Below are 107,431 nucleotides of genomic sequence, written 5' to 3'. Positions count from 1 at the left end.
ATTAATGAGCTTTTAATTGGCTGTGACGTTTTTTCTCCAGTTGTAAACGGTGGGTATTTATTTACTAGGGTTTCTTGTCAAAGGGTTCGAAGCCAGCGGACGGCTATTGTTTTGGCTCAGGTGTATTTCTGTTTGTTTTGCATTGAAAATTTCGAAGTAAAAATAGTATCGACTACTATCGACGTCAAAACATAAATAGCTCAGCGCTGAAATCGTATTTTCTATACTTTACTTTTATTTGGATATTGGGATTCTTTTCTGTTTCTCTAAAATTCCATTTAGGAGTATATCCTGGATAAGTAATGTTCATCTAATATAAGATACCGATCCATAAATAATGTTCCGTTTATAGGATTTTTTTTAATTATTTAGATTAGTATCTAGTATTGGTTAATTTATTTTTATGAAATTCAATTTATTTTGTTACTCTTTTCTATGAAGCCTTAACTATCATATAGCTTACTTGACAAAAAACTGTGGATGGCTATAGAGTGAGCACCAGTTTTTCCTGTAAATTCTTACTGGTAGCTCCCCGATAGCAAGTAAAACGTGAATGAGTTAAACATGGTTGTTTGGTGCTAGCAAGCGAGCAGGTGCGGCGCCAGCGAACAAATAGACTAACGATCACTATTTTATTCTCGTCCATTAGTAGGGGACACGTGTTTGCTGCACTGAATGAATTACTTACTGTTAACGTTAGCCTTATTTTACTCAACGACAGTTTACTCACGGCGCGGGGTAATTCACGGGCGCGGCTCGTCACATTAACACAACTCACCGCTCAAAGATAAATGATAAACGCGGTTTTAGTTTTTCGGATAGCATTTATGGGCCACAAGCACTTACTTTAATGGTTAGGGGAAAACGATGAGACAACAGAAAGACGGTCCGTGCGGAACCTAGCGAACTTAAGATAATGTGCTGAGTAGAACTACGCGTCAGTTTCGAGAAAGCTTTTTACGATTTCCTGGCGGAAACGTGAAAATTTTTATAGGTAACTTACTATGAGTAGTTGTAACGTATACCGTATATAAAATTACAGTGAACCCTCCTCGTATCTTTATTTTAAAGAAAATATTTATTACAAATGTGAGTGTTTTTAATAGGCATCTATATCTAATTTTTATTTAAAGATACTTGAACTCAAAGTTAGAATTGCGTCAAATAAGTAAAAAAGCCTGTGTCGGCAAGTACTTAGATGATTTATGGTCTTAAGGCTCTTTCAATTTAGCCGTATCGTGTCGGACCGCAGCAGTGCCGAAACGGTGCGTTTGTCGTACGGTGCACGGACGGTCATTTGTTTTCATACAAATCGCACGGTGCGGCAACAGTGCGGTGTCGGTACCGAGAACGCACGACGACAGGACGGCAACGTCGCAAGCTCCACGTGTTCATTTCGCTGTTGAATAGTGCGGTGACTAAACGTGACAGCTAATTTCATTGAATTTTCATGTTTATTATTTGCTTAAAATGGATGATATAGGCGCTTAACACACTGTCCCGCACCACGCAGCGTAGCGCGTGAATGTGTGTTCGAACGTTGCTTGTAAGTATCTCCGTTTGTATGGAAAACACGCACAGTCTAACACACAGAAAATGCATCCACGCGCGTTCATGCGGATCACGCGCATACACGCGGAGAAACATGCATCCCCGCGCGTAGGTGCGAGGCGAGACGCAAGGTATGGCACACCGAATCCCGCAGTGCCGCGCGTGATTTTTATCAAGACTATCGTGATGCTCAGTACTGCACGACCACCACAGAGAACGGCGAATAAATGAGAGCCGCCGTGCGTGAATCTACAAAACACACCTACGCGCGTGAGTGCGCAAAAAACCCGCACGATGATGCAGATCTGCACTCCCGCAGGAACGCGCGTAGGTGCGTCGACACGCAATATGCAGCATGATGCGGGGCACTGTGTTAATCGCCATAGACGTGGAAGAATTTATAAATGAAATTGAATATAACATAACACAACACTAACATACAAACGCACGGCAGTCAGATACGCTTTCAATTTAGGCGTTTGGTGTCGGACGGCTAACGTACCGCAGCGGTACGGCAGCGGGCTATAACCAGCGGCACGGTTAACGTGCGGCAGCCGTACGACACGAAACGTCTAAATTGAAAGAGCCCTTACTCATACGGTTACAGGTGTAGGGATTTGATGAGAATTATTTAATGTCACACACATGGAGCAGCGAATAAACAAAACAAAATCCGGTAAAATGTGATGGAAGCATGAAGAGGTAGGTTTTAAAATAACATAAAAATGCTCGGGAACACACGTGTATGTTTGATGATGAAGCTCACCCTCATCATAACAATGACAAACAATCAACGCGAACTGGTAAATTAAATGTGTAAAAACAAATGAGCAGTGGATCTGTTAGAAAATCTAATATAATAATTCGTTGGAGATCAAGGGGAGGTAATAAACATGGTTGATTGTGGTGTAGCAGTTATAAATGGCACCCATTTATTGTCTTCGCGGTTTCCTTTGGCACTAATGAGGCTGAGAATCACGTTTCCAGCCGAATCGCACAAATTTCGATTAATGTACACAAATGTGCGCCTGTTTAAATATCTGTCGGCGTAATTTGTCACGATAAAACGTTGTACCCTCACTAATTTATACACGCTACTAAACCACTGCTATCTCGGTCTAGACAAATCTATTATAGATAAAGTCCGCTTTAAAGTATGTCTGAGTAAAATTACCTGAAAAGTCGCCAATATTTTGCAAAATTACCGTCCCATTAAAACAGTTCCGTACTGTATTTTCCTCTTACAAATCATATTGAATGGGGCAATTACAACAAATTGGCGCATTCAATACAAAATACAGTTTCGTACGATTTATAACGAAGTGAGAATTGAATAGTAGGCGAGAGACAAAGGAAACCGCGGGTCGATACCAATTTAGCAGCTGCACTTGTAACTAACAGATAAAAATTGAACGCGACACGAAACAGGCATTCGGTGCTTTAATATAAAATACTCTACTTTTGTATGCTGCTAAATGATTTATTATTTACTCGGAGACGGGAGTGACGTTGTTTATATTTAAACGGAATGAAATTGAACGAGTTCCTTTCTTTGTTAACTTTGGACGAAAATATTTCAAGTATTTTCTTAAAGGATTTTTCCGGCAATTGTGGAAAATTAAATTAGAGATCAAAAAGATCTCTTGTTATTTTTTAAACGTTTCGAAAAAGTATTTTTTGTAAAAGTTTCACCTTTATATTCTTAAAATAGGTTCGAGTGTTACACCTACACACGTCAGGAATATATTTCAGTTTATTTATAAATATCAACTAATCTCATTTAAGCATAATGTTATGATTTACGGTAGAATTTTGTAAAAGCGAGCACGTGAGAGGTTTCACCCCGGTGCAGCGGTGTACTGATATTACAAAATATAAAATATTGAGTCAGTTGTGAAGCAGCCCGGAAACACAGAGTTGTGACAAAACTTTTAAGAACGCAATTAAAAATAAACGCTCGGCAGAGTTCGAGCGCATTCGTGACGCCGTTACTGCCCAACTTGTTTAATGTATAAATTTGAAACGATGACACTTTTAATTAATAATATATTTTCCAATTTTCCCGACGACTGGCCCTCAGTGCGTGGACGCGTCACGTTTTTAACTTCACCATGCTTCATTTTCCATCACAAGAGCTCCTCGCGAGTGAAAATATGATACACGAAATAAATAATTATGATCCATATAGGCTTCAGTATTTCCGATAAGTTTTAATTATTATTATCAATTAAAATTCCGAATATTATATGAAAAGCATATGTAAACAATGAACAGCGACAAAGTTGATAAAATAATAATTACGTAACAAAATATCCGAATAAAAAGGAAGAGGGTTTATTTATGACTATATAAGTAATCGCGCGTGGATAATTTATGGAGGAGTCACAGGCCTAACGATATAATTTAGAGCGACCTCCGTGACGGTTGATAAATGAAACTACAGCGAGAAATTTCGCTTTTCGACACATTTATTTTGTTAGAAACGACTCGCCCACCGATGTGGCTTCAGTGACGCAGTTTTTATAATGAAACTAGGCCAACAATGGAGCTTCAGGAAATTCATTCTATACAATTTATTTCTCAAAAACAACAGGTGCACTTACGTTAAAAAAGTAATTGGTTCCTTTTTTAATTTCGTTTGACGTCGATACATGATATTGCCAAAAAATATTGCAGAAAACAAAGCTTTGTATAAATCCTTATAGTGAATTGGCATCTGCACTCGTTACCTCTCTTCGTATTACGGATGAATAAAGAGTTCCTAAGAACTGATATAACTGAACTTTACCGCTTTTCCATTTGTTCAGGTGAGTTCTCATTTTTCCGTCTTCACTTTTTCCAGACGATTGAATAATTGCTAATTCTACTTTTTCATAAAGTGTGCATTTCCAAGATTTTTCAGCTACCGATGTTTTCAAAGGAAACTGTGTTTCTAGGAAAATGAAACTAATTAACTTCCAGCTCTATTAAATTACTTAGTTTCATTAATACTCGGATTTTAAAGTTTTAGTTGAATACAGATGGTGGTAGTCTTATTTCATCAGCTTTGATTAAATGTAAACTGATGAAATAATTTTAAGAGGTAATACGATAGTACTGGTTGTTTTGCTGACTAACTCAGAGGCGTAATCGACTATATATTGGAAGATACAAAAAACACTGTTTGTGTTCTCTGGCCCGCTTTAAATAATGATTACACGTGTTTACGAGATAAATAAGTAGTAATGTGTTGAGCGAGTGCTAGTGCGAGTGATAACGGGGTGGCGTGCGGCGGCGCTGGGATGTTTGCTGGTCCCGTACAGTCCGGCAATTTGATATGAAGCCGGTCCATTAGCCGCGAGCCGGTAAGCTGGCGGCTGACCGCGATGTAAATGTTGTCGATTTGTTCGCCACCCGGCCACCCGGCCGCCCGGCCACCCGGCCGCCCGGCCACCGGTCCGCTACCCACTAAGCTAATGAGCCCTTACAGAGGTACCTCGATCATTTCTCTCGTTTGATACCAAACTTTTTGTCATCATTTGCAAGATCAAATTACGATCATTATTCGAGTTTAACGCGCTCGAACCTCTCCTCTATATAATAGGTCCACAACAAACACATAATTTCGTAGTTGGAAGGATACAGATAAGGAATGTAATACCTTCATAAATTCACGAGGGCTTAAGATAGTGTAGAAATGTCCAAGCGAAAATGAGATAAAACCTCGTGTGGTTTTAAAATCTCTAGCGGTGTTATCGTATGAGCATCTGCGGGATAAGGGGTGATAATAAAATGGATAGTGAAGTAATAAAGCTACCTTTATCATCGGAGTGTGGTTAATAGTACGTGGACGCTATCAAAATTGCAATAAACTTGTGTACGCAGTTTGGCAACGTGATATACGACTAAACGTTTACAGCCACTTGCAATGTGTATTAATCAAAGTGTTTCGTAATCACGTTATAATTATAAGAGTAAAACTAAAGTAATCAGTGGTAGGTGTGCCGTTGTGCGAAACGCTTGTACATATTTTATGATACAGGTCACGCAAGGTAGTGGTTAGTAACAAGTTACACTTAATTATATCATCCTCCCCGACGGCTTTTTTCCTCTATTTTCCCTAGTTGGGACACACAAGACATGAAAAAAGGAGCAACTTTTTGAGTGTACAACATGAAGGGAGCAAGGGTACATGACGCGAATACGATGAGGCATCCAGATTTTGTGTTTGTTCAGATTTTTGTGCTTAAGTTTTTGGAAATAGCACTTTTCCAAGGACGAATGTTTTGATCAGACTATACAGTAGAAATGTACAAAGTGCAAATGAGAAATCGCAAGCTAGACAATGCTTTATTTTGGTTGGTTATTAAACAGATCAGTATTTTCAAGCAAATTGTAACAGCATAAAAACCTTTCCTAAAACATTAACCATATGATCACAAAACAAAATCCCTGTTCAAGTAGATTTAGGTAGAATTTACCTGCATATAATTCTACACGGCACCCTCGAATAGGTTTTAAAAAAGATATATTTTATCGTAAAAATATGCAAGGATTTGAAAAGGGTCGGTGGCCGTATATTACATTAACTCAGTACGGGTCATTCATAACAATTATGGAGGTGATTTTTTTTCAGAATACGTTGTAAACAATGATCATAAATATATCTACGTGCGGAAGGAGATACCGGTAATGCGATTATCGAGGGTGAATTCATTTCGGTACGTTGGTTTTTGACTTTCATGTCGGTATGAGCGATGAATTCGAGGTGTTGTGGAATGCGACTAAACTCGTACGATGAAAGAAGATATAAATAATATATAGTTGTTAATTAGGCTCATTTTAAGAACTAAATCGGCAATTTTAAATTCCTAATAGTCAAATTAACCTGATAGGGATTACAATTCGATACGCCGATTGAAGAACGTTTTTTACGACAGGTACCTCACATTTTATTATACATAGGTAGCGATACTTCCATAAGCCATAGTCACTAATGTACATCTACACTGTACATACAGTGAACAAAAAATAAATAACAGAAATAATAGACACGACTACAACCAGTCACAGTAATTTGAAGACCTTTGTGCAAATAAATACATGCATCGAGAATTCTAGAGTATTATAGGTGGTAGGCGAGACAGTATGAGCGTGATTTTCTGGCACGCTTCACCGCTCAAAAAGTAACTTCGTCAGTTGCATTTTCTTATGCAAATTGTTTTGCATATTTTTTACACAAACGTGATAAAGTCCCGGCCTCCTTGCCAAATCTGGTCAGAAAGATACACTGAATGCACCTACATAATGTCTCTGTACTAATACGAAATTATGAATGCTTTTTATGGGTTTTTTGACGCATTCTGTATGCTCGGTATACTTACATATTGTAGACAAAACAATTGTTTGTCCATGTACCTAGTTACGTCATTGATATACTTTTTAATTCAATAGGTTTGTACCATACAGTTGCAACTAATGTGATCTAAAATTATTAACTCTTTAGGTTTAATTTTAATGTTTCCACGCGTATAAGTTTTTATAATGCATGTACCATTGTACCCATGTACTTATGTAACAGCTTGAAATAAAAATCACTGCACGATTTACGGACGGTTGTTACAGCATCGAATTGGACGTCAGTAAATTTCAACACAAAATGTTGCTGAAAATAAACATTGTTTTGTATTTTTACTTTGCGCGTCAAAGTTCTGACCTTTACGTAAAATCTCAGTGTCTTGTGCAAGTTATATAAAACGGTGACTATTTCGAGACCGACTCGAGGCCTAGTGTGTACTAAATATACCGACACCCTCGTAGTGACGTCACTGAACCACCCCGCGCCCCGCACTCCCCGCCGATGCAACATATTTCACTGTATACTCGAAATACGTGTTTTATAACAAAAGCTGTACACAAAGGATTTTGTGGTCAAAATCAATGGCGTTCCGTACATAAAACATTTGTAACAAATAACACAATAATTAAAGCTCGGAGCGACACGTGTACTGAGTACCTTTGTATCGCATGAAGGGTTGAAAAATGGGCTTTTGATTTAGGACGGACTGTTCTCGGAACAATTTGAGTTACCACACTCTCACATTTGACCATAGGAAGTCATAAATAACTCTGAGGCTGATTATGTAAACCGATAAGTAAATTCGTTTACGATTATGGATGTTTTTTTTTAAACGAATAAAATAAATTTAAGCTATTAATGTCCCACTGCTGGGCAAGGGTCTCCGCCCGTAATGAAGGAGGAGTTAGGCCTTGATTATTTTTATATATTCAATAAAAATTATCCGTCACTCATGATATATTTTTTTATTTTATTATGTCACTTGCAAAGTGCTCTCAAACATGAATAAATTTAGTTTTATTCAGAAAATTCAAAGGCCTAATAAAATTGCGTTTGCGACAGCTCTATACAGTAAAACATGATTAATACTAACTCTTGCTCCATAAAACCATTAAATGAAAACACGTCGTGCTCGACTCAATTACGCTTCTGTCGAGCGCCATTGAAAACCGATCGATTTACGTTAATGGTGAAGGCTTACTCCATCTACAACGAAAACAATGCCACCCTTACATTCAATAAGCCAATCATAAAATAATGAGTATTTAACACCAACGAACAACGCGCTACATACGCTTTGAATATCGCAAGTAATGATTATTTCCATCAGCACCATAACGAACACATCACTAATGGAACATAAAGCTTGCGCGTCGCCTCCCCTACTACTACTCGCTCTAAGTTATGGGAGTAACATCCGAAAAACTGTTTAGTTCGCAACATACATGGTACGTATAATTCAGAGAGCAAACAATCAATATTTACAGAAGCATTAGTTCTAGCCGAGCCGAGTGTAGCTTTAAGTAATTTTGTTTGAGCAAAGACTTTTTACTGCTTTATTACGACGTTTTCGCTCTTTCTCCCTACCGCTGGGAGAATTAAAATTTTAATGGATTTTCAATGGCGGCAAGTGAAATAAAACCACCAGCACGGTGATTACACAGCTTCCGCTAGGAAAACAGTAGGTACGTACTTGTACCTACTCGTGCTACTCGTGCCCGTTGAACACTGCCAATTTAATTGCGGTATTAAGTAAATTAATTCAAAACAAATGCAAATTGTTTTGGTGAAACAACCGCTTCTTTAACACAAATCAAATTTATTCAGGCTCAGTTACGGCGGCCACACTTATGATTTCATTTCAGAGCGATTGATCTCGCGAAACGTTGGAATCATTGAAATGAAACCTGGATAAAATTCCATCGAAACCGAGCTCAATAACGTAGCAATTTTATGCTTATTTGTGTGAGCCTATATGCGATATGATATTGTACACATTTACATATAACATGCAAAACCGGAGTTCACGAGAATACCTTCCATCACAATGTTCATTATAAAGGGATTAGGTACTTTTAAAATATGTATGAGATTTAATTGTTATTCATTGATATCCGATGAATTGATTTCTCACGAATGCCATCAAAATATTGTACAAAATGCAAAAAAAACTGGATGTAGCTAGGTGTATCATTAATTGTACATAGATAATTCTAAACAGACTGTGAGGCAACTCATGATACTGTGGTGGAATATTTTCAGCGCCGTAACCGCACAGTCAATACAGAAAGTTTTCCGCGATACATGTGGGTAGACCGGATGTGTTCACAAGGTGTTAAAGAAAGAAACAAGATTGTGACGTAATCAAGTTCAATAGGTGAGTAATTGGATCATGTGAAGTTGCGGCTGGCTCTCCTCGGAGGCGCGACCCACGTCGCTGGCGAGCATCGCACCCACTTTTTATTGTCCATCGCATAATATTGATGGATTTGGAAACGAGTTTTGAATTAGATTTAGTTCCTACAAATTCCAGGAAACTATTATGCCCCAACAAAAGGGAAGTAAAACAACTGAAACAAGTTTTTTTCCGAGAATATTTTTTCCGTGACTCCGTGTCTGAGTTGCGCATTTCCCTAAAGCAATTTGATTCTTTTGTTATAAATAAAGTAGCTCGGAGGCCGTGATTTAATTTAAAAATTAACGCGTTGAAACGTGAGCCGATAGCGCACTGAGGTTTCGGTGTGATAAATAGATTTAAGGTTACCTTATACATTATATTGTACGCTACAGTACTGTGTGATCCCGAAGTGATGTTATTGTATCAGCGAAACCAGCGTTCACTGGATATCCTTGTTTAATATTTAGTTAACAGTATGGCTCGGTGTTCAGAGAAACTAAATATTGAAGGATATCGTATAACGATGTGATGACAGATCGACTATTACCGAGAGATCTCCATTGAGTCTAACCAAGGAGTTAAGGGTAGTTAGAGAATAATATAACAGTTTATATTCCCTTATAGTTATAGCAATAGCAATACAGAATTCTTACCTGTTTTTAATGGTTTTTGTTTTTTTTAATATTTATTGTTACTGATCTGCTCTCTAAATTTAACATGGTCTAAAAACTTTTTAATCAACAATAATAAAATTGTCATTATTTTGCAGGCACCATTTGTTTCAACTATACCTCTGACAATATCGCTTTAAAATCCATATTATACTTACACTCCAGTCCACAGCATACAAGCAGCAGAAGTATACAGAGAGCTTTAGAATGAACCAATGCATCGACGGGACAATATTGACCGTGGTTGCAAGTTGACGATCGCGGTAAGATGTTGGCTAGCAAACACAGGGCCGCCTCCGGGCCGCCTCGGGTCCATCGTCCACCTGATATATAATCCCGCAGTTGCCTTTCTCAACACGCCTCCCCAATGATGGAGTACTCCTTATTTCAACGAACTTGCATTATATGTGTACATATTCTGTCTTATGAAAAAGGTTTTACTTGTTTATGATAAGTTATTTGGTTTCTACAATAAACATTTTAAAAAGTGCACTACCGGGTGAAATATTCTGCTGGAATAAAAGAGGTGCTAGACTTAGAGGCCAACGTGCTGACTCAGTGCAAGTTTAGTATTTTTAAGTCCTTCAAAAACTGTTAAGAATATTATATCTTTGGATAAGAACGTATGGATAGAATAATTACATGAAAGTTCAAATTCCAAGAATATTAAGGCAACGTCCAAAACTGAATACATAAGATGTATTAAACACACATTGTCTACGGCTCTACGAAACTTTAGAGCGTCGTAGAGCCTAAGGCGTAGGTTGTTTCTGTGCGATTGTCACGAAGATGTCCGTCATATGGAGAGCGGTAGCGGCGCACTGACGAGTCAACAATGTTCCCCGTGACAACGGCTCTATCACAATACTCAGGCTTTTAGCATTGTCCATGTTAGGTAGGAACAGATTACGCGTCATACATTATTGTACTAATACTTGTTTCCTTCATTGAAAGATAGCATACATGTATAAATCACGCCCTTTTCTCATAAGAGTATTTTTTAGAGACCAATCTGGTGCGTTATCTGCAAACTTATTTTGCTTCATTCTCATCCATACAATATAGTAAAGTCCATAGTAAAATCCAAGTAAATAGTAAAATCCATACAATATAGTAAAAATAAAGTAGCCGTGCAGAAGAGTAGCTTCTTATTAAGATAGATATTTGGAGTCTGTATTGTACTACTTTTAAATTCCTTCCGCGGTAATTACATAAAGAGCGTTGGTGTGAATATCCCAAAATATATGGAGTTGTGTGTCAGCACAGTGCAGGCTCCGTGGTTCAGATTTAAATGCAACCAAGCAGAAGGAATGCAGACGTACGATATTCCTTACCAGCCGTGAGGCGGGGATTAAGAAAGCTTTAAGTGACATATATTCGTGCACGAGCCGCGGAATTACCTATTAAATTTAAGACGCCAGGAATTTAGCAATTAATACCGCTGCAATGCTTTCGACACTGCGAGGCTGTGCGCTCTACTTGCGCGATACAACGCCACCCAAGCTATATTGCCATCTACTCGCGCTTCAACATCTCAATTGTTTAATTGCGAAATTAATTAGTGCTACGTTTATACAAGTTCTACTTTGTGTGAATTCGAAACAGGAGACTCGCCTCATTATTATTTGTGTGTTCTACAAGATAATTGATGAGGTATTGTGGCCGACTGTAATATTTGATATTACAGGAATTTTGGCCCTTGAATCTTCATGAATCTTGTACTGTAGCGTATATAAAACATTAAGTAACTAATTTATGTAAAAAGGTACTTGTAATACCTCAAAACTATACAGGTCTATTGTTTTGACAATGTGATGATTCATCTTAAAGTATATTTTCCTCGTGTATGAAATATAAGTCGGCGGTTGATACGGGTATGAAGCAATGTCTTAATCCTGTTGATCTCGTTTACGCACTGTCCTTTGTTTACCGTGACGCTTCAAGAATATTGGATCTCGTCGAAATTCGATCATCGTCAAATATTGGCGCAGTTATAATATTGATGCAGTCATATCCTTTGAAATAATCTTCAACACTGCCGGCTCAACTTCGAGACAGTTTCATGCTAAACTACCTGTAAATATTGACACTTGTTTTTGTAATAAAGTGGACTATTATGTCTCTTTGTCTGAAAAATATTACCTAACATGAGCTTTGAAAAAGAAAACTGCTCTCAAAAGCAGTGTTGAAGCGGAAAACCTTTTACTTCCTAACTAAAAATATTACAACGTTAAAAATGTTGACAGCTAATAAAACAACAACACGGAACTTTGTACGTTCATAACAAAAAAGTTGCTCGCCCTTGTCTTAAATACAGGTAAAACAAATAAAAATTCAAGAAGTGCGCCCGACAACGCAACCTAGCAGATTGCGCGTTAGAGAGAAATAAAATATTAAATGCGAGTGGGAATCCCGGTAACCTCACAAAGTAGGCAGCCTCTCAAGAGTGTTTGTTTCTATTGAATAGCTTTCTAACTATACGTATGTGTGTATTCATATTTACTCGCAGATCTTTCATCTACAGAGGGAATGCTCGCGAAAGCTGTATCAATATTTAATTTTGATGAAACAATAACTCGCGCGTTGTCTTTACGTTGATGGCGAAAACTTCATTATGTAGGAACAGACTAAATATAGAATTTGATATCTCTGGGGATCGGAAACAATTAATTATTAAACTAAATTATATTGTAAGAACTTCTGGCGGAATCGGTGAAAAGGCTTTAGTTCCGCGTATCGAAGGCACCGGATTAAGAAAGTCAGTTCTGTATTGAACTGAAGTCGCCAGAAATGATTTATAGTAATAATTTATTGTCTTAAAAGTACAAATATTTTTCTTATTTAATAACTTGCCTGAAAATTTGGCTATTGTACTAAGATTTTTTTTTACGGGAGTCGGAATACTCCAATTCAAGAAACGTGTCCCAGATCTTATTATAGGTAGTTGTATAAACTGCAACTAGGCAATCGAGGTAGGTAGTTACATTTATTTAGACTTGTATTGTTGGATCGCTTGACAATTCGGTTGCACAGACATAGATAAATCAATCTGGGGGCACGGAAGTGCCCCCGCAAGTCGAGCAAAAAAAAAGCGGCACGGCCGTAACATCCTTTTCTCGAAGCAATTCGGGCTATTTTTGACACCCCTATAACTTCGTTGTGGATAAAACAAGAAGCCTGGATTTTCAGCAACTAATTAGTCATTGTATAAACACGGTATATTTAAAATTTCAGTCAATTTGAACCAGTAGTTTAAGAATGACAACTTGTTAAAATTTTGAATTTTGTCACTCACTGATTCACTGACTCACTGACTCACCGATCATCAAAAGTCTAAGGTACTTCTAGCAGACTTAGAAGCTTAAAATTTAGAATACATATAGGGTTTAGTGTTTTAATCATGGGAAAAATTTAATATTTTCTAATTTCGGTCCAGTTTTCTAAATACACTAACTGCAACAATAACTTTGTAATCCCATATAAATGTATAAGATTACAAGGTTACATTTGCAGTTAATGAATTATTATTACTGTAGAAAATAAAATAAATAGGTGTAAACAGGTACCTACTATATGAGGCATAACGGGAGGGGGTATAGGGTGGGTAAGGGTGTTTAGCCCATGAAACTGAACAACATTCCCATAGGAATATATGTTGAATTATGAAAAAAAAACGTCTTTCCATACAAATTGGACTTATGTTTGCTCTACAAAAAGAAGTGAGATCCCATCAAAAACATTCTGTAAAAACCTCAAGTCTCGCCGTAAAAAGTTGTGAGATCAATATAATACCAAGTCGATTAATCTATTTAGTCTCTACTTAAAGGACCTTCTGTCTTAAGTTATTACGTATGGTATTATCATGCCAATTTAAAAAAAAATACCTTTAAAACAAATAGATCGACTTGGTCATCGCAAGAAAACACAAATTCGCCATTAACATTTCAGGAGCATTAACTAATCAAATCATGCGATGGCCAGGTCGGTCTATTTGTTTTAGAGGTATTTTTTTTTAAATTGGCATGATAATACCATACGTAATAACTTAAGACAGAAGGTCCTTTAAGTAGAGACTAAATAGATTAATCGACTTGGTATTATATTGATCTCACAACTTTTTACGGCGAGACTTGAGGTTTTTACAGAATGTTTTTGATGGGATAAATTATATCTGCTTACCGGACGTCTATCGTACATAATTAGATATTTTGATAGTTATTTTTAAGTGATCTGGGTATAAATTCTCTTCCGCCCCCCTCCATAGTTTCTGAGTATCGCACATTTAGGCGTATGTGCTGTGTATGTGTAAGGGTATGTTTGTTAATCTTTTCCCCTCGAGCTCTACATTCGACGTATCGCATTACGTCTCGCATGTTTCGTAATTCTTTCCTCCAGCATTATGCCGATACGTTCCGACATTCGGAGCATGCGCTTTCTCATTTAATTTAATACAAATCTATATAATAGAGTCGTATGAATGCGCGCCGTAGACACCGGCGGCGCGGCGTGCCTCGCTCTGCCTCGCTCCCGCCGACGATATCCTTATCCACGCCTATGATTTTGGATGGTGGGAAATAAAAAACACAAATCGTATTATCATAATCTTTTTATTAACAATAAAATGAATCATGTGCGATACATAATTGAATTTCCAATTTAAGATGCACAAGCCTAGTTACTGCAAAACTACTGAACCGCGTTCCGACTTCCATTCAAATAATACGGTGCCCGCATTTGAACATGTCTGCTTCGTGTGAAGGTAAAGAATTAGCACTTATAATAATGATTACAAAAGGAATTACAATTGGTTCGAGATAGCGAGCGAGCGGTGCCGCCCGCCGCGCGGTTTAGCGTCAGGACACTCATAAACCTACTAGTATTATGATAAAAAGCACTTGCGTTTTTCGTTAAATATAAGTATTCAATTGCATAATGCATCTCTCTTACCATTTTATAATCGAGAAATATGTAAGAAGAAAAATTTATGGAATATAATAACAATAAATAAATATTTTATTTACAGTTAAAAATTTTATCGCCTATCTATTTATCTTGGGGCGTTTAGGAAATGAAGAGTACGATTGTTCTAACTAATAAGTGTAGGACGCGTGAACTGAGCTAGACGAGCGGCAGTTCACTCCTCCGTAGCGCGGCCGAGGCGGCTCGCCGGCGCGCCACGGCGCACACGCGCGCTTTGTATACTGTTTACTGTGAAAACAAACGATAAGCCCTTACAACAACGTCACGCTCCTAACCTTCGAACAATACGCATCAGGTAACTTTGGCTTCCAAAACAAATTGTTATCAATGAAAACAGCTTATAAACACGTATCATAGATATTAGAATAAGTATTTACAATTTACTTAGGGCTGAGTTAAATTTTAGTTTGTGTTCACGTTTTGGTACTGTTTCATCTCGTGTACTGAACTATCACTAACTCAAAGGAATCACACAAATAATGTAAAGCTCCAACAATAAAATTCACTTATGTAGACACATCGATGGTACATAACGACGCCATAACCCAATCAGATCATTAAATAGAAAGAATACTAGTACAAAACATCGTTTAGTCGATTGTCAATATTTTTACATTAAAACTTTGTATCTACTTAAATCTTATTTGGCAGTAGTGATCTTATATTACCAAAAAACTGATTTAGTCATCAGTTTCATACTACTTCCCTTAATACATAGGTAATAAAACCATTTTATATAACAAATTACAACATACTATGGTCGTTTTATGTTCTTAAAACTGACAAAACTGCATCAGAATTGTAATAATATTATTCTGCGAATATACATAGATTACCAAATTTAGTTGTCGAACTATTCTCTAGACTGGTACATACAACGAACTTCAGCTCGACGGAAACAAAACTATTAAAATGGGTCTCTTCAATGGTTCTTAAGTCTTCCTGGATTTTTTATAATAATTAAAGCTCAAATTTAATGGATAAGAAAATATCCATTACATTTTCTATTTATGAGTTAACGCAAAAACCTTATCCTTAGCACATTCATTTGGCCACCATTTGGCACACAGTATCAGTTATTTATTATACGATACACGATAACTTTGTACACAAACTTCCAAATTCTAGAGTGAAAATATTTCGCCATTAGAAGATAGCATCTGCAGAACAGATAAACGACACCGTTGAATATCAATCAATAGAGAAACTCAGTGGGCCCCGCGCCGCAGCGCCGGAGCGCCGCACGTCGCCGCGTGCTCGACGGACGCGACGCGACGCGACGCAGAGCCGTGAAACAGTCGCTACACAACATAGAACATAGAACATGTGCGGGCCGCGCGCCGCGCACCAACATAACGTAACGGGTACAAACGGCGCAGGCGCACACGACGCGCCTCGCCACACGCACTCCACGCACTCTAAACACCTCGATGTACCTAAACGATATTTAAGATAATATTGTCTCGGCAAAATCTCACTCCACGACACTCGTCAAATATTAGCGAGTCGTATATACTACGTATATATAAATTTGATAAAGTTAATTCGTATTTAAATATTCCATAATAATATTTACTCATAAAAACACTAAGTGGTACGTTCGAAGTTCACAGAGATCACAAGAGTACGAGGTGGGGTAGTGGTAGACGGGAGGTTCGCGGCAGCACCAGCGTCAGTAGACCGCGGAGAGGCGCAGCGCGGCCAGCGGCGCCAGCCGCGCGCGCTCGTCCGTGGCGCGCCGTTAAATGATGCTCTCGCGGTTGCGCTCGTTCTCCTCCTGCGAGCTCAGCGAACTCCCGCCGCAAATCTGCATCTCTATTTCTTGCAGTCTGGACAGAAAACGACATAACTTGCATCACAAACATTAAAGCTTTATAGCTTTCCTCTTTTAGCCCCTCATTTTGTTACTCTCATAGTGCTTGTTCACGTTGGAACTCGCGGGCGCGGTGGCGGTCGCGAGCGCGGGGACGTGGCGATTTGTGTTCACGTTGGCCGCCAGGCGGGCGTTTGGCTCAAACTGGCTCAAACTGGTTGATCTTACTTGACATCGCGAGTGGATCGCGCCCGCCACCGCTAGTTCGACGTGAACACACACGAACATCTTCACTTGTTTGATATTGGCGCGAGCGCGCCACGCGGGCCGCGCGCGGCGCCGCTAGCTCGCCCGCGACTTAGACCGCGCGAACGGTTTGTACGTGAACACTTCGGTACATCGCCATATGTTTGATATTTCGCGACCGCGCCCGCCACCGCGCCCGCGAGTCAACGTGAATGAGCACTTAGTCTATTCAACCCGATTGTGTTTTTTTTGGTGGCGCAAATAACGGTGAATGTCTTAAAGTTTTGTCATTAACAGAATATTTCTGCGACGTGTCAATCAACGAAACGAACCTCTGATCGACCTCCCATTGTTGTTGGCTGAGCTTGGCAGACATGGCGGCGTTCTCTGTCTCGACGGTGTAGAGACGCTCTCGTAGGCGCTTGATCTCGCACTCGAGCGCGTCGTGCGATTCGAGGCTGCGCGGCCCCGGTATCGCCACAGCGTTGTTGCCGCCCGCCGCGCTGCTCCGTGCGCTCGACGCGCACGATGCCACGGGGGATGCTACACGAAGGGGGCTTACTGACGAACTGTGGAACCACAATTTACACTTTACCTATAAATTGACTACATACGGTCATATTAATGAGGTTCACTACAATAAACAACACAAAAATATGCATGTTTGCGTAGCGTGTGTCACGGTGGCAAAACCTAACCTGACTAGTTAATTAAATACCTGTTTATTTTATGCTGGACCGAACGGTGAGTGTTCAGAATACAGTATAAATTCCAACAATGGAAGATAATTAAATTATTACAGCGTTAGGTGTTTGGCCTTTGAAGTTTGAACAATCATGCAACACAAGAGGACAATTCATGTAAACACTTCTACGCGTTCCCGCTGGGCTCTCAAAAGGTCACCCAACCCTTTGAGCCTCGGACAAAAAACCGCCAACAACGGACGTGAAACAGCGGGGCCAAAAGTTTGTTTACATATACGTAATGTCCCCTGTTTGGATTACCACAAAAATGTAACAGAATATAAGGCAGGTCAACTTATATATTAAGGCCTAAGGAAACAGAACATAATTGAGCTTCGTGGATCAATATTGTAGAAGTTGGGTAATATTTGAAAGGGATAAAGGGGTAATATTTTATAATGAATGTTGAGTATTTGAGCACCTATAAAGCTGGTCCCGGTAGGAAGGCGGGTGTGAGGATTGCACCGGCGGCGGCACCGCGGCGGGTGGCAGCTGCATCTCCTCTATGGGCACGCGCCCGCTCGTCTCCACGAGGCCGGGCGTCGACTGGCAACGACCCATGGCCACTACAACACACCCTACATTATAACGCGCCGCCATAAGATGAACGCCATCATAAATATAAACATCTAAAGTAGTCTCAAACGCGCGTAATATCACTTAAGTATTCTAGGGCAATCTCAGGCACCATACGTTCGCTGTCAATAACAGCCATAATAATGTATTATATCAGAGAATGATTCAATCATCCGAAAAACGGTTGTGCTTGATCAGACATGCACATTTGTTATCGTGAATAATGTTGTTGGTTAACGGTACAGTACCTTTCTCGAGCGGCGCTTTCTTATACTTCTCGAGTCTCTTGACGGCGATAGCTTCGAGGCGCACTCTGGCGGCGGGGTACTCCTTCAGCACGTCCCACATGTCCTTCTTGCTGAGCACGAACAGGTCCGAGTACCCGACGGATCGAACCGATGCTGTCCGGCGGTTGCCTGTCGACGTGTCATCCACACACTCCGTGCCAACCGGTGCCCGGTCACCCTTATGAGCTGTTCTGACCCTCATTCCGGACATTACACCACACACAAACAGAACAGGTCATAAGAAATACTAGACCAGGATCACTCACACCGGAGGCAGGGAAAAACATGACAGAATTTGAATCCAATCACAGTTCAAGAGCTAAAAAGTATGTAAGCTGGTTTAGAAAAAGATAAAAGCTACCTTGAAAGTTAGACAACACGCAGGGTGGGAAATGTATCCGGAGCCACATCGCGTTCAAAATTTGAAAAAAATAACTGACCGTAAAACAATGATAAGAAGCCATATCTATAGGTCCTCGTTGTGCTCCAATACCAAGACAAAGCGTTAAGGTACAAAAATCGTACACTATTAATAAAATCAGTAAGTATATGAAATCCGTAAAAGAACTAAGCAGTTCTACTAGTTTAGAATCGCATAAGGATATCGAAGTTATACAAATAAAAATAATCTTCAGAACCCATAGTATGATTTAAGATCTTAGGTACGCAGGTGACACTTAATAATAAGGGGATCATGCACCAAGAGGTCACGCCAAATATGAGGTAATCAGGGAGGATGCAAAGCGATCGGGGACACTGCCTTCAATACAACCAAAGGAGATATAACTAAAGATGCAAAATAACAACATGGCACAAGACGCTACGAATCCTTGAGGAGGATCTAAGATGAAGCCACTGAAGTCCGATTCGAAACAAATAAAAGTAGTTAAGCTTACCACACAATAATATCTCTTCTTTTGAAGTATCAATATGAAAAGGAAATTTCTTTGAAAGAATACAAAATAAATTAAATCATAATCTAAGATGCGTAATTATAAATTAATTAATTTGAATTTGAAAGCATTCCCTAATATAAGTGGCACAGGCTGGTTAGCGCTAGTCGGTTGCGACGCAAGGCGACGCGAGGCGACGCGACGATAGCGACGAGCGAGTGTCGTGAATAGTCGTGATGCGACAAAGCGTCGCGGCGTCGTGCACTCGTGCAAGCGACAGCGGTAACAGTCGTGTCGGAGTGATGTCCCAAAACCTGTTGGTAGCTTCGCGGCCGCTCCCTCGGCCTGATTGCAGCGTCTCCTCGAAACGTTTGCTTTTCAAAACTTTTCGAGATGTAACAAATAGAGTAATAATGGCGTGGCGTCTCGGGCCGTGGCGATATTTACCAAGTTGTTTACCTGCCGTGCCCATGTTCAGAATGGAAATTTCGCCAAAATAAGAACCCGCCTTGAGTGTAGCTAGCACTGTCTTCCCGTTGTCGCCTACCACCTGCAGCTTGCCTCGGTTCACTATGTACATTTCCTTCCCGACTTCGCCTAAACAAAATATGCATCTTTAAGATACCTTTACATTATCGCGTTATTTTACTACAGCGTAATTTTATTTATTTGTAATAAATTCGACTAAAACAGTAAAATAGATTATACAATAGATAATAAATAATATAGAACTGGGAAAGAAATATAACGATACCTTTCCTGCAAATATAGTCGCCAGGCGAGAACAGTACTGGTCGAAGTCGTAGAACCAATTCACACAAAAAGCCCGCCTCCGTGTTCTGGAAGATCTCCACCCTGGGAACATTGAATTGTTTTAAATTCAAATCTAGAATGTTGAGATCAAAGATTTATAGAAATGTACATGTTATGCACTATTCTATCAGTAAGCTTGAAATGATAATGGAATATACCGAGAATCAACACATCAGCAAACGTTGTTTTATCGTAAAATGCATCGAGAAAATCCGTGCAAAGTCTTCACAACCTTCCGTATATGTTATACTTATGAGAAATAGTGTCACTATCCTACGACTGGAGTTAAAATTAAATACCAGTCTCTGAAATAAATATAACCAAATGATGTGCATGACACATTTTATAAATAAAGTGTGCAAGTACTCTAAACCGAACGTAAACAGAATTCAGCTGAAAAACAGAAAAGCTCAGAAGAGCCATTTGGCGACAAAAATTTACGGATCGTATAAACGAACACTTATGCATAATTCATGGACGTAAAAAGCGAATGTTTCTCTTTTTAATTATACAACACGGGATATTAAGCTTGAACTGCCACGCTGCATTAATGTAGGTGAGTACGTACGTACTATCAACAGTATCTTTGCATTCAGTATTCATACAAATATACTTTCAAATGAACCTTAAACAAATCCAACGAAGCCTCTAATCGAATGAAGAAATGACAAGGGTACGGAAAACGTAGTAAATAAAATTTGATCGCCCTAACCCAAAAGCCAAACTAAACGCAAATTAAATTAAAGGCTAAGACATTTGGGCGCCTTAACTAATTTGCTCGATCTAGTGACAACTTCATTATCCTCGGAGCTGAGTTCCGACAGACCTTTGTCGCTGTCAGTCGCAAAATCAACTGAACTATTTGTAATACCTAAGGCTTCTGGAATAGTTTTAATAAGATTTATTATCTCTGTTAAACCGTCATCAGATCACACAGGCTGCTCCCTTTTTGCGTCAATATTAAGCTCATGATTTTGTAAACACCTGAGCCCGCGTCGGGTCCAGGGTGCCTCAACATTTATGTGTTTCTATTTATGAAAACATTCGTGCGTCGAACACGACGGGAGAATACTAATCGCCTTCTTTTCTGCTGATGACGTTGTATCTAACGGTTCGTTGCTGAATGCCAACGTTAACAATTTTAAGCTGTGTGTAATAAAAATTGGCAACCTTTCCCTGATTTTACTAAATATGCTAATGTAAAAATATGTATACGTGGGGATAAACATGATCATATATTCATATACGCACGTATTATAACGAAAATTCTATTCTGTATGGTATCGCTTCATATTGTAACGAATCACGAGAGAAAAAGCGGGAATATGAAGTTATCTTTATTGTTACGCTCGTACATGTATGGTGCAAATTCAGTTACCACCCGCGGGTGTCGTAATAGACAACCAAGGGATTGAATCAAGAGAATAGACAATGACAGCCGCGTATGTATTACGAGAATAATAACATATGGTTTCCATCACCTGTCTGCAATATTGTATGAGTTTTTATTATGCTTCACTTCTTCTCCGTTTTGGTAGAGGCCAGTATTACGTATGTATTGTTTAATATGTATGTAATATTGTATATGGTACCGTTTCAAGGTGTCAAGATGAACGTTGATGGCGATCTCAGCCTTGAGTTTGTCGGGGAGGCAGGAGACGGCCTTCTCCTCGTCGGAGCACTTCTGCGTGAGCCACAGGTAGTCAAACCACTTGATCACCTTCACCTGCAGGTGCGTTGGCACGCGGCGCATACGCATGTATGTCTTCACACCGTCCAGTTTTGCTGCAACAAAACACAATTTGTAAAACAAGAAGTAAATTAATACGTAATTAAACTTTTGAACTAAGTACCCAGTTATATAGAGGATGAAAAATTTCTAATTGTCCGTTGCTTCTCAAAAGATCGTTTTAATCGATAAAAAATTGAATTGCAATTGACAACAGTTGGCAAAGAGAAAAATCTATGTAAACAGCGTTGAAGAGTAATAAAATAAACATGGTTTAAAAATTAAACATACTATCGCTAACACAATCACTACAACCGCTTTAAATGAGACTGTTCATAAAAACAAACAATCGAAACTTGTTCGATAGAGTATGATACCAAAACACTCGTAATTGGCGACCAGGGAATAAACAATTCACAAACTTCACAACCTCATACAAATTTCAATCTCAAAAAGATAATATTGTTCAGCAAGTCGTCGCGACACTTTCCTAACGATCAAATCAGTTTATAGCATTTTGTATGGCAGTTAATCTCACCTGTCGCCCGGTAGAGCTAGGGTTAGTTAAGCTAAGTGGGGCGCCTAGTGTGTCAAGTGCTAACTTAATGCCAGCAAGAAATAATTGCAATCTCAAGTTTACCGAAACCGTTTAACTCGACTTCCATGTCGGCTCGAAGATAACAGGCTTAAAGCGAAACACTCAGCCACACATACACACACACTACCCTTACAACACACATTACTACATCATTAGCTGTACTACTAAGTGCGACATATTATGATAGTTTACTCAAGCAGGTACACGAGATTACTATTATAATACGCACGGATCTATCACGTCACGATATAAACCGATATATATTTCATTGTATGCTGTACACATACTCGCACAGTCCCTAAGGAATATGTAATATACAGGTCTATGTAAAAAGGGGCTTGTCGTCCCTGACGTAAGTTTCCGCTATGTAAAGTTGTTCCGACAGTCTTTGTTGTGTTAAGACATGATTTAGCACAAAGAAACGCCTACAGGATTGTAACATCTACATATTTGGTAAATACGAACAATCGTGCATTCGAAATATTAGGATATTCAGTCAGTTAGCTTCCACAAATTAAATCACACACGCCACGCTGAATACAAACGAAAACTAATTTACACTGATACAGAGCGTGCGGTTTTATGTTCCGCTTGCGAATGTAAAATATAATTGTTCACAAAGCGACGCGCTGCGCACTCGATACATACTACAGACAAAGGTTTGCAGATACACGAAACCTGCAATACGAGGTGAAGGATCCTGACACTTCAACTAATGCAACTGAATTTATACAGCCGAGAACTCATTACAAAGAACTAAATCCCAGCATAAAGGTGTGCGAGAACAAAGAGCTGCACCTAATCACTCGGCTTCACTAACTAGTGCTTTAAGTGTTCGGAATAAGTTTGCACTAATCGCCACTTATTGGAAAACCGAACGCTTCAACTATTACAATATTAAATTTTCGCATTCGCCGTGTTCCTAACAAAGTTTCTAATAGGTTTATATACGCAAGTTTGATACGGGTTTTGTTCCGTAAGCAAAACGTATCGCGGTGAAGTGTGAAGCGCGCAACTTCATCGAGTGACAAAAGCACGCCGGACAACGGACGATAAAGTGCAGCGAGCGCTGCAGGTCGCCAGTTACACATAAAAGCGGTACTCAAACTTTCATACACGCTCTTTCATCTCGGGATTATTTTATCGCCAGTTTCGTTGGCGAAAATAAACAAAGAACATCTTATAAGTTTTGGCATGACTCTCATATCCTAATTTATTGCGAGTCATTCCACAAAGATTGCAGCGGTCGGTTTTCCTTTTGTGTAACGGATATTATGTCGATTTCAATGCCTGTATTATATTACAGGATATTGGTGATTAAAGCTGGGCATGTGGAAGTTATTGTGTATACAGACGAGATAAAAACTATTACAGATATTTATGGATCGTTGTGAAATTTTCTTTAAAAGTTCCTATATGAAACGAAAAATTTAAAATTTTCGGATTTCAAAACGTGTGTCAAATTATGAATTCTGTTAAAAAAAAAAACAGTCTATTACTTGGTGTCAGAAATAATAAACTATTAACCTGTATCATAACTACACCGGCTCTCAGCAAAACACAATCACTGTAATATTTAAAAGCAAACGAATGTGTTCCGCTCGGAGCTCACATAATATATGCGCCAGACACAACGTTCTGCGGCCGTATTATAGGCGCCTTAGTGCAGATTTTAATTTCGAAAACATTAATCCCGGATGCACACAACGCATGAACACTGTATTCTTTTTGTTTCAATGTATTGAAGTATAATACGAATGTAAGCCGTTGTGTACGAGGGAAAATTCTTAAACAAAATCGCCCACATATTTCTAGAAAATTGTACGGTATCCGAGACCATTTTATATCTGTCAGTATCTGGAAATGTAACCGGTGCACGCTTCCGACGGATTTGAGAAAGATCAATTCAACATTACCAGGTTATCTATGTAAGAAGGAATTTTGTACAAATCTTTGAAAGTTAACTTAATCTTTTTGAATACATGGTTTATCATAATATATGCACAAAAAAGTCTTGTATATATGTTAAGTTCATGTCGTTATGCCCAATAAATACTCTACTGTTTAATTGGAACACATCTCGCTGTCAACAGAAAATAAATAAGATAAACTCAAATGTTCCGCGAAATTAAATAAAACCGAATTCAACGACAGAAATGGGACTGTTACACATTTTTCACAGAGAACACACGCGACCGTGTTGAACTCAGATATAAAGGGATGATTGTTTACTAAGTAGCGTCAACAGTAAACAATGGACGACAAAAACAAGTGAGCAGCGCTCGGCGGAGTGCGCGACCCGCACGGCGGGCACACGACGGGCACACGGCGGGTACACGGCGAGCGCACGAGCTCGGTGTACAACCCTTTGCTGTGCAGTATAACGGTGTACGCGGTGTTATTAGTGTGCCGACATTTGGAGTAATTTAATCTTCCTCAAACACGGTCCGGAGAGGAGGCGAAGTGCGGTCGGCGGTAACGGCCGGCCGCCGCCCGCCGCCCTGCCGCGTCGCCGCGTCCTACGGAAATAAGCCACGTGCGCCACCCGACGCCACGACACGCTACATTAGTTACGTTAGAACACACTTTTTGGGAAACGAGGGAAATAAGCCTTGTTTATTTAGTAAAGCATTATTATTTTATTGTCGAGGTTTCCGTGTTTATGCCGAGTAAAATACGTCAGCTGGAAAGAGAAATGTCCCAGAGGCTCTGTATAAATTAGCGAAAAATCTGCCTCAATCGAAATGAGAAAATTATGGATTGCCTTCTTATTACTTTGTTTATAAATAAATAAGAGTAGTTCCTGCCTGACATGTCAATTTGTTAAAGGGCACGGAGAGCGATATATTTTCATTATTACGGCACATCAACCGAATTCTCTTTCCGTAAATTGTCAGAAGGAAGAAATATGGGAACTCGAAAGGCCGAAGTAAGTTATGAAGGAACAATGTCGAATAGTGGCAACAGGCTGAATTGGATTGGAAATTGACTAATCTTGTATGCGCAAGCCCTACTAGAAGTTGGGCAACATTGCAACAGGGAACAACAATACAAGGTCTGGAAGTCAAACGAATAGCTAGTCAGCGCTGACTGCGTACACAATTTGACGACAGGCCGCGTCCAACAATTTGAATATAAACTAGATACTTAGTGTAGGAGCGACTGCACTCGATTGTTTACATTGCGCCCGCCTCTCTCCACAATCCGAACTCCCTATTGAACTCGGAGAATACTCAGTAGAATACCCCGTCGCACTCATTAACCGTTTGACGTATATGAGGACATGCTAATCTCTTCTACATACATAAACGTTGAAACGCAACTTGGTCATGAACTAGCTGGCAATAAGTTTATTGAGAACATTATGTAACTGTCGGTTACATTTAACCCTCCTAAGAAATAAATAAAACACCAAAGGGGATAATAAACTAAATATATGTACTTATATATTATTTACATAACATTAATATTTTGAGGAATATTTCTTTAAACATTTCATCTTTTTCGTTTCCTAACAAGATCTGTTTGAACTTTTAACAACCGCACGTTGGAAATGGGAACTCGCAAACAGACGTTAGCCGGGTCCGGTCCTTCCTCACTAAGTTATTTCGTACTAGCTGACCCGCGCAACTTCGCTTCCGTCACATAAGAGAGAATGGGTCAGAATTTTCCATGTTTTTGTAACTTTTTACTGTTACCTACTTACTCTGCTCCTATTGGTCGTAACGTGATGCTAAAACATAAAATATGCTTTTTTTCACGAAAAATATTCTCAAAATTATTTATTTCTCTTAGTATAACGAAGTCGCGCTAAGGCATATCCGCCATTAAAACAGTTGCCATGGCAACGGAATTTTGTTAATTCAATGTCATTATAATATTGATTTTGCGCGACTTCGTTGAATTTTCTAATTTTCCCGGGAAATGCGTCAGTTTCCCGGGGTAAAAAGTAGCCTATGTCCTTTCTCGGGTATCAAAATATCTCCATACCAAATTTCATGCAAATTGGTTCAGTAGTTTAGACGTGATTGAGTAGCAGACAGACAGACAGACAGACAGACAGACAGACAGAGTTACTTTCGCATTTATAATATTAGTATGGATGTGAAGATAGAGCACAGTTTATACGGGACGTGCTCGCGAACCGCATGAACAACCTAGCGTTTGATTGGATGCGTGAGCAACTAGCGCGAACCGTAAGCCGTAACTAGTGAACACTGGCTACCGTGACGGCTATTAAAATAGGCTAAAAGTATAAAAAATCACAGTATTTTTTGTTCACTAACCCCCAGTTTCTGTGCACATTTAGCGGTAGTTTATCTACTCAATAGCGTTTTTTTACATGAGTTTATACGCTATTGAATAGATAAACTACCGCTAAATGTACCTCAGAAACTGGGGGTAAGAGCAGTAGTTTTAATGCAATTATTAAATTTAATTAATATCTTTTCAATTTTAAACAAAGCTCAAATGCGGTTGCTATACGCGTTCGAGAATATTTCAATGGACGACATCGGCGATAAATTTTATGCCAAAACGCGCTGCGCCTTTCGCGAACGGCAGTTTTATTGCCGCTTTTTCCTTGAATAGATTCATTTAAAAAATCTCAAATAAAATTTAATATATTAATACTGTTGTAAATCTTTTACGAACCATCTGACTGGCGATAAGTGGGGGATACTGTCTTATTGAACGCATTGTTATTTAAAAGCGATACAAAATCTACATATCTTTATACTTGTTATTTTTCACTAAAAAAAAATTATAAGACTTCTAAAGTTAGCAAGTTTAGCTTATGTGTACGAGTATGTAAAGTTGAATAACGACAATTGTTTTCACATATTTGCTGTAACTTGATCTACCTGAAAACTCACAGACTATGTTTAACGCATCACAAGTTATTATTAGTCAATCAACCGCTCGTATAATATAAGTGAATTCTTTATATTTAAGTTAATAAGTACTTCCTTAAAGAAGAGTGGAAAGTATCAATTAAATATTTAATTGTTAGTTGTATGTTGTAACAAATATGGAAAGTCAATACGCCAGTTGCTATTCCAAATAAAAGAAAAACACACCTGTTTTTTTATTAATTACCTCTATTAATAGTACCCGACACCTTTGTGTCAAGGACAATATGCAAGGACAAATGTATTTTTTTAAAGGTTCAGTATTCTCACATGATAAGACATTGTTGAGTTTACTGTTATTTTAGTAGAAATTTTAAAAATATCTGTTAAGTTCATGATTGTGGTGTCCTTTGTTGCGGAGCACGCGGAGGTCAGAAGCGTGGAGGCTGGTCGTGCAAATGCGTGGTGCGGTGAGCGTTGGCTGCGGGAGCGGTGTGACCGGTGACTAGCAGTCGTCGAGTAGATCAATTATTGTCGAATTGTTAGGCTCGGGCGCTCGGCGGCGCGTGGGGCGGCCGGGCGCATGGGGCGCGCGGTGGAGCGCCGGATCGATGTCGGGCGGCCGCGCGCGCGACGCGCACTCCCGCCGGGATGGGGCGCGGCGCCCGACTTTCGCCGAGCTATTTATAGCATTCAAGCCGCTGACCTATTTCGCTGCAGCGCCGCCGAGGAAGGTCACGGATTCAGCCTGCTCTCTGCCGTCGCGGCGCCATTGTCTTTTCAACCGAGCTGCAGCGCTAATTAAAGTTGTTGACACTTTGCCGCTTCTCTCTGTTTAAAATGCTAGACCAGTATCGCTGAATTGATAACCTCACACGCAGTCCTAGTAATAATGTAGTGTGAGAGGAAACAGTAAGCGCTATAAAAAATGCTAAATCAAATTGAGGAGAGAAGCTGCAATGTTATTTTGCTACGTCACTGTGTTTACGAATCATGAATGCTGTGGTCCGTTCAAAATGAGTTGAGAGTAAGGTCGAGAAGTGAGCGAGTGTCGGGAGAGCGGAGCACGTAGCGGCGGCACGGCGGCACGGCGGCGGTGGCGGCGCGGGCGGCGCGTGCCGGCACGTCTACCTGCTTAGTACGCTAATGTGACAGCGGCCGCGTCTCACCGCGTCGCACCGCGTCGCGCCGCACCGAGTCGCGTCGCGCACCCCTTGCCGACTTACTCGTCCGAGCTCTTTGAACCTTCACACGTGCGCATGATATATCGTGTTAACCATCTAATGCATCACTGAAAATGAGAACTCCGCAAAGCTTGTCTACAACACACATTATATACGGGAACGTTTTATTTTTGCATAATCCTTCTTATATGGTAATCCGCTTACCTCAAACGTTTTTCATATTACATCTAAATTGTATGTGTCTAGCTCACGTTGTGTGAGTTTTAAAACTAGATAAACGTGAGCGTGGAGAGACGTACAAGTATAAATGGTTGCTATTTTAAAAGAACCTTGACCTGCACCGACCTATGACAAACGCTACCCTGTAGATCCGTATATAAAGTATCACGTGATATAGCTGGGGATCATCATATTTTCCAATCATTTTAATAAAGCAAAATCAAATTATATTGAATTAGGCAATCATATAAATTGATTGAGGTATTTTATTGAGGATAATTACATTTAAGTACTTCGTATCATATTGTAAGAGATTCTGGTAGGGATGGTTACCTTGGCTTTGGCTGAATCGTATCATTGACATTCAGAATGTTTGTGTAGGGAGGTAGGTTTATCTGGAGCAGCACACACATACACACACACTTGAACATATATATACATATGTACATAGACAGATGTGTAGAGAGCGGGTACGGTTACAATCTCTACAGAGTTCTTTCGTTTTCTTCAATTTCATTGTTCTCTTGATAAAGGCACGTGGGGCTTAGACACCGCTTTTCGAGTGAGGACGGTGTTGATTTATACCTAACTGTATATCTAAGTAAAAAATATCAAGAACTTTTACATTTACATATAACTACATATTGTTTATTTTTGCCGAGTTTTATCCCGATTTATTGATATCGTAAATAGTATAAATTAAGTCACAACAATTTAAATTTTCGATATACATCACCTGCTGTACCAATGCCAAAAGTATTATTATCAAGTGAAAAAGGCAATGTAAATTATCCAGCGAGATTTAACCGAAGCATTTAAATATGTGTGTGTTATAATAACAGCTGTGCGTGACCTCGGCTAAGAATAGAGCGCCCCTCGGTACCGTGGGAGCCGAGTGCCGACTACTGCCGACTCAGGGACTATTTATGTCAGGTGGATGGGCAGAACACCCACCTGTTTATTGATATCTCACAGCGACACCTCGCCGCCTACAAGGTGACAGTAAAAGAACAATCAGGACACTCAAATGATCACGTTATCTTATGCCGCTTTTGTACAAAATATTTAGGGATCATTTTGGTCTACTGTGATTTATTTCATTAAACGACTGTTTTCTTTTCTTAGGCATTTGTACCGTTTGATCTTTTGTAAAAAGTGTGTAAAATATGTCCACATGGAATCCAAATAATTGATTCTTAGTGTGGTGTTCCTTTAGTATGCGAGTAAATATACTTTAATGTCTTTCGCAAAATCAATTAATCTAGGTAGGTATAACTCGACCATAGAGTTACGAGTGATCATTTGCAAGCGGCTCCTTTGAATAAGAAAACTGCAACAAAATTAGCTTAAATTATAAGAAGTCTAAATACTCACCTTGGAACTCTTTCCTGGCGGTGCTGACTGAGGTGACGATGTTGGCGACGTGGCCGAGCACCGTGGCGAACAACAGGAGGCCGAACAACAGCTGCGCGATCACGAACACGTACTCGCCCTTACTCCGCGGTCGGGGCAAGTCACCTGCACAGTCACATAACATTAGTACATGAAATTTTATATGAAACTAGCGAACCCGACAGACGTTGTCCTGTCTACACGTTACTAATAAATTAAAAAAAACAGCGGGCAAAATTGTCCACTGGCCATTTGCCATTGACCATTCTCAGATCCCCTTGAACACACACAAAAAATTTCATCGAAATCGGTCCAGTCGTTTAAGAGAAGTTCAGTGACATACACACTTACAGAAGAATTATATATATGTATAAAGATAAACATGTTTAACATTCGGTATTCGACTTTGACACATATTTTCGATAAATAATAATCTGCCATGAGTTTTTCTACAAAGAACTTCCTATGGTAGGTAGTACATTGTATATTTGATATTTACGAGATGTCACATCGAGATGGCAAGTTTAAGTGATTGATGGTACAGTAACTTCAAAATGCATTAAAAAATAACGCTTCCAACGCGACGATACTTATTGAAATGCTTAGTATAAACGGTGTTGTTAGCCATCGCAATGATTTTACAAACAGTTCGCAAACGTCGAATACGACATAATGATTCCATAATGACAGAATTATTCACAAGGATGCTTCAAACTCATAAATAATTCAAGTTAAAGAAACGAACGATGACGGCGTGTTTGGAACAGAGCACGTTAACACAGAGTGAACGAATGAAATTAAAAGTATGAACGTGGCTTGTAATTCACAGCTAGAATGTCAAAGTGTATAACGATGTGTTTATTGTGGGGTCAGAGCACCTCGCCCGGCGCGCCGACACCAATCCCACCACGCCCTTGTAATTGACACGCCAGATTTAAAAAAAAACTCAAACTAATAAACAAACACGTTTGACAACAGCAATGAAGCAGTGTGAATACTGCCATCTGTTTCGTTCGCCGCAAAAAATATCCCCTCGACTTTATCCGTGCGTCTCGTTCGAGTCAATGTCAGATTAAGCCCCGTGAGTAAGTACTTTATCCTACCACCTGTGACAGAAGTGGAAATGGCGAATTTTATTTTAAATTTGACATTCACTTTCTTTTACAGCTTAATTTTTTTTTTCGTTGTATTGTTGAAGAGATTTGTTTTATATTTTAAATTTAATAACGTTAGCACCTAACCCCTACTTTGTTTGGGAGGAGACCCTTGCCCAGCCAGTGGGACAGCCACGGGGTAAAAAACACGTAAATATCTCGAGCTAAACAACTCATGTAATGAGTAAAAGTTAGAATCAAATTAATAAACCGTTTACTAGGAGTTTATTATTTTAGTTTTGAAAGCTACGACGTCACTACAAAATGCAGAAATATTTTTAATGTTGCTTATAGGGAATGCAATCCCGATTCGAGATCGTCAACTCGAGATCCCTCGCGATCAGAAATATCAATCCCGCGGGATCCCGAGATTTTCGGGATCCCGTCTAGTTAGTAAAAATAAGGCTTGTTTAATGTAATATGTGTGTGATAGTGTGGTGAATGCAATAAATTATTATTTGAAAGAAAATAAAAGCCTTTATTTTTGAATATTACTAACAACGTAACATAATTAACAGGTGTAATAACATGAACATAATCAAAAAAGTAGGTGTAGCTCCAGGAGATCAAAATAAAAAGTAATTACATGACATTTTGAAAGTAGCCTCTTAAAATACAAAGTGTATCAATAGTACGAGCTTCTAATCGGCATCTTAAGTCTATTGCAATGTAGCCAGCTGCTGAAAATGCCCTCTCCGACAATCCCGAACGGGATCTCGTCATATTATGCTTCGGGATTGATCCCGAAAAAATACACGGGATCTCGCGAGATCGGGATCCCGCGAGATCGGGATTGCATTCACTAGTTGCTTATGAAATGGTCTCCAACAGCAACAGTTGCCATCATAAACACACGCAGAGATAGAATCGTTGAATATTTATCGTTATAAATTACGTAACGAGTGATTCGAGCACCCTCAAGTGAACGATGAGATAATATAAGCAGGTACAAGGGCCTCCGAAGACGGATGGGCCCTCAAACATGACAGTTACAAGCGACGGGCCCGGCCCTCTTTTTACAGATAACGTTATTAAACTAAATTGTACAACCGCCGAGACCACGTAAACTGTAGCTGTTATTGTTTACAAGCCGCAAAAAGTTTCGTAGCACGTTCGTAGGCTATGCTACGGCGATCTACGAAGACGTAGCTGAGTTGTGAAACTAGTGCTAACTTCGTAGCCGAGTTTATATAAAGTCAGAAGTCGTTTGCGTGTATTGTTTTGAATATTAGACAAGTATATATACATAATATTTTACTCTTGGCTTTGTTGATCCACAAATTTTACTACTATAAACGTTTGTAATGTATTTCGAACGTTTTATATTCATATTATTATCCATAAGGAAGTTTTATAAGCGTTGAAACATTGTACATTTTACTTGGAACACACTAACGAGTAGATAGCCAAGACACGAGCACTCGATATCGTGAGTGCTCTCATAATGACGTCGAGACACTCGCGGGTAATTACATAAGGGCGGAGATAAGCTGTGTTGCCGTACTGTCGCTATTAATATTATACATACATACATACAAACATGTTAGGTTTTGATGCTATTTAAAAATGTATCTGCCAATTACTTACTTTTACTATTAGTGATATACACATAATATTACGCCTGTTATACCCGAAGGTGTAGGCAGAGTTGTGTGAAATACGCCCACGTTTCGCCATTAACAATGTTAGTACCGTTAATATTTAGGGGTGCGATACCAAATTTCGGACTACTTTTTAGAAATAGTGTAATACAAAACAGAAAAGACCAATAGCAATTTTCTCGACCCTGGAATTGAACTCGAGATCTCATGTTCAGCAGTCGGATACACTACCGAACGCACCACAAAGGCAGTTTTTGGTGATAAAGTGCACAAATATTGTCTTGTTATTTTATTTTAAAATTTTATTTTTAAAACGTAATATTATTAGTAGAGACATCGCAGTAAAACTTAATAATCCCCATCCGTCGGAGTACTTACGTTACAATTTTTAATACATTTAGCCGAGGTGTGCGAGAATTTTATACTGTAAAGGATTTTAATACGTGGCTATGAATACACGCCATTAGAGGTTATTGCGGGCGTTACACTTGGCAAGCTTGCAAAACGATCGCCAATAAACCGAGCGGTCTCAGACACTGTAACACCTTTTTATTGTGCTCATAAAAATGCATTATCCGCCGTTAGCGTTACGTGTGACCTCACTGACACTAAATAATTACTCATTTTTATTATCTACACGTTTACATCAAACAAAAACATGTTGTTTTACGATAGATAATAATTTCAACGTTACACAGATAATACCTTTATTGAAATACCTGACTTCTATTGAATAAAGTACAGCAGAATTAAAAATATTTTTGGATATTGCTACATCGTAATTGGCTCACAGTCAATGACAAGTATCAATGATATGAAATCCCAATTCAATGTATTTCCATTTACAATCTATGCAATATAGAGTTTCAGGTATGTACCTATTATTATTAATTTGCGGTGTGATCATTAATTTCATGGCGTATTGTTAAAGTAACTAAATATCCCTATCCACGGCAATAACGTTGAAACTCATATCAACATTCAATTTACGAGTATATCGCTTAAATCAAAATGGTTTAAAATTTAGAAGTAGGTATTTTGATTTTATGATTGTAATTACCGACGCTCCACGTACAGATACGCACACGATACCAATTTTATGACGCACACGAAGTAACTTATTTATTTGGTATGCGGGATTTGCTGATTTAAAACTTTTCCCATTATTCTGAGGGGCATTGTATGGCTCTGTATAATAATTATTACGATGGTCTTTATTTATGGCTTTCAAGCCACAGTAATGAATATGCATGCGGCTTATTCGGAAGGTAAAACTTGCCGCACACTTGACCAGTGATGGAAACCGTATCATAAATTACTATGTATACATTCATGGCGGCACAACCCGGGAAATATCCAATTTATACGTCACATTTTTCGTTTATGTACATAATTTGGTGCCATTTTTCTCGGATCATTGACTGCCGTATCCCAAAAAGTAGCCTCAGGCAAGGGTTGTCCCTATTCCACGACAAAGGCACGCGCATTCGCCCATGTATAGAAATTGATATAGCCTCGAAACCTCAAACAAAAAAGGTTCAACATAATATGATATCCATTGTTTTCGTTTCAAACATGTCATTGTGAAAAAGTTTAATAAAATTAGGAACAATGAACAACAATACCGTACCGAAATCATTAAAATGTTCGTGTATTGTAATATAGCCGCCTCGAGGAAGCGAGCAGGTGCATAAAAATGACTCGCTTAAAATGGGACCAGGAATTTTTCATAACATTCAATATGGAACTCTATTTGGCGATTCTGTCTTCTTATTACTTTACATATTGCGACGACTTAATGACTGTCGTTCTGCATTTTGTGAAGTCATTCCTTCCAATATTAGTAGGCATCGTTTTAAATTATACTTTTAAATGATATCAACGGTTACATTTAAGCGTGTGGTACTGCGATCGATTTGTTAGAACATCAATTTGATTTAATATCAGAAATTGATGATGTCTAACGCAAGAGTCGTTTCGAGATCTGAGTCATAAATGTATGGTGCTTGCCCTTAATGTTTTAAGTGTTCGTGAGCGCGGAACTCAAAATGGTGGTCATTAAATGAAATGGTCCTCTACATTGAAACACCTCTTGCTCCAACCTTGTTGTTAATACTCGCTAAGCTGACGTTAAATTATTATATTTTCGGATAAACTGTTGAGCTATGTGCTAGCCGTTATTTTAATGTTATTAAAACTTAAGTTTGTTTCAAAAGAATGTTTTTAATGCCTCACTTTTAGATTTCTTACTTAAGAATTTAATTTTCTTTGTTTAAAAGTTAAATTCGAGGCTCACCAAAATGTTTACTTATGTTAAAAGGCGGGTAACTTGGCTTTAGTACTATAGCTTTTTTTAGACACAGTTTGTCTTTGCTCCATCATAAAATACTTTTAGTTTGGAGGCTATATAAGAGGGTAAGGCTATATAAAGATACGGATAGTATTGTAAGTGAAAAGTGAAAGTTATAACCTAAAAATCATATAAAAATAATAAAATAAATTGCAATAACTAAAACGAAAAGTTGCCACAATATTAAAAGCAAGCATTGCACTAGGCTAGACATTTTTTCCCTGTACAGTTCCGGGAGAAGTGAAACTAGTTCAAGTTATAAACTTCAATAAAGTTTGTTATTCTGTTATGCGCTTGTTGAGGGGTACACCAAGATGTCACTAGTTTATACTATACTATTGCAATGTTTTTGATTTCATAAATGTTTAAATACATTAATTAAAATTGAAATATATGTTTGTTTGTGTTCATTCAACGTCGAAACGACAGAACGGATTTCGATAACATTTGACAAGTTGAAAAATTATATCTGGGAAAGGACTCAGATTACTTTCGTCAAAAATACAGGTGGTAGAAGCCGTCTGTATGAGCAAATAATTAGAAATATTAACTTAAAATAAGTACTGTTTTTTAGGGTATTCTTACTCGTGGAAAATCTCTTTCTACGCGGTCAAAGTCGCGGTTAAAGGCTAGTGATATAATATAGAGCATATCTTCAAACAGCCAACAGGTTGGTGTGTGAAATCGCGTCAATTTTCAACTGAACGAGTCCGCTCATGACGCGGTTGGAAGCGTAATCACAAAAATGATATCTACTATACAAATTTAATGCAGTATTGCAGTATTGCACAAAGTGGGAACTATATTTAATTGTCACCGAACTAACTCTACTAAAGTATTACTCCATATTTAATTTCGAATTACCTGACATTTAATATTAACTTGAGAACATTGTGAAATACTTAGTATCGTAATACATTTAAAAAATCCACATTATTTCTACAAAAAAAACATACATAAATGGTTTAAAAAGTCTTTCTTCCTCCTTATGTTATTTCTATCAAAGAATACTTTTAGTATTATGTGTTTTATTTGAAAAATGTGTAATGTTAACGTATTGTATTTATATACAAGATTGTGTTGCTGATTATTGTTTTCGAAGTCAGATATCGTTGTTATGAAAACAACAGTACCATATATCTCAGATATTTAGATTAACTAAGTTTAATAACAATATATTTAGCTAAGCTCTTCCTCGATAATCCCGCTTTTAAATCACTTTAATATTAATAGCCGCGTTGACTCCTAATCCTAGCTATCAACTATGTAGTTAATAACATACAACATATCTATTGTTTACTCCGACTATCTTTAATTATTCGGCTTGAGCCGATTGTTACGTCAGTGAATAATCTATACTAATATTAAAGCTGAAGAGTTTGTTTGTTTGAACTCGCTAATCTCAGGAACTACGGGTTCGATTTTAAAAATTATGTCAGTGTTAGATAGCCCATTAATCGAGGAAGGCTATGTATTATCACACTACGACCAACAGAAGCAGAGTGCCAGTAAAAAATATTAAAAAACGGGAAAAATTTGACCCATTCTCTATCATGTGACGCAAGCGAAATTGCGCGAGTCAGCTAGTATTATATACTAACGGCCTGGCCCGACTTCGCCCGGGTATAGTACAATTTTATCCCATCGATCCCATGTAAACCTTGCCCCGACAAAACATACTTAAAGAAACAATTTTCCAATTTAGTTTTGTTGTTTAAAATATGTGTGCGTACATACATTTCGGTGAATCATTTTTGTTTATATACATTAGTGGATTTTTTTCATTTTTGCAGAATGTACAGAGAATATGTCAAAAAATTCCAACTTATTCGCCAAAAAGTTTCAAAAAATTTCTGGAAAAGTTACTCACAATTAGTAAAATCAATTCAGAGTCTTATTCTTTAAAGACTCTCTTCCGAAAACGCTTTATCAATTATTGTTTTCGTAATTGTCATTTGTTTCATCACCGCACATTTTCTATGAGCTAGCATTTTTTGTGTCAATACCCGATGAAATAGTAAAACCATAGGACTGTTTTCGCACTGATAGCGTTTTTTCTTTTTTTGAACGGATCCCTAAAAGGCTGCGTTGATTTTTCCGAAGCCTGAAAACTTGTGATAACTGGATTAAGTACCTATTACCGGTCCGGTTACTGGCAGACCCACTGCGGAACGCGAAGGGCAAACTGCAGGCGTTCCGTGTAAATATAATTATCAGAATTGTTATGTTACAATCTGAGTACGAAATACAACTTTTGCACGTTATTTTGCCTGCATTTTCTTGTATATGAGGTAGTCTATTATTTTAACTGTTATAAGAGTTATATCTTGCTTGAAAGTTTTGCGTTAATCGGTTCAGTAATTTTGGAGAGTACTTACATCTTACGACTTAACAAAGTTTATATGTTCCGGTAAGTTAGCAAAATTATTGTTTTGTTTATCTAAGAAAATACTAAACAAAATACAACCAAAAATAACACATCGTTAAAAGAACACCAAAACATAACTGAAAACATAAGTTATTTATTATAACTAGTGAAGAAATACAATGTTTACTAAGAAAACTTGTCTTCAAGGAACTAGTAACAAGTTAACTAAGTTGGCAAGTTGGCGTATGAACGACCACCCAATAACGCTAAGTTATTTTACTTGCTTACGTTTTGTTTGCTAGGTAACAACTTATTAATGTCTCCTTGGCTAAATTTGTGTTATTAATGTAGCCGTTGCCGTGAACTTTAACCGTTGTTCGTACGTTTATTAATTGCTTTACTCGTAACCTCTATGAACACGTTATGCGTTACCAGTTTTCCGTTTACCGTTTCCTTGTGTGTCTGTAGCACACAATGGTGTGTAGCAATTTGTAACATTTGAATGAATATGCGCGAAAATAACTTTAACATTTTCAGTTCGGGTTTATTTTTATAACAATCTTAAAATTTAAAAGTAAAAGAAAATGAATTGTGATACAGGAATAATGTATTGATTAAAATACATTATAATATATCCATTTAATGTAGTAGTATCCCAGCAGATCTTCATAAACCAACATGTAATAACATTCAAAATTAAAATTAGCAAAAAAATGCAACACTAACGGTAAGTCAATTAACTCATCAAGATACTGCCTCAGTGATGTAAAAGGTCAGTGACTTAAAATCTTATCAACCCACACGAATTACTTAACTTTATTCAGATGAAAGGAAAGTGTAAAAGTGCAATCGTCAGGGTTGTCACGTCGAGGGCCCTCCTTCATCATCGTTGATAGATTTCCCTCAAGTAACGCTTAATTTAATTAATTAATGGAACATGACACGGCTAATCTTGCGTTTAGTAGCGCCCACTGGTTTAGATTAGATTTCATTGCTTCAACTGAAAATCTGTAGTCGTTTATTAGATAACATCGGAGAAGGTCGCCCACTTACAATCTTTACTAACGCTTCGGTTGTCGCAGGAACTCTACTTCAACCACGAGTATATTGAACTCTAGGTCGCCGCTCCGCTTAACAGCGCACCCCGCAAAATAATTCACTAGAGAATAGTTTACAAATATAACGCGGTAACGAATTTGCCATTTAAAGCACATTAACATTTACATAATATAATGGAATCTAATTTAAAACACCTATTCGGTGAGCCACAATTTATAGTGTATAAACAGTATAAATAAGCGCTATCTTTCCTGCAATTATCTCCCTATTTATGGGCGGAAAGTGTCAACCCCCGGGAAAGTTGCGCGCCTCCTATTGCCGGCGCGGGGCGAAGCGGAGTGCTCACTATGTTATTAAATCCGCTAATCATTATGAGTCGGTAACGCGATATACCGGGACGGTTAATTGGATCTGTCTTCGGTAAACACGCTTCATTAATAATGTGTTTTATGAGGCGTTTTGCTATCTTTCTGTAACGCCACAGAACGATGTGTAATTAGCTAATTCCATGTTAGCTAGATCCCTAAAAACCAAAAAGCTGGCCTAAACCTTATTATAAAATCAAAACTAAGATAACCATATCACCAAAACATCTAGGATATTTTTAATGTGCTAAACATAAAGTATTTACAATACCTACAAAAGCAAGCTAACGCGAGCGCACTGTGTCGTTTCCTCTTCAATAACAAGCGAGTTGTATAAACATTAATATAAGTCCGAGAGTAATAAGAGAATGGCGATATGTTTATAAAAGCAACATGCATCTGATATTGTAGCAATATTCGTATATGCGTCGCCGACGTCACACCGTAACACCATAACGGCATTACAGCGTTACTAAGCCGATGGGTAACGAGCACGTTTTTCGTTTATAGATGCTTTGTGTGTGAAAATATAGCGTTAATATTGTGAGCGTGGGCTCGTGGAAATTGGTCAGCGGGGTGTTGGAGCGGGGGCGCCACCCCCACCGACTACTACGTACACACTTCAAGTCGATAGTGCTCGACTCGAGGGAACTTCTCAAGCACAATATTTTTATCTCTTCGCTTTTTATCGATTTCATTTTAAAAGATTTGTTTTTGAATTGACAACTTTGTGCGGGTCAGCAAGCTGCGATCGGTTTATTGAAAAGAAATGGCGGTCGTTTAATAAACTTTCTTGCAGAGTTGTACGGTTTATCGAGGAATTGAAAACGGTCTAATTAAACGTCGGGTTCCACGGTCTAGCTTTACATAATGTTTACTAAAGCCGCTTACATAATAAATACACTTTATCTAGGAATTTATTTCAATTTGATCCGCTACTAATTACGTCAGCGAAACGAAACAAATTCCAGAAGCTATTTGATTGAATCGCGGAATATCATTTGTTGATACAACGCGTACGGCTTCCATTTCGCAATGCGCGCAATTTATGAGGGATTTTGATGAATATAAATTATGCCATTATAATAAAATGGTATCACGTAATCTGTGCACCCATCTAGTTTAACGGCGCATTTCAGCCCGTGGTTATGAACGCTCTTAGGGTGAAATGATCGTATTGTTTGTTTTCAATACTGTTTTTTAAAGCAAGTAGAGCTCATTTGTTTTACGAGCCAAGGATTCGGCTTCTAGTAAATTGCAACGAATTTATTTAAGTGCCAACAGACATTTCAGTTCAACATCTGTCCTTTTTTTTTAAACTGTTCAACTTAAATTTATGATCATAGAGACTTTGAATACTTATAAATATCAAATAATAATTTGTAAAACGTTAGAGTTAGCCGTTATGAAAGCTTTCAAAACATAAATGCAAATTAAAACGATTAATGAAACAATTTGCATACTTGAGTTGCAATTTAAATTTACCAGGTATCGAATACTACCCAGCTAATTTTATTGCAGCTTAAATATGGTTGAAAATTGAAAACTCAATCAATTTACTAGATGAGCGAAATATTACAACTACCGCGAATTTTTCATTGTGTAAAACTGACGATCAGGTGAAATTGCAAATTATTAAACATATTGCATGAAAATGAGTACCCAAACAATTATAACAAAAGCGAACGAGCCTATTTATAGAACGTTTAGTCATGTTAAAGCCTTTAGCCTACTCATCTGAAAAAAGGTTTACTTCGAATAAAAATATAAAATTAAAAATTGTAACATAAAGAAGCTCATTAATCAAAGTTTTTCTCAATACTGTGGCGGGCGTTCCATAAACACATTTCTCATAAGATATTTATTACGAAGTTATTCACAAAATATTGGAAGGCGCGCGGCGCGTCGGACAGGTCGTCAGTCACCGCGTCGGTCGGCGTCGGGTCGGAGCGACCGAACTAATTCGTTGCTGCTTTAATTCCGTGTGCCAATGAAATTTAATTAACTGCTCACTGAACAATGAACATTCTTATCATGCAAGTGATCATTTTACATTATTATTCCTGGCACTTTCATTGTAATATTTGCAAATAAGAATTCATTTTGTGCAGTATCCTTTTGGAATTCACAATGTAATATTTCATTCTGTTCTTTGACGTAATATTCGCAATTATCGTGGCTCTTCAAGTAATTATACATTTGAACGTGGAGTTGTGATGGATGAATGATGAATTCAGTAGATTACTGAATCGTACACGTAACAGTTACTAAAACATATGATAATGATGTATTTACTTGTATTAGCCTAACATACGTCGCTGTCATGTTGTACTGCGAGTATTAATCACTCTAACATCACGTTTATTTGAACACAAAATGTATCAGCTATCGCTATATTTAGGCGATATATTGTTGACGATGTTAGTATTTGTGATTCAATCACGTAAACAAACCTATTTGGGAATCGATCTTGTTGACACGTATTAAATAAATGTTTAGGACATATCACGACGTTTAGGAATTACGAAGAATCTATACAACTGATTTATGATTACAGACTGAAAATATGTTTTTTTTTCCTACATTTAAATATCACTCTCACAGTAAACAGGTTTGCAAAAGTTTCTTGGAGCTTTGTGTTTGCAATATTTGATCAATAAAGAAAGTTATTTTAATCCGACAACACCGTAGCAAAAGTTAAGTGAGAAATGATGTTCAAAGCAGCCAATTTGCGTGACTATTCATGTATGTTCCAACATTGCAGCCAAATCACTGGACCGATTATATTAAACGAGCTGTCGATCGATTTATTTAATAACAAGCCGTATCAGAGAATTATGTGTATTATCCGATACGAGATCGAGTTCAACAAACTATACATCCTTCGTGGAAATTGTGAAAACAACATAGAGAGTAAAAAGAATTTCAAAGCTATTCACAAGTACAATAGTCACAAGCAATGTACACGTGTAAGTCGTGGAACTTATGAATTTATAATGCACATCTCTTTAGCGACTTTACCATCTTCGTATGCAATTTACTAGACGTGAGAGCATACACTTAAATACAGTTAGCGATGCTCGCGCCTTCGACGAAACTAAAATTAGATGGGCACGTCATCATTTTACACTTACGAGCAAGATTATTACCCACCGAATATTCACATAAAAAGTTATGTCAAAAAATACCATAACGCGAGAAAATCATACAGTATAACGTGGTTAACAACACAAACAACACGAATAGAACAAGTAAAGTAATATGAGACTCACCTATCGTCGTGAGCGCCAACGTGCACCAGTAATAACTTTGTAAATACTGCTTCACCACATCTGCCGTTTCAGTGTCATGATACACCCAATTTTTACTACCGAACCCATTGTTTTTATATATTATATGGTACAAGCACCCGTTCCAATGGAATATCACTAATAAATAATGAATTAAACTGGTCGATCTAAACAAGTTCGGATAGTTGGTATGTCGCTCGGTGCGGTCCATGAACGCCCAGAAGCGGTATATCTTGACGAGGCGGAACGAGCGCAGTATGGAGTTGAAGCCGATGGACAGGTACAGGAAGTCCAGCGGCAGCAGACAGAGGCAGTCGATGTAGAACGTGGTGGAGTTCATGTAGTGTGCGCGGAGCTTTGCCGCGTCTGTCTGCAGCACGCCGTCTTCCAGGTACCCCGTCCGGAAGTGAAACAATATATCCGCCAGGTAAAGAAAATCCGAAAAGTAGTCTAAGCAGAACCATACTATTAGTGTCTCGCCTGAAACAAAATTACACTTGTTAGAAGGGTATACTCTACTTAACACACATATTGAATAATTTATAGGTTTAATGTTTGTAACAATCAAGAAAAGTAATCTAAAACAATAGCAGCCAGTTATTATCAATGTTCTTTTCTCACGAGCCTGTGCGGTAGCATCATAAATTGCTGACCCTTTACCAATTAGCCCTTATACAGGAGCCGCGATGAACCAAGAAACTTGGCAGCTTGTTTAATTTGGATATCCATTTACTAAATTTGATTTTGTATCCACGCCCATAAATGGATTAATCCACTTTGATCCAAACTTTTGCTTTTAACTGAAGACAAAAAGATCAATAAGCACAAAGCGGGAACTTGAGAAGGGATTCTCAAATTTTATGTGGTGTTGAAACTCAACGTAGCTGCGAAGTGGTAATGAAACAATTGGAAACTTTGGCGGCGAAACATCGAAACGTTACCTTTGGAAATATTACATTGTCTCCGGTGCGAGACATTTAACTCAGAAAAGCTATTTAGGTAAGTAATTTAATTCTGCGCGGGGCAAGTTGGCGGAAACTATGCGCGGAGTGCGCTAAGTCGCTGCAGCCCCAGATCGTCACCGCTAATCTTGGTCGCTATCTAAATGGAGACGTCTTTTGCATAAGCTCTACAGTCAAAATTGGATTTTTATCCACTTAAGCGCCCTCATTCAAGTTCATCCGACAATGAAAATGAGCAGGAGCAAAACAGATCAATTGAACGCCGAGTAGTGAAGGAAATGGACTTACCGTTAATCTCCTGGAAAGCGAACCTGTAGACGATAACCCAGAGATTGTATAGGAAGGCGAGGGAGACGACCATGGACCAGTAGTAGCACAGGCGGCCGGCGGGGTCGAACACGAACGACCAGTGCGGCCCCGAGCGTAGCCGCCCGCTCGCGTACGTTGACCGGCGGCGGAGACCTCCTCTGCTACCACTGTGCATAACAACACACATTGTCAAATATTTGAAATATGTCACGCTACAAGGTTCGATACAATAATCATCATAAATGAAATCGCCCAACGATATTTTGTTATATTGCTCAGTGTTTTCACAACATGTACATTTCAGCGCATGTTTAAGTTAATGCAAGTCAGCTTGGCTTGACAACGTACACATTATTAAATCCTTTCGTCTGTGATGTAATCTTCGTACTACATATTATGTATGTGCTCCCTCACAATCTAATAAAAGTTGCACTCAGCTTTAACCCTTGCGTTGGCAGCTTATGGCGGCTATATTTTCAACACAATATTTGATATTATAATGTTTTTCATCACATACACTACTTTACCGATATTGTTATAAGAAATAATGCAGCGATGTTTTTGTGGACTCGTGCTTGGCAGAAATGATTTTCGTGTCATAACAAATATGCGAGATATAAAAAAGTTAATAAGAATGTTAGAATGAATGGTAAGAAAAGAAATCATATTAAGTTTGTCGATTAGATTGATTCTTTACAGTCCATGGACCAAAGACTCTGCCTTTGTACCGACAGTGGTAAAATTAAAATAATTATAAACATAACCCATCATAAACATGACATTATATTACTGTTAATTTACAATTTAATCTTGAAATTTTCATTCGACATGTGTATAACTAAGTGCAAGAGTGTGATTGATCGTCAAATGCACGATTTGATGTAACTACCGAGCATCGAAGTAGACGGCAAATACTTGATGAACTATTACGAGCATTATTAATCAATATTAGGGACGTTGCCGCCAGAACTTCACGTGTTCGATACACCATGTATGAAACACTTTGTAACTTACAAACAATTCCAATTACTTATGTACATTATATCTTGTTTGATAGTATCTTTTGCACTGTCATAAGTCTATGAAGAACTAAGCGTAAATAATATGATTTGTGGATGTTATTTTTGGAACCTATTTTTACACGAACATAAATAAAATGTTTTGCTTAAACATTTAAACATATTTAACATACAAATAAAACAAAAAAAGATCATTATTTTTAATGTTGTTAATAATAAAATATTACACATAATATTACTATCGATATAATATAGAATAACTGTTAAGGCAGCAAAGAAAATATAACGGACAAGAAATGTGTAGAGCAAAAAACTGATTCTTGTTTTCTTGCTTACTACCTCTAGATTAAGGTGAGCCTAAAGTGGAAGTATTCTATCTTTATTCCATAGTAATCATATTATAAATACACGTGGCTGTTTAGGTAAACGTTCATTGAATTACGTCTCAGACACGACGACATGGCTACACTCGCCACCTACAAACGTATGCTACACATTACGGATTCAATACGCAAGCTATCAACATGTGAGTCGTTTACACAAGACAACCCACTTCCCTATGCTAGGCAGCCGGCTTACAACCGTACACACAAATACACATGTACATATATATCACGGACTGTATATTCTGTATAAGACAAATGTAAGCTTCCCTGTTTACATTACCTGATTGTTTGGACTTAACACCGATTGACTGACTTACACATACATATGTAATTTGACATAGGAATAATTGAATATTGCGACTCCCACCTGAGGGCTCCAGTATATCCAATTAACCCTCAGGTTATTGACGGAGTGAAGGCCCCCAGCCACAGGATTGCGGGCCAAGTAATACCAGTTTCATTATCTAGAGCTCAGATTGAGCGCTGAGAGCAATTCACTTGGTGTCCGGATATCTTGACGGAACCACTCATACTATTATGTGTGGTCAGCTCTCATATAACACACGTAGATTAAACTCTACATACCTTTATATATCAGATAAAATTACGTATGTACGACGTACGTATCTCTTTACCTTGTCTTGTATGTTTTCAAGCTTTAGCTAATTTGGTAAATTCAACATATCCATTCAATATACCAAAAAAAGGAAGAACGAAATTGCCGTTACCTACATTTAACCCAACCAATATTGTAAGGAAAAGTTGTAATTGTTTGTATGTTTAAGGATTCGTATAAACCCTTCCCTGTTTGATTTAATACCTTTTATCTGGAAATCGAATGACTTTTTATGTCCAGATTGACATAGGATTTATAAAAGCCATGCGGATGAAGTCACAGCGGGAGACTGAAGCCCTTTGCGCCAATAAATAAATGTTCTCATAATATTATTTTACATTACTGACACACCTTATTTTAAATACAAACTTTCTTATCTTACACCGCTGAGGTTTTATCAAAGGCATGCATATTTTATGTTAGTATCCCATTTATAAAGGTCGTTTTTAAACAGAAAATTTTAAACCAACAAAATATACAACTGATATCAGCTGCACGCTTAAAATCATATTATGTGACTATTGGACCGGAACTCTTTTTCTTTTCTAACAAGTCACGTTTGCATTTGAATTTTTGCTAGTTTCTTAGTTTCGTACTATTACTATCTTATACCGCTGAGGTTTTATCAAAAGCATGCATATTTTATGTTATACCATTTATAAAGGTCGTTTTTTAACAGATAACAAAAACAAAATGTCTACTTTAACATTTTAAAATCTCTTGAAACCCCTCGGCGTGAGATTGATTTCTTAATAAAAGCTAATAAAAAGCTATTAACGGATATTAGCGTCTGACAAATCCAATTAATTAGGCCCTCGTTAAGAGAATGGAGTATTAATTCTTCCGTCTAAACGTAATTAAAATTAATACGAACAAATATTAGGTGTATTTGAAATAATCAGTTGATAATTTGGGACGGTCTGCGACCCTGGGCCAGGCTTCCAGTTGATGTCAATCTTACGATCCTACTAATATTATAATGCGCAAGTTTGTGAGTATGTATGGATGTTTGTTACTCTTTCACGCAAATACTACTGAACCGATTAAAATGAAATTTGATATATAAGTAGCTGAAGAGCCAGAACAATACATAGGCTTTTTATCCCGGAGTTCCCCAGGCATCGGGATTTACATGAAGGGTTTCCATGCGGACGAAGTCGCGGGCGGCCTCTAGTGCACAAATAAATTGGGTATCGTCGGGTGTCGAAAGTTGCGAATAACGTTTATCAGTGGTGAGTTGTTAGAGAAGTTAGTCAGTTGTCGTGTGGGTCGTGCGCCTCATGTGACGTGGTGTGCAGCGCCCGCCGTGTCGTGCGAGCCTCACCGCCACAGCTTATTAACTAGTTGTATACTTGTTTATTTGCTTTTTAATTGACATGCGTGTTGTTCTAGGCACCGTTTGTTTACCAGATTCATTAACTTGCTATTGTTACCATGAATGATACTGTTTAATTTAAGAAAGGAATTCAAGCTTGAATCATTTCTTTAAGAGCTTATATTTTTGTTTTACGACCACTACATAAATGTCTAATCGTAAATAAAATGCGTCAGAATAGGTTATAGCCGCGTATAAATTCTAATAAAAAATAAACACAATGCAGTGTTTTAAATTGAATCGTGTATTTATAACAATTTAAACAGCTTTCATATCCAAAATAATAGACAAAGGAGCTTTACTGCAAAGTGTAATTTATTTTCTTTGTAAACCTTAGAGAAATATTATCCTGTCTGTGGCCAGACGTCTTCATTATATTGAAACTGAATATGACTACGAGTCAGTAGAATAAAAAGTACTAAAATTCACTACACAATATAGCCTTGTTCACGAAACAATGTAAGTGCATTCACACAATACGGTAGAATAACTTTGTACTGAATAAATTGCTGTAAACTTTGAATTTACGTTTATGGCGTGCATTTCGCACAAGTGGCTACTAAAAAATCACTTTATTGTGACCGGTTATAAATAGAGAAATAATTTTGTGTCTCGAGTAACTTTAAAACAGAAATGTGGAATCACGACTTTGCTCGACACAAACAGAAAAGAGTACACAAAATATTTTTCGTCGGCAACCACTGTTCTATATGTGTCGTCGTTTGTTTTATCTACAAACATACTTTATTAGTCATCTAAAGGTGGAATACATTTGTCCGTTCTGCGAACATGTGCATTTTAAACATAACCCCGGTCACTCATATTTGTACAAACATTCGTACATAGTTCGAGGGTACATCCGAATTTCAAATTTCGTTCTAAAAAACTTCGCATAATTTGCAAATGTCGTGCTACACTTTTGAGTTCACGTAGAATTTGGATGGGCGTGTACATAGCGTGATACATTCAGAGCTTTGAAACATTATATGTTTGTAAAATAGTGTATTTTTTCAGCAATTTCGTGTAACATGCGCCACAAATACTAGGCAATTAAGGGGTGACTTGCAGCTTCGTTTACGCTATGTTGCCGACAAACGAATTACCAGGTTTTGGGGCTATAACGTTACAAAGAACGCTCCTTCATTTGTTACTGCTGTCAGTCGGTTCACGGTAGACAAAGAAATGTATTTTGTTCAAGGCTTGTTCACTAGCTTCGAGGATAAAATACTCGTTATACTTTTTGTATCGTTTAGTTAGTTGTCCTTTCCTCTGTTATTCTTATTCGTAAGTGTTAATTGTGTAAAGGCTGTTGACTTAATAAGATCAATGTAATGTTCTAGCAGATTGCGATTATTTGATCAAACTGTTATCTTGTATTTCATTAAAGTCAAATCGTAAAACATTTAATTGCCACAATTTCACCGACTCACCTTCATTAAAATCTTGTAAACTTACTTTTAAACTCTTGTAAAAAAATACCTTATCCGTATAGTAAATACACATCTCTAATATTGAAATACGACACTTCAATAAAATCGATTATTAGAACCTGAAGTACAATAACGTAAGTGTGACAAAACACTCAAGTTCCGTAGTGGTGCCCACCAATTATCATAGATAAACCATAAACCGATGATTAATAGAGTTTCCGCCGAGCGTTGCGGTCGTGTCCTTCAAGAAGTTAGCCAGTAACCAGCGGGTAACGATGGGGCGAGTAATGCTATTTTCCAGGGACATTACACAACTTGAGACTGCTACTGAGTACTATCACAGCTCGATAACACTTTGCTCGTCTTCAGAATCAAGCTTAGCACATCGTGACAGGTCATCTTGTACATTTTTTTTTAATTGGTCATAATATCATTGATTAGTTATGTCGAGGAGACTACTTTCACATGAAGAATAGAATTTGACTTCTGAGTCTTTTACAGAAATTCCAGTAACATAATTAAACATTTAATAAATTAAACTATTAATTTTCTTGTTAATCCGGTATTTATTAATTGTATTAGTGAGACGTACGACACGTGGTAGTAATATTAGCTATCTTTTCAAAAGTTAAGTAAGACTTCGCTTTTTTTATCAAATGTACTCAATTTTATTGTCTAAAGAACAGCGAGAACCACAACAGAATCTGATCCAGTAGTTTAATACTGTAGTTCGACATACCAAATAGCAGTAAGCCTATATTGTCGTGAACAAGGTGTCAAAGCATGTCAGCTGTCAGCCAGTAGTCTACTTTGTTTCCAACGCTTTGTTTGTCGTAATATTGGAGACAAGAGGGAAACAATAACGGACCTATTTACACGACACGATATCGACACGACATTGACGTTATCGTGAACTCACACGTCAATATTGACGCTGTATTAAAATAGTGCGGGTCTGATAGTGACAACTATTATTTTATTTGACGTACAACTAGTCAGCCTCAGGGATGTCAAAAAATAAACTTTATGTTCGATGATTGTTTGCTAAAATTGTAATCAAACTATGTACTAATTAATTGGTAAGTTTAATATAACGGAGCAATGGTTTATCTATTTACTTAGAACATTATTTAACTTTGAACCTTCCTCATATACTAGTGGACTGGGCACGTGAAACGGTACCTACGTTGCTAATTTGTCCTAAAATGAGAAACTTGAGAAAATTTAAAACCAACAAGATATGCAACTAATATCAACTGCACGTTTAAAATCATATAATGACACTGTTGGACCGCTACTCTTTTTGGTTTCTAACATTTCACCTTTGCATTTGAATTTTTGCGAATTTCTTAGTTTCGTGCATTTTGTAGAGGCAAAGTGACGTAGAGCAGCTTAAACAATAGGTATCAATGTCACAGTGTAGAGTGTGATCTAGTTATCATGGTCCAAGTGGGCTCCAATCAAAGCGAGTCACGCGACGATGCAAACGGAACACCAACGAAGTTACCTATGCCTTCACTCACTCTCTAATACTGCCTTTTCGAAACTAACATTTTGAAGTGTTGAAAGAAGAGGAATATTCGCTTTTACGGAAAGTGTCAGGAAAAATTGATAGTAGGTAAAAGTCTGTGAAGCTGTTTCACTTGTGCATAAGTGACAGAAAATTTGAGCAAATTTCTTCTAAAATTGCCTTTGCTAAGTTAACTGATTCTTATCAAGATGCAGTAAACGGGATGTAAATGTAAAAAAAATAATTTATACTAAGCACACCTTAATAAATGAATAATAAAGTTTTAAAAAAATACCTTCTCCAAGTTAAAGGTGGATCTGTAGTTCCTGTGATTAACGCATATTACTACAACTACCTACATGTACAACTTTATAATGTTGGTTTAAATGATGGTGGGTCATATTACCTGTCAGTGCCATTGCAGTGCGGCGGCGCGAGGTGATTGTGTGAGTGATGCGGCGCGGGCGTGGCCGGCGCGTGCGGCGTGTGCGGCGTGCTGCGCCACCCGCCCAGCAGCGGCGCCTCCCCGCTAGCACCCAGCAGTTTTAATCTGCAATACATCACAACTATTAAGATAAAGACACCGTCGACTACGTAACGTACGTACGAAAGACTACGTCGGTACCTACTTTAGTCCGACAACTTAGTCGCGCCTTGCCGTGTACGATTTATCTAGATTATAATTAATAATGTGTATTTCCGATAAAAAGGAGCTGCAGGTATCAGACAGACAACTTTCAAGTGCATATGTAGACCTGCGGGTTATTCATTTTTTAGTTCTGACGTTTGTATAAACTCTCTATGTTTTAAGACTATGTACTAGGCACGTTTTGAGAGGCATCTCTTGAATTAAGAACTAGGCTTGCATTACGGGGTCTTCTAGCAATATATATCTAATCAAAGTTCTTTGAGAGTGATCAAAGTACTGTAATAGTATAGAAACCTACCCTCATGGGATAAAGACGTAATTTAACTATGCATAGTCGACATGAACACAAAATACAAATAGAGCCCCAAACAAGTGTATAAGTATTCGAACGTAAGCCTAGCCAATTTTCCATTGCCTTTTTGTAATGCCACCTCCTGAATCTCCCAAAAGAATAAACGGAGATGTACACTGACATTTCCAAATGTATATTTTCTGTCTTATGTTAGGAGCGTATTACCATTTACCGGGCACATTGCCAGGCTACACTGCTACTGAGAATCTCCTATCAGACAACCTCTTTTACACTTTGTTCAACCGCTTGCATCGAAGTACCCAACTATGTCGGACCTTAGTTGATGATATTAGGCTTTTTCGCAGAAAAGACTATCAAGTATCAAATCACTTTAATTAACTTTCAAATTTTCAGATCACTTCATAAAGTTAATTAGTAGAAAAAGACTTGCTTTGTACTGTTTAGCTAAATTATTATATTGTCAATGCAAGCATACATTCGTAGCTTATAAGCCACTCAAGCATCAAACATACACGAGAAAGCAGAGTAAAATTCAGAGGATGAAGAAATTACAAAAGCAAATGTAATATTTAAAGTACAAATTGTGAAGCTTCTTCATTTTACATGTATAACAAGAAACCCCCAGCTAAAATATGCATAAACAATGTACACGTTCCGTAAAACATTGTCCTACATGTCACACGAACCACAAAAACGAAATAAGCCAAAGTGTGTCGTATCTACTAATCTACAAAGTTATGTAGATATGAGAGGTTTTTCAGAAAACGAAGGAATCGTTTGAAGTCCAATCGACTTAGTGGCACACGAGCGGCTACCGGTAGAAATTGGTTTTCCCAATGCGACCTCTGTGGAGGCAGAACCGCTAGAACTGTCGTACCGTAAAATGAGATATAAACCGCTCAAAAATGAGATCGGTCGTATTGCCGCGATGCCGCGCCGACAGACGCTCGCTCATATTACAGGTGCTATAGGGCTGCTGCTGCTGCGTTCTATTTCATTTTTGTTTGTGCGTTTATAGAATCGATATATAAAAAGATACCATTTAAATTATGGCATTTAAGGAAATCAGACAATGCTGTGAAAGTAATAAAATTTTTCAAGTACGTAGTTATTTTTTCATGTAATGCAATTTACAGCGCAACTGAAAGCTCGAGTTACCTAGAATTACTTAAGGACAGCGACAGGGAAAAATAAGGAGTTGACAACATAAGGCGATTACTTCAAGTCTTTCCTCAAGCTGGCGTACAACAAGACTAAACTCACTTAGAAAATACGCCCTTTTCAAAAACCTTTGCATATAATGTAGCTAATTACCTGTTTTCGTATTTTTTGAACATAATAACCACCTAGTATGAATACCACGAAATCTTTTATTTAATTCCAACATAAAAGACGCGAAATTTTTGCTTTTTTGAAAGCGCTCAAGTTCCTTTCATTCGTAAAGTAAAATAAATAAAGCTTTAAATATTGCCAACCTTGTTCAGTGAAAGGTAATACAAGCTACATAATTTGTGGTGGTTAAGGTACATTTAACTCTGGGTTCTAGAGCCTGAACAAACAGTGCTATATCGGAAATGATTTCAACAAGTTATTTGAACATAAATGGGAGTGTTGGTCTTTAAATAAAACTGGTTTATTTTTAAAAGTGTACGTGAGTCTTTTCACACATGACGACGGAGGCTCATCGAGTCAACACTTGTGATTAAAGCGACACTCAAGAAAAGGGCCCTCGCGCTCCTGGGCAAACAAGAGTGAGGCCCTCGAACCTCTTCACTGACGCCTTAATGGAGGCGACGCCGCACGTTTAACCACCTCATATAAAGAAAATTTATACACGTCAAAAAATATTAAACTAGACTTCAACTAGACTTAACTAATCGTTGGAGCACATGAGATACTAATCGAAACCAATTCGAACTCTCACTCAGTGTTCACTACTTCTCCAGCCCTGCACAAAGCCTTGTCATTTATAAATTAAGTTATTGGCAGCTATAAAACGTACGAGTAGACGTCATGGATATAATCCCCGATATCATTGAGACGTTTAAAAAATGGGTCCATAATACATAGAGGCTGAAAGTGTTATGATCGCGATGGATCTCTTTTATCGCTTGTGGCGGTTTGACAGATCCACTTTAGGGGGGATATCAAGTAATATCGCGTCTCCGATGTGTAAAATGCTGAACACAAAAAGTGTGACGCGTCGACAGTTTAGTCGAACAATATTACTTTGGATACATCTGCCTCTATCAACGATGGAAAAAGACAGATAGTGTCAATAAATAGTCATAGGTTGACATTATTCAGACGGCAATGGAGTACATTGCCGACCTATTATAAATTATTTTAAGCATTTAACAGCTAAATGAATACTAAATTAAATAAATCTTTGTATTTAATAACGGTTGAAATGAAATTCAAAACAATTCGTTTAAATACCCAGAAGACGTACTTTAAACGATTTATGTCATCGTAAGTTTCCGACGCACGGTTATTTAATGTTATTGGAATTCGCAAACTACTTAAGTATACCTACTTTATTAAAAAGTAGATTGCCCAATTTAGTTTTAAAACTCTGATCGAAGTCCAGTTTATGTAGTGGAAAATTCGTCTATCCAATTAACTTGAAAATCGATAACTTGTAAAATAATCACTGCTTGAAAGATTTCTTTCGTAGGGCTCGGTTGTCGATCTCAAAGGTTAGTCAATCAGATGAATTGATGCACAACAGGGGAGCTTGTTAATTCCGATGTCGTAACGGACTTGTCAGAATACGTCGTTGTTCGGGAAAATCATTTGGAATTTTCCGAGCTAAAGTACGGATTCGTTAAAATGTATGATCACTGTTTAAACACTAAAAAAGCTACCATCAATAGAAATAATGTTAAAGTCAAATAAAACTACGAATGACTATAGTAGCTCGGTTTGGAAATAGTTATTAAAGAGACAATTTACCCGTTATCCGATTACCTATTTTTTTCTAGGAATGATATTGACGAATTTTGTTATGGAAAATCTTTCAAAACGTCACATCTTAAATGAATTTTACGTCGAAATCTTTCTACAAAGAAATTCATAAAACGTAATACTCAAAGAGCCTCTCCATATTTCATTATTTGTTCTCGGTTCAATAAAAAACTTATTAAATCTGTGTGAAAATGTAACAGAATAAAGTCTCTTTGGAAGTAGCATAATAACGGCTGAACGTTAACATTGTGAGCGTCACTGGCAATGAGGAATTGAAAAAGTTACCTGACTGCGATAGCTAATAATAAAAGTTGGTCGAATAACTCTCTAGTTGGGCAACTACAATAAATAAAATTAGGATGGGGATAAAGACCTTGGTATATCTAAAACAATGCCTTGTTAACTAGCTTTTAAAGCTTTGAAAAAAAAAATATGATTCTTAGTCACTATGCAATAAATACATAAGTACATAGTTACAAAATATAAAAATCGGTGTTAATTCGAGATTATTTCTCAAATATTTTTAATACTTTAGTATAAATTGAGCTTCCACGATATACTCAATAGGTTCTTAACGGCTTAAAAAAGTACTTGATAAATTGTATTGTATTCACTAACTGAGTTTTTCAGACACGAGTACCCAATATATTATGTAAAATAATTTTGACTACATTTAACTCAAAATTTAAATTATTAAAATCAAAAATTCTAACGTTAAAACCGAGACTTAAAATTGAAATATTCAACTGAAAAAATACATTTTTGTTAATCCCTTTGGGAATGCTTTCAGCGCGTAACACTGTGGTTAGAGGCATTCGTTCGCTAAAATACATATTCAAATAATATATACAAGTAAATTATTTGGGCACAATTATAGACCTTAATTACATTATGTGTAGGTGTCATAATATAGTTTGCATCTCTGTAATAAATTAATTCATAGGTCATTTAACTAATACGTTTTATCTCCTCGACGCATATTAAATCCCGGTTTTCGTGTGAAGAAAGAAAACGTAAAGCCGAGAACGGTATGGAAAAAAATATACTCCATTAAGCCGCGACATTAACGGCTTAATGGGCTATATGTTTTTTGGTCGTATTGGAAAATATTTCAGCGCTCGATGTCAGGAATAAAGGCCTATTCAGGCATAAACGATATTGGCTTCTGCTGTAGGTAGCGTAAACCAAGTGGATATGTGGTGTTCTTGCTGTACAAACAAACGTAAATGTATGCTGATACAGGTTTACGATTATATGTTTGGTGACGATTAACTTAATGTTTAATATAAGGAACTAGATTAAAATGAATTGTCAATTTTCAAAGTATATAGTTAAATATGTAGGGCTTCAATAGATGAGACAACCAAAGGATCGTTTCAAGTAGCATACTGATGGTGAGGTCTATACTCAACAGAGGCTGGAAACGGGCTGATTAGATAGATAGAAAGTCTATAGTGACATGATTCATCTTTAGCCAGCCAATAGCAGCCGAGTACCTTATACAAAGCCGGCGAGGTATTACGTGCTGTACAAATATACAAACAACGAACAAAAGATGAAACTAAAATATAGCTTTTTGTGAATCATACAAATGGTAACCCTGCATACAGTTGTAGCAGAGTGAACAGCTTTAGTACCGCGTCATTGCTGACGTCACACTAGTAACTAGTACATAGGTCAGTACAGTTTGACATTTAAAGTATCTAGAAATTTGTTTCTGTACTCGTTTGGGACACTGATTTTGTTTTACGGTACTATCGAATATAAAGAGTTAGATATTTTTAAACTTCTCAAAAATTTGTTCCTACGCCACTTGGAAGAGGTGCTGATCAAGTTTTTATACAACATTCATCGTAACTAGGTGGGTGTCGATAGTAGAAAAGTGCGTCGAGAGGTCGTGAGTTCAATTTCTACGCGACACAAGAGCATCTTAGTGCGAGAGTTGTCTCTCAAAAGAAAACAAGTAGAAAATCATTTCAGTCATTAGTTTTAGTGTATGAAGTGCTCACCTTGCTTTGTGTGCGCGTCTGGAGCGCGAGGAGAGGTCCAGCTCGCTGGCGGCGGAGCACGCGGTACCAGCCTGCAGCGAGCCGCGGGAGCCGCCCAGCCGTCGCGAGCCCAGCCGGCACGTCATCATTTCTGCACAACAATACATACACATTAGAATATTAAAACTATTTTCTTCATATGCAACTGCAACATGATTACCTACACCCGATTTCAGTGATCAGTTTTCCATAGGTATAAAGTTTTATAACAACTATCACATTACTCTATAATCGACAGTGGTAGATAAAGGCCTTTCTGGATTAAAACATTATGTAATATAAACTTCTAGCTGCATCTTCAAGTAAGTTGAACTAAGTATAAAATAAATAAGGACGTTCAATTCGAATATGAAAGTTTCAATTAGCCCGGACACAAAAAGTTGGTAAACTGTGAGCCATGTCTTGAAAACAATTCGAATAACTCATCCGTTGAAGAATTAACTGAATGCTTGAGTACCATTGTCTGTAGCCAATTAAGAAGATAACATTCAAGTTTATTACAAAGTTCATTTCGCTCGCGGTCCAAAGGGCCAGTCTCTAAACAATGAAGAAACAATAACGATAATAAAACGGAACCATCTTGCGATACGAATAAAATAAATAAAGAGTAAATCGAATGAAGCTATTGTTGCGTCCGTATTCTTTTTATAAACTGGCCGCCACGATTTTGTTCATTGAGGCGCCCACTTGCTGAAAGTTCCGGTCCAAATTACGACGTTCGAAAAGAAACTCCTTCGTACTCGGTTCAGAAGTTACCTAACGAACTAAAAATAAAATGAAAACTCGATGCAATCGGGCAGCTGGCTCAACTATAGCATACATAATGGGTACAGAAATAGGCCCGTCCCATCGGAGGCTGCGAAGGTATAACAAGTTAATAGGTGCTATTTATGTGGGCCGCTTATAGCATGACGTCATAGCACAAAGCTGTATCGCACATGCATAAACAGTACGTAAATACGAATGTACGTGGATTGTTTCGTTCCGGCAGGCGGAGGTTTTGCTAAATTTTAATGGTATGTTGCGTCGCAGTGCGGAAACCTGCGACTTGTTGGCGTGCTTATCATTTTAACGTACTGAAAGCTTGTTTCACTCACACAGCTTATTTATGGGATTTATATTAAGTGTATTTTGGTACAAGTACATAATCGTAAATGTTAACAAAGTTGAATTATATTCGAATTTAACAAAAGTGCAAAATGACACCACGCATTCCTAAGACATACCGAGACTAAGTTATTTCTTGCGCAACTGCATGATCTTTTAATGCTAACATAAGAAACCGCTTGTAACAAAATAGTTTCTTTACACATAATCAAATTGTTTCAGTTTATCAAAATAAGTACAATTAGTACCCAATAAAATAGTACATTTTAGACCCTAGGCTTCATACACAACAACTTTGTTGAACATAAAATGGCAACACAAAATCAAATTATTAGTAAACAAACTGGCCGCATTGGAAAATACGTGCCATTTTCAAAATATTCTGTCGTGTACAGGCACCGCGCGGCCGTGCCAGAGTGCCCGAGTGCCAACGGTCTCGATGCGATGCCACTAAACGCCAATAAATAATAAGCTTGCCAGTTAGCCACGTCATCGCATCCATGTCGATTAAACGCTCTGTAATTATAGATTCCTGCATAACTCCCCAGCCCTTTATACATTTTATGCTAATTGAACAGAAAACCTAAAATTGTTTTATTATTATTAAGGTGAAACAAGTATATATATGGAAGAAACGAAATAAGATATAGACAAAACAATTTTAATATAAGTATCGATAAACACAAATAGGATAAGTTCAAAAAACTTCTTAATTAGGGGAGACAATCTCGGTTCACTTTTGATCAAGGATAATCCTGGGATAAGCCCGGTTCAAGCGAGATGTCAGAAATGCACAAAACAAGTTTGAATAATAGAATAATAAGTCACTTAGTACATGAATAAACAAAGTACATTGTCTAAAAGAACTGTTAAGTAATTCAGACTTCAGCTTCAGTTAACCAGGTTGCTACAACGTGCATTGGAAACATTTTTCAGTCAACTCGTGACGGGGTATTTTAATCAGTCAGGCTGAATTTCATTTTTTCATTGAAAAAAGTATAAGTCTGGCACTAACGAAGGGGTTTCGACATAACATTTTATTTTCGGTCGTTGCACTCATTTTTTGGCTGCAGCAATAGTTACGTACTCATAATACATTTCGTCGTACATTTTATCGTCAACGTTATCCAGCTTCTCGTGGTAAACTATTTTATCCGTCAATCGTGTGCCAACTCAATAAAGTAACTTTGTTTATAAACGAACTCAATAGATTTACACAATACGCGTACATCAAACACATTCTTGTCTAAATCTAACCAAAACAAGGCACAAAGAAGGCGAGCCTTGAATCGAGCGCGACTGGGAACACAAACGCCTCTCAAACGATTTCAGTTCGGAAGCGCACTTCCCCGCGACCAAATAATTTTCTATTTCCGCAACCGAACGAAAAAATAGAGAATATTTTGTTGGATCACACTCCTGGTTCAACGTTGAACGCTGGAAATACACTTTTAGGTTTCTGCATCGTTAAACGTGTGTGATGAACAAAGTTTAGGACGGGTGCATTTAAAGCTTTACGTGAAAAAGTTAGAAAATCTATGTCGTCGATAGTTAACTCACATTTGACCACTCGTATCTTGAAAGACAGCACAGTATCAAGAAACTGCACGTGCTGAATAATGTTTGACACCTGGCAGGATTTAATAACGATGAATACGTTAGGTATATAATATTTATAAGTAAGCCCTTCATTATATGAATAGGAATTCGGCGTCAGAGCGTTGTAAAGTGGCGTCAACCGGTTGTGATAGTCGCACACATAAGTCGAGGCCGGAGGCGCGCCGCACTGCGACGCAACACATCATTAAAATTTAGTAGAATCTGTTACGTGCGAGAATCCCCGATCCAAGTAAACAGATACACACACCAATTAGAAGGACGAACAAACGATTTAATGGTGTTTAACGACGACATACTCCTGCCTACGTGCAAATAAAGTAACGGCTTTTGTTAGCACATGGTAGCACATCTCTACCGCATATGCCGTGTAACTAAATGCTGTCGAATTCTAACAATTTGAACGACATAAGTATAAAATAAACATATCAGTGATAAGTATTTGGATACAATTGATACTACAATAGCATTTTATAGAAAGAGTGTGCTATACACTAGATAGATAGTCTCTAGTTTTCCGACTCGGCCGCCAAGTTTTAACTGTTATAGCTATAAATGTGGATTTGGTTTTACTTTATCTCAGTATACCGCAGATTATGGCAAGCCTGCAAATTTAGATCAATAACACACGTTCATGAAAGGCATTACCGCCTTATAACTTGACTACACGCTAATGACTGTTATCACCAAACTATTCGTGCTCGAGTCCACATAACTTCTGAACGGCTTACTTAACTGAACTTAATTTTCTTGTGTTTCGTTTGAAGTTTAATGTAAATTCGGTGCAAAGTACCCGCACTGTTCCCGCGCAGTTCCCGCAGAGTTGGTTAGATGAGAGCATATTATATCTGGTGCTAAGACATGATTTATGTTCGCGGTCTCGCCTCTTTTTGCTAATTACTTAGACGTGCCGCAGTCTCGTTAAGATTTGTGTTGCTTCCAGCTAATTATTTTTTTATTCTAGACCCGGTTTTAATGATAAACGCATAAATAATTGTGTTAAAATACGATTATGTTGTGTTTTAAACATTTAGGAACACTTTAAGTGGAATATAAACTGATTCTACTTACACAAGTTGGTACTCTAAAATAAGGAATAATATTTAAATTTTGCGAAATATCCTTTAAATTAAAGACTGAGTAAAAAGCTATGTCAAAAGTGTGTATAAAACTTTACTCAATATTTCAATCAGTAGTGAAAGGTACCTGCAAGTAGGTACTTCCAACTCTACGAGCTATAAACTTTACCCTTTTAATACACCCTGACTCGTAAACGACTCACATTACCATAATAATGTGATATAAATATGAATCTAGCATTTTATATTACCTCAAGAACGGAACACAATTGGTTATTATGCGAAGAAGAATCTAATATTATGATATAAACTGTATAAACCATGATATGACAAAGACAAAGATTGCTTATTGAAAATAGTTGCCCGCCTTCTTATTGAAGTTTAACCACAACTTGTAATGATAGTTGGTAAAACATGCAATATAAAGTTCCCATGAAATTTCAGTAGAACAAATTATTTTCGTTATAGTTTGGCTTTACGTAGACTACGTTAGACTAACTGTAATTATGCTTCTCGCATCTGCCCCCATCATAAGAACAGATACTTGAAGTAGAGCGGTTTGCTAAGAAATGTCATAGTCATAAACAATTAGAGGCTGTTTTAAGTTATTTAGAAAGTGTAAGTGCCTACACCCACTCCGACATTTATATCTGAAATGTTTACGGAGAGAATAATAAACCACTTCAGTTAAATGGGATTGTGTGTTTGCAGTAAGTAATTAAATCGTAAAGTTAAGGGGGAGCCACAGATGGGCGAGCAGCGCCAGCAGGCGCCACAATTTATCCAAATTCTCTTCAAATACCTAACACAAACAACAAATAGTGACAGGAGGCTCAGTCTCGCCGCCATTCAACGGAAAGTGCCGAGGCGCTATGATTGGTCCCCTCGCTAAATCTTAATACTGAATACGATCCCAGCACATTAAACCTCATGTGAAGGAAATATTTAATCGCATCAGCTTTAGAACCTTACACATCAAAGTGACGCTCAGGATCGGAGAAACTTTCCTCCTTCGCCTTTTCTATCGTGCTCCGTCGACTTTAAGAGATAAAACTTTTTTTCGCCTACAAAAGAGTTATACGCTTTATTTCACAGACAAAATAAAATGTCCGTGAAAAATCATGAAACTAGAGGAGTAAGACGAGGACCCAGAAAATCCAGTACTATGAATATCAAAACTCGATTATGTTCTCGAAAGTAAATTAATTTGAAAACCTCTTTCTTTGGGTGCCGAATCATTTATCAAAGAACAAAGTGAATTATGGTACAATGGTAATCGAATTTCAGCTGAGTCCAACCAAGTGTGAACCAACGGTGTCCTTGTTGCTGTGGCAGTGTGCCACTGTCACTTTATCGCTTCATTTTGTTTAAACAATAATAACAATGACAAGAGGTGCCGAAAATTTTAAAATATTTTACTCAATTTTCATTTGCCATTCCTAAATAGAACGAAAGCAATCAAAAGCAAAAGTCATAAATATTGAAAAGCTTTCATGTTATAAAAGCTGTAACCAAATATTTGACAAACGAGTGCAATTTTCGATGTCGTGGTTGTACTAACAACTTGTTGCAACGTAGACGCGGCCAGGGCCGACCAAGTTTACATAGATAGAACTTTTCGGTCTAGTCCATTGCACTTACTGCACTCCACTTTAGAACAAACGCAGACGTCGACGGCTTCGCTCTACAAAAAGTCTCTCAATCGAGCGAGAACTTAGTGAAGTAATCAATATCTTTTGTCGTGAGCTCGCTACGTCGATATCAGAATTCAAACTGAGCATGACGGTATCACGTGAGCCAGGATAAATCCGTGCCTTGTGTAGGTTTGCACCATAAAATCAACTTACAGTTTGCGTGTCAATGCACCGATGTAAGCCAATTTACAGCGTCGACCACAGAATATTGGCCCGAGCGAAGGAGCCCAGACTCTCGCAGGAAAATCAAGATTTGCTCGGATCCCACAAGAAATTTAATACGGAGGAAAATACGGGTTGCATAAAATTCTACGAGAAAAGAAAACAAAGACTCTGTAAAACTTAGTGAACATATAAGTATGAAGCGGAGAAAAGCGATTATTTACACAGCGTGAAGATTTTTGTGTAATGTATATCATTATCGTAAAAAAGTTTTGCTGCCAGTTACCAGCTAACACTTAAAATGAAATATTTTACAAGGTAAACACCGCTAGACGTCAAACAAAGCCGAGAGATTGTCTTCTTAACTATAAAAATATGGGGTGGTTAAGTACAAAAGTCTCGAATTGATTGTTGTTCTGGTACAGTTTTTATGCGATTACTCACGTCGAAACTTTCGTTTCACCCACATTTCCCAGTCCGCAAGTCTATTTGAATAAAGTATGAGCGGCGAACGACGAACTTTGTTAAGAAGCTATACTGAAAAAATGCATTTTTTGCTCGCTTTGAAATGGAGGAAGTATCCGCAAGTAACTTAGATCAAAGTCTTTATTGACTCTTTAGTTTTTATTAAATATCTGGCGTTGAAGAGAATCGACATTACCGCATGTATAGACAGAGTGTGAGAATAGAAACGACTTATAAATCATATCAGGATGCTAGGTTATACAATGCACAAGAAAATACAAAAACGTAATTATATGCATATCACTACTTCGTTTTCGTTGAAATAACACGTAATTCGACAGCATGAAAACAGTTCTGTATTAGCGCTTCAATTAACCAATCAGTTAATTAAATTAATTAGCTTCGAAGCAATTTAACGTGGAAGCCCCGAATTAAATGCCTATTCTATTGTTATCTTTTCCGCAAAAGGTTTTCTGTAGTAAAATTTAAGAGCTTTCAATGCGATAGCTTTAAATGAGTTTTATGAGAGTTTTATTTAGTATAAACACTTTTATATACGTTAACTACGAATACTAAAGTCTAGTGCTAATGAAATATTTGAATTTCTGTCTTAAATATTTCATTCAGTTATTCTATCAAAAGTGGATCCTGAAATTTATGTTATTGTACTATTCTGATGAAATACCGTCGGTTAATTCAAATATTTCATATCAAGTACCAGGTATATTATATCAATTTAACTTATTAAACAAAGTATATTTAAGCCAGACCACAGAACTGCATTATTTCCATTAATGCGTAATCATAATAAAGCATGCTTACTTCTAATAAATTGTTTCCCATAAAATTACTAATCCGTCGAAAAATATACGTCCGTATTTTATGTTTAATTAAAAACAAATTTCTGAACAAACGACAAGTACATTTTAATTCCAGTTTATTAAACTTATTAATACTTTCTCCGAGGGAGATAAAGATGAGGAGTGCACGAGCAGAGCCCGACGCAATTAATTAGCAGGGATCATCTAAACGTCCTCCCGGGATCAACCTGATAAATTAACCTATTTCATTTAAGATACTGTCTATAATAATGTTTTATAACTCTTAAATGGGCTTTTGATAACGTCTTTTAATTTTAAAAGTAATTTAAGGCGGGCGGCGACTTGGCCCTCGTCCCAATGCTCGTAAAAGTGTAAAACAAGTATGTGTGTGCACCGGCGAGCATTAACATGAACTTATTTTCTCTCGCGCAGCTCTGCATTTCAATGCGAAGAGTGTGAAACTATAAATAAAGCAAGTGGGAGCGCATCCGCCTGCGCGCTAAAACGTAAATGTTACATTGTATTGTTGCTACGCCGACGCTATTACAACGAAAAATAATGAATAGGTCGCGCCATTCGAAGCGCTCAACTGAACAACGCCAATAAATAACAATCTTTTAGGCACAGCCGAGTGTTACCCTACAAGTAATTAGATAAATGTACCAAACAAGTCGTAACAAATGGCTCAGCGGAGATGGTGAAATATTCCGTGATTGATCGCCGAATAACGACCATGGGCTTCAAAATTCCTTTCACACGACGTTAATGTTTTCTGTTCAAAAGTCAAGAGGGAAACACATTTTGCTGCGGCTCATTTGTTTGCGCATTCGTTAACATCACTCTCGCATACAACTTTGTTACCTCTTATTTATACTGAGACGATATCGAATATTTACCCATAAGAATATCTCAATTTCCGATAAATATCAGCAAAACGTATTTGTGTATTATTTAATAAGATTTTCAAAAAATCTCCGAAGCATTAAATTGGTTCTGCCTTAACACCCTTTCGTGTGATTATACGCAATTCTGACGGCGTCACGATTAATCTCACGACAGGTAGGTAATCCTGAGTTAAAAAAAATTAAAACTCGACGCTCAAAGAAAGATGACGAGCTAATCAAATTTCGCGCAAGTTCGGAAAGTTCTCAGCAAGTTCTCAGATTCAATTAGTAGATACTGGGGCGGCAGGCGGCTGTCGCCGGCCCGCGGGCCGCCTGTGCCGCGCCGCCGCCCGCCCCGACACACTAGCGCGCGATTTTCATTATCACTCCTGTAATAACCGTTCACTCTCTTACTTTCATGATAGCTCGCTCTTTTCACGTTAACTTCATCCGTCTATGGAGTTATCAACAATGTTTAGATTAAACCTCTAATCAGATTTGAAAAAGAGTGGGCGCCGCTTAGCTTTCTGTGGTTTCACTTCCATAGTCTGGAGAGTACTTTGATAAAATGAATATGATTACGGTAGGTGTTTCTTAATAACGATTGTTTGTCTCAACTCTACCGGGTGTTCTATTGTGCCAAACTTACGTAGACATGTAACACACTACAAAAGACTTTCAACGCTAACGTTTTAAAACTCAGCTTCATAACAAAAAGTGCGGCAAACGTCAAGCACAAAGCCGACTGATAGATTACCTCAACGAAACTTACTAATGTACAGTGACGCTGCAAGGTAAGTCGCGGACTTCGTCAAGTTTTGCTTTTAGCAAAATTTTACGCCTCGTTTAAGTCTTCTAGCCAAACAAGCTAGTCCAGCTTGTGTGTCGAATAACTTATAAACACAACTCATTTTTATATTTTCATGCTTTGATTTATTATCATGGATAAAATGTAGACGCAACTTTAATTCTATATCTTCTTATTACTACATTTTTGGTAACAGATTTATATGCTAATGCAGCAAACTAATACTTTAATAGAGCTAAAGATGAAGGTTTTAGTAGCTTACAATGGTGAAAAACTTAAGTGGTATATAAATTTCGTATTATTTTAAAGGAGCACAAAATCATATATTGCTTTAATAAATCAAACAAGCTTATTACTTTTCCAATAGAGGTTTCCATCGGAAAAGTAAGAGGTTTGTTTGAAGAACCAAAGCGTGTCACAAAAGAAACTTAATTTCCTTCCACAAATTAATACAGGAGCGGCTGCGAGCAGATCTCTTGTCAGCAGCAAATACCTCTGACAGTACAATAAGAACATAATAGTCATAAGTGAATAAGAGCTCTTCACGCACACATGTTCGTATAATGTAATTTGGTAACATTCCACAAACGACAGCAATCATCTTAAGCGTGGGGTCAAGCAGTGTCGCAGCGGCGGAGCTCCGCGCCGAGCCCGACGCTCGAGCGCTCGGCGGAAATGTGCGTCGTGTGCCACATTACCGCGCACGCACGTAATCGCACCAAGTGCGGATTCAATTGTGCACAATGTTATTGTGCTCGAGAGACCGGCTTTTTACACAGCCAATCACTTTACAACTTTAACTTATATGTGGCTAAACGAGATTTAAAGCGCGCCAGGGATTTTGGAGGCTCGATCACTTCTTCCCTCGAGTTCTAAACGAAAGTAATCATTGGATATGTGAGCCACAATTACTTCACCACATCAATTCCTTTTATCTGTACATCGGACAGTTAGAATGAATATTCCTAAAGGAGATGTTAGACTTTTCATGGATCTCTTATTTTTCTTGGTTAGTTACAGTTAACCCATTCTGTAACAAGATTTACACCTCTGTAAAGTTTTTACGTGCACTAGGTAAAGTATTTTACAGAACAGCGAGTGCAGATTATCTTTTACGCTGCAGCGCTTTACCGCTGGCTAGCTCATAACAACGATACTTGAGATACGTATTGTATGCAGCTCCAGGTACAATTAACTATTTTATTACTACGTAGCTCTTTGTTCTCGGGAGATGCGATAAATCTTCGCGGAACACAGACTTTCAAGTATCGTCTAGCATCTTTCTACATTATTGTTGTAAGCTCTTTAACGATGGTGAAAGAGTCTTAATGCCAAAATGCTGTAACAATGGCTTCACCCTTTAGGTATAAAGTCCTTTGTGGCAACTTCTGCCTTGTCCGAGGCATATTCTCGCCTTAATAAAAGTTTATGGGCGTCGCTACATCAAAATATTCTTTGAGCATTTAAGGAAACTCTACGAAATGATTGTCTCATTTCACAATGACTTCTAATAAATATTAACGATCGAACATTCAGATATAAAACAAACGAGTTTGCTTGCTGAATGAAACTTTATAGACTAGTCGATAGAAGATTGCTTCGGTGGGTATAAAAATATTGTACGTCTTATATATCTTATACGTTATACCCATCTATACAAGTGGCCGTTTGCACAAATGCTAGAAACAATTTTCTTACTTATGTTTGATTTGCACGCGGCGTGAAAATGTTAATTTTGCGAGTCCACAGCGGGATAAAGAGCATTTTTGTGTTCATAAGAAACCTGCCAACATATCAAGTATATGTTTTCGTTACTATAAGCCGTAGTCCATAAAAAATAATGTAATAATACCTACAAGAAACGTTGAATTATTTAAATCTGTTATAAGTGTACAATCGAATAAAATAAATACTTAAACCCTGGTCTAACACTCACCAAATTTTTTCCCCGAATTATTGAAAATCTATCAATCACAGACTGTAGACTTTGAATCCTTTGCGAGTAATTTGACCATTTTTAGAACGATGATAATATATGCTTGTCATTTTGAGAATTTTGAGAGGCTAGCAAACACTGAACGCAGACACATATGCACATATCAAACCTAATTGTTCACTCAATACCTATTAAAAGCGAATCAGCTTAATTAGAGGCTGCAGTGGTCGAACAAAGGCGAGATACGTAATGATTAACCAGCGCGCTTAGCAGGCATTTAGCATGTTCCACCTGTTCACTGGCACGGAGAGGTCCCGCAGTCTCCCGAAGCAATCACACCTTACGGCACCCGCGGGACAAACTAGGGTGACATACTCTTAGCCGAGACCACAATATATACATATTCATACGTCTTTCTTTATCTTAGAGCCTTTGTGTAACGAATTTTGTGCTGGTTTTGTTTAGCACTTTCCTTGAAAAAACAACTTTGCATCCACGTTCATGAATGTATCGATTAATACAAGTAATACTGAGAATGATTACACTGAAATGTCATTTATACTAAGATATGATAAGTGACGGTTTAACGGGTAACTTGGTTTAGCAAAATTATGAATCCTTGCGTACAAGTTTGTACATTCTTTGCAAAAAGGAAATTAAAAGCAAAGCCGGGAATTTTACACTTGGACCTTAAAATCCAAAACTACTTCACTTCAAATTGCTTCATAATAAGCAAACAACGTACGAACACCAATGAATTGTTGTAGTCAATCAATCCACAATATCGACTCGCAACCTTTGTAGATGCATCAACATACAGAACAGAATCGTTCGCGCTTAAAGTGGCAACTGGCGCGAGGTGTCCACAATTGGCGTTCACAAATTACGCACACCGCCGGCTACTGTGACTGTCGGTATAGAATAATTAGCTCGTCCACATTACCTAATAGCTAGCAACTCTATTAAGTGCATGCCCGTTAACGTGGAACAAATGCACCTATTAATATCATATCGGTTGCAAACCTCTGATTCAATAGCGGAGTGCGCTAATTGTTCCCTGTACTCTGCTCTGTTTACAATGGTAATGATCAATAGAAGTTTAATTGAGTGCTATCCGACCTAACTTTCGTGCTAATTGTTTCGTGCCAGTTCAAAATAAGTTCAAACATACATATATGTCTATCGTTCTTTGTAGTGATGTGTAGACAAAACGTCGATACGAGCCTCTGGTCTAACACAGCTTCTTGCCTCGACATGCTAGATTCGATGAATGAATACAAGATAGGATAGTTTTAGTATCTACTATCTTAATATATTTTATAGACCTATTTTGGTACTAAAAGTTTTGTTTCTTTCACATACATAATAATATCTATGTTTGGAAACATACCTATTCTCGTAGGATCTCAATTCTTCAATGAACTAAAACTGGAATAAAAGCAGTCTTCATAAGTAGCTTTTCCTCAGATAATAACCCTAGAAAGCTTTACAAATCACAACAATAGGCAGGTGATCTTTCAATGAAATTGATATTAAAAAGGACGGTAAAAATATCGTTTGCATGTTAAGGTTTCAAAGGCGGGCATGATAGAGTCTCAATTAATTGTGTTGTAAGAAACTGCGATGGCCGTCCGTCTCGCGCCATTCGTTTTTTTTCCAATATTGCCTTGAATTCTTCTATCGTCACAATGAAGCTATTGTTCATAGAACTTATATTTTAAAACATTTTCTCATGACTTTTATTTCTGAAGACTTGTATTGAATAGCTTTTAAAACTCTTGAACACTGATACATAGTATTAAAAAATAGTAACACAATAGTAAATTGTAACATTTTTATAGAGAAATAAATAAATTTATTCTTGAATTAATAGGCAACACATATCGACAAATCTGCGTCTAATTTTAGAAGAGCATATAAGTTACTAAACGTAAAAATAAACTTAACGGTAATTTAATATTTAGACAGCGGTTTATTCAACTCTTTACTAAACTCATCTAAGTAACACCATCCCACAAAAAACATGTTCACTATAAAACTCCTCGCACAGTCAAAAAGTAAACAGACCTCACGTAAAGGCAGTTTTAACCCTACATATCCAACCCTAAATCTTTAAGCCCCTAAATAAGTCGCGGCAAAATACTACAGGTTCAAAATCATATCAACGAATCTTTCTAAAGCCATTGATCATTCTATCTAATCGTCTATCATCCATACATCACATCCATTCATATGATATTCATACGTAGATATCGCGATACATACATATCGTCCATTTTTCTGCATCAGTAGCGGCCCCTGACCGTGTCGTGCTAAATGAAGCCTACGTAACAGACACCTTGCACCATTTACCTCTGTATTTATACGAGTTGTGTACCCTTCTACCTAACTTAAATATAAATAAATATAAATATTTTTGGGACAATTCACACACGGTCATTTGATTCCAAACTAAGCAGAGCTTGTACTATGGTAACCAAATAACTGATAAACATACTTATATACTTCTAAATACATACTTAAATACCTAGATACATTAACATCCAGGCTCAGAACAAATATTCGTGCTCATCACACAAAGATTTGTTCCGGGTGGGATTCGAACCCACCACAAATAGCTACATATACGAGTATATTTGCGCTTTCGATATTTTATCTCATCTTTTTCAAGCTCTTTTATTTGTTGTTAATATGGTCGTGATTGCCACTCCCACGTAGACTTCTTGAGCAACAAATAGAATCTAACCTTAATGTTAATCATCAATTAATGAATACTGATCAAAGATGTGAGTTTCTTGCTAGCTCTTCTCATAAAGCTCTACCGCCTTTCCGAGCTAGTGGTAGATTCAGTAATTGTATCTAAATATATCTTGACTATCATAAATGTCAATATTTGACCTAAATGAATAAATGATTTGAATTTGATAATGATGATTCTTATTTATTTTTTTGATTTCTATATATGTCTTTCCACACGTTTTTTAATGCCGATAGCATGTTTTGATACGCACGTCTACGCTATTAGCATGTATCATGGGCCTGCGTTTGTTAGGTAGCAAAGTGACTTTCAATTTAATGTGTAATTTAATTTTAACGTGAAATAGTTACATTAATATATCCTTATCCACGCGATAGATATTAGTATCCTCTGAATCAGAATGATTTAACACAATATTATTCCAATGGATTCTCACAATGCTACTACAATGCAATTATACGATCATTGCATTATGCGTCATAGCAACCAATGGGCAATCGAACTAAATCTCCGAAACTGCGGTCTAGAACATAATAGTAGTATTATACGACTAAAGTGTATCGTATTATGTGATAGACTAACGACTATTAACTTAGAAACACGGTTATAAGAACATAGTTAAGTTAGTCAAAGGAGAAGCTCGTGGCTTAGTTACTGACAGCCGCGCGGATCGATCTCTGAGGTTAAGCCACGCTTGCCGAGGTTGTTCTGTGGATGGGTGACCATCTTACACATATCGAGTTCCTCCGAGTTTCGGAAGGCACGATAAATTGTGAGTCCCCGCTGTCATTTTCCAAGATCTTTGACAGTCGTTAACAGTAGTCAGAAGCTTGAAAGTCTGACAACCAATCTTACCAAAGGGTATCGCGTTATATCCCAGGTAACTGGTTTCTGGAGGTCAAATCGGCAGTCGCTCCATGTAAAACACTGGTATTCAACTGCATCCAGTGAAACTGGAAGCCGACTCCAACATAGTTTGGAAAAAAAGTTAAGCTGATATACATAGTTTAGTTAGTCAAAGCGGTTCTTAGATCCGTTCTACCAAGTTTATACAAGTCTATTAATACGTACATAGGTGTTGACTGGTACAGGGTGTAGAGATACATGTGTCAACTGGCATGCGTCGCATCCTACAGCGTGTTCCAGTGGCATGAGTTGAGTGACAGGCTTAGTTCCAATCACGTGACCTGACTTATAGTCGTTCCCAGCCAAACGGACCGATTCGCTGCCAATTTTACCTCGTAATTCACACGTATATCGATATTTGTAATTGTACATAATCCAGAATTTGTAGTGGAATTAAGTTCACAATTTATTCATTTGTCGACATATAGGTAACTGTAATTTTAAACATGTGGCTTGTACAAACTATCAAATTAAAAATAACTTGTGTGCAATATACGACTAGGTTCATTTAAATAATGATTTTGCCCGTTTCGTGAAACAAACCATGCGTAGTTACAGGAATGGACTGAAACGTCCCATATTTTATAAGTGCTCAAGCGTACTGTGACGAAGGTGAAGGTACAAAAAGTACCGCCCTCAGTCCGCGGCAGTTACACCTGTTACCTGAAGATATATATCAAGGGAGAACCGACGCGAATGTGTCATGCCAATGTCCCATAAAAAGTATTACACTTTGCACATTTATATAATAAGTTTGGCAACACTTTTATATTTTTCAATTTGGAAATTGCAAATCCTAAATTACGAACCAGATTATGCCTCACCATGTTCAAATCATCATCATATCATCATATCGTATGGTTAGTGGTAAACCTAGTGTCAAAGTTGTTCAAGCCGCCTAAAGGCTTAACGACTGTTATCTTAATTGACAACAACCGGGACCGACTCTTTATGTGCCCTGCGAAGTACGGAGACGCCCAGCTCAAATACCACTATGCGGTCACCCATCTATGGAATGACCGCGCCAAGGTTTGCTTAACCCACATATCGTTTACCGACCGGTAAGCGCAACTGGCTATGGGCGCCTAATGTAATGATTCTAAATGTAAGCATAGATTAAATAACATTAGAGACGATAAGGAAAGCCTTACATAACACATTTGTGGAAACTTTGCTCAAACGTAACATGAACATCAACTATTGTGGCAGGTAACATGTTGTTATAATGGTACTTTACACCCAACACAACATGTTCTAAAGACGATCATGTATGCAAATACTCAGCTGTGTTCTGTATTATATTCCGTTGTAGGGAAGACACATTTAATCGAGTGTCAACTGTCGGCGTGAATGGTTGACATTGGATGTATATTCATACCGGGCCTGACAGTTGACGGCTATCGCTATTCTCAGAGTATTATTACACGTGTAACGGTGTTTCGTATCGGTTTACCGATGATAGTTTGTGTGTAACACAACGTTACTTACTTAGCTTGTATACTGATGTTACTTTACTATGCTTTGAGTTTTTAAGATTCAAATAATAACATACAATTATCGGACTATTGTTTCGATATATACATGGCAATTATAAATCTAAAGATTTAATAATATTATAACCAATTAGATATGAACTTTAAAGAAGTTTAAGATCGACTTGCTTCGTTTCGATATTTTTCTAAGTGCAACTCAGATACAGAAAATAAAAACAAACGTGACTATACTGCATGAATTTTCTAACTATATTTTCAACAACGAAGTGCTTAACTTAGCTGCTGCAATATTAGTTAAAAGTTCATAAAACAATTTACAAGAACAAATTGCAGGGAATACTTGAAGTTTGTGAACAGTGCAGAAGCTCAAAGATTAAATAACACCTATGTAACATAAAATTCAGTTAATCGTGTGCGAGTCCGGGCAAATGGTCTCGCTTGGCGTGGCACATCCCATCCGGATATTGAGGGAGCGCGGGCGTCATGAAACTTTTACGTCCCTTATCCGTACACCTATTATACCGACGTCATATTTCATCGAACACCGCCGGCTAGACAGCACGAAAGCGGTTTTTATTAAAATCGTAGCGGACGTTTCCGTCACCTCGTAAACCACACGTGGCTGGAGGTCTGCGATACAAGGGGAAATATTAAGATACTCCGTATTATGTTCCGAGCGGACTGCCTCCTATACGTGATGGCATAAAACTCCTAGTTTTACGACGAGCGCCGAACATCCCAAAGAGAATTTAAATAACTAATTTTCTTGGACCACTTAATATAGGTTTGCACGTTTGTGTGCTTATACCATTTAGTCACGTAGACAGTATGAATGGAACGAATTTACTAAAGAAACTTGCAGCTAAAGACAGAGAAAGCTTTCTAACAGGATATTCATGTAAAAGTGGTTAATTTGAAGTAAGATCAAAAATACGCCAAATGACTTCTACTACTTGGCTATTAAACAAGCCAAAACGTAAAGTGTTGGTCTGTCTTACAATCAATTATTGTACTCTGGCATTCAACAAAGGTGGCAATAATCGTACGAGCGCAGCAACGTGCTCATAATATATATTAGTGTAACTTCCCAAAATTGGATTGTTCGGTTTAATTAGCGTGAGTTGATTATTCATATTACAGCCAAAATTAAACGCAAACTAGAGCACTCACAGTTTGCGAGACGACATCCACATAATTGTTATTAAATAGAATTTTAGCATCATACAGTAATAAGGCAGTCAAATTAAATACGTAAAATCATGTCTGATAACGAAAAATAAGCCAAAAATTAGGTACAAGTATTTTCAATCCCTTTTCAACCGATAACATTGAAAATTTCGTTCAAAGAGTAACCGACGCGACGGTTCCGAACAGCGCAGCGAAGCGTTTGATTCTTATCGAAAAGAAATCGAATAATACTCGGAAGTCCCTCGTCTTGCGACCGTATTGTGAATTCTCAAACTGTAATAGATATTTGCACACAGATGCAAGACAAGCATAGTTCCACTGTTACAGGTAGGGGATGGTGAATTGATTCGTCGCATTACAACAGTATTGTAGTTGGTAGTGGGTGTTGTAGGCGGTCAGGCGCGGAACAGCCGCGTGACAGGGGCCGACACCGAGTGACAGTCGTGTTCCACCCGCACGCACATGTCCTCGCGTGATCAATCACTGATGATCGACGACACATTGGGGAACAATTTATCGCTGTATAGTTCAAATATCCTAACATTTAAATGCCTAATTGAACATTGTCATATTTCTACCGTTGCACTGCATCTTTTTTATTAAAGAAAAAAAATCGCGGGTAATTTGCGTAATCGCAAACATACCTTAGGGGAACCGTTGGGAAATCTTCTTTAGAATACCATCTACATAATACATACCACATTCAACCTCGTCGGACTTATCGTTTCTAATCTGAAAGGCTGAAATGCCTTCTTACAATTTATTTTTCCTTGCAAATTGAAGAGTACTTCTAATAATCGTGGTCTTGGCTTTAATTTATTCTTATCAGGGACAGAAATCGCAGGGCGTGCCAGTCGTATGTTAGACTTAGATGGGACGTAAGGTGCGCTCACGAGGTATGGTTTACGTGATAGTTTATGTTCACGTTTGCGACAAGGAGTGACACATAACGAGCGCATATTGAGACATTGAACGTTTTGTCACGTAGCTCCTCGTCGGCTATCCGTGGCAGTATTATGCTGATTCTGTGCAATACGTAACACGTATGTCTTCAACGTGCCGTCGACACAACCTGCTGCCGACGAGTACCGAGGACAGCCGACTAGTGCCGAGCGTGTCAACATAATACTTCTTTTCTATAAGATTTAGTTCGTGTCTCAACGAGCCGAATACATTTTTAAAGAGGCATTGAGATCCTTTGACAGATATCCTTTCTCATAAAATCAGTGGAGTATGACTCTATATACTTGTGATCGAAAATATATTCTGAGACTTTGACGGTGTACACATAAGCTACTACACGGCCAGCTTTTTCGATCTAAATGATTGGCTTTACCATTTTATGGAGAGAGTACAAAGATTTTCGTCAATATTGGGAAACTCACCCAACATGACCATGAGAAACTTGTAGAAATAGGACTTTCCACAGGATATACTAAACCATAGCTATATGCTCACTGTTATTAATACATTCATAGATATCTTAATTACTATTATAAAAAGATAATTTTGCATGTTGTAGTGATTCATTTCTGAAAAAAAAGGTCGCCCTGGATCGTATAACAAAAGCAGGAAACAAGTAAGTGCTCAAAACCTATAACCTCAAATAGATATACCTATCTATTTTAAAATAATAAGAAACTAGCGAAAAATTATTAAAGCATACTCTCAAAAACATTAGTGATATTGTTTAGAGAATTCCTTTCTTCATCAAAGCGATGCACTGACGCTTGACTCCCGACTGATATTAAATTCTGGAGGTAATATTCATAAACGAGTGGCCGAAGCACAGCACTCTACTGCTCACGATATTATAGGGGCACCTTGTAACAGAACAAATCTTAATATTTAACAAATTGCAAGTTGTTTTAGAGCCTAATTATTGCTCTTATACTGATTTAACGCTGCTTCCAACTAATCGTCAACTAATCGATATAAACGGCCACAAATAATAAGTGAGGTGATGTACAATTCTAAAATTTAATCGCTATATCGGTTCCCCATACATGCAGGTGGAGAAGAAAAAACCTACATGAGTACATGCCTACTAACGTTGTTTGTGTAATCAGTAAAATATCTCGCAATAAATATTCATCAAGCACTTTCGACAGCTTAAATCCAAATATTCCCCAGTAAAATATCTACTCTACAAATGTGTACAATCAACAGAACACGTTGCTTTGCAAATATTTATACAAGGCGGGTGTTAGCTGTAGTTGCAACTTTCAGTACTACCTTTTAACACATATCCTTGCAGCCGGAGGCAAATCTTTACAAAAAGCGAAAATATCTTCGAACTGAAGGAGACTAATAAATGGATGGCATTTTCCTCCAGTCTCCGGGGGCTAGTGCTGAATAAAATAAAGCTAAAAGACAACTCATCACCGCGTCACAATAATTTCATAAAGGTGCCGCGCGGGAACTATAAATTCAGCCGGATTTACAGCGTTTTATATTGTTTGCCGATTGACGTCATACACGAATGCACGCAATAATTGCCGGTGAATTCGCAGAACTATCAGCGGTAATGATAAGTTTTAACTTGTCATTATCGGGCGAGCCCGGCTGATGCCACGCGAAATAACATTTAATGTCTACCGTAACCGCATTTCTGGAAACTTGTCATGCTCCACTGATGTCGGAAAATGACTGTTGTAATCGTGTTTTGGGAACCTGGGGCCGAGATGGCTTCGGGGCACATCGTATATTTTTATTAATGAAATAATGTCGACGAAGAAAATGTCGCAAAATGAAGGCAACCTTTTTACAGGGTTAAATAAAAATGTGAGCAAGATAAAATCTCTACATTTTATGTTTACTTAGTTATCAGAAACGCTGGAAAATGGCCGATAAAAATACGAACGTATTATGCATGATGACATACCATGCATGTTTATGTTTTAGATACATGCTCAGATTAAATAACATAGCATAGTCAATTAGCCACAGAAAAACAAAAGGAAAAATAATATCAAAATGGCCGCTAAAAGAAATTGTTACAAAGCGTGTTACTGAAAGCATTTGTACGCTGAGGTTTTATTAATTAATTTGTTAAGGAAAAATATTTGTACGCACGAAATAAAATTTGTTTTTTGAAATAGAAAGTTATTGTGGATTGTAAGTCGAGTATATTTATGGAACAATACGGCTCGTTTTGAAATTGCGAAATTTTATTACCACACCGCAATTATAATATACCTACTTATATGAAAAAGACTGGAAGCCTCTATGGTCAGACCGACACCAATAGTATATGCGACTTCTGATCACAAGGTCTTAGGTTTTATACCCCGGTTGAGCAGAGAGTTATTAGGGCTACCAATATCCGTTGGACTATTTCTCAATAACAGTTGACAGTTTGGTATCGCGCCCAGTACCTACATGGTAATTAATGCATTGACTCCCTATTCAATTGGACCAACATTATTAAAGTGAAATGTGGGTGTATTTATAAAATGCCTCTGCTAACACCCCAGAATTATAACAGACAGTGATATTCCGAAAAGTTGTACTTTTCGTCTGAAACACAGGTTATCCTAGTTCAGGCACATAAATATCTGTAATTACTTAGTTTTTTTTTCTTTTTATGTTCATTAACATTTGTTTTGAATAAATAAATAATTGTTTTTAAGCAAATTATGTAAAAAGTACTTTTAATTTCTATAACTTCAACGAAAACAAGCTTTCTTTAATGTACTATGTAAAAACTATGAGAGTCCTTGTATTTGAGGCACATGTGTACGCAGTATGTTTGCATTCATCGCACAGTTACACACCTATCATTGGTTTTGTTTGCTCAAACGATTCACACAAACACGCCTGACCAGACTCGATATTCAATCGCAAACAGAACACTGCAAAGAATTGCGTTACACACTCCCTTTATTTGCTATGATTTCATTATTATTTCTGTATAAGCTTGATACGATTTGAGTAACTACGATAAATGTCTCTACTGTACTTTTGAACGTTAGCGGCGACTATAGCTCAAGGATGAATTTTATAACAGAAAGGAAATATTAAGTTCTAGAACAATTTCAATTTTGCAGTGCCTTGTAGTTCCAATATTTCATAGTTACAAAACCACTTATTAGTGTAGGTGTATATGATACGTATAAGCCAATTCTAAAGTCAATCGATTCAATTTTAAACAGCCCTGTTTGTTTGACTGTAGCAAAAGTTGCAAACTAATAGCCGAAAAAAAACCGCACATGCATTTTGTAAAGTCTGGAAAACCATTAATATGTAACTACGGTTAAAAGAAGTACCGACACACAAACAATTTGACCCACGAGAGAACCATATCTTCCATCTCATATTTTCTTGAGATGGAAGATATGGTTCTCTCTCATTTGCGATGTAATTTAAAAGAAACGATAGCTTAATATTGATTGAAAATGAAAGGTAGGGAAACCTTATGTTTACCCGACGTTTCAATCAATCGAATCGCATCACAGAGTACAGATACTGGTATCCTAACCTTTAAGGTTCAGTCGCGTTTAAGACCCGTTGCATTATAATATTACTAGAGGCCGCCTATGACCTCGTCCGCGTGGAAACCCTTCCCGTGTAAATTGCGATCCCTCGAGAACTCTGGGATAAAAAGTAGCCTATGGGTTATTCTAGGTCTTCAGCTACTTATATACCAAATTTCGTAACAAACATCCATACATACATTCTCATAAACTTTCGCATTTATAATATTAGTAGGATGTGCACAAGTCGCGAGTTTAAAATCGTTATAACATAGCTTATTTCAAAAGGTAAACGTACGCTATAAATAGTCTCGGTATAATCCGTTAATCATTAGACGGTACTTACTTTACACCAGTATATGAATATCTACGTGCTTAATTACTTAATCTTTTATGCGATGTGTGTGAGCCGTTTCCGAGTTCTCATTGGAGGGTAATGTGGCACATGAATAATTTCAGGTTATCTGTTATAATGGAGCTTAGGAGTGCTCGCCTTCACCGATAATGTATTTAGAATAATTTACAATGAGGAAATGGATCTAGGTAGCCTGCTGTATAATTGTGCTGCGAAGAATGTACTGCAAGCAGAAACAGACTAGGACCATGTGATGTCTTGGCATAGTTACTATCTAAACGTTACTTATATCTTTAGCTGTTAATCTCTCCTCATGAGGCGAGATGTGATCAAACGCTAACACTTATCAACTCTCATAAAAACAAGGGTAAGTTCTAATCATAATAGTTGAAAATAATATAAGAATTTAAATTAAATATAGCGTTTCCTTCGCTCTCTAGGTATACCAGCTTTGATTCAATGTTTTTTCATTTCATTTGAATGGTAAACTATTCGTACTGATGAAAGGGCGGAGGAAAGCGTTGAGATTAATATCAGATATCAGCGCGTAATCTGTGAGTCAAATCTGTCAAGAGAGCGACGAGAAATGTTGGAGCCGTTGTTAGCCGTGAAGAGCACACAACGGATGTCCCCCACAGAGCGGTTACCGTTCATTTGTAGTCGTTTATTTAGATTAGCGAATGTGATCCAACATATCTAGGAGCCTGGCTACAAATGTAAATATTCAGAGAACCGACACAAGAAATTAGGGTGTTGAGGCGGAGTAACGGAATCCTGCCTAAATCACGCTTTTCAGATGAGTAAATGGAAATAAATTAATCAAGCGGTAGGGCAACCCACGTAGCGTAGATTTACGAGTAACCTCCAACTCCGGCTGGGTCCTACCCCGCCCCCCTCCGCACCTGCCTCGCCCCCCACCCCCCCGCGTCGGTCGTCGCGCCCGCGCCGCCTTGCTCCTGTCTCGCACTACCCAACTCATCAATTTCCTCAGGACATACGACTTAGAATCCTGTTAATTAAACTATGCCGCCAAATTAACGCGGCCACATCGACTCACACCGATCCACAACTTTTAACTTAAAGTATGAACATTAATATTAAGCCAGTATTACCTTAGTACTATCCTAATATACCCTACATAATTTAGATATTAAAAACCCAAGAAAAAAAACGACAATCTCAAAATCAAAGTAGTGAAAGTTACGTAAACAAAATCATTCAGCTGTTTGTTAAAAAAACTATTCATAACGTCTCCGTATAACCTTAGTAAGTAGGATTAAGAAAAACCGTTACCGAAAAAGGAAATGTTAAATGTTTTAACATAGTCATTTTATAGTAGTATTATACTGACCTATGAGGCTGTGCCGGCTGGCGCCGAGGCTGGGCGCGGGCGGCGAGCCGGCCGCTCGCAGCGCGCCGAGCGCGCCGCCGCCGCCGCCGCCGCCCAGCGCGCCGCCCTCCAGCGCGCCTGAAACATCACCACACTTAACATACACCTGTCAATAACACAAACACATACTCTTAAAAATAATGCAAATTACTACATAGTGCGACTTATTATGTAGAATAATAATTATTTGACTAGAACATTCAGCAGTAAAAAGTCCTCTATCAACATAGAATATAGCAACTTCACGAAGAGGCTAGCTAGAGCAGATAAATAAAACTTTCGATTTCACCGAAGTTGAACCAAGCGAGCTACAATCAATATTCAGCAGAAACAAATTAAAAGGCTTTAAAGGCATTTTGAGCAGCTTTGAAACTTTTTCTATTAGCCTAGTTAACGTTTTTCTTGAAATTCGAACTACAAACAAATCTATAAAGTATTTCGCGCAGACGTCCTGTCCCGATGGAGCCATAAAATTAATATTGCGTTACAATCTTGACGTATTTCATTTAAGCCTTGTATTCTCGGTGTACCTACTGGAAAATTTAATTTGTTTGGAATATCTTTGTATCAAATGCGTGATAAATAAAATCTTCGGCTGAAAACTGGGAAATATATTCATGAATGTAAAGTATAACTTCTTATTTCCCATGGAAGTAGGCAACAATATCACAACGGTCTCTACAGAGTTGTTTTACTTCCTCCACACACTCACATTTCATCACAGGGATGCAAGTAAAATGATACGTTCGTGGAAATACAAACATGAACAAAAATAGCGGCGTATCGGTAGGTATTCGGTACAGAGCTGTGTTGATAAGAGGCAGGATATGTGGCTCGCCGACGAGACGCAGGGGAGTCGTCCACGACGTTTTGCTTTATGCGTGCTAATATCGTGACTCATCGCTCTCTGTCTGTTCTCGTATTAACTAACATGTTCGTGTTCAGTTTATATTCGCTGAAAAATATTGGGCACAATGCATGCTCTTTTTTAACAAATACTGATTTAATGTTTAGAAATATATTTTAAGATACATAACATAAATAGAAAACCTAATTTCGAATCGTATGATACAGCTCAGGAAAGATAAATATTATTAATACATGTTGTATATAGAAGAACATAATAAGCGGGGAGCACGGAACCACGTTTTATGCACTGAAGATAAAAGTAAGGAATGTGCCAGTAACATGTATAGCAGAATGGGCAATAACGCGGTTTCGGCCGATGTCTTTTATGCTTTCTTTATTTACTCCAAAACAGATAGGTACTAAAATTTAATGTTGTATATTATGATGATCTTATTTTTTACACACGATAACATTTCCCTGTTGTGTACCCCAGTAAATATTCTAAATACGGCGGTAAGGAAAAAGGGAATATTTGCTTGTATTATTGGCGGGCTTCGTAAAGTCCAGCTCCCTTTATGTATTATGGAGCATGTTGAGTGAATTTATCGTCGTAATTTCTCCACATTCCTATACGTATTGTTTCAGCTGTGCTTGAGAATATTTTTATGAACATTGTTATAACACCACGTTGGTAACACATGTTCCGAATCATTTCGGTTTTATGAATTCCCGTGATTATGGGGCCATTGTAATGTAATATAACTTCGAAATACGACGTGCTTAATATCTTTTATTAATTATAAGGATCACGCGAACCGTTTTCTAACTTTAATTAATTTGCAAATAAATCCTCTCTTTGTACAATATTGTATCATTTGAAAACCACATATTATAAGCAACAAAACTTCGAATGTCTGCTTTTTAACAAAAAAATGATTCTAATAACCTAAGTACATGTCAAAAAAAAACAGATAATTTTGCAATGAGGGAACCAACCAAGGTACTTATTGTTATTTTCAAAGCGGTTTATTTAATACCAAGTAAACATTAAAAACTGTGGTAACACGGATCGAAAGACGTTTAAAAGAATAACTTAAGCATCATAATCGTGAAATAATCCGTAAAAATGTTTTTATTCCAGCGAGCAAAATCCTTGTGAATGTCAGGATGGATAAAAATAAGCTTTTTGAAAGTGAAAAACCCCATCAACGGCAGTTCAGTGGACCATTATATTAGCCCTCGCCGACAAACGCAGAAGGCCACTCGCCACTTTGTTCTAAGCTATGTGCCGCAAAAAAAAACAATATGATTCTCTTTTATTTTAAACGGAGAAATCTGAGGTTAAAGTACCGAATCCACTGCGTGTTAATAATTTTTATTTGACTTGAACTAGAAAGTCTAACTTGAAAGTTATGATGAGTATTTGTTGTCTTGATTCTTGTATTGGTATTTTGGTCGTTTGGCTCCTAACCTAAAAAACAAGTCTCGTTTATTTCTATAGTGAAATTCTAAAGATATGAACCAATTTCAAATATGATATGCTTTTTTAAAATACCCAGCAATTCGTTCCAAAGTTATTGACAAAGTGGTCAGCGACACGCAAACGTTAGTTTACGACCTATAAAGAGTTTTATCGAATGAGTTTTTATTTGCATAGATATTCTTACAACACTTTAGCTCGGTGACATTTGAGCATCGCGACTTTTAATGAAAAGCTCAATGAAAATGCAAAGGGAATGTAGTTGAAACATTTACTCATATTTACATATTCAACGTTCGTTTCTCACTGTATAATGTACTGAGCATTTGGTGTAGGTTATGTTAAGATATAGTGTGTGTTTGTGTTACAAGAAGAGTGGGATTTAGGTAAATGATTGACTTATCTTAAGTATCAGGCAATGTAACGCTGTAATAGGTGCTTTAATACAAACTGCGACTGAACGTTTTCCAGAAGTACCTACTTAATGGCAGAGACTCATATCTTTAGAAATTAGTCTTTGAACAACAAGTTGTGGTTTAAAAAGCGTGAACTACTTTTACCCCTAAAAATCTTTGAAATCACATATAAACTATAACTTAATTTCAGTCTTAACTTTAATTTCTTGATTTTAGGCAGATACTTTATCAAGTTATCTTACCACGTTAAAAATTGAGACATGTTTATGTATTCTATTCTAACATACTCGTACCATAACTCACAAACTAACGACATAAACACAGAACAATTTATTCCACATTTCAGAAAGATTTGAATAGCAAAACAGAGCAGCAGGCGCGGATAGCGACCACTTCATATTATATTCACAACAGTCTCAAAACCTCAATCTTTGCAAACATTCAGAGGCACTTTAAACTACATCAGATATTCTAGCACTAAGACCCCGTGATATCTTGAAACGTGAACAAATAAATTTAGATGAAATACGCATTTATTACTGTTATTTATTTAAATACTAAGTTCGGCCTGTGATTTTGTCAGCGTTAAATGATTTCCTGGCGTAAAAAGTATCATAAATGTTAATACAGGTCATAAACTTAACGTGTACACATCAAAATCCGTTTAGATTTTTGACGGCTTGAAGAACAAACATCGATAAAAATATCCGAACATACAAACTTCGGATTTATTTGAAAATACCGCTAGCGGAAATAATTTCTTAAAAACATAATGCTTATTCTTTGAGTAATCCGAATTATTATATCATGTTATTAGACCCAAAAATAGCACAAAATACGTAAAATAGTAGCTTAATCTATTATTGTATTAAAACATGATCTTTCCATTAACTAATGAGCTATAAGTACAACTGAAGTAAAAGGAGAATACGTTAGTGCATTGAATTGCAAAACTTCAATACAATTCCTATCATTATTAATCACTAGAGCAATAATAAAAATAGACTCTTCTCGGGAATGAGAAATGGATATTATTTTTCAAACAGATCCTATTAGCTACATTACGAGAAAACAGAAACTTCATTTAATTAGTTTTTTTTACATCCACTGCTGTATTAAAACAGTCAGCCGTCTATATAAAAACGTAAGAAGTAGTTTATCCAACACATTTGGTGCTGTAATAATATGACTTTAGAGATATGTATGACCCGATCTACTTCAAATTCAAAATATTATCGTTTATTCGGTAAACTTCATACAAACTATTTGAAATAGTCATGTATAATATTTTTTTTACCGTTTCGTAAAAGCTGTTTGCTCGTGAGAAGATACGGCAAGAAACTAACTGCTTGCCCTTTCAAATGTCAATGTAAGTTTTCAAAATTTTATTGGGGCCCGACTAGGGATGAAAATGGCGAAAGATACTCATTTGTTTTTTTCGCAACTTTGAAACTTTCCAGTAAAATACATGTAACTTTGGAATAATACAAATATAGGGCTGTTTGAAAAATACAAGTTTACATGTATAATACGTGTATTAATCAATGTATTTTTCATAAATTACAACGAAAGAAAAAGAAAACAAACAATGATAATGACACTGTTTATTACAATTACTTACGTTATTTATTATTAGAAAAGAAAACTATCCGGAATCAATAAATTAATGCTTGATAACAAGTAACAATATCAGAGTGCATCAGTTGGTAGGTACTAGTCAGTGAATGAATCAGACTCAATAGCTAACTAACTACTGCAACATAACATAGATTACACGAATCCAGAAGAAAATAAATTACTACTACCCACTTAGTATAGAATAATTAGTAAAGTTGGTTATTCATTGTCGTTATAATATCAGTCAGTGCCACATTTTGTCGTGCTCGTTAAAATAATAAAAATAATGTATTATCGTGCAAGTAGTATTTGTTGGGGTTTATTTGTGAACAAGACAACAACCAATTGAATGATTTTTAATTATATGTAAAAGAGGATGCTGATTAATGCTGATTTAACCATAAAGTTATTTTATCATTATAAGTCCTAAAATACAGTAAAATATATGTAAAATACATGTAAAAAACGGAAAGTTTCGAAAGATACATCGTAAGACCTCTTTGAAAGTTTCTGTTTTTTATTGAAAAATACAAAGCCCGATTGAAAAATACATGTATTTTACTTGTGATTTTCAACCCTAGGCCCGACTGTCAAAGTCACGTGTTTTTACTGGTTTTTTTATTGAAAGGTAATTTTTTTTTTTTTTCTCTGTATATCTGAGGTTGTTTGTTGCTAAGAGAGTCTATTTGGTAGCAAACCCGCAGAAATGTGGGAGCAAATATCCTAGAGATATTTTTAAATGTTATGCATTACATAAAGCGACCCTACCGTTAGATCTAGATACGGATTCCAGTGCGTCCAGTAATGGAGTTGTACAATTTATGAGTTAATAGTGGAGGTTGGACGTGGGTCGCAGAATGGCCCACTTCGGCCTCGCCGCCAATATACAACAGATATCTTACAGTCCACACCACTCAAGCGGTTACATCACATATACTAAACCTCTTTAAGGCACGTTACATTTAAATGATTGCAGAAATTAATTCATTTAAATTCAACAGAAAAAAAATGTGTGAACAGAAGTATTATTATATTAATAAATAGACACAAGTTAATAGAATCTCTGAAAGCATGGTCTCTGTAGTATTTTTCTACTTTCTAGCGTAAGACTCTCACTTGGTGGAAGCAACACCAACCGTTTTCTTCTTCCGCTCTATCAACTGTTTTCAAAGAAATCATCTGTCGTTTTTTTATTTTCTCTACTCTTATTCGTTTTACTAGGCCCGATACCTCATAAAAAAATTTCTTCAAAACACTAACTCGTTATATCAGCCCACACTTCAATTAACTGTGGAATGCTTTAGTAAAACCACGAACCAATCCATTGGCTATAGACGTCGCCAAACAACTTGAACATAATTTGCTGTATTAGAAAGTAAACAGAATGTAGACCCAGTGCAGAGGAGACTTGGTTGGCTGTTATACCAGTCGGGTGGTCGAACCTGAAACGCTCTCGCCTTTGCGCAAAACTATTATACCTAAACTGACCTAAAAATCGTTCACTAAGATGTAGCGAAATTGTTCAAGTTGTTTGGCGGCACCTATATCTATAAGTATGACACACGGTCCCACTCAAATCATGAACACCTATATTCATGGAACGAGAAAATCCACAATGAACATAAAAATAAGTAGGAAGTAGCTGATTAGTGACCACAAAGTTTTGTCCCCAAGACCGTGCGCTGGAACCGCGCCAAGCGTTGTTAAAACAACTTAACGATATATGAACATGTGAACTGCAGAAAAAATACACTACACATAACTTTATGAAAAATAACTAGAGTTGGTTATCAAATAAGTTGAACTTCTCATCATTACCAACGAAAAAATCATTACAAACGCTCATAATAACTTATATATTCGCTTAGCCTTTGTTCCAAACTATGTTGGAGTCGGCTTCCAGTCTCACCGGATGCAGCTAGATACCAGTGTTTTACATGGATCGACTGCCTATCTGACCTCCACAACCCAGTTACTTGGGTATTAACACGATACCCTTCGGTAAGACTGGTAGTCAGACTTTCAAGCTTCTGACTACTGTTAACGACTGTCAAAGATCTTCGAAAATGACAGCCGGGACCCACAATTTAACGTGCCTTCCGAAACACGGAGGAACTCGATATGTATAAGATGGTCACCCATCCACGGAACAACCTCGGCAAGCGTAGCTTGACCTCAGAGATCGATCCGTGCGGCTGTTGTAAACTAAGCCACGAGCCTCATACTAACTTGTCATCGAGTAAAGGTAGGTAGTACTGCCAATTAAAAAGAACTTACATAAGAATATAAATTTAATAAACTGGATCTCCATTCAGAAGTAAGATGACGAGTTTTATAGATAAAGGCCAAGAACTCGACACCCCAACAAGTAATTATATTTTTATACCATTGATATTTCGATAGCAACAAACTGTAGATGTGTAAAGAATTCCTCATGTCGGAGTATCACGGGAAGTATTTTCTTAGAAGCCACGCAGTTTTTAACAGTCGTCTCGAGGTTCATTTCACAGAGTCATTACTTAGTCACAGGCTCTTCTTGTTCAACAATGGGATGAGTGATGGGCTTTTAGCAGAGACTTTCAGCAACACTACCAAGAATACCTTTCGTTCCTACCTATTAAATTATTACTAGTTTTGTAAATGCCCGAAAGCAATAACACAGAATCTTTTAATGGTAGTTTAGGTTCCGACGTGCTTCCTTAGTCACGTACAGGTTCTAGGTCTAAATAGTTGGTCTACCACAGCGATACGTGTTGTAGCTCGATTCTCTACCACTATCAACTATCGGCAACCGGCTAGCTATCGAGAAATTTTGTATGAAAATCTAATCAGCGCCTCTAACGGGCGTCATAGGAACTATTTTGGAAGTACATTTTAAATACATAATAATATGTCGATACTGCAAGTACCGACTGTAGAGAATCGCAGTAATGGACTATCGACCGGTTAGCTATCGCGGCGATATCCCTATCATAATTGACTATTGCCAAACTTGCTAGTTGTCGACAAATTTTATATGGACATCTGATCAGCGCCTCTATCGGGCGCCTTAGGAACTACTTTTATGTTAAATGTCAAATTCGCGATACTCGATACTATCGACTATAGAGAATCGCGTTGCTGCTAGCTTCTATCTCAAACAGAGTGGTCAAAGCTAATATTGAAGAATAGAATAAAAAATATAGTAGAGTAAATTATACATGAGTGCACAGTGGTGGATTCAAAACGGATGTCAGTCATATCCGGACTGAGCGGCGACCGTTGATTAAAGTATAAATTACGGATCGTACTAGCGGTAACTTACATATAGGGCTGCCACTCGCACACTTTTTATGAAGTTTTTAATATTGCTCTTTTCAAAGAGGACTTGATTAAAAATATCTGACACTAAGCATGTTCTCAAATAAATCTACGGAGTCGCTTATATTGGAAATTTTATATGTTAGTGCAAGTAGTAATACATTTCCTTTAAATATTATGCCCATACCAATAAATTAATTTTATTACCGATAGCAAATAAAATTTTACTTGTTTTAAATAGAATTTTAAAAGAAATTCCTTTCTAGAAATTTAATTACATATATAATTAACAAATTTTAAATGTGTTTCTTTTAAAATTATGTTTATTCATTTTAGCTACTATTGATTGTGCGGTATCGCTTAACGGTACTTCTATACATATACCAACATAGGTACATCATTATGATGAGTACAAGCGCACGTGTAGCCCACTCGTTCGTTAGTAACCGCTCGACACTGCTGTAATGAAAACGGTAGATGAAAAACAATATAGAATAGCATTTCTGTTAGCCGAATTGCATGCTATTAGTAGAGATCGGGCGTAAGCCTCCGACCGAAATGGCACACGGCGTTTAATTCAAAGCCACCAATGCTGATTTATATTCGATCTGATTATACGGATTTCCCTTTTTCAATTTGAATTTCTTTACTCGCCTAATGGCAAATTAAGCGAGATGTTGATACCTTATCTGCTATTCCATGAAATATATTTATTTGTTGAAGTTTTGCGAAAATAAATTCCTTTGAGATCTAATACTTTAGAAGTAACAAATTATAATGTTATGTAAAAGAAAAGTAAAACTTTTTTTTCATGTGAAATATAAATGAACTTGCTAATAATGTTAAATTTAATCCGAACTGTAAATCGAGGACTGGGAAATTGATTAGCTATCCATGATACACATTCATAATTAAGTAAAAAGCCGTCACGTGTAAAATTTGAAATACATTTAGCCAGAACTCATGCCGTTGATTTCACTGACCTCTTTAATCAGATTACCTCGCTAGCATTTAATTAAGCGGATATGAGTTTCCAGATAGATCACGAATATCGACTTAAACTTACAGGTACATGTCCCTACGTTAATAGTGTTCACGGAGTTGTGTTAAACATTACAAATACATAAACAGAATATGGTTTGAAAATGTTTATAGGAAATAAACACATTCATATTTGTGCTCGTGCTAAATTATCTGGGGGCACGGAAGTGCCCCCGCAAGTCGAGCAAAAAAAAAGCGGCACGGCCGTAACATCCTTTTCTCGAAGCAATTCGGGCTATTTTTGACACCCCTATAATTTCGTTGTGGATAAAACAAGAAGCCTGGATTTTCAGCAACTAATCAGTCATTGTATAAATACGGTATGTTTAAAATTTCAGTCAATTTGAACCAGTAGTTTAAGAATGACAACTTGTTAAAATTTTGAATTTTGTCACTCACTGATTCACTGATTCACTGACTCACTGACTCACCGATCATCAAAAGTCTAAGGTACTTCTAGCAGACTTAGAAGCTTAAAATTTAGAATACAAATAGGGTTTAGTGTCTTAATCATGGGAAAAATCCAATATTTTCTAATTTCGGTCCAGTTTTCTAAATACACGAACTGCAACAATAACTTTGTAATCCCATATAAATGTATAAGATTACAAGGTTACATTTGCAGTTAAAGAATTATTATTACTGTAGAAAATAAAATAAATAGGTGTAAATGGGTACATACTATATGAGGCATAACGGGAGGGGGTATAGGGTGGGTAAGGGTGTTTAGCCCATGAAACTGAACAACATTCCCATAGGAAAATATGTTGAATTATGAAAAAATATAACGTCTTTCCATACAAATTGGACTTATGTTCGCTCTACAAAAAGAAGTGAGATGCCATCAAAAACATTCTGTAAAAACCTCAAGTCTCGCCGTAAAAAGTTGTGAGATCTGTATAATACCAAGTCGATTAATCTATTTAGTCTCTACTTATAGGACCTTCTGTCTTAAGTTATTACGTATGTTGTTATCATGCCAATTTAAAAAAAATACCTTTAAAACAAATAGATCGACTTGGTCATCGCAAGAAAACACAAATTCGCCATTAACATTTCAGGAGCATTAACTTCTCGTCGTGCTGTCTAGTGTGATACATAGTACATACTAATAATCAAATCATGCGATGGCCAGGTCGGTCTATTTGTTTTAGAGGTATTTTTTTTTAAATTGGCATGATAATAACATACGTAATAACTTAAGACAGAAGGTCCTATAAGTAGAGACTAAATAGATTAATCGACTTGGTATTATACAGATCTCACAACTTTTTACGGCGAGACTTGAGGTTTTTACAGAATGTTTTTGATGGCATAAATAAATTGTTTGATTCAATAATGATATTTGAATTACCAAACTACTGGTTGATGGTCGCAATTTTATCGTCTTTCACATGACAAAATAAGGAGTTATTGACACTTTCAATTTCAAAGAAACAGTCATCTAGTATACACTAGTCATAAGCTATCAAATAATTCAGCACTAGGCCCATATAAACTTGGAATAAATAAATCTATTTTTATTTTATGGGCTGTAGTCCGGCTTCACAGTTCACCCACAGCCCACAGGTAACATACATAAACGAAACAGATAAACTGAGTCTCCATCGAGAAGCGAAAAAGTTTTGTTTGCTTCGAGTTGATCCTGTTTTTCTTTATGTAAGATCAAGGTGTTCGACGACTGTATCGGAAATTAGTTTCGCAATAACAATGCTAAAATATGAGGGCCGAAATATAAACCGGTTAATGCGGTCATGGCCCCAGTGAGGACTATAAAAGGCATGACGTAAAAGTGACGTCGACGTGACGCAGGCACGAGCCGGCTATGACGTGGATAACTAATCGAAACGAGTACGCGGCCTGCTCGTATCTCGTGATAGTATGCGCACAAATGTGCTCCTCTGTCAACACTAAAGTACGCCAAGTTACTGCACCCTTCCGCCTTCTGCCTAGCGTTAGTATTCTTTACGCCGGTCCTCTTTACAAGATTGCGTCACAGGCAAAACGTTACATCACCATTGTCGACACAAATTTGTCGGAATCCTCGTAATATAAAGTAATAGCCTAATCTCACACTTATCTATTCTTAGCATTTTCGCTTCCTCAATTCTTTTTGGACGTTTTAAGGCGGAATTCTCTGTCTTATCATGGAAAAATGCAACAAATTACTGAAACATGAGGTTTGTCGTCTTTGATGGGCAGTAAAAAAACGGAACTCTGAAAAATGTTCAGTTGAATTCGATTAGATTGTAGAAAGGGCCCTGCGGTATGTTGCTGGCATAATGAAGCTGGGTGTTTCCATTTTACGAGTGGAATGTACTGTAGAACGGCATCGGTCGTAAACATAGGTAGTTTACGAGGGCCGGTCCGTGTATGCTGTACGACGGGAGCGGTGCCACCATTCCCTGTCACCATCAAAACTCTTATACGTCTCCTCTTCACAGTAAGAGGACGCTTCACTAGCACTGACAAACGTCAACATGTAATATAAAATCTTGTTTAAAACATACTTAATGTTTGTTACTGAATTATTATTGCTCACAAATGCAAGTAGTAGTAGCAATTTAAAACTTTCTATCCCTGACACTTTTTACTATTTGAATATCAGGATTAACAGAGACACGATGTTGATCATTTCACACTAACACATACTTTGCACAGATTACAAAGCCGCGTTCTTCGTTTGCATGTAAATGCAGATATATGTTTATATCTGGTTAGAGTTAACGTGTTTGCGTTCGGTTGCAGCACATAGAGCTCGGGAAACAAATCTTATATTCCGTCCGCACTCCAAGTATAAAATAATAAACTACTATATACTGCGGATAGCATGTATTTTTCCATTTCCGCGGTCGCAGTATTGAAACTCTGTTTATTTATTTTACGATGCAACCGAGTACAAGTCGGGATCGAAATAATATTTTTATAAGCAAGCAAAATGATTTTCCTAAGGGGTCTTGATAGGTTAGCATCAACACAATGACATGTTAAAAAAGACTATAATCAAGAAAATGAGGCTTCTGCACTGTCACTAGAATTCATGAGACCGATACATTCTGTTTTATGTATGGTTTGATAACATAAGCCCAAGGGAACATTTAATTCACACCGCACAAACTGCTAACAGAACAAAAATCAAATCACCCTCTTCAAGAAGCTACCCCACGCATTGAGCGAGGCGAGGGTAGCCGGAGCCCGCGGAAGGACAACCCCAAATTGGAAACGTCAGATTTTTCTTTAAGTGTGTATTTCGGATTCCCTCTTTGTTTACGTAAAGGCGTAAACCCAATTGCTAAATCTTTAAGAATAACAACAAAATTTAAGAGCGCTCGTGGTTGCCCGTTGTATTGAAACGTCCATTTGTAGTGTTCCACGCGGACGCCGTATCGGCTCTATCAATAAATTAAAACGACCTCTGTTTCTCACCGTGATACGCAGACTGACGCCTTCATCTATACTAATATTATAAAGCTGAAGAGTTTGTTTGTTTGATTGTTTGTTTGTTTGTTTGAACGCGCTAATCTCGGGAACTACTGGTCCGATTTGAAAAATTCTTTCAGTGTTAGATAGCCCATTTATCGAGGAAGGCTACAGGCTATATATCATCACGCTACGACCAATAGGAGCAGAGTACCAGTGAAAAATGTTACAAAAACGGGGAAAATTATGATTCTCTTATGTGACACAAGCGAAGTTGCGCGGGTCAGCTAGTTAGGTATATTTTTTCTATTTCTTTAACAAGATAATTACACAAACTAGAAAAGACAGGTGGCATTAAATCTATAACTGGCTAAAACTTCTACGGTTACAACAGTTAACACCAAATTTTGAAACAATACATGAGAACATAATATTCTTATAGAAATAGAAATCAGGTATTTAAGTAAAATTAAGTAAAGGGCGAAAGGGTTAAAAATATTTACTCTTACATTATCATCTCAAGTCCTTTACAAACAAGGGTACAATGTTGCTTTAATTACATCCGCCTGTTTTACTGAGGAATTAAATTTTAACTAGAAAACATGTCCTACAAACGAGCTCCGAGCGAGCCCCGAGTGGGAAGTACACGAATGTTTTATATTTTTATACGATTAAATCGAAAAACGGGTTGTGTAAATAATAGTAACAAAGTGGTTGTTGTGGAACTATGGTGAGGGCGGGAGCGGGTGAGAGCGGGCGAGAGCGGCCGAGGCGGGCGGTCCTCTTCAAACACACAAACTACTGCCTCTTGTATACCGCTTTTAACTAAACTGCCGGCAAATCTCTCATTTTCTTCGACAAATGCCTTTACTTATTCATGCATGTCCTGAGGAAAAGTTGACGGTTGGCAGAACGAATTTTCACTCATGCATACGAAGAGCCCGCGCCCGCAAAGTTAGACAAGCTTTGTTGTGTGAATATTTTGCCGTTTTATTGTTGTGTTGGCAACCATGTCTTAATTAGATTTTATTGTGCCTAGCCCTTGAATCTACGGTCAGCATTATTATTAAAATAAGAAAAGTACCTTTACACATACATAGATGTATACCTTAAGTAGGCATGCCTACGTGTTATGCCTAGTGGCTTGTCAATTACTGCCTGACAAATCAACATAATTATGATACATCACGTTGTATCTAAGTTTACGCATAACACAAACATAATAGGAGTGTATAGAGTACTTGTACTGTGTACAATAGTCGCATACTTGATAAAACTGATGTGAATAAAGTTAGTTTATAAGGTGTACGATTTATAATTCCCTCAGTGTGCTATAAAGCAAAACATATGGAAATTAAATAGAGTTTCTATTTTTGGGCTCCCTAGAGAAGTGGCTAACTTTTTGTATTACGCGTCTCTGTTTTAAGTTGTGCTTAACACAGCTGTTCGTCGAGGGAACGTTCCAAACTTTGCAGGCCAGCCAGTTTCACAGGCCGACACAGGCCGCGCCTAATTAGGCCATGGGCCGCTTCATTAGAAAAATTAATAAGCATTGCGTCGGACCTTAGCAACGATGGGCATTAATGAGAGGCCGCGAACAGAATAAGAAAGAAAACTCTTTTACAAAGTACGTGACAAATGAGACACATAACTAATGACTCCCTGGAAGGAGCTCGAGCGCTCACCCCACGCGCCGCGCCTTTCCACTAGAAGGTTCATGTATTTCGAAATCCTAACTATAGAGATATTTGCTATTAAACTTCATTAATACAGCTTGTACCACTACATATACAAATAAAACTTAATTTAAAATTGAAATTATTGAATTTATTTTATTTTAATAAAACTCTAGCAAATCACAAACATGAACAGCAAAAGACTAAACCCGAAGCGAAACGCGGATTACTGCAGAGTAATAACTATTGAATAATATTGTTATTTCCTAACAAATACGTTCCAAACATAGGGATCGTATTGTAACAATAGGTTCCCTTATCGCGCGTAACATTTCGGCCGAATGAACGCACAAACTGATCCGTCTACATCCTTCATACATGATTATGAGTGTAAGGGTTGCTAAACTAGCAATTTGGTGGGATTCCAGTGATCCTTACGCAGCACACGAGTGTGGTGCACTGCGCTGATAAACAAAACTACCTTGTGTTGGGCTCAAGTAGTTGCCCATCTACTTGTGACGATTTAACTTCGGTTTTCCTAATACATTGCGGCGGTGTTGCTATCCCACGTTATTGATTTGTTTTGAGACCGATTCTTGTCTATAAATACCTTACGAATTTAATCGCAAAGTTAAAACCGTTTACGTAAGACGTATTAGTAGAATTGAATATACGTTTTCTCAGTTATATTATTATTGGTGTGTTTAATTTTAAAGATTTTGCCAAATTCAGTACTGAGAGAAATACTGAACTACACACTACACACCCTACATGGCTTCTAATCATCATGTAAAGTGTCACACCGTGTCTTATACCTTCTCGAGTTAAGTGCCTCAGTAAGAGTTTTATCTTTTTTCGCTGTTCATCAAGACTTTTGAATAAGATAATTTGGCTCCAAATTAAATATTTTTGTAAGTTTGGTTTCAAGCCAGTATAACATCAGTCATGACTTGGCAAGGACATCTGAGTCCTTATCGTTATTTTGAAATAATAAGTTAAACTCGAATGTCTACATCACTAAAAAGAAGTTAAGTATAACTGCGAAATAAATGTGCTAAACATATTATTTTGACTGCCTATTCTCTTAAAATTAGGAGTAACTCGGACCGATGTTTGAGACAAAGAGTCGAAGGCTAAGTTTAGATACTCTATCAAGTCGTTGATCATTGTAGCGTCGCACATGGAACACGTGATGACAGACACGGATATAATTATTGCGCACCGCTCTAATCGATCCATCGGCACGGTGCTAAGCTTTAGCAACAATGCAATGATAGATCGCTCGCTGCAGACCATTATCGGCTGCTAGCTGCTAGACTGAGCGCATGTAATACGACACCTCAGAGACTAACATTTTACAACAATATCTAGTCTTTATCTATATACCCCGTAGTTAATCGATTTAGGGCACTGACCCAGTGTGTACACGGAAAATTCACGTAGATTATATGGTTATGAGTTGATAAATACTTTGTACCTTATATTATATTATTGAAGTAATGTAAAGCGGCCTTGTCAGTCTCGTTGTCAACACTCGGTGAGAGCAAGCCGTGAGCAAGCGGAAATAATATTCGAGTCACCTGGCTTGCGCCAGCCAGATGTTCACGTCTCTTAAGATAATATATTATATTTCCGGTAGTACCTATACTTATGTGTCAACGTTAAATTTCTGAGAATGTTTTAGAATATAAGGGCCAGAACATACCATTACTAACTACGAATGGGCGGAGCGAAATAAAATTGGCTACTTTGTAGGGTAGATGGTAGTAATATATTTGCCCAATACGGCTAACCCAAACCTAAGATCAGCCAAACGAAACAGTATCACGACCTCGTTGTAATTTGATATATTTGTGGGTGAACTCCGAAAAATCGCGGGAGTATGCTTGGTGCGGGGCGCGGAGTACGGCTCATGCGTCGAGCGAGCTCACAATGCTCACATGCCATAAGTCATACGTTCATCATCCACGCGGGATCGCTCCGCACAAAATAACGATAAACGGTATAAACCGAGACATGTACGCGTGTATCGATAAAGTACCGAAGCTGCTGACACAAATGATCGACAAAATTTCCCCCGGGCCTCGGTGAGAGCGAGCCGCTCTGTCTCTCCAATGTTTTATTTTTACCAGAGTGGATCCTGCGAGGAGGTTATGTGTTAACAGTGTACATACACATAAATTGTTAAACAGCGACTCCCCGATGAGCAGAAGTTCTGTTCAATGACAAAAATTTCCCATGAGCATTGAGTGTTCGACGCCGCGTGCTAACTTTCCGCGCACAGGCCGGTATTTTATTTTTACTCTAGCGACACTAATTACATACATTGTCATTTGCTCTGTATTACTAATACGGCGACCAAATTATCAGATCGGTAATGATTTACAAATTGTTTATCATAAAAAGAATGAGTTTACTAAAAAATATACATATTATATTATTGTAACGAATAGGTTAGTGAACTATGCGCACAGTATTTTAACTTTCTTTAGCGTTGCGCGTGCGTGGCCTTAGTTAGAGGGTAAATAAATGAATCAATTACATACTATTAATCAAAATTATATAAATAATAAGGTATTTAACAGTTAGAATAATACCAAACAGCTGTAAATCAATCAAAATTACGAATACGATGTAAAATGTTTCGTTACTAAGTTGTGGCAGTCATTTTGAATTGATTATTTGTGCCCAAATCTACTTTATTGTATTAGTTAAAGCCGTGTTCCTGATAGAGCTCCTGGCTCAAAGTTTGTGGACATAATTCTGTACGACCCTTGGAACTAAGTTTGTGAATTAGAGCAATCTGTCGTACGTCACAAACACCAACAGGCTAGCTCAGTGCCTGGCTACATTTATACGAGGCTTATCGCACTGCCTAATCATAACTTTAATTGAGAAATTAATCTATCAAAATCGTTATTCTTTTCATAGCTGGTGCCTAACAACAGCAATTCTGATATTAACTACATTTACCTATAAAAAATACCTATCCAGTATCTAAGTGCAATAAATTAAAATTACATTACTACATCAAAAAAGACATAAAATCAATGCATTTTTTATTCGACACTGATTACTATATCTACTATTAAATTAATCGGAAATCTTAAATAGAAAGTATATACATATGTGTATAAGTGAACAAGTATATAATATAAAATGTGTGTACCCGTGAATGTGGCACTCGTGGTGTCGGCTAGGTCGGGGCGGTGCGGCGCGCCGCCGCCCGCATGCTATCAGCTGGCCGGCGCAGCCATCTCGCCCTCGCGCGCTTCCTCTCACCGCCCTGCGCCTGCACACAACACCGATAAATACGTCACCGTATATACTAACATTAAACAATAGCGGACCCACCCACATCGGCTATTCGACTTAATATTATATTTTGGCCGTCTATACGTCGCTCATACGGATCACCACATCAGTGTTTAAGAATCGCAACACTTTTGATACGTAACAGGTGTCGTTTAACCTTAAATAAAGTTAGATCTATGTTAGCCACTCCTTGAAACTGAGCTAAAGAATTGCTAGCTTGATTGTTCATGAAAACATCAATAGGAATAATCATTGTCTTACATTGCCGGCATCGCTTGACTCAACGACAGGAGAGTACCAGTCGTAGCCACGCATTAATCTAGCTGCAAATAAATATCACAATCCACAGTCACGGTATCAAGCAATCAGATTACCGTTTACCTATCTACTAGATACCCGGCGATATAATCTTCTTGGCGTAGCTTATACTGATCCTCTGCAAATGAAGCCTCGGCTACGAAACTAACTACGCATCATAGCGGCGTAGCACCTCTACGTACATTCAGCTACTCAATATCGTAGCTAACCTTTGACATCAGTGAACCTATACGTAGACCTACGTAGGTATTTCAATCCAATTAAGCAAGAATAATGGCTGTTTCTGATTGTACCTGCTTCAATTTAGAAGAGAATTGCCTCGTTATGAGTAGCTTTAATGTGTTAACACGATCCATTAAGTTATTTCAGCCTGATATAGAAGTAGCATCTACTTTGAAAAAATAATTTGAAGTATTCTTTAGCAATTAATTTAAAATTTGATGTCACACAAATTATTAGATAATATAAATAGGCGTTATGAATAATGTCTCGAATACATTTTTAATTCTAGATCATTCGACATCCGAATCTCTTATGAATAAGTATTTTAAATGTGCTTCAAGCAGAAGTTTTAAAGTTACGAATAGGAAAGAGGTCACAAAAAATGGAGCATAGCGCACTGTGGAAACGCGAGCATTTCGTCACATTTCATCAGAAACGATTAAATATGAAAATGTGAGCACCGTACTTAAGAGACTGGGGCAATCAACTTTTCTTTCTACTTGTTTACTCCTTACAAATTATTGATTAAACTTCAAGCCACAACTATGTATTTATTTAGTAGTACTTCGTTTAGTTTCAAACGACCTATCAAACATATTAAGGCAAATTTTACAGAGCAATAATCATCCCGTACAGCGTTCATTGCATTTTAAGGAACAAAATAGTTGCAGAAGACAATATGTACTGTTCACTGGTTTTAAACGGGAGCATGTCGTGTTCGAGATTTTTTAACAGAGTACTGTACATATAGCCAAAAAAATACTACGTATCGTTACGATTAATTGAATACCATACGCAATACACGTTGCATAGCACTGTACTATAAAAAAATATATCGAGTAGTCGGCGTGGACGGGTGAAATAAGTACATATGTATAAGACAATAATCTCCTTTCGCATCCCATCAAATATTAGGACCTCATTGAAAGATTATACATAAAGCAATATAAAATGATTAAATCAGCAGTCATGGTCCCCATCGAATGAAATAAAATTGAACATAATTTATTGATAGTGGAGCTCTGATAGAATTCATATTTACATAGATGAATGTCGTTATGATTACTCCTTAATTATAGTCATGCTATATAAATAACTAAATTACTACGCCTAGAATAATACCAGCATATCTTTATAATGTACTAGTTCAATCTATTTAAAATTATGTAGTTATAGGCGTAATATTCATATGTAGCTGAAATAAATATATTACGTGTAAACATCTATACTAATATTATAAAGCTGAAAAGTTTGTTTGTTTGATTGTTTGTTTGTTTGTTTGAACGCGCTAATCTCAGAAACTACTGGTCCGATTTGAAAAATTCTTTCAGTGTTAGATAGCCCATTTATTGAGGAAGGTTATAGGCTATATATCATCACGCAACGACCAATAAAAGCAGGATACCAGTAAAAAATGTTACAAAAACGGGGAAAATTATGACCCATTCTCTCTTATGTGACGCAAGCGAAGTTGCGCGGGTCAGCTAGTAATAAATAATAATGTCTATAAGACTAATACTCCATAGGTACTTTCGAGTATCGAGAGTTTGACAATTCACATCACAAATGTGCTGCAATTTTTTTTTGTTGAAAACTTTTCATGCGGCCGAAGTCGCGGGCAGAAGCTAGTAAATAAATACAGCAAATCCCAAATTAAATTAGAATAAAAAAAACCTGTAAATGTCCCACTTCTGGGCTTGAGGATTTATTATCCTCATCTCCTGCCAGAATGAGGATAATAAATCCAAAGAAGTAGTAAAAAACTAGTCTTTATCTGGGGGCACGGAAGTGCCCCCGCAAGTCGAGCAAAAAAAAAGCGGCACGGCCGTAACATCCTTTTCTCGAAGCAATTCGGGCTATTTTGACACCCCTATAATTTCGTAGTGGATAAAACAAGAAGCCTGGATTTTCAGCAACTAATCAGTCATTGTATAAACACAGTATATTTAAAATTTCAGTCAATTTGAACCAGTAGTTTAAGAATGACAACTTGTTAAAATTTTGAATTTTGTCACTCACTGATTCACTGACTCACTGACTCACCGATCATCAAAAGTCTAAGGTACTTCTAGCAGACTGAGAAGCTTAAAATTTAGAATGCAAATAGGGTTTAGTGTCTTAATCATGGGAAAAATTCAATATTTTCTAATTTCGGTCAAGTTTTCTAAATACACTAACTGCAACAATAACTTTGTAATCCCATATAAATGTATAAGATTACAAGGTTACATTTGCAGTTAATGAATTAAATTATTATTTCTGTAGAAAATAAAATAAATAGGTGTAAATATGTATCTACTATATGAGCCATAACGCGAGGGGGTATAGGGTGGGTAAGGGTGTTTAGCCCATGAAACTGAACAACATTCCCATAGGAAAATATGTTGAATTATGAAAAAAATACGGCTTTCCATGCAAATTGGACTTATGTTTGCTCTATTGGCTCTACAAAAAGAAGTGAGATGCCATCAAAAACATTCTGTAAAAACCTCAAGTCTCGCCGTAAAAAGTTGTGAGATCTATATTATACCAAGTCGATTAATCTATTTAGTCTCTACTTAAAGGACCTTCTGTCTTAAGTTATTACGTATGTTATTATCATGCCAATTAAAAAAAATACATTTAAAACAAATAGATCGACTTGGTCATCGCAAGAAAACACAAATTCGCCATTAACATTTCAGGAGCATTAACTTCTCGTCGTGCTGTGTAGTGTGATACATACTAATAATCAAATCATGCGATGGCCAGGTCGGTCTATTTGTTTTAGAGGTATTTTTTTTAAATTGGCATGATAATAACATACGTAATAACTTAAGACAGAAGGTCCTTTAAGTAGAGACTAAATAGATTAATCGACTTGGTATAATATAGATCTCACAACTTTTTACGGCGAGACTTGAGGTTTTTACAGAATGTTTTTGATGGCATTTCATTAACTCTATTTAGACTGATGAACAGGTAGATTTAAGGTATTAAAAACTATTTTAAACCTTGTAAAATAAATTTATATTTTAAAAAAATTGTTAGGTCAGATACTACCACTATAACTTAGCTTTGGTGCATTCCGTACACTTTAAATTGGTACACTCACGTGCAAATCATTATGGCGGCAGAAATCGTTATAACTAGCAAATGAATAATGATAGTTTGATTAAACAAACTTTTATTACAGGATATTGATACAGAACCCTAAATGTAATGTAAAATGTGATGGAGGTTCCAATATCTTTTTCTATCTATATTTTGTTTATTTCTGATAATAAACCAAAAAAAAACGTGTATTTAGTGCCGCTTTATAAAGTGAACAAATGGATTAAAACATGCAGTTTCGCTCGTGCCGCTACATTTATTATGCTTAGAGTAATCCTAATTTTTCGTAGTGACGAATTTCAAACTATTTGCCCGAGAGTGTAGTAGTTTGTTGATCCTAATAACAAAATTACATATTATTATATCATTATGTTTCACTTACTTGAACTAATTACTTGTTAAGCACATAGACTGGGTATATTATTCGTTTCATTCTGAACTTGGGTTAGCGCGTTTGTGCTTACAGAATGATTACTAAATATATTTTTATTTCTGTCCTTTATTTTTCTATCAATTTAGAACAATACTGCACTAAAACTGTGAGTAAAAAAGCAATATAGATATTAAAAGTTATATGAACAGTGAACGTGGAAAGTGCAAAGATTTACTACAAATTCAAAAACATGATTCTCACTCCTACACAAGAAACTGGTTATATATAACAATTTATTTATTTGCAGGTTACATTTTTTAACACCGAACATCCTGTGATTACATTCGTGAATAAAAATTATATCCGACATGTTTCACTGACAAGTCGACGTATCGATCGCACAGACCCCCGGCATTATGTCAACATCTTTGTAGAAACTCTTCTACCTATGGGAAACAATGTCAAGGTAAGAATTTCTTCTCCACCTCGCAAATCCGCATTAGAATCAATACGTGTATATTAATCATGCCCTATATGCAGCTATCCCTGTGTTTACAATTTCTGTCAAGATCAACTTGGAGATATATCATAAGTATATCTATACTAATATTCTGCCGTCGTAAATGTAAACACAGTAACTTAAGTTACTGTGTTTATAGTTTGTTTAGTTCTTTGGAATCAGGAGACCGCGGGCTATTTGAGAAAGTTTTCGGTTTGTTTGTACGATGGATAGTTACCGAAATACATTAAATAAAAACACAGTATTTTTACAAAAAAAACATTTTTTTTAATAAAAAATACAGTATCTGTGTTATTTTAAATTAAATAACAGTATCTCACTACTAACTGTGTTTTTTTAACGTGAATAGATTTACTTTTTTTTTATTTTGCTTGATTATAACACGGCTTCTTCAGTTACTGTGATTGCGTATAAAATATTGTTCAAAGATAAACAACAAATACTTGAATAAATCACAGTATCTCATTTACTGTATTACTGATTTTATACGTATTTCTAAGAAACATAGTTATAACACAGTATGTACATACTTACTGTGTCGTAATTCCCCTAATGTTAATATCTTTACAAAGTTACAACACAGTAATAGGTAAAACTTGGTTACAACACAGTAACCGTTGAGTTACCGTGTTGTAACTTAAAAAAGAAAAAAATATTATATTATTACCCTAGCTTAAAACACATTATCTAATTTAATTATTTATACAATAATAATATACTAGATATATATATACAGAATCAAAGATTTAACTATATACTAACATTAAAAGTTGCATGAAATAATATACAATAATTAGTATCTTCATGAGAGCAAAAATTAACCATTAAACTTCAACCGCGTTTTTCTCAAAACGCATATTTTGAAGTTACTGTGTTTAGATTTACGACGGCAGTATTATAAAGCTGAAGAGTTTGTTTGTTTGTTTGAACGCGCTAACCTCAGTAACTACTTGTCCGATTAAAAAAAAATCTTTCAGTGTTAGATAGTCCATTTATCGAGGAAGGCTATAGGGTATACATCATCACGCTACGATCAATAGGAGCGGAGTACCATTTAAAAATGTTACAAGAACGGGGAAAATTTTGACCCATTCTCTCTTATGTGACGGAAGCGAAGTTGCGCGTCAGCTAGTAATTAATAAAGTGTTTAAGTCGAACTACTCCGTAAATACGGAAATAAACATAAAAAATATAATAAAGGTGCTTACATGGACATAAAAAAATGCCTTTTGTCCAGTTAATATTTTTTTATTATTTCTGTCCATTAAACTATTAGAATAAATTAATGTTTTTGCTCATACATTTGATTTCAGGTAGACTTCTATTTTTATCAGTTTACCACGAACAGATACCAGCCTAGTTTCGTTGAGATGCATTTCAAATTTTGTGATATGATAAATAATGACCCCATTTTTGGATCACAGCTCAAACGAAACTTGGATTCACAAAATGTCTCATGTCCTTATCCAAAGGTAATTTTTTTAATATTTTAATTGATATTGTATTTTCTTAAAGAAACTGAATGAAAGTGAGCCCTTTCGCATTTTATTTTTCTGAACCAACGCATATTATAACCAAAACCAAAATCTGATACTGAAACTAACATAACAGTTTTTTTATTGAGAGCTATATTGTAACTAGGTACAACTGGGTGAGACTGTAGACAAGCACCACCAACACGAAAAAGACATACTAAACACGATTTACGTGCTCTCCCCATCTCTTTTTTTTTTTTTTTTTAAAAAGACAACTCCCGCACTAAGAATTTCTCTTGTGTCGCGGGGACTTTTACAAACATACAAACAACGGACACAAAGCACAACCAGACCCGAAACAATTATTTGTGGATCGCACAAATAATTGTCCCGTGTGGGAATCGAACCCACGACCTCCCGTTGCAGTGGTATCGGCGTGGCGACCTAAACCACTGCGCCACGGAGTCTCTTCGTCTTCTCTCGCTTTCTATATTTAATATATTTCTATAAATATAATTAATTCTAAACAATATAATACTACATTTTCAGGGAGTCTACAACTTGACAGATATGGTGGTACCGTTTGTACCCAAAAACTTTCCGTTCAGAAAAGGACGTATCTATTCTAACTCGACTCTTATGATCAACGGATCCTCTCATCCTTTCTGTTGCGGTTACATCGACATGGAAATTAAGCAAGTCGTCGTAAAGAGTGGAAAATTACACGATTAATTTCTTTTTTTACAAACACTACTATTCTTTATTTGTTTATTTACTCAGAGTAAGAAAATTCACACCTGTGTAAGTACCTCTCATACCTCTGACATAGCTGTTTATTTTGTTGTGTGAGCTGAACTATGAAAGTATACGATTTTGTTCTGATATAATTACTAACAAACGTTCTTATTTTAGATTAATAATTTTAAATATTTCCCACATTTTAATTTTAAATTGATCAAATGTCGTATGCCGAACTTTCTATAGGTACTCTCCGACCAAAAGTCCTGAATAAAAAATCTGCACTTAACCCAAAACTCACTGCTGTTCAAATATTGTTTGCAAACGATTTTCAGCTTCACTAGTTCCCATAATTGTACTTGAAAGCAATTAAAACATTTGAGGAAGTTTGACTCGGTGGCAAGTAGATGAAATATTCCAAGTTCTCATTGACAACGTGATAGAGAATGTAGGACATGAAACTTCGAGAGATAACTCATTCACATTCTGCCTTTTGTTTGTATAGTGTAGATACTAGTTAGTACGTCAAATTTTGAATGCGCAAAGCATAGTTGTTCAAAAGTAATGATTATTTACTGTCAAACATCTTTTGAAAATACATTTTTCTCATTCGTAACAAGAATTCCATAGCCTTGTAGCTTCGTCGCATTTCAAACAAAGCTATGATTCTAAGAATGTGCTTCAGGTATGACTTGAAGTCTTCAAGGATTTCTTTATAACTCGTAAAAACAAAGAAACAATCTGTCGTCAGTTCAAAATTAGCTTCGTATGTAAAGAACGCAACGAATACTTTTCCTAACATTTATTACGATTTTCCCTGAACCCGTTGTTTATGCTGCTTTACCGTTTATAACTTGGAAGAGATATTTTTAATGTCATACCTCCATTTTTCACAGTGCGAACTATATAGTGACGTGGGATACCTTTACCTAACATACATTATATTTATTAAAATATTTGTTAAATACAATGATATTTTATCATTATATGTAAAAAAGTGCCACAATTAACACACCGTTACTTACTTAACTCTTGATTTAAAATGGTTAAAAATACTCCATTGTATAAAACACATCGCCATTCCAGAAGTGTACATTATAAAAAAAGGAAAGTATTATATACAAAATATTTTAAAAATGAACAGTTGAAATATCCGTCGTGTCGGTCGTTCGGCGACTGTCACGTCCGAAACATACGCCATTTATTTGTAGCAGGCCTGGCTGTGACACACACTCATTCTCCAAATGTTTTCGTTGTTCGCCGAGACTCGGGCACAACGAGAGATGCTCTGATATACGTCACATTCCGCTGCTACAGTACGTCCCCATCCCCGACAGCTCGTACTACTTTTTCAAACGCTTCTGGCTCTACGTGCCCCAAAAACCTTTTCGGCCGTTATCTGGCGAGCATTCTCATATTCTGTCATTTTCTTTCACTGCTACCCATTGTGGATGTCGTTTCTTTAAATATACCTACGCCGACGATGGCAAATATAGCTATGCTTGTTAGTCTCGATTCTTTCTACCGATTTATTCTGCGACAAAGATAGCGATATCTGCATAATTTGTAGACGCGATATGAATATAGAATAATAAATTGGAGTTTTCTTCAATAGAACGGTTCTTGTTGGTGATATTAGAGGAAACATATCGTCAGGTATGTACAGCAGATTATTAACGTAAATATATTTCATTGCATCGACTGACGTAAAAATACATTTTTTTTACTCTTTTCAACTTAATTTGCAGATAACAAATATGACAGTCGTATAAGTCCTAATAATGTCCTATTAATATCGATAAAAATGTATAGCACTCCTCAATATGAACAAAAGAATGTGTGCAAATACTGTTTTTATTTACACACACCTTGTACCACACGGTCGAATTTCTTATTAATTTATTTTAGAAAAAATAATTAAAAATAAATATATTTATCAACTTTTTTCAATAAGCGTCAGTGCTTGTTAGTGCCCTGGACTTTTTTACAAGAGAAACAACAAGTGCTATTACTAAGTAAGTAAATATTGCCACCGGCGATATGTTCTTTGTCTTCAAAGACAAAAGATTTGTAATAGCTAGGTACTTACATAAAGATAAACAAATTACAAAACCAAAACATTACAAAGGATATAACGTTAAGACATGCCTTTCATAAGTACTTTTAACCTCGCGTAAACCGCTGAGTGAGCAAAATAAACACAAGATTTGTTTGAAGGATCCTGCCCGATATGCTCCCAACAAAATGTTTTTTCATTTCCTCTGGAAATTCATTCGATTTTGCCTCTTTAAGACAGTTCTCATCTACATTTTGTGCGCGGGATTTCTTTCCCCTATCGCTTTCATTCAATGTAAATGTATTTTCCAAAGTTATTACCTTTCTTTGCGAAGCGACGGGACAAAATTTTAATAGTTGCGCAGTTTATTCTTTATAAAATAAACAATAAATTGTTATTTACAAATTAAATGGCCCGGGAACCGTCAAAAGTCCTCTTTTAGTCGTTATGACGTTGACGCAATACATCTATCTTCTATTCTAACCCACTCAGTGTCATTTGTAGCACTTCAATTAAAATGCTCAATCTTACGTTATAGGTAGAGGTTGAAGTACCAGTCATCAATTCGTTAAATGTTTATAACGTCGGTTTCTTCAATGTCTTGGACTAAAGTGAGAGATTTATTGATTTTTTAAACAATAATTGGACATTCAATGTCAGGCCCCGCTCACTCTTGTTTAAGCGACACCTGTTACGTTGGCAATTGATATAATATGACAGAATTTCTACTAGATATGCGGCTGTCGTTGTATTAATTAACATTTAATAGTTATTGTTGGTGGGCAATGCGAATCATAAGGAGTGTATTCATTTTGATCAGCGACAACAGCGCACGTGCGCGACTCTATCCCCTCTGGGTAGAGGTTAAAATACAACGGCTGCTCCCCCGGGTTGGACTGCTTCGTAATTCATTCATTTTTATTCCGAATGTCACTCGCTAAAGCCGTTAGCTTGCGGAAAATCGTTACCGGCGTCGACAATCGCCATGCGGATTAGTGATACACGCAACGCACCCACTTACACATGGATTCACGGACGCGGCTTCCTTACATCGCGCCACAATCGCCGGTCCCCGGGAGCGTGGTCACTGAGCTAAGACTAGAGCACATACACAGCGCGGGCACCGGCACGAGCGTGGCGAGCGCGGCGAGCGGCGGCGCGGCAGCACGCGGAGGGCACGCGGAGGGCACGCGGCACTCGCGGGGCGGCACGAGGGCGTGTTCGCGCGGCGCTCGCGGGACGCGGCGGCTCAGGTGACGCACGGACGCAGCGGCGCGGTGCGGTGCGGGACGAGCGCTCGCACGGGCTAGCGCCGACACACGACAGCCTCCGTCCGTCGCAATGACGAAGCGGCCGGGTACGCGCGCGCGCTCTACGACGCAGCCTCCCGAATCTCCCCGACCCTCCGCGAAATCTCACGACGCAGGGGTGAACAAACCCGCCACGCTTCTCCTTCTAACACAGTGACGAGGTTAGAAAGGATTTAGACTTTCTCGTAGCGTTTTACGGTTCGATCGTTCTCATCGTACACTTTGTGAATCTAGACACTGTCTCAGTTGTGAACTTGTCTGAATCCGGTATAAATCCTGAGGAGATGACCGGCGACGCATGTGAGGTTAATCAGATACGTAATCGGCGCGCGACAAACTTGTGTCGGTACCACGTTACGCGCCTTAGATGAGTAACCTTCAAACACGCTCCTAACACCAACGGGCGGCGTTTCGTTATTCATCTCTTAATACAATCTAAGAGAACAGTAAGAATTATATACTACTTAGTCGATGTTCGTGCTTACCTACCGGTTTTGTACTGGATCAACAGTCGGAAACATCACTCACGGATAAGTACATAATAAAAGATAAATTGACAGATATTGTACAAAAAATATTAAGTAGTAATTTTTGTCAGTAATAGTAATACTCAGAGCATGGAACATTAAAAAAACTGAATTTGTCTTTAATAAATGTACACATAAATATATATATAATAGGTACATATAAAATCACTTGTTCTTCAAATTAAAGAAAAATATTTTCTTTCTTACACACAAACCGGGTACTATGAGAATTATAACTCTACCTATTACTGAGTTTAACAAAAAACACAATCGAGAATCTTTAGACATTATTAAGCCAAATAACCGTAAACGATTCGTATCATCAAAACCACCCACGAAATCCACCAAACCAATAAAACTGGTGATCGAAAACGATTAAAAGTGCACAAATTGATATGAGTGGGAAGCGTCAGGTGTCACGGCGAGCTTGACGCTAACATAGCCATTGTTTAATGACGGCGCCGGCTCCGAAGAGCTCCGACAGTGCTCCATCAT

General features: G+C 37.3%; 1 protein-coding gene across 10 annotated transcripts; it reads right to left on the bottom strand.

Annotated features, from left to right (window-relative positions):
- Positions 1 to 14,552: 14,552 nt before the first annotated feature.
- On the bottom strand, positions 14,553 to 106,591 carry LOC142980595 (cyclic nucleotide-gated channel alpha-3). Of its 10 annotated transcripts, none has more exons than XM_076126075.1 (16): positions 106,113 to 106,591; positions 96,159 to 96,281; positions 79,152 to 79,268; positions 56,014 to 56,143; positions 50,482 to 50,625; positions 43,719 to 43,906; positions 42,451 to 42,948; positions 30,264 to 30,407; positions 21,902 to 22,094; positions 20,251 to 20,351; positions 19,944 to 20,093; positions 19,500 to 19,517; positions 18,565 to 18,732; positions 18,162 to 18,306; positions 17,330 to 17,566; positions 14,553 to 16,767 (listed from the first exon to the last, which is right to left on the bottom strand). In XM_076126075.1, exons 4-16 carry the CDS (start codon positions 56,139 to 56,141, stop codon positions 16,680 to 16,682), a joined length of 2,202 nt encoding a protein of 733 aa, XP_075982190.1. In that variant the 5' UTR covers positions 56,142 to 56,143; positions 79,152 to 79,268; positions 96,159 to 96,281; positions 106,113 to 106,591; the 3' UTR covers positions 14,553 to 16,679. The 10 variants fall into 10 exon arrangements, with proteins under 10 accessions (XP_075982190.1, XP_075982180.1, XP_075982214.1 ...); XM_076126065.1 differs by having other exon boundaries at positions 106,121 to 106,591; XM_076126099.1 differs by having other exon boundaries at positions 18,565 to 18,717; positions 106,121 to 106,591.
- Positions 106,592 to 107,431: the final 840 nt, after the last annotated feature.

This window comes from Anticarsia gemmatalis, chromosome 2 (assembly GCF_050436995.1).
Source record: "Anticarsia gemmatalis isolate Benzon Research Colony breed Stoneville strain chromosome 2, ilAntGemm2 primary, whole genome shotgun sequence".
Lineage (NCBI taxonomy): Eukaryota > Metazoa > Arthropoda > Insecta > Lepidoptera > Erebidae > Anticarsia > Anticarsia gemmatalis.
This window is presented reverse-complemented; position numbering and strand designations above follow the sequence as displayed.

Excerpts from the sequence above, each read along its gene's own strand:
- LOC142980595 (XM_076126075.1), bottom strand. The coding sequence starts at position 56,141 with ATGATGACGTGCCGGCTGGGCTCGCGACGGCTGGGCGGCTCCCGCGGC. Across the intron at positions 43,907-50,481 it reads CACTGCAATGGCACTGACAG|TGGTAGCAGAGGAGGTCTCC; the intron begins GTAATATGACCC and ends TGTTATGCACAG. Across the intron at positions 42,949-43,718 it reads CGCTTTCCAGGAGATTAACG|GCGAGACACTAATAGTATGG; the intron begins GTAAGTCCATTT and ends ATTTTGTTTCAG.